Here is a 144,179-nt window from a genome sequence, read left to right as displayed (position 1 = left end):
GGATATATACATATATATCCATGCAAATATATATATATATATATATATATATATATATATATCCATCCAAATATATATATATATAACTCAGCCATCAAAAATAATGAAATCTTACTATTGCAATGACATGGATGGAACTAGAGCATATTATGCTGAGTGAAATAAGTCAGTCAGAGAAAGACAAATATATGATTTCACTCATGTAGAATTTAAGAAACAAAACAGATGAATATAGGGGAAGGAGGGAAAAAAGAGAGGGAGGCAAACCATAAGAGACTCTTAACCATAGAGAACAAACTTAGGGCTGCTGGAGGGGAAGTGGGGGGTGGGGGGTGGGGGGGTATGGGCTAAATGAGTGATGGATATTAAGGAAGGCACATATTGTGATGAGCACTGAGTGTCATACGGAATACGGAAGTGATGAATCACTAAATTCTGCTCCTGAAACTAACATACTGTAGGCTAACTAGAATTTCAATAAAAATTTGAGACAAAAAAAAAAAAAAATAAAAATAAATAAAATTTAAAAATAAGTAACACTAGGGACGCCCGGTGGCTCAGTGGTTTAGCAGCTGTCTTCGGCCCAGGGTGTGATCCTGGAGTCCTGGGATGGAGTCCCACATCGGGCTCCCTTCATGGAGCCTACTTCTCCCTCCGCCTGTGTCTCTGCCTGTGTGTGTGTGTGTGTGTGTGTGTGTGTGTGTGTCTCATGAATATACAAATAAAATCTTAAAAAAAGATAAATAAAGCTAAATGAAACAAAAATAAAATTAGAAAAACATAAAACTTAATAAAAATTAAAAAATAATCGTTTACCCAGTGAACCACTTATTGTTCTGTTAAAATGCAGAGCTGTGATGATTGGATGAGAAAAATATTTTTTCCTGTCATGGGCACCATTTGATTCAGTCCATATCATTAAGCTGTTTTGCAGAGTAATTATTTATTATTTATATAATTATTTTGCAATTATTTTTTTTGTTGTTGTTGTTTTTCTCTCTCTTCCCCAGAGGCTCCCAAAGAGGTAGGACTTACAATTTAGGAAATTTTTCCTAAAGCATCCTTAGGTTTCCTACATATCTGGTAATGGTCAAGTTCACAAGGCTGAAACTCTAACCATTGATTTTATGGCATTATTTCTTAATAGACCCTCTTAGAAAGTAAGTGACTAAAACGTACAGAAGGTTCCTCCATTTGAGCTTTAAAATAGGAAAGATGAAAGAAAAGGTCTTCTATTCCTTGGCTCCAGAGAACAGTAGCTTAGTAAATGATAACAGATCAGCTCCTAGTACAGAAGACCCTTATGATTAAAAGGAAAAGTACCATTAATAATCATACCAGTTTATTTGGATGAATATCTTATTAAGCAGAAAATGTTCTGAATGCTTCTTGGAAAATGTATTTTGGTTGTACATGAGGGAAACTTTTTTTTTTATTGCTGTAGTTCATAAGTTAATAAAAATTGTTTCTTATGGGATCATGTTAGAGTGATCAGAAAGCTAAGGAAATATTTGGAGTTTAGAAATAAGCAATAAAAACTTCAATTTCTGTCAGTTTTTTTTTATAAAGATTTTATTTATTTATTCATGAGACACACACACACACACAGATGCAGAGACCCAGGCAGAGGGAGAAGCAGACTCCATGCAGAGAGCCTGACGTGAGACTTGATCCCGAGTCTCTAGGATCATGCCCTGGGCTGAAGGTGGTGCTAAACCGTTGAGCCACCCGGGCTGCCCTGTCAGGTTGGTAAAATAAGCTAAGGCTAGTTGTGGGCAAAAACCATTACTATTTGGTGGATTCGTGGTAACATATATGAAATTTATTATTTATATCAGCTCAGTACCTTTACTAGCTAATGACATAATTGTTATTATCATGTGTGCAACAGTCTTCTCATAAAGTACTAAAAATAGACTTAAGAAAAAAAACACTAAAAATGCCAGCACTTAACCAATATTTAAATATTATTTAACAATATTCAACCATTATGTATAATGAAATTAATATATTCCTGACACTAGTACAGAGAGCAGAAGATTCATGAAGATATTTGTTCTTGACCTCTAGAGGCTTAAAGTCTAGTAAAGGAGTTAGGCTAAAAATTGAGACTGATAATATGTGTAAGATCAATAACAGACATACGCATAGTGCTCTGAATACAAGAAAAATATGGCTACCATCAGTGGAGTAAGGAAAGTCTTCAGCACAGAGGTGACATCTGAAATGGTTTTGGAATTATGTTGAAGTACATCAGAGCTGGTAGGGAAAGGTATTCTAGCAGAAAGAAGAGTATATGCAAAGATGTGAAGTTGTGAAGGAATATATTGTGTTCAGGGAAAACTAGCATCTAGCAAAATGCTGAGCACATAGTAGGTGTTCAATAACCCATTCTCTAGAATGAGTTAGTAAAAGGTAAAAGTAAGAAGTTATATTTGGCTGGAATATAAACAATATATATGAATAATAAGAAGCAATTTTGGAGAAATAGATAAATGTAGGTGAGTACTGGTAGTCAATTTCCAAGGAGTATTGTTCTTGCAGTATATAGTACTGTAAGAATTATTTTACTGAAATGAATCAGAGTTTACATATGGAGGTTCTTTGATCTAGCTGTCTATTTCTCCATTAAAAATTGTCAAACTTAATGGCTTAAGATATCAAAAGTGTTTATTTAGCTTTACAAATGTGCAATTTTGGTTAGAGTTTGGAAAGAGAAGGCTACTCTCTGTTCCACTCAGCATCTGCAGATGTTAATATGCATCTGAAAGCTTGCTTACTCACACATCTCCCAGTTGATACTGGCTATCAGCTTGAACTTTTAGTGGAGCTGTCGACCTAAACATGTACACCAGACCCTCTACTTAATGGAGCTTCTCACAACATGGTGGTTGGGTCCCAAGACAGAGGCAGGCAGAAGCTATATCATTTTTAGATCTAGCCTTGGGAGTTACATGGTATCTTATCTGCTGTACTCTTTTGGTCAAAGCAGATACAACTCCTTCCAAGATGAAAGAGAGAGAAAATGGATCCCTAGTTGTTTTTTCTTTTTTTTTTTTTTTTTTAAGAGAGAGAGATTGGGAGAGGTCATATGCAAATCTGGGAAGGGGGAGGGTGGGTGGGAGTGAGGTACAAAGGGAGAGAGATTCCCAAGCAGGCTCCATGCCCAAGCTGACACTGGGCTCAATCTCAAGACTTTGAGATCATGACCTGGGCCAGAATCGAGACTCAGGTACCCACCCAACTGAGCCACTCCAGCAACCCAATCCCTAGGCTTGATGGTGATAAAACAAGAATGATAAGAGCATGCAAGACCAGAAATATTGCTTTGAATATTTTTGGAAAGTGAAATCTACGACAAGTATTTTTTCCTTATCCATGTAATAAATAGTAAAAATGACATCCATAAAGCAAGAGTCTTAACATTTTTTTAATGGACTCGACAGTAAAGAGCACAAAATTCATCTTGTTTGGTTAGCTGAGGACTGATCAATTATCTTACTATATTATAATTTCCAATTTACCAATCTGATATTTTAAGCTTCATTAGAGCAGGAAATGATTAAAATGTTTAATTATTAATTATTTAATTAAAATGTTTAATTTTTGTATCTCTAACACCTGGTAGGATCCTAGCATTTTTATGGATATTTAGTTGATATTTTCTAAATAAATGAATGCACAAGTATATATAAGCTTAATATTTTCAATCACAACCTTTTCTATAATTTCCATAGTAAGGTTTTTTGAGGTTTTTGTTTTGTTTTGTTTTAAAGATTTTATTTATTTATTCATGAGAGACACATAGAGAGAGAGGCAGAGACACAGGCAGAGGGAGAGGGAGAAGCAGGCTCCCCACAGGGAGCCCAATGCAGAACTGGATCCCGGATTCTGAGATCACGCCCTGAGCCAAAGGCAGACACCCAACCACTGAGCCACCCAGGCATCCCATAGTAAGGTTTTTTTACATTGAATATATTTTAGAAGTTTGATATCAATTTTGACATCAATATAATTTCTAGAGGTGATTCACTCAAAAATGATGATGATTAAAAGTTTTAAAGGGTTATAGTCTTGCCAAAATGAGGGAACAGGTGTTGTCAATAGCCAACTGTCAGCATTTTTCTTGTTCCTTAGTAAAAGGAATCGGCCATCTGAAATCAGAGCAAGTTTTTAAAAATAAGATGGATCATAAAAAGTTTGAATTGATTTCTTAAAAAATTTACTCTCCTTCTTCCCATAACTAAAATATACCCTGGAATTAATTCAGTTACTGTGAATACAATATTTAAATACCTTTGACCAATTACATGTTATTTGTAATGTACTTTAAATGTACTTAAAACAGAAGACTCAAAAAGCTCGCTCTATTAATATGTGTACTCCTGCCTTACTGTTGCCTGATTTATGTTGAATAGTCCCCTCTCCCTCCTGCTTCCCTCAGCTCAGTAAAAACATGGAAATTGTTGATCTGCAACAGTAGAAAAAAATTCTTTTTAGTTTTGTGCTTTGTGAGATGCACCAGGCTTTTATCTCCTCACATGTTAAAGCATAGAATGTATGAATTGGAAGATTTACATTTATTAGTTCTAAGACTTTTTGAATGATTTACTTTGAAATTCTGCATGAAGTTTGGTTTGCTAATCAATAAATATTTAATCTAATTTCGTAAACTATCACTGAGGAGGTTTGTCAGTTTCAATTCCCTTCAATAATATTTATAGCTAACGAGGATAAAATTACATTGTAAGCAAATATGGATGAGCACATGATAAGGTCTGAATGGTTTTCATTTTGAATATGAAAAGACAAGTTTGACTGTCAGTAGCAAATTTCCTATAGCCCCTTACCTCCTCAAAACTAGTGTGTCCTGAGTGGCACAGATGTTGACCATGCAACATATGTGTTAATCCTAAAATGATGGCAGTAAAGTGATTTTTTTAATCTACTAGTTTGTTAAATTTCTAGTAAATTCTTTTGAATTCCACATTGGCACAAGTGTACTAGGGAGAATGGGAAAAAAGAGAACCTGCCCTGGCTTCGTCATTTGGGAAGTTTTGTACTAGGCAAGTAACTTGACTTTTCTGGGCCTCAATTTCATTATTTATGGAAGCTGAAGTCAGTAAGATTATCCCTCCTCTAGCTTTTGACATTGTATGCCTCTATTGCACAAAATAGAAACTCAATAAATATATATTCAGTGATGGAGACTAAATGAATAAGTGAACATACTTAATCAAACATTATTTCATATTTCCCCAAATTGTTTAAACTGGTACGTACATGCCATGTAAATATAAATTCAGAACTACCAGGTGAGCATTTCCAGAACTTTTTGATAATTAGAATTCTCCAGTGGCATAGATGGTATCCAATATTCATAAACACCCAGAAAAAAAATGGGGACTTTTGTGCGAAAAGAACAATTGAGCCAAATAACATTTTAATGCAAGAAAGAAGATTGTAACTCAACCATACTATTGCCTGTAAGTTATACTGCATGTTTTATCTTTATTGTGGTATAGTTTACATTCCATAGAATTTATCCATTGAAAGTATACAATTGTTAGTAAGTGTATTGAGCTATGGAACCATCACATTCCAGTATTAGAACATTTCCATTAACTGCCCCCCTCCCCCAATTTCCCTCAATCCTGTTTCTAGTTAGTCCTCTTATCCACCTTCAGCCCCAGTTAACCACTGATCTGATTTATGTGTCTACAGATTTGTTCTAGACATTTCACATAAATGGAATCACTATGTATTCTTCAGCATCTGGCTTCTTTTACTTAGCATAATACTTCTGAGCTTCATCCATGTTGTAGCAATTACCAGTACTTCATTGCTTTTAATTGTTAAATAGTATTCCATCGTATGAGTGTACCATAATTTTTAAATCCATTCAGCAATTGGATAGTGGATTGTTTCAAGTTTTTTACTATTTTGAATAATGTTGCTCTACCATGTGTATACAAGTCTTTGTATGAACATATTTTTTTCATTTCTCTTGGGTATATTCTTAGGAGTAGAATCTTGAAATCCTATGATAAGTTTCTGTTTAGCTTTTCAATGTTATGCCAAATTGTTTTCCAAAGTGTCTGTAGCATTTTACATTCTTACCAGCAGTATGAGGGTCCCAGTTTCTCCACATTCTTTTTTTAATTTTTAAAAAAGATTTTATTTATTTATTCATGAGAGACAGAAAGAGAGGCAGAGACACAGGCAGAGGGAGAAGCAGGCTCCCTGCAGGGAGCCGGATGTGGAACTCCATCTCGGGTCTCCAGGATCCCGTGCAGGGCTGAAGGCAGCACTAAACTGCTACACCACCCAGGCTGCCCAGTTTCTCCACATTCTTGTCAACACTTGTTATCTCTGATGATAGCCATTCTAGTGAGTGAATAATAGTATTTTGTTCAGGTTTCAGTTTTATTTCACAAATGACTAGTGTTGTTGAGCATCTTTTCATATACTTGTGGCCATTCGTATATGAATAGAATAATAAAGCAGAGTAATTGGGGGCAAAAAAGGAGTGAAGTGAGGCAGTATTACTTTTTTAAAAGGAATCAGTAATGATCTCTCCAATAAGAAGGAAGTACATGTGAAGAAATCTGAAAGAAGTAGGGATAAGCATTCCGGGTGGAGGGAACAAGTGCAAATGCCTTCTCTTGAGACTAAATTTCATACATTCCAAGTAAACAAGGAAGACACTGTAGATGGAGCAAAGTGAAGGAGGGGTAAAGTGACAAAAGATGAAATCAGAGAGGAAACAGAGATGGGTTGGCAGGGCTGCAGATCATAGGGTTTTAAAATTTATTATAAGGATCGAGCTTCAGTAGACAGATTTACACAATTCAACCCAAAGAAACTTATGTTAAAAAAGAATTCCAGGGCAACCTCGGTGGCTCAATTGGTTAAGCATCTGCCTTCAGCTCAGGTCACGATCCCAGGGTCCTGGGATGGAGCCTCAGTAGGGCTCCCTGCTCAGCAGGGAGTCTGCTTCTCTCTCTCTCTCTCTCTCTCTCTCTCTCTCTTTGCCCCTCACCCTGCTCATGCACTCTCTCACTCATGCTGCTTCAAATAAATAAATAATCTTTTAAAAATTCCAAATGATAATTTTTTTATTTATACTGAGTTAACTGGCAAGATTATTTCTGTCCACAAGATTAATATTTCACTCTCATAGGAACTATAAAGCCTGTAGATAGGTAATGAACAATAAAGGCACTTGAACTCAGCTACCTAATCATTCCTAGATACTCAGTGTTGTGTGGCAAGTTGCTAGAAATATCCAGGAAATAGAACTTTCCAAGTGCAGTCTCCACACCTTTGATGGTAAAATAGTTCCTCTGGCCTGGCTGATGGGTAGAGAAAAATTCTGGGAGCTCATCTGAAGAAGGACCCTGCTGTGGTCTAGTCTCTAGGTGATCTGTTTGCCAATATGACTTGTGAAAGATATTTCAGGATTGTTTTTCATATGCATTTTCCTATTAGTGAGTCTGAGAATCTTTTTATCTGGTTATTGGTCATTTGAATTTGGGCTTCCATGGTTTGTGTGTTTAACCAATCCCCTATGTATTTTTATTGTTGATTGTCAAATGTAAGATCTGAATATATAGTGTAAATTTTAATGCTTTGTTTTTTTATGTACACTGAGGTTTTCTTCTAATCAAGCATGTACTTGACTTCACTCATAGTATCTTTATGGAAATTCTTTCCAATTTTTCTGTAATCAAATTTAAAAATGTACTTTTCCTCCTCATACTGCTCTTAAGATTATTCCTAATTATTTTGTAGTTTTTGTTGCTATTTCAAATAGGCTAACTCCATTTCCATTTATAGCTACTTATATCAAATATAATGAAAATGTATCGTGATTGTACATTTAAAAGGTACATGGCCACTTAGAAAATTTCCCTCAAAGTGACTAGAAGACTTTCTCTGGTTTCAATTTTTAGCAAAAACATGGATAATCTCATTCTTCTTTTCCAGTATTAGTATTAATGTTTTTTTCTTATTACATTTGCTAATATGTATTTTTAAAATTTAAATAGTAATAAAATGGGCTTTTCATTGTTCTTAAGTAAAAACTAGCCTATTGAAGCAATTTTGTTCTTATTTTAGTCAGGGTTTATTAAGAATATTTTTCATCATAACTTTTAGGATCTAGGGCTATATATTTTGGTTTTCTCCATTGTTCTCTTAGTATCATGATATGTATTTTTCCTATTTTGTACTCACCCTCATATTCCTACAATCCTATCTGTGAATATCTCACTTCTAAAGTCCAATTGATAATAGTTTGCTTGCATCCTATAAAGTATCATTAAAGTATACTTTCTTTGTATGATTTTTTATCATTTTTTGATATTAATATTATTTTGTTTTATAAAATAAATTTAGGAGCTAATTTTCTTAATGTAATTTAAATAAATTAAAACTATCTTCTAAAAATTAGATAAACTCATTTTTGAAACTCTTTGCTCATGGCTCCTCATTTAGAGATACATTTTAAATCTTCTTTCCAGGGATCCCTGGGTGGCGCAGTGGTTTGGCGCCTGTCTTTGGCCCAGGGCGCGATCCTGGAGACCCAGGATCGAATCCCACATCGGGCTCCCTGTGCATGGAGCCTGCTTCTCCCTCTGCCTGTGTCTCTGCCTCTCTCTCTCTCTGTGACTATCATAAATAAATAAAAATTTTTTAAAAATAAAATAAAATAAAAAATAAATCTTCTTTCCAGTCTATTTTACAATGATTGATTTCTCAACTTTTATGCTTATTCATGAGTCTACGTTGGTAATTTATCTTTTGCTAGGAAAACATCTACATAATCTAGGTTTTAAAATAGGTTATTCTTATAATTTTTTAAATCTCATTTGTACCTGGATTATATCTCCATTTTCATCCTGATATATATGTTTTGCTTCCCTTTCTTCTTAATTGACCTCACAATTTATATTATTGATCTTTTTCAAGAATCAGTTTTCAGATTTATTAATACTTTTTTCAATCTTATTTTCTCAGATTATAGTTTTATGTATTATTTCCACTACTTTGTTTTAGCATATTTTGTTTTGTCTGATTTTTCAAGATAATACTAAGTTCTGTATTTTTTGTCTTTCTTCTTTAATAACAAAGCCATTAAAGATGTAAAATTTTCTATGAGAATAGCATTAGCTGTGTCCTATGGGTTTTAGTGTAAAGAGTATTCCTTTCATGAATTTCTAGATAGTTTGTAATTTCACTTTTGAATTTATGTTGCGTATAAGGGTTAAAAGACTGTTTCTTAAATTCCAAGTAACTAATTTTTCAGAACTTCTAGATTATTAGATTAACTGTCCTAGAATGTAATCTGTAAAATCTCTACTTTAAAATGTTTTCATTTATTCTTTGTCAGCAAGCAGAAGACAGATTTTAAAAATAATAAATATAGCTATTTTGCCCATTTATGAAATGCAAAGTTCTCTGTATTCTTTCTCTCCCCCCACTCTTTTGTCCCTTCCCCTACACACATACACACTGAAGCGTGATTATGTTATTAAATTTCTTTTGTTTACTTGACGTAATCTATGTAACCAAAATATCTTAATTTGTATTTTTTAATCTCCTTAAATTCTCATGTTTCTAATACATTTCCTTTGTATAATCAGCTGCTATGTTGTTTGACAATACAAGTTTATACTGTTACTTCTTTATCAGGAATTGCATTTTATTATCATTTATTGTTTATTATTATACAATGTTCTTTTTATCCCATTTAACCCCAAATTCTTAAATTGTCTGATACCAGCTTTACTTTGCTTTCATTTTAGTTAGTATGGTGCACCTCCACTTGTTCCCCTTTTGTCTTTAAAAACACTTCTGTTTAGAAGTGTTTTTAGAAGTCTCTTATAGAGCTTGTATTAATTTTCCTTAATTCTGAATAAATTTCCAAAACCTGGATATAGCAAAATTCATTCACTAATGCCTCTATTCATTATATGTTGTTGTTTTCTCTTCTATATTTTTCATAATTTTTTTACTTTATTTGATCCAATTATTATTATCTCTTTCTCTTGTCAGTTTAGAAGTTCTACTGAGAGGCACCTGGGTAGCTCAGTCGGTTAAGCGTTTGCCTTTGGCTCAGGTTGCCATTCCAGTGTCCTGGGATCAAGCTCTACATCCGGCTCCCTGCTCAGTAGGGGTCTGCTTCTCCCTCTCCCTCTGTGCTTCCTCTCTCTCAAGTAAATTAATACAATCTTAAAAAAAAAAAAAGTTCTACTGAAATTTTACTTTTTACTAGTGGTTACCCATCACTTTCCAAGAGCACTCTTTGCATTCCTTTCCCATTGCTTCCAGCCTCAAGTGATGCCATTCTCACAGTTGGTGGGGAATATGCCATCTCTGGCCCTATGAGCAGGAGATGTACCAGCTTCAAACTTTCTATTCACCGATGGAATCCTTGGGAGAAAACTCCTCTATTCCCATTAAAGCATAATGTCTTTTTAGTTAAAGAGATAAAGAGAACTCTCCCAAACTTTTCAGCTTTTGGGGAACTACTTAGGGACCTGAGGGATGAGTAGATTCCTGAAGGACCACAAATGTGGATGGACAGATGCTAGCTCTCTTCTTAGTGCTCCACTCAGTGGACCAAACCTCTTTTCAGGAAGCATAAAGCTCTAATTTGTCCAAGATATCTTCTCTCTAGGATGCAAGATCAATGCAGGTCCAGATAATAATAGTAAAGTCCTATAGATGTGCCTTATGCCAGGACCTCAGCAAAGCCAAAGCCTGATTCTCTCCCTTGCAGGCTCACTTGTCTTTGGAAGGTGCTCCATTCAGGATGAGTAATTGTAAGGGAAGGCGGAGGGCAGCAGAAACATGCAGTTAGCATGCCACTGTCTATGAACTCCTTCCCATTTCTACTTCTTGAATATTAACTATTATTCATGACTTACCTCAAATGATATCACTTCCATGAATCTTTTCTTGCTGGAGGAAGAGACGGCCTCTAGATATGATGTGTATCACCTATGAATCAGAGGACATGTCCCTCTCTAAAGTCACTTTTCAGATTCTGGTTAGTAAGAATAGCAATCATTTATTTAGTGTTTACTGTGTCCCAAGTACTGTGCTAAGCACTTTATATGTACACCTTGGTGCTGAATACTCATGTGCTTGATTAGGGACCAAGCCACTGAATCTCCCTAGGCCCCTTACACCAGGGTCTGTATGTTGCTGCTGGAGCCTTTTTGTGACTAGGCTGATTATCTAGTTACATAATTAGAAATGGTCACTTAGAAAACACATTGGGCATCTCCTCAATTTTATTTAATAGTAAAATAAATCAGAGTCAGCATTTTAATTTACGAATAATCTGGCACCTTCATTGGCTAGATATCTGTACTAGTTTCATTATGATAGGCAGTTAATTGATTTCAAATCTTCAGCTGTCTAAAATTTTCTTATTTCCATCTGAAAATCAGTAATTACTTAAAGCCCCTCATTTACTTTTGTAGCAGTTTTCATCATCTCCTTTTACAGATAAAGTAAAATAAAATTCCTTCTTATTTGACCAAATCAGATGGAATTTGCCTATGAACAAAGTAGATGTACTGGATCAGAATTTTTACTAACCGTATGATTCATATATAATTGGTATTTATTTGAGATTTATTCTTGATATACAACATAAAGTAAAATTGATACACTCTCAATACAGATAATCTTGCATATGCTATCCTGGTGCTTTGTATGATGAACTACTCAATCACGACCCAAAGTATTGTTTCATATCATATAGATAGGCTATGTTTTAAAATACTATTGCAAGGCAGAATGTGATGATTCCCAACTCTTGGAGTTGCAGAAATGGGTCATGACTCACTGTACTTGTCACATATATGAACCCTTGCTTACTCTCCTAAAAGGATATATTACTTTAATTTTTAAAATTGTGTTTTTTTATACTATCTGAATCCTGTAACACTTTTTGGGCCATTTGAAACACCAAATGAGGACTGAGGCTCACTGAGTGTAGAATCTCAAGATATCAGTTATGAATAGGAAGAGACAAATAATTCCAAGACAGCTCATGTACATTCTTGATGCTCATGCACAAACAGAGCTGTGCTCCCTGTCACTGTGTGGCATTCTTTCATTCACTTATTGGTAATTCATTATTTGATAGACAGCTATTGAACATCCAGTGTGGACCAGATACCGGGCTAGGCACCATAGTGAACAATACACAATTCTAAACCTGTTGTTGATTAAAAGAAATTATATTTATTTTTTCAGTCTATTCCACCCATCCCAGAATGCAAGCTCTATAAGGATGCAAACTTTTCTTTTTTTGCGAATGCATCCCAGAATTCAGAAAAGTGTTGGCAATAAAAGAATAGTAAGTAAAAAGCTAATGGTAATTCAGTTTAACAAGTGCTATGCTATAGTACTAGAGTAGGAAGCAGACTTTTTTTTTTTTCTGTGAAGAATCAGATAGTAAATATTTTAGGGTTTGGAGAACCATTAGCATTCTGCCTTAGCTTTAAAGAGCCATAAACAGTACATAAACAAATGGATGTGATTGTATTCCAATAACTTTTATTACAGAAAACAAGCTGCAGGCTGGTTTTTGTCTGAGGGCTATAGTGTGCTGACCATGTGTTAGAAATATACATAGGAAGCCTATCTATATAGATTCATCTGTGGAGGGTTTAGGAAGGCTTTCCAGAAAAACTTTAAATTAGTATTTCTCACTGTTAGCATGCATGTGCAACAGAGTCAACTGGACGACTTGTTGAAACCCAGATTTCTGAGCACCACCCCAGAGTATCTGAATCCATGTCTGAGGTGGGACCTGAAAATGTGTATTTCTAACAAGACAGGTGATACTGATGCTTCTGGCATACTTTTTAAATAATACAGCTGTCATAATTGAAAAGCTATATTTGAATATTTTTAAATTAAGTAAACTATAGTGATATATTAGGGGAGTGAGAATGTATGTATGTATTGTACACTTGTTATCAAATGATTGGTGAGTTTATCATACAAACTTAGGACGTACTAAGTGCTGTAAAAGCCCTGTGCTTATTCTCTTCAGATACTCATCAAAATGTGTAATGTTCTAGTTTATGTATGCACTAGTTTTTTTTTTCTTTTTCTATCTCCACAATCAGACTAGAAGTTTCACGAGGGCAAAGACATGTCCCTTGCTTACCAGCACATTTTTAGTATCTAGTTCAATCCTGGCACATGACAGGTGTTTAGGAAAAAATGTGAAATAGAAGGATGAATGAGTGAATTAAATGATTTCAAGATGTCACTAAGTTGATTAAAAATTTGGAAAATATTCAGTTAAAGGATGTAACAATTGTTATAACAATAAAATATTAGAAAAAATTTAAGAGTATTATGTAAGTATATAATGATTCAAAGACAAAGTAAATAGTGGCCATGAATAAGAGAAAATTTTGACCCAAATGGAGGATTTTTAATTTTAATTTTTATATTTTTAGAAGAGAAATTCTGATAGTTGTAAAGCAGCTAACTCATATTTGGATTTTTCCTCATAACCCATAACTGATTTTATGAACATTTATTCTGTGTCCTTCTCAAAGAAAACAAAAAGTGTGCAAAGGACAGAATAAATAAGGTCAGTATGATATATGAAGAAACAAAATAAACAGCATAAGGAAATATCAATATTCCTTTAACAACCATCACTAATAATATGTCAAAAAGTGTGAGATCATCTTTTACTGGCAGCTCAACGGAAACAGATCATTTAAGTAAAGAAGGCAATCTTACTAAATTCAACACACCTATCAACAATTGCTTAACTATGTCACAAAATTGAAAGACAGCTGCATAAAATAAATACATAATAAAAAACCAAAACATGCAAATTAAAATCCTAGTCTTTCAAAATGGCTTTGGACTGAATCTTCAATCAGATTTAACAAACCAAATTTTTAATAAGCTATCATATTTTATTATTCAAAGTAAAGGATTTGTCTTTAAATGAAAGAAATATTTTTAGCTTAGTCTCTTTAGAAGTAGGCTCTATTTGAGAGAAGTTATTTTCATGCTAAGCACTACAAAATACATATTAACAAAAATTGTTTTAGGTAGGAACTATGGTATGAATTTAATCTCTTTTTGCCATAGATGTACATATACTATTAGCTCTTGTATGTTAAAGATATTAACTACAATCCTTTCAACCACTGAAATAAATAAGTTATATTACACAAACAGAATCTATTCTTTGTATCATAATATAATAATAGGTCTCCAAGGATAGAGAAGGAAAGTGTGAAAAGAGTCGTTCCACATTATGAAATGTCCAGTGGGAAAACCTTCTCCAAAATCCCCAGTGATCTTGCACATGTTGCACATGAAAGAGCCACCATTTAGATGCTGGCTATACCCATCTCACTGAAAGCCAAGAGGATTACAAGAGTATTAATTAAGTAAAATGACCTCTGCCCATTTCCCTATCCCTGATCCTAGGAAAAAGGCAGGAGAGGAATAAAAAAGCTGATTATGTTCTTCTTCACGCTGAAACACTCAGACTGACGGTTAGCCATTATTATGCAACAGGAAGAATATAAGCTTAAAGTGTTCAACTGATTTAAATTGTACTCTACTGGACTAGACTTTCTTTTTAAAACCAAAAGTGATCAGAAAGTTATGAGATTGCTGAGACAGTGAAAGGAGATTCCACACAGCATGTTTGAAAGTAGAAGTTAGAATTTCTTTAAATGTTGTAAATATCATTATCTAAATACAAATATTTAATAAATCACTTACATATAAAGATTTCTAATACTAGCCAGAATAATTCATTTTACCTAGTCGATTATACCTCTTTGATGGTTAGCCTCTAAAGATGTTTTGGTATAGAAGCAGAGTCATTTCCCTTAATACAAATTCAAAAGTTTATTAATATTTTCCTACCTTGATCTTGACTTCACCCTTCCTTAAACTAAAATCTTTTTAACCTAATTCATGTTTAAGCCTTTAACATCTCTTAGAATGTACTTATGTACTCTCATTTGTCTCAAGTTCATTGAGTTTGAGTTATTCAAGTAATAAGCCAATGTTAATATTATACATTGTATTCATGATTTTTTTACTCTTAGGTGATTACTACTCCCAGATTTTATCCATTCTAACTGAAAATCTTATATTTTAAGCTGTTGTCACACAAGGCTCTAGGCTTTACATTATATTTGAATTAAATTTTTCAAAAGCAACACTAATTTTTGGCAGCTTCCAAAGAGAGCTAGTCAAAATGTTCTTAAACCAGAGAACCCACACATGGTGTTGAATTGATTACATGATTAGGAGTTCATTTATAGAAGAACAGTAAGTTAATTTTCCTAAGGCTAATAAATTAATTTACTGCTTAAGCAACTAAATTCAATTTTCTATGAAAAAGAATATTGGGTAATTAAGCAAATACAATAACGTATATCAAACATATTTTATAAGTTTACTGGTTATCACAAACTTCATATATAAATATTATGTTTCTGGGAGATTAACCAACCAAAAAGTTCATAGTTAAATAGTTGAATATCTTGGGCTGTTCTCTCCTTCTAAGCAAACATAAAGAGAAAAGCTCATATAATCATGATAAGAAATGGAATCTGTATAGATTTTTACTTAAGTAACCCACTCCTATTGGGATGCATTCCAACACAACTCTTAATTGTAGAACTATTATAATCATGGAAATATACATGTTTTCTTGTTGTCTTTCCTTTATGTTGCATTGAAGGGCAATTTCACATGTCATGAGAGGAAAATAAAGTCAAAATTATTTTCTTCGCTAGGTCTGTTATCCAATTTTAACATATCTTTATAACTAAGGTCGGTCAAATTAACACCTATAATTTCTGATCGTCAGTAATAAAAGCTGCCTGTACTTTATCTAAATTGTCCTCAGCCACATTATTGTATTTCTGAGGCTGAGAATCAGAAATTTCAAATGTGGCTATTTCAGCAGTTTAGGGAATGTAGGATAAGGGCTTTTTTTGTTTTGTTTCCAATATCTTTCTTTGTGAGAGCAAAGATCCTGTTTGGACACAGCATCACACTGAGAAAATATCATTAGTAGATAGCCTTTTAGGAACTTAGACTCTTTTCCTGTATTGGAAAAAAAAAAAAACACCTAAAGTCACAAATTCAATGTTTTTGAAAATATTTAGTTTACTCTATGCAAAAAAGCATGCTGAGGATTCAAAGAGGAACAGGGTAAGTCCCTGTATTCTGAACTGAATGTGCATGGTGTTTTACAAATGTAGTAGATAATTATAAATAAGGAATGTGTTATAAAGCCACTATATAAGTACTAATAAAGCAACTCCCTTTAAAAATATATTAATGATTCTCTAATTAAATTTGGTATACTTTAAAAGAATGATGGAACGTCAAACAGATGCCTGAAGAATCCTAATTCTATGTTTTCAATGTTTTGAAGAATTGCTAAGGGATCAGTAATTATTGGAGACATTTAATAAATTTTAATTATTTGTTACAAGTTTTAAAACATTAGGATCCAGTGAAAAATATGAGCTATTTGGCAAGCCTCAGTTAACACAAACTTTCCATTAACCAAAATACTTTATCCTAAATCACCACAGGGTAAATGGAGATTTATCACACTGTCAGGAAACTTACATTCTAAAAATAAACATATGTTTGATTTTGAGGAAACATATGCTATGTACAGTAATCTTAGAATCAAATATATTAAAAATACATTTCTCAAAATTTGTTTCTTGTTGAAATTAATTTTTCTAGAAAACCACAGATTGAGTTTTTTTCTTCACATTTGGTAAAGTATTGCTTTCCTATTTCTTCATTGCATTTTCTAGTCTAAAATAAATACCTGCTTTTTAATTCCTCTTTTTAAATTTATTTCTTGAACATCTATTCCCAGTGTTCAATTCAACTCCCAATATTTAAACCACAACTAAATTCAAAAGTCTCAAAAAAAAAAGCCTGTCTCCTCATCTGAGTTACAAAATTATTTACCATTTGTCACTCACCTCTCCCTTAGCTTCTTTTTTTAAAGATATTTATTTATTTTCATGAGAGACACAGAGAGAGAGGCAGAGACTTCACTTCATTGTCTCATATATTCACTCACGGAGAACAAAGAGAACATTTGTAAATCAGGGAAAGACTGTATAGTTAGTACAGGAGTATAAAATGAAAGGGTAGATGGGCAGGCAATAAGTAATCAGGTGAAATATGGCAATTGGGAGGATGGGAAAAGAAGCAAAAAAAAAAATACAGAAGATAAAATGAAGGAAAGAGAAGCACTGAGAGAATTGGTCACAAAGTTACCACAGAATACTAGCTAATGATGTCTAGTCTCTCCATTAACCATTTGAGGGTGAGCCTTTATTAGGTTAGCTTTAAGCCTCAAAGAGCTTATAATACATTTAACAGGTACTTAATAATAGGCTTAATTTCTATTAAGAAAAAAAAACCTTGCATTTCTTTACAAATCCAAATATAATTGTTGCTATAACTATGAAATGAACGAAGTGCATACTATTATACCACTACATGTACAATTGATTTTTAAGGAATGCTGTTACATTTACTATTGCATAATTGCAGACTTTGTTCTGGTCATATCATGGCATGTGAACACAACTTAAGCAAATTGCAGTGGTTATATGTTTTCCCAGAGTTAATCTATATTTGGTTAAATGTGTTGAAGTATAAGGGTTTTTTTTTACATTTAAACATGTTCTCAATCTGTTTTTAATTTTCTGCCATTTAGTTTTACAAGGCGCTGTATTGTAGAAAGTGGTGCCACTCATTTCTGAAATGCCATAAAACCTCTTGTACAATAATTAAGTCAGGCCCCATATAAAATTCGTTTTTTTGTTCATTCCTTTTATAGTAGAAGTTTATGTCCACAGTTTAACCTAAAAGAAATCAAATATATATGTGCCCAAATCACAAGAGGACAAAAAAAACAAGACATTTGAGTTTAAACGAAACTCTGATTTATTTAATTATTGATATGAGAACAAATTAATGCACCTTTTAAGTCAAATATCTCTTTGGGGTCTGCATTTTTCTAGCTTTCTTTTCAAAATGAAGGATCAAACATGGTATGTTTTCCATCCACAAGAACAAAGCAAAGATCAACACAGTCATAATAAGGTACTAATCTCCTTTATTTGTAGGAGTGTTTGTAATAGAAATAGACTTTCCTGAGGACAAAGTGGGATAAAAAGAAGCATTGTGGAAAGAACTCTAAACTTAAAGTCAGGTGGACAAATTCCTTGATCTACTTTACCATCAATACTCTAGGCAAATGTGGACAACGTGGTCAGGTGCTCTGAATTAAAGTTTCACCCCTAAGCTAAATCCATGGCTTTTATTGTGTTCCAGAGTGGATATAGGGACTCCATAAGTCTTTTATTCTAGTTGTGTATATGTATATAGTTGTGGTAAAATACACATGACATAAAATTTACCACTTTAACCACTTTAAGTGCATAGTGCAGTAGTATTAGGTACATACACATTGTTCTGTAATCAATCTTCAGGACTTTTTATGCCCAAATTTTATACCCATTAACTTCTGCCTCCACCCCCCAGCCCCTGGTAACCACCAGTCTACTTTCAGCTTCTTCTAGGAGTGTCACTACTCAAGTTACCATTTACAACAACTTACCTGTGTGATTGAGGATTTTCTCTGACCAATAATATTGTAGTGATGACAAAGTGTACTTGGTAAGTTCAGTTCCAAAGATATATGTTAACACCCACTCAGTGCCAGGTTCTATGCTAGATTCTGGTAATATAGAGAAGTTTATTAAAAGAAAAAATCTTCAAATATTGTCATGTTGACTACTTATTTCTGCCTTCACTTCCATAAATCCATTCTCTTTACCTTCCATTCCTGCCTTCTTATATTTTTCATCTTAGAGTTCTTTTTATCTATTACACCTTAAATGTTGTTTCCCAATATTGTATCCTTTCTTCCCTCACTAAATGATCTCATCCATATATATATGGCTATCAGTTATATACTAATAGATCCCAAAGCTACAATTCTAATCCAGAGCTTTCCCTTGATGCCTATTTGTCTCTTCTTGGAAACCCAACACACACCCCAATCTAAATCTAAAACTGATCTTGTTACCTATCCATCTAGATTTATTTCATCTTCCATTTCTTGCCTAAACTATTGCAAAGTCTCCCAAATTATCTCCTTGTTGCCAAATTCCCACCTGTGAGACTACCCACTAAGCCTTTGTCAGGGTGAACCTGCTTACCAGCATGTACCCACTACCTTTGTCCCACACTTCCCTTATATAAACCTGGAAGTATTTTCACTGCTTCAGAAACAGTCTTGAGGCACTAGTCTGCTGTCTGCCTGGTGTTGGTCTCACTGAAACAAATTTCTTTCTTGTTGCACCACAAAAAAAAAAAAAGGGATAAATAGGATTTGTCATTTCCCTGCATAAGACTCATTTCTGACTCTAAGCATCCATATAATAAAGTCCCAATTCCTTTATGTGACATTAAAAGCTTTCCTGACCATATCCCTACCTACAATTACAGCCCTATGTTTTGTACTGTCTCACACAAATTTCCAATTTTCAAATAAACAACCCTATGCCCTTTTCCACACTGGTCCAACTGTGCAGAATATTTTACATCACAATTTGTCAATCTGATGAACTACACATCTTTCAAAAACAGTTCAAGAGTTACTCTCTAATGAAGTTTTCTATCACTCCACGTTACATCCCAACAGACAGAAAGGCTCTAGTGATTTCACTGTAGTCAATACATACTTAAGTCATGGCACCTACAATTATTAACTCTAGTTTTTATGTGTTTGTTTTACCTTAACATACTGTAAGCTTCTTAAAGACAGCAGTTACATCTTATTTGTCATCTTATCCCCAAACTGTCACAAAGTAAGTATGCAATTAGTGATTGACGAAAGCATGATCACATGAATAAATTAATGTAAATGTTTCTTCCCCTCAACCATTTCAAAGTCTAATGGGGAAACACAGACAAACATCAAAAATTATAATAGCATATATATCTGCAATGGTTGACCTGCTTGCATTCTGATATTTCCAGATAGGTCAAGGGAAAACACATACATTCGTTGTGAACAGGAAGTGTTTTTCTGTGTCTTTTTCAATTTGTTAATATCATTCCTACCATTTCCTAGTTCTACTATAGCTATATAATTGGTTTTATATATCCGCTAAATAAATCAGCTAAATACAAACTTAGATATGAGTACAATTTTATAATATAAAATCAAACTATCCATATAGTAGTTTATTTTCAGAGGCACGGATTTTATGCAAAATAGGTGAGAATATAGCCATTTTCATGAAAAATGTATTTTTACCATGACCTATATTCTCCAGTTAACAGTGGTTATGAATTAGAGCTCATTTAAGGTTGTTGTGGTTTTATCTGTTGACAAATTGTAGAATATACTAAATAGGAAGATACAAAAAAAATCAAGTGGATAATGGGACCCACTATTTGAATTTCTGAATAGTTCCCCAGGTGTTAGTCCTTTTTTTCCCATCGCAGTAGGGTCAGGGTAAGAGGGCTGAAGAAGATGGAAGAATGATGAATGTAATGAGGGGAAGAGGTTGAGGAAATTATTCTAGAACCCACGATTTAGGTTTCAAATAAAGATACTTTCTTAAAGGAAATGAAATTGGTGATCTCAGTTTGCTCCCTAGCAACTACTGCAGCAGAGATGCAATTTGAATGCATCAATGTGTTTCACATATTGGGAATCTCTGTGGAAAAGTATAATGAGCTCCTGTTGGGGCAGTTTTCCATATTATGCTTCGGTGCTAGGGCATGCATTTGTCCGAATGTCTATAGCATCCTAAGCTGCTAAACAAATTTTAAACATTTTGGAGATAAAAATAGTTTGAGGCTTTCCCTAAGCACTCTCCGAAGTATCAACCTGATAACAAAGTACAGCCCAAAAACCTTAAAGATTAAAGCCTGCTTCACTTGAGTACTCAGCATGACAAGAAATTGGCTGACATTTACATGGAAAACCACATATCCCACATGGCTATTGATGAGCTTATTTTTAGAAAGAAATACAGTTGTCATTTAATCAAAATGTAACACATTGGTATGAAATTTGATGAGCTAGCACAAAGTCAATTGTGTGATGTCTTATTTCCAATTAACTTAAGACATATTTTAATTTTCCCTGCTTCTTAACAGTTCACTTTTTAAAATCCATTCATAAAAATTAAACACAATGTGCTGAATTTAAATATCTATCTTTATCTGCTTCTATTTCCATCCTTTTCTTTTTCAATCCCTTGCTTCCTTTTCTCATTAAATTAAGATGAGACGTGAAGAGGGACTGCCATCTACTGGTACAAAGGAAACATTTCTGAAACAGTTGAACAGCACCCGGTATTGAAATATTATTTATTTTATCTATCTATCTATCTATCTATCTATCTATCTATTTATTTATTTCCAAGGACATCGCCAGAGACAAAGAAAAGGTTGTGATGCTTTAAGCTCTTTAAATGAAAATCTGGTTGATATATTCATTTATTCATTCATTCATTCACTGATTTCAACAAAATTGAATGTAGAACTTCCAGTATTGCCAAGCACTGAGCTGAATCCACGAAACACAGAGATTTCTAAATCATGGTACTGGATAGAAAAACCATTTCATTTTCTTTCCCTTCTCTGTTCATGTGCTGTTGATAGTATACAAATCTGTTTTTGTAGCATGCACTTGAGCTAATGGATTGAGCCTCTGAGGATGATTTCTGGAAAATATTAAATATTAACAGGCTATGCTGCCAGCAAAAAATCCCAGTAGGACTCCAGAAGCATACAAATCTTGTAAATACCTTTTCTTCACTCATTCAAAATTAAGCCTACTCATTTTAATATATTTAATAATCCCTTTAAATATTACCATTCACAAAGGAATGGAGACAACATAGAAAACTAGTTGTATTGAGTGTGTTCCTTAATCGGAGACACAGAATAGGAATTTTGGAAGTGTTACAGAATAAACACAGATATTGATTTCACAATATTAATACTGATCGATACATCAAGAATGTTCACCTGGGAAGCTTAGGCAAGCTTTCTCTAGTACCTAGGCTCCTGATTCTGATCAAACCAAAACTCACTCAAGCAATTATTATGCCACATTGCATATGATCATTAAAAAGCAGTTAAAAAAAAGGATTCTTGTACAAACATTAGAAATTAGAAGCAATCAGTTGTACAGTTTTGTAATTTTTCTCTGAAACTTTGGTTTTCCCACTACACATCAACTTTGAAGACAATTAGACTTTTTTTTTGACAATTAGACTTTGAAGATGATTCAGTGACATGTATGGCTGAGGCCCCAACTCAATTAAATTGTTGCAAATTCAAACTTTCTCAGTCTCGATCTATCCATAGTTATAACACTCATAATTCTCTTTGGCAACCAAAAGAACACATATCTTTCATTTGCTTCTATAAACCTAGTCAGAGCACAATGTTTGCCTGTTATATTTCCCCAATACATTTATATGAAACGACTGAGTGAATATCATTGAGGTTTTCTTGCGTGGGGGTAATTAGAAAGGCTCCAACCAGTGATGTGTCAGTGCTCTGGTTTGTTGTTTCCAGAGTCTTAAATTTGCTCTTTAAAAAAAAAAAATTATGGTGAGATAACTTTTGACTTACAGAAGAGTTGAAAAGACGACAGAGTTATCTTCTAGCCTTCATTCAGCTTCTCCTTAATATTAATATCTCATGTAACCAAGGTATAATTATTAAAAGAATTTAACATCACTACAATTCTATTAATAACTCAATTACAAATGTACTTTGGATTTGCCCAGCTTTTCCACTAATGTCCTTTTTTTTTTTTATTCCAGGATACTGCATTGGACTTAGCTGATACACCTCTAGGGCCCTCCAATCTGTGACAGTTCCCTGGTCTTTCCATTTTTCATGGCCTTGACACTTCTGAAAAATACTGGTCATAAACTTTGTAGTTTATGTAGGGCATTCATGTGTGTTCGTCTGATGTTTTCTCATAATTACAATGGCATTATGGATTTTTGGAAATAATGCCACAAAGGAGATGTGTGCTTTTCATCACATTATATCAGGGGGTACAGGAGTGCCTGGGTAGCTCGGTCGGGTGAGCGTCCAGCTCTTGGTTTTGGCTCAGGTTATGAGCTCATGGTCATGAGATTGGACCCCAAGTTGGGCTCTGTGCTCAGCGGGGAGTCTGCTGGAGATTCTCTCCCTTTGCCCCTCCCCCCACTCATGCACTCATTCTCTCTCCCCACCTCTAAAATAAGTAAGTAAATATTTATATAAGGAGGTAATGATATCAATATGTCTTATTATGACAATGTTAACTTTAATCACTTGGTGAAGACTCTATCTGCCAGCTTTATCCACTATAAGCTCTACCTCCTGGGAGAAGGAGAGAGTATCAAAGAATTTGTTAACTCTTTCTCCAGGTTCAAGTAGATTTCCTCACATCAAGTGCCAATCAGTACTCAGTTGAAGACTTGAGGGGAATCCTTTTCAACTCCTATAGCTTTGTCCTATCCTTGCTAACATGTTGCCCTCTAAATCTCCTTTGCATTCTCAACCCTGTTTTCTCAACTTAGGGAAGCTGTGAGGTTCTGTTTGAGTTCCTCTCCCTGTACTGAGTCCTAGAATTTCTCTTAAGGCAACAAGTTGGATAAATAGTAGGATTTACTTCATTTGTTTTCCTTCTCTCAGATGCTAGCTTTTTCAATGTCTGAAAACCATTTTTAAAAATATGTTGCTTATTTTTTGTTTGTTTAAGGTGAATGGGTAGATCTAGGCCTTTACTCCATGTGGCCAGAAGCAGATGCCTGATCCAGTGTTTTAAATACCATCCATGTGCTAATGCCACCAAAAATAAAAATTTTAGTTCAGAACTCTCCCTTGAACTACAAACATATCCTATTTCTTATTTTGTATTTTTCCCTCAATTCTTATTGACATTCCAAACCCAGCTTATCCAAAACAGAAATCGTGATTCACTCCCCTCCTATTTCTCTTCTCTCTTCCCAGTCTCAGAACGTCACCACTACCCCCAGATGTTCAATTCAAAAAGTAGTAATTATTCTTGACTCCTTTCTTCCTCTAACTGCCATATTCAATACATGAGCAATACATCATCCTATTGATATATTTCAAAATACATGTCAAATTCAACCTCTTATCTCTGTCTACACTACAACCACTCTCAGACTTTCTCATCTAAGCCATTGCAGAAAGCTTTTTCAAAAAGATGTATTTATTTGTTTGTTTGTTTATTTATTTGAGAGAGAGAGAGAAAGTGTGTGTGGAGGAGAGGGGCAGAGGGAGAAAGATACTCAATCAGACTAGCTGCTGAACTTCAAGCCCAATGCAGGGCTGGGTCTCATGACCCTATGATCATAGCCTGAGCTGAAACCAAGAGTCAGAGGCTTAACCAAGTGAGCCACCCAAGTGCCCTGAGACTTCTAATTTCCTTACTTCCAGTCGTGCTTCTCCTTTTTCATTCATTACATAGCAGCCAGAATAATTCATATAAAATATACATAAGGTTATGTACCTCCCTGATAATATATTTTTAACAGCTTCCCACTACAGTTAGAAAACATTCCACACACATGACCATAACCTTCAAGGATTTTCTTGATCTGGGTACTGTCTTCATCTCCAACCTCATTTTGTACCTCTTTTTTCCTCCATTCTAGGCACATAGGCTTCCTTTCTCTTCTCAAACATATCAAGCATCTTCCCACCTCAACACCTTTATACTTTTTATTTCCCTTTCCTAGAATGCTCTTTCCCCACACTTACAATATGGTTGTTGTTGTTGTTTGTTGTTGTTTTCCTGTCATTCAGATTTTAGCTTAAATGTCATCCTCTTCAGAAAGCATTCCTTGGCCACCTATTTAAAGTTGAGCTCCTATCTCCAATTACTTTCTTTTGTGTCATGGTATTTAGTTCCTTTATAACACCTAAAATAAGTTTTCATTATTTTGTCTCCTTGCTTCTTTATTTATCCATTGTTTCTTAGACAAACTCTTAGAGGAAGGAAATTCATCTTTTTCACTACTGTATCTACATTGTATGGCATAATGTCTGGTATGTGTTACATGTTCTATAGAATGTCCTGAACAAATGAATGGAGACATAAAGGCTTTTTTCATAGACAGGAATGAGGCTAATGTCATGGTCCAGGCAAGATCTGACTTGGTAAGTAAGACTCTAAATAAGGAGTCAGCAAACAACAGTCAGTGGGTTTGTCTCCTAGTTTTGTAAATAAAGTCATGTTGAAACACAGCTACTCCTATTTTTTATGTATAGTCTGTGGCTACAGTGGCAGTAGTTATAGAGTGTATACTCTGGAAAGCCTAAAATATTTACCATCTGTCCCTTTAAAGAAAGTGTTTGCCAATCTCCTAATCTAGACATATGTAGAGATGTTGAAGATATAGCAGGAAAAGTAGAATATCTAAAGCATTACTCTCAGACCACAAATCTGTGTTCCATGATAATCCACATGCAGTTCATCTCTCTCCTACTTCATGGTCTGTTCCCTACATTCTGCCCTACATTACCCAACCTCTGGGTTAGGATAACCTCCTTTTAATAGTGTGTATCTCATGTTTCTGAGACCTTGACTAAAAATCTTGAAACTTCCTCCTTTACTACTGTAAACATAAAGCCAGGATTTGACTTATACATTCTGTAGTTTCTCATAATATTCCAGAACTTTCCAGTTACATGTGCTGATTGAAACACCACCATCACTCTTGCTATTTATTTTGTATGTTGAAAATGTTGCCATTTCATGAAACTTGTTAAAATGCATATTGTTTTTGTCAGAATTCTATTAAAATGTAATTTCAACCAGAAACAGTGATCCATCTTTCTAGGACCATTAAGTTCTTTTTCAGAAAAGCATTCAATGCATTCAACTTTCCAGACTGTTGTAATATCAAGTAGGCCACTAGAAATGCAATGTACCATTCCAGTGCTTTCCCAACTTCTTAAAATCAACCCAAAGAAAAGACTTTACTCAACTAGCAATGAGTACTGGTGACAAAAATTGAACTCACACTTTTTCTGTCTTCCAGCAGTCTTACACTTGGAGGCAGAAAGACTTAATTCATCCGCCAGGGAAGCCTCAGATTTACCTAAGGTTGCCTCACTTTGTCACCATTCCACCTTGTAGGACATGACTTGTCAACCACATATGACCACATATATCAGACACACAATACCACCTAAACATAAATGATGTTATAATATCACCATTTCCTGTTCCAAAATGAAAAGTGATAGAGGGGTCACCAGATCACAAAGAAAAAAATCTGAGTTTTGGGAGGGAGGGGCCTATTATGAGCCCATGTACTCTATTTCCCTGCTTTGCTTTCAGTCTGACCAGAGCATGAATAATTAGGCTAGTGGTATCAAATATAAGTTTGTCATCACAGGTAACATTGGTCACTACAGGAGAGATGGAGACATATTAAGTTGATGTGAATGCTTCTATAGGTAACTATCTTTGATACTTTATGTCTATAGAAAAGCAACCAGGATGATAATTTGAATGCCCTAACCCCCAAGCTTATACTTTAAACAAAACTGAAACAAAATGAAAATAACCTGTTTGTCTACTTTCCATAGCCCATTCTTTCATTACTTAGTACATCCTGCAGCAAAGGTGTAGGAGTGCTTTTAGGTAAGCAGAATCAAAATCAAAATGAATCAAAACAAACTTAAAAAACAAAAAACAAACGAGGAAGCAATCTTAAAAGTTTACTTAAAAGTTATTTATGTAGTGCATAGTTTAATATTCAAGCCTCTCAGATTAAACATGGTAACATCTAAATAATATGTATATATGTAAATAAAATTATATTAAGGACCAAGGAACAGGGTATATCACATTTTCAAATGTTCCTCTATCAGAATAAGATATTAATTTATCATTAAGAAACCAATTTATATTATTAAGATATGCTAAACTTAAAAAAAAGATATGCTAAACTTCTGTTAACTAGAAAATAATCTTTCATAATTATTAAATTTATAGACTCTCTTTTCATTCCCAATTTTAAGAATACAGAGATATTTTATAGTAAGTATTGAATACCATTGATTTTAACTTTTTTACTCCTTTCCAGCTTAATATTGATCAATACCAATATCTCACTGAAGAAGAAAAAACCCAAATTATAAAAGTAACTGTATGTATAAAGCAAAAATTTATAGTGCAGTAATATCAAAAAATAGTTATCTGTCCAGCAAATGACCCGTAATTCGATATGTGATGGGAAAGTATGGGAATGGGATCAGGTTTCCTTCAGTTTGGATAATTTTTCTTACTTATTTTTCCAAATACTTACAAATACTTCAATTCTGTTCTTCTCTTGACTAAAATTCTCCTAATTTCTCAAAAAGATAGGTTAGTATAGGAAGAAAAATTACTTTTATTCAGATTTTCAAGATATTTTTTTCACATAAATGCAGCTTCATTTTTTCCCTGCAAGATAATGGTCTCCATATGGAGTGAGAAATCTCACCTTCTTATCAAACTAGTCCTTCTTTCGTACATATTTCCAGCCCTGAGCATTTGATCATGCCATTCTTTCTACTGAAATGCCCTTCCCTCATGCTCTCTTGCATCAGGGAACCATTCAGCTAAAGCTGATACCAACAAACCGTTAGCAATCTCAAGTCTGGTGAATTCAGTTAGCCTCTATACTAGCAATACTCTGTATGTTTGGCATTTCACAAGACATTCTGTTAACCCTGCCTACCTCTCCTTCTCTAAGTAATACCCATCAGCAGCAGCAATAAATCTTCATTAAGCTGTATTATGTACTAAATTCTATTCTAAATGCTGGCACTACAGTGAGTTATAAGAGACAGCAAATATATTACTAGGTACTATCCTGAATGCTGCGAATACAGTAAAGCTTTCAATGATTCACAATTTAGGTGGGGTTTAAGTTCCTATACATTAAAATAAAAATAAAATAGACTATGTTAATAGTATCAAGTGATTATACAGAATGTAGATGAGAAGAAACTTCAGAGAAAGAGGATATTGTTGTCAACAGGAGTAGTCCAGAAATACATTTTGGAGTCCAAAGCAAGTAGGAAAGAAAGATACTCTAATTTTTTTTTTTTAAGAAGGAATGAACAAAATTGTGCAGGTGAGACCATCTGGAGAATATATGGAATCTTCACATAAGAAACAGAAAATTTGGGATTAAGGCCATGAATGCCAAGTAAAGGGCCTCAATTTATTTTATAATTTGTTTTATAGAACGACAAAGAGCAAATAGAGACTTTTGAACTGTGGGTAACATGAACAGAGAATGTTTTACAATGATTAATCTGGCATCAGAGTGCTATACAGATTGAGAGTAGGAAGATGTTTTAGGAGATTTTTGAAGAAGACTAGGATAAGATAATTGTGCTCTGCAATATGGTAGTGCCAGTGGGATTTTTTAAGTATAGTGATATAACAAAGAAAAATCAATAGAAATTTGTGAGTGACATATGAGTCACTCTCCATAATTTGGAGAGAGGCTAAGATTAGAAAAAAATGTTGGTTTATGAAATTTTGTACACAGAGCAAAGTCAAGATCAGTGCCTAGAAGGTATATAAAACAGAGAAAAATTGCCATGTTATGGACCTCATTTTTTAAGTCAAATGGACAACATTTTTGCTGTGGCTTAATTTTCCCTTCTTAGATAGCCACATCTTATCTTTCTCTGTTTTGACCTAAGCTTTGGCAAATAGAGTCATTCTGTAAATCTTTTCTCTTCTGTAATTCTTTTATTATTAATTCATTTAATATATACTTATTGAATGCATACTAAATGTAGTCACTATTTTAGGTACCAGGGATACAACGATGAACAGAAGAGACACAGTGCCTACATCATGATAGTTAGAGAATGATGGAGAAAACATATATTTAACAAATAATTTCACAAAAACAAATTTAATGTGATTATTATACGTGCTATTAGGTAAAAGTATAGTGAGCTATTAGAATTTGTAGCAGGAGTGGCTGCACCAGTTCACATTCCCACCAACAGTGTAAGAGGGTTCCCTTTTCTCCGCATCCTCTCCAACATTTGTTATTTCCTGCCTTGTTAATTTTCTCCATTCTCACTGGTGTGAGGTGGTATCTCATTATGGTTTTGATTTGTATTTCCCTGATGGCAAGTGATGCAGAGGATTTTCTCATGTGCACGTTGGCCATGTCTATGTCTTCCTCTGTGAGATTTCTGTTCATGTCTTTTGCCCATTTCATGATTGGATTGTTTGTTTCTTTGCTGTTGAGTTTAATAAGTTCTTTATAGATTTTGGAAACTAGCCCTTTATCTGATATGTTATTTGCAAATATCTTATCCCATTCTGTAGGTTGTCTTTGAGTTTTGTTGACTGTATCCTTTGCTGTGCAAAAGCTTCTTATCTTGACGAAGTCCCAATCTGGAAAACTGTGTGGAGGTTCCTCAAAGAGTTAAAAATAGACCTGCCCTACGACCCAGCAATTGCACTGTTGGGGATTTACCCCAGAGATTCAGATGCAATGAAATGCCAGGACACCTGCACCCCGATGTTTCTAGCAGCCATGTCCACAATAGCCAAACTGTGGAAGGAGCCTCGGTGTCCATCGAAAGATGAATGGATAAAGAAGATGTGGTTTATGTACACAATGGAATATTACTCAGCCATTAGAAATGACAAATGCCCACCATTTGCTTCAACGTGGATGGAACTGGAGGGTATTATGCTGAGTGAAGTAAGTCAATCAGAGAAGGACAAACAGTGTATGTTCTCATTCATTTGGGGAATATGAATAATAGTGAAAGGGAATATAAGGGAAGGGAGAAGAAATGTGTGGGAAATATCAGAAAGGGAGACTCTGGGAAACGAACTAGGGGTGGTGGAAGGGGAGGAGGGCGGGGGGTGGGGGTGAGTGGGTGACGGGCACTGAGGGGGACACTTGACGGGATGAGCACTGGGTGTTATTCTGTATGTTGGTAAATTGAACACCAATAACAAGTTAATTTATTAAAAAAAAAGAATTTGTAGCAGGAGGAATTAACCTAATCTGGCAAGAGGGTCTGAGAAAGATTCTCTGACAAATTAAAACAACATTTAATCTGAGACTTGAAGGATGAGTGTGAGTTAGGTAGGCTAGGAAGAAATTGTATATGTGTGAGTGTGAGAGAAAGAGAGGGAGAGACACAGAGACAGCAAAAGGAAAGGAGGGAAGGAGAAGAAGAGAGGGGGAGGTGAAAGGAATATCTCACATGCAGGAAACAGGATGTACAAGAGCTATGAAGGGAAAAGAACTTTGTGTATTTTAGAACAGAGAGGTTGGTGTATATGGAGCAAAGTAGGGAAGGGGGAAATGAGTCAAAGATGAGGATGGAATCATATTGTCTGAATCTCACAGAATTTATAAAGCTATGAAAGGCCTTTAGTTGGGGAGGGATATTTTATTTCTTTTTTAAAAGATTTTATTTATTTATTCATGAGAGGCACAGAGAGAGGCAGAGACATAGGCAGAGGGAGAAGCAGGCTCCTTGCGGGGTGCCTAATGTGGAACTCAATACCAGGACCCCAGGATCATGACCTGAGTCAAAGGCAGATAGATGCCCAACCCCTGAGCAACACAGGTGCCCCTAGTGGGGGAGAGGGGTTATACTCTGGTGAAAGTATGAGTACTAGAATGAAGAAAGAGAAGATCAGAAACAAAACCACTTAGAAGGCTATTTTTCTAAGTCCAGGCAATTAATAGTGGTGGCTTATAGTGGTTGTGAGAAATGAACATATTCAAGACATATTTTCCACATAAGGGAAGTAGAGTTGACAAGATTTGATAATGAATTGGATATAAGTGAATGAGGTAGAAGGACTATCAAGGATGGCTCCCAGGTTTCTGAAAAGAACTCTGTGGATGAAAAGCTACTTACCAAGACAGCTAACATTAGACAGAAGAGGCGCTACTTTGATGGGGACAGATCATGGATTCAGTTTTTGATAGTGAGGCAGCAACATGGAATATTGAAGTAGGCCACTGTGTGTATAAGTTTGGGATCAATTTGGATTTAATATTAAAGCTTGAATGAAGCACTTTTGGAGGGAGATTTATGATAAATAAAGTTATGTAAAAATAATTTTCATTAACTATAGCTTCTATATTAGGTAAAACAAAATCTTTATCCAACATGAATCTGGAAGCCTAAAAACTACATTTATTTTATTCACTTAATTAAAATTCTGATAAGAAGAAATTATCTTTTCAAAAGAAAGTCAACTAATTTGTCTAATAATAGTGTTAAGTGATTATTATTCATTTAAATGCAAGCAAGAAATGTCCAAGATCAAGTTTCTTCCTGTACAGAAAGGCATGATATTTGGCAAGCTAACATTCTGTCTCTTCTAATCTCTTTGTACTTTCCCTTGTTTTTTCTGCAAAGTAGAATTTTTTCAATTACCTGTGGATTACAAAACATATGTAGTTGAGAAGAAGCCATTTAAAAGATACCTCCTTTTCTCAGAAGATCAAATCTTTAAGAAATATATAAACTATTATATATCTGTCTTAGGGATAATTATATCCATCTTTCCTCTAATGAATAAATCCTCTCCATATTTGAATATGTTGTGACTTTGCTTAAAATCTTCTAATGAAAGGAAACCTATATTTCAAGGTATGATTCTAGACAATCATTCAATCATGCACTTATTTCTTCATTTTTTTACTTATCCACTTGTTCTACATAACAGTAAATTAACAAAGCACTATGCTTAATGCTAGGCAAGAGGAAGTTGGATAAAAATAGGAATCAGATACAGGCACTTTCCCCTCAAGAAGCTTAAAGCCTGGTAGATATGAAACAAAGTTGCAATAATACAAGGAAAAAATAAGTAAAAGACAATACATAAAATGCTGTAGTAATTCAGATGAAGAGTCTACTTTTAACTGGTAAATGACTTGAGGCTTATGGTGGACATCGTTATCTATCTACTCAGAATATAATTTTTATCTCTATTATGAAGCAGCCATGAAATTAATGACCTGCCAGCTCGAGGGGTGAACCTTGACTAGCTTAACCCAAAAATAGGCCTTGTAGGACCTAATTTGATCATCACTGCTCTGGCCACATGAGTGAGCAGATGACCTAAATTAATTCAGTGTGAAGCCAAGGACTTTTATTGAATTGGGGTAGGGGATAGGAGAGTTCTCTCTGTCTTCCTCTACATGATATGGGAAGCAAAGGTAAGATTTAGAACTGCTGCAACTCTGTGACTATTAAGAAAACCAACCTGAGGAGAGAGATCACATACAGGAATTGAGAGCCAAAGGAATCAAGGATAAATGGCTTTATCCATTGAAATATCCTTATATATCCTTGAAACATTCCCTTTATCTTCATTTTTCATTGGCATGAGCCTTCATTTCCTTTATAAATCATACCAATGTATGTGGTTCTCTGTTACTTATAATCAAACTGTTCTAACTGCTGAAATATTCACAAAGAAATTAGCATCTGAGCTGGAATGAAAACTGGTTAAGATTAGAGCCTAGGGATGAAAGGAAACATTCTAGGTGGAAGGAAAGTAGGGATTTTCTGTGGTAAAATGCATCTCAGTTTCACTATAATAAAGACTGAATAATGATACAGTGTAAAGCGTTGTTTACGGTAATGGGGTGGGCAAACCCGGTGGCTCAGCGGTTTAGCACCACCTTTGGCCCAGGGCGTGATCCTGGGGACCCGGGATCGAGTCCCATGTTGGGCTCCCTGTGAGGAGCCTGCTTCTCCCTCTGACTGTGTTTCTGCCTCTCTCTGTGTCTCTCGTGAATGAATGAATGAATGAATGAATGAATGAATAAATAAATAAATAAATAAATAAATAAATAAAAATCTTAAAAGAAAAAAAAACTTTCCCTGTTAAAAAAATAAAATAAATAAGGTAACGAGGTTCTAGTGGAAGTGAATGCTTGGCTAAGTAGCCTGGATATCATTCTATAGACTAGTGGTTTCTAATTATTAATAATCATGTACTTTTATTAGAAAAATATCTCACCCCATACTTTGATATTTATTCACTTATTTATAAAGTATATATTCTTTATTACTATAATGATACAAAGAAAGTTTTAATATGGTTCTTCTCATATTGTAATGCCTCATCTTGAGTTTTTACTTAAATATGCTCACCCCTCTTTGCAATCTACTGTGAGACAATGACAAACCACTGCAAATTTTTAAACAAGAGTGTAATATAATGGGAACTATAGCTTAAAAAGATACATATGAGAGCAACATCTATAATGTATTGAAGAAACCTCCCCCCTTGTAAGTAGGGCCAGCCCTAACCCAGAGGCAGCCCATCCAGGCGTCTTCCTGAAATTTTAGCAACTAAAAGCATTCTGTTTACAATAAGAAAACCATTTCCCCCCCACACACACCCTGATTGGAATGTCCCTGAATAGGTTCATGTTGACCCTCCCCAAAATCAACCTGGATGCCATGCGACTCCCGCGGTTCTTTTGTCTTTAGGCAGTTTCTTTCCTTTTGCCTTTGAAAAGATCCCTGTAATTGCTAATCGGGGCTCTTTTCCTCCTCGGAGGCGGAGAGCCCGTTTGCGCAAACGTTCAATAAACCCTCTTGCTAATTGCATCTGCCTGTCTGGGGTCTGGGTCTCTGGGGCGTCCACCGGGCCACGTTGGCACCCGTGAGCCAGGGTCCAACAGTATTTTTATAGATATACTGGAAATAGGGCAATTTGTTAAGTAAGGGTTTTTTTTCAATAAGCCAGTAATCCAAGAATAACTGGAATTTTTAATTTGCATAGAAGCAGTGGGAAAAAAAAAGAGGTGAATCACATAGGTATCATGCAGGTAGAATTGGCTAAAAATATATATCAAGTATACGTATTTATGATAGGAACTCAATACATTAGAGTTTGCTTTTGATTTCTTTAGAATTGACCATACTTAGGAAAGGGAGATAAATTGGACGCAACATTAATCGGCCCAAGTTCATGGCTATATTTGTAAATGCTAGGAAGATAAGGAATAGAAAATTTAAAAGTACACATTTATGATCTACCTTAGGTTGGATATTGGAAAGTTAAATAAGATGTATAGAAAAAAGAATAGAGAAATCAAGGATTTTTCAAAAGAACCTCATCGAAAGTTGACCATGTGGTAACTGAGTAGGAAGGCATTGGAGGACATGATTTTTTTTCTAAATAAAAGATGCTGTCAGGTGACTAGAGACATTAGTACCTAGGTCACACAGAAATGCAGTTTTGATCAGTGGGAGCAGGAACATTTAAGGACTCATTTTGTCTGCCACTGACAAAGTTATAGTTTGTTGATACACAGTGTTCCCTGCTTTTGTCAATAAATGCTATACCCAGAAAAATCAGATTGATAAAAAATGAGAATTTTTAAACGCATAACTTAATGTAACCTGAAATTGAAGCACCATGTAAAAGTACTAGGTGGGAAATAAACCAACCTAATAATAAATCCAATGACATACTGGAAGCACTTATTTCCCACTAAAAGAAGATGTTCTACCAGGCACTTAAAGAAATGCCAATGATCTAGCCTCAGCAAATATTCTAGGAGATTGTAGATTGTTTCATTGTAGATTATGAAAATCTCGTCTACAGAGCATTCAATACTTTGCTTTTTCTTTCACTGGTCCTCTTTATATTTATGTGTCATTGTGCTTTAAGAAATCAAAAATCATATTCTGGGTAATAAGCACTGAAGTGAAACAGTCATTTTTCATGATTTGTTAGAGTTTATGGTTCACTTCCTTTCCTCGTGCATTTATCTATTTCTGCATATCTAAACAAACACTAGTTTTTTGTAAATACATGCTACACGTTATTTTAAATATATAAATGCCTTTAATTTCATACTTTTATCAGATATCACAAAAAATGTTCAGTATTGAAGAAATTGTGTGGCTCAGTAAATAGGTATATTTTTAAAAATACTATCAAATGGTTGAACCAATTAGAAAATACAAAAAGATTATCTTATTAGAATAACTCAGAGCTGTATCTTTTAATGTGTAGCTTCCAGACAGGAAAGGAGGGAAATTTTTAGCATGCTGAAAAGATAGGCAGAAGGCCCAATCCACTAGCCCCATTCCTGTAGAAATCTCCCAATTGCCAGCTTCCAAGTCTTGCAAAGACCGATTCATCAGAAAGCTCCTATTAGTGACCACTCTTCAAATGTCACCAGTACTTGTAAAAGATTTTTTGAAAATGTAATGGTTATTTAAATCTTAATGTTTACTGTTATGTTGTTGGACCCTGGCTCACGGGTGCCAACGTGGCCCGGTGGACGCCCCAGAGACCCAGACCCCAGACAGGCAGATGCAATTAGCAAGAGGGTTTATTGAACGTTTGCGCAAACGGGTTCTCCGCCTCCGAGGAGGAAAAGAGCCCCGATTAGCAGTTACAGGGATCTTTTAAAAGGCAAAAGGAAAGAAACTGCCTAAAGACAAAAGAACCGCGGGAGTCGCATGGCATCCAGGTTGATTTTGGGGAGGGTCAACATGAACCTATTCAGGGACATTCCAATCAGGGTGTGGGGCGGGAAACGGTTTTCTTATTGTAAACAGAATGCTTTTAGTTGCTAAAATTTCAGGAAGACGCCTGGATGGGCTGCCTCTGGGTTAGGGCTGGCCCTACTTACAAGGGGGGAGGTTTCTTCATTATCCCACAGGATCAAGTGAAGTATTTTAAAATGGGTTTAGTTCTTTAATTTATAGGAGACAAACTTTAAAAACCAACCAAAACTAAACCCACTTTAAAATACTTCACTTAATCCTATTTTCTTTACCAAGTCTTGTGCTTTGCTTTCCTTCCAAATCTAAATTCTTCAGCAAAATTCCACAGTCATGGGGATCCCTGGGTGGCCCAGCCGTTTGGCGCCTGCCTTTGGCCCAGGGCGCGATCCTGGAGACACGGGATTGAATCCCACGTCAGGCTCCCGGTGCATGGAGCCTGCTTCTCCCTCTGCCTGTGTCTCTGCCTCTCTCTCTCTCTCTCTCTCTCTCTGTATGACTATCGTAAATAAAAAAAAAAATAAAAAAAAATTCCACAGTCATCTTTATATCATTCACAAATTATTTAATCTTAATCTCTGTGATCTGAGTCCTACCTAAATCCAACTAAAAACTATTATGGAATTTTGCATTCATTATTTAGTTAGTTCACCAAAGTGTGAAAAAGCTATATATGCCTAAGAGTTCGTGAAGAAGGCAAAGAAGAGAGAAGAAAATGGCTTGTTGAGATCACATTTGTAAATAAATTTATGTCCTCTAATCCATGTCATTTGCTCTTTCTTCAACTCTCTTAGCCATCCTTTGCTAACATCATATTTTTCTGCATACTGTATGTAACTTCTTACTCATCTTTTTCCAAGTCCTGTTTTTATGCTTTAATTCTCAATGATAGCCAATGTCATATATCTCCTCAAATCTGTCAAGTGACAATGTTTATCCACTTTTCATGCATTCATCCATCACTCACTTATGCATGCTTTCTCCTAACCTTGTAATTCATTCAAAGAAAGCCATTTAAAGTAAAAGTGCCTCATTCATAAATTAACTGCTCTTTCTCTTTCTCCAAAATTAAAATTCAGAATTCCAATACTAAATGTCAATTCTTCAAGCCTTCAGTTTGAATTTTAATTTTTGTGATCCTCTAAGGCAGTGATCTTGAAGAAACCTCCCCCCTTGTAAGTAGGGCCAGCCCTAACCCAGAGGCAGCCCATCCAGGCGTCTTCCTGAAATTTTAGCAACTAAAAGCATTCTGTTTACAATAAGAAAACCGTTTCCCGCCCCACACCCTGATTGGAATGTCCCTGAATAGGTTCATGTTGACCCTCCCCAAAATCAACCTGGATGCCATGCGACTCCCGCGGTTCTTTTGTCTTTAGGCAGTTTCTTTCCTTTTGCCTTTTAAAAGATCCCTGTAACTGCTAATCGGGGCTCTTTTCCTCCTCGGAGGCGGAGAACCCGTTTGCGCAAACGTTCAATAAACCCTCTTGCTAATTGCATCTGCCTGTCTGGGGTCTGGGTCTCTGGGGCGTCCACCGGGCCACGTTGGCACCTGTGAGCCAGGGTCCAACAATCTGGAAAGATCAATCTATAAAGATGGAGAAAAAAGCACTTGTAATTGTTTCAGAGTTTAGATGTAAGGGCTTATCTTGGGGAGATACATTGAGTCTGTTTTGTTTTACTACTCTCTGAATATATCTTAATTTTTTTTCATTCTCACTTTCAAAAAAAATATCCTAACCCCTCTTTCTACCTGTTTAAACCTTATACATTGCATAATATCTAGTTCCACTTTTAATGTTTCCATGTAAAGACCATACTTTTAATCATTACACTAAAGCTTGTAGATCCAGAGATGCTTGGAATACATTTTATTTATGGAGGTCGTATCTGAATTCTATTGGTTCTTTGGGACGATGATCAAGGAAACATTAAAATAATGAGAAATAATAGGAGAAATTCTACAGGAGGAGAGGAAATATATAAGAGCTCTCTGAACTTATTGCTCAGTTTTTCTATAGTCCTAAAACTGCTCTAAAAATTATAGTCTGTTGATTTTTAAAACTGTATTATTTTCCTTTGAAGACCCCTTAAAATCATAGTGGATGGCCCTGTAGTACTATCATTGATAAGATCTGAAACATCCTAAGCATAGATCAATGAAAGGATGTATGGATCCTTCTAATGATTCTGGTATGATGACCACAAATAGGCGATCTGCCTCCTAACAATTATAACACCATTTTAAAAGGAATAGAAAAGTGCTTAAAATACAAAACATCAGGCAAACTGCAATATAAAAGACATTTTCAGTATCAGTGAAGGGGAGCACCCTCCTTCCACCCCACCCCCCATAATACCTGTCTGTTCCCTTGATTCCTGTACCCAACTTCATGCCTGTAACAATTCTTGGTACCTTATTGAGAATATGGGTCATTGATCCTTCCATTAAGTCATGTCACTGTACTTTATTCTCTGTTGCAAAGCCCCTGGCAACAATTTGATTTCCAGCTGAAGAATGTAAATCAGACAAATGTTAATGATAATGTTAAATTTTACATTACAATAGCCTTCACATTAAATTTTAAGTCAAAAAAACTATAAATTAATACATAATTCACTTCTAGAAAAGCAATTGAATCTCTGATTTATCATTAAACATTTTTAATGCCAGGTAATTTATTTAATCCTCATTCCAAAACATTTGATAATTCGATCTTTACTATCAATTATATTACCACATAACAAAAATTATATGCTCTATGTGCCAAAAGTATGTGATAAAGTCTTATGACTGAAAAAGGGAATGGGAATAGCCTTATATGATTATGATCTTGCTGTTTAGTCTAGTAAAAATATCTCTAACTTCTTCTTCCTGACATATTTGTAGATAAATATTGTCCATACATTGAATACTGCTAGTTTATGTGCTTCCTAGTTGATTTTATTCCAAAGTACAAATGGAAACATTTGTATTCTTTTCCTTCCACCTTTGGTATTTTAAAAACTATGCTATCACTTTATCTTACATTTTCATGAGTTTTGGCCTAGACTCTAAATATAACCTATTCAGACCTTGCAAGATATTGAAAATGTAAAAAAAAAAAAAAAAAAAAAAAACCACACACACACAGAAAAATAAAGCTTACATGACATAGTAACTGGAGGATATATTGATTTTAAAATGGATAAAATTAGATCTATTTCCTTGCAGGGAGAGAAAGTGATGTAATATTGCAGGAAGGTAGAGATAAGAATAATATATACTTATAAATAAAGATATTTTTTAAAAATAGGAAAATATTTAAGTAATTGACTAAAGAACTTTGTTAATGCTGATATAGAATAAGCATCATAGAGCATTAGTGGTGGGAACAATTAGATATTATAGTAGCCAATGCATCACTTCATGTATCCAAAGATGCATAAGTAAATATTAAACATCAACAATGGTAGAAATAGCCCTTAGGGATTCAGTGATTCAGAACATATTGACCTAGAGGGATTGTGCGAAGTATTGAGTTTGTGATGAAAAAAGCTCCTCTGGAATTTTAGTCCATTTGGGAAGGTAGGCAATAATACCTAATGTTTAGAGCTTGCAAGAAGCATATACAAAAGAAGATCCACAGAAGAAAATTGAAAACATAGGAGTAGGAAAGGGAAAGCCTCTCTGGGGAAGTAACCTTGGAGCTGAGACATGAAGGTTAGTAAGTAACAGGATAGCAAGAATGGCCAAAATATAGCTTCAGATAGAGGGTACAATTGCCCTAATGTGGGAAAAGGATTTTGCTATAAAAGTAACTTTCATGGAAGAGTGTGGGGATAAAGGAGAAAGTGTCATGAGCTAAGACTAAACAGTGAGTTGGTTCCAGATATTGCCTGGACTTGCAGCCCTTATGAGGTATCAGAAATATATTCTGAATGCAAGAATAACCATGAACAGAGTTTTAAGAGGTAGTGAAATAATATAACCTGGGTTTTTAAAGTAAGCATGTGATCTGATACATGGATAATGTATTCAGGAAGGCAACAGTGGGAGTGGTAGACATACCTTGTTCACCTTCCCAACATCCATTTCCTCATCTCTTGGAAATAGTCCTTGATGTTCCTTTAGGGAATATCTTTCCCACTTCTCTGTCCCTGTGTATCAGGTAGGGCTGACCCTACTTGAGCCAGAATTTCATATAGCTGCTTTTGAAAAACTAGAGCTGTGTTTCCCTCTGGTCCACCACCTGGAGCTGGGATGCCTATATGATCTTTCTTCCGGGTCATGTATGCATGAATGCTGTAAGGCCAAATTATCCTTCCTTTCTGAAAAAAACTATTGGTACTAAATTCACTATATCCTCATATCCATGTCTTCTTCTATCCCAGCTTGTGTGAAGATTTCATGTGAACTGTGTGCCATTGTGGCAGTGGCAGTGTGAGGATATAAGTTCTTTAAACTATCTCTATTTCTGTTCTCGTGTCTACAGTTCTCAGTATGTCTGCTACCTCACCTACCATCATATTCATACTATCTTTTCTTCCAAAATAATTCCAGTGGCTTTCTGGAACTCTCCCTATAAAACTAGTAAATCCTTACAACCCCATCAGATTCCCCAAACATTATTTTAACTGAAAAATAGGTGACTACCAAGAAACTTTTGACAGCTCTCCCAAATAGAGGTTGTTCACTTAACATTTGAGAAAAGAATAACCAATAATAACAGCAAGGATTTATTGTGTATTTTCTTACACAAGCACTAAGATACACTGTACATGAGTTTATTTCATGAATAAATTTTATAAATTCATCTCATTTAATTATTATAGCATTCCAATGAGGTAGATACTTTTATCCATATTTTAGAGATATAAAACTGAGGCGGAGAGAGATAAGTAACTTTCTCAAGGTCACAGAAGTATAGAGAGATGAAGACAACAAGGGAATCAGGCAGTGTGTATCCAGAGCTGATGTTCTTGAGCAATACTCTCTTCTTTGATAGCTCGTGGGTTAGAAGTGGAGCCGGAGTTCTCATTGTTGCCTTGCCCCACAAAAGCTCTTCCATAACCTTTCAAAAACTCCCAATCCTGTTGTTTTTATCCACCATGTTCCGGGCCAGCTCTTCTCATCCACTAAAGATTTTGGTTCCTAGCCCAGGGTATCCCTTCCTCCTCGATTCCAGCCATCTCAGAAAATTCAGTGTCCACGTGGTCAATATATCCAACATCATATTCTAATGGTCCCCTGACTTCCTTATCATTAACAGTATGTCTCACATCATCTCCCACCAATCTCTAATAACATAGCACTGAAAAAATTTCCACTTCCAAAATCACAGACATTTTGTTCTCTGGTGATAATTACATGTGTCTGCTCAGGAGCCCCGATTCTTCCTATTGTTCAATGTCTTTGAGCCTTCAGCTCCACTGACCTCTTCCCTTTTCTGCCAAAATACCAAACTCATACTTTTGATCTATTCTATAGCCTGTCATTTCACCCATTTTGGTACCAATACACTAACCTCCTTTGTCCATATGTCTTTCAAAGCTTCCAACTATACCAACTCCAATGCTGAACCCAACAATCTTTGTTACCTTTGTCTGTGTCTATACTCAGATACCTGAAGACTTCTAAGGGGTTGGTATTGCTATGAATTCAATAAACAACCTCACCTATCCACACTCTTAATATAATTGTCTAATCATCTTGATCTAATTTCAATAACATAATTCACATTTCATTTATTACTTACAAACCATGAACCACTTCTATATTCTTCACTCTCAGCAGATGATTGCATTGTACTTAACTAAAGTGACTGGACACAGCAGAAAGGAATTCCTTCCAACATTCTGCTCCCAAAGATGTTAATAACCTGCCTTTGGAGCAACCTTCTCCTTCTGCTTTTCTGATACAAAAAAAAGTACATGTTTCCCCTACTCTTGATGGCCAGTATGTCCATGTGTCTGTGTCCTGTCCCTCTCACATTCTCCAGAACGTATGCTAACATTTAATACTTCAGCTTTCAGAGTCTCTGTGACCCACAAGTTTGCTGTGACCCACAATAAATATATATTACAATACAACCCAATATATACATATTATACATACTATATGTATCATATATAATATATATACTAGATGTAAGAATCAGGTATAAATATATAAAATGTATCTTACTATGGATTGCAATGGACAAACTATACAAATAACCAGAACAAAATTTCTTAAGATTACCTTATGATGCATGATACACTGATATTTTTTCTTCCTCTTTTTCTTTTTTCTTTAATGCTGGTCCCCACTGACTAAATTAACATTACAACACACTAATAAGTCATAACTTGCAGTTTGAACCACAGTGAATTATTCTATCCCCCTACAACTTTAAATTCTTTAATCCAAATTTTTTTTTAAAATTTATACCCCCAAGTGCGCCTTCAGCTCATATCTTCTACACACTTAGACTTACAAGAGAAACTATTTAATTTTAGTCTCCACTTTTTTTTGTCCCATTAACTTGTCAGGCCAATCTAACCTGTCTTCTGCCCCCACTGCTCCATGAAAACCATTTTCCTTAAGTTTCCATTAACAACCTGCAACTAAATTCAGTGGCCATGTTTCAGCCTCACCCTACTCAATATTTTAGCAGCATGTAATGGTTGGATACTCGCTCCTTCCTGAAAGACAAATTTTTCCTGGCTTCCTTGATACCACATTGTATTGTTTTCCTCCCTTCTCTCTCTCTGCTTACCTTCTTTTGGTGTCTCCTTTGTCAGACTCTGAAATATTGAAGGCCTTCTATTCACTTCTCTCCCCTCATCATCTCTTTCTCACAACTCTTTTAGCTCTTGCTCCAGTTCTTGCTTCCATTGTTGGAATTACTATCTGTGTTTAGGAGACAAGCGAGACATCCTATTTATATGCTAGAAGCCTCTGGATATTAGATTATGTAATAAGACTTCCCCTAGAGAATATACAAATGTTCTTAATAATAGAGAATCTAAATTTCTTCTGAATCATTTCCAGGCATATGCAGTTATATAACAGAGAAATATTGCTTTTTATATTCTATGCTCATGATCCTGACTGCTTTAGCACATTTAGGATTGACTGTATAACTTTCGGCATATCAAAGAATATCAAGATTTCATCTGCATTTCCTATTTAGTTAAATTCAAGCTTTCCTTTTCTCCCTGTAAGACTTCTGTGTCTCTGAAAGTTAACAGCTTCTCTTGGAAGTCAGCTGGAAGCCCTTGAAAGTTACATGCTCAGTATCTGAGGCATAGATTTTCATGATGTATGAATCATCACACCAACCTTTCCTAGCTTTGAAAATTCTGTGATCTGTTCCAAGAGATCTGGCAATTTCTCCTATCTTTAATTGCATTGTCTGGAGTGTGACCAGAAATCCTCTTTCAAATGTCTCAATGAGAAAATTGAACTCATCTTTATATTCTTGTGTATTTCTCTCTAATTAGGTACTATGTTACTTGGTTGATGCTTTAAAAATGTGCAGATCATGCACCAGCAACAAATATTTGCTCAATTTATAAATTTTCCTCTTGCAGAACTGTTATGCTCTTCTGAATACAATGCTTTTCACTTCAGTGTTGCATCCCAATGTAATAATTTTTATGAATTTTGGGCTACAATTATGGTTCTAACTTAAAATTCAATATTCTGTTTGGTTACCAATTTGCAAGTAAACCTAGGTGAATTGATAATTAGATAGATATTCACCTACACATAGCTAAGCAAAGAGGACCACATGGCAACTTACTGCTTTACCAAAATTTTGGGATTCAACATGATTATTAAAAACTGGCCAGAGGAGCTGAATAAGAAAGTATCCAGATGTTCAACACACACCTGGAAGGATGCTCAGTATCACTCATCAGGAAAATGCAAATCAAAGCCACCTCACGCCTGTTAGAATGGCTAAAATCAAGAAGACAAATAAGCAACAAGTATTGGTGAGGATGTGGAGAAAAAGGAAACTTTGTGCACTGTTAGTGGGAATGTAAATTAGTATAGTCGCTAAGTAAAACAACATGGAGGTTCCACAAAAAAAATTAAAATAGAAATCCTTTAGGATCCAAAAATTCCACTACTGGGTATTTACTCGTGGAAAACAAAACACGAACTTGAAAAGATACATGCAACCTTATATTTATTGCAGCATTATTTACAGTAGCCAATATATGGAAGCAACCTAAGTGTCCATCAATAGATATATGATATGATATATATATTTTTATATATTTATATATATATTTTATATATACATATAAAATATGATATATATACACCATGGAATATTACACCACCATAAAAAAGGATGAGGTTGTGCCATTTGAGACAACATGGAAGGACATAGAGGGTATTATGCTAAGTGAAATAAGTCAGACTGAGAAAGTCAAATATTATATGTTTCTATTAATAAGTGGAATCTTAAAAAAATAAGTGGAATCTTAAAAGAATGAATAAACAAAAAGCAGAATCAGAACTATAAATACAGAGAACAAACTGATGGTTGCCAGAGGGTAGGGGTTGGGTGCTGGGCAGCATGGGTGAAGGGGAGAGGGAGCTATAGTTCTCCAGTTATGGAAAGAGTAAATCATGAGAACAAAAAGCAGAGTATAAGGAATACAGTAAATTGTATTGTAATAGTGAGGTAATGGGACAGGTGGTAGCTATACTTGTGGTAATCATAGCATGTATAAATTTGTCAAATCACTAAACTGTAAGCCTGAGACTAATTAACATTGTGTGTCAATTATACTAAAAAAAAAAATACCTCAGACAGTATAATGAAAATGGCAACACCAACAAACCAATAATAAATGATGTTACCTTAAAAAAATTTCAACATGGATCATACAATGTACCTCAATTTCAACATGTCAAAATGTGCAGGCAGTGCATCTCTGAATCAAATAAAAACATCCCTCCCTAAAATTTGCTGATTAAATTAATAAAATGGCAAAGAATTAGCATACATTTTAGTTTTCATGGTTTAGTTGTTATGAGGACAAACAATTATAAAATTATAGTGACATGCTGTTAATTAAATGGCTTAAACTTAGTGGAAGAAAGAGCCAAATTATTGAGTCATCTCTGAAAAAGGGTTAACTGAATTTTATATTTGGCATGTTTTACTCAATAGTAAAAGTGCACTTATTGAAAAACATTTCATCAAGTCCTGTTAATAATTATTACTTAAGTTACTAGCAAAAAAACTACTTTTATCCTTGATTAGACTGATTCATGTATGTTAAAAGAATAAACAATCAAAATTTGACTTGAGTACAGAAACACCCTTTAAAATATAGCAACATAAGCCAAATAATTTTCAACTCTGGTAGGCTTATTTGATCATAATACATTGTTCTCCTTATTCTTTTTATGTTTAAACTTAGCAAGTCAGAAAATAAAACTTCCACATTAAATGCAGTGCTTTTACCAGTCCAACAAGGGCAATACAAAAAAGGAACAGACGTTCTGAAAGAGACTCCCAAAATCAAGTTGGGGATGTTACATAGTAGGAGTTTTCCTAAATATGTAATCAAATTTGGCCACTTACTATAATGACCCAATAATTTCTCCAATTATAAAATTTCCAAAAGTGCTAATGTTAATCTACTGATTGGATTGCCAAAGGGGTATGAGATGGTAAAATATAACCTGTTAAAATCAATTGACACAAACGTTGGTCCTGGTCAGCCACTTGAGAATATTATTTCCCTTCTAAAGAAATAATATTGAGGAAAGATTAAAGATTAAAGATTAACTAGAATTCAGATTCTAAATGACAAGGACTCTATACGAATCCTTCAGAATAAAATAATTATAACAAAGCAATGCTGTAGATAAATTACATATCTCATTTTTTTCAAAAGTCTACAGATATGTTTAGGCAGATAATTATTTTCATAAGACTGTGCCTCTGGCTTTTAAATATAAAAATTCAAGATCAGCATTACCTAAATGATGTTTTGTGGATACATTTATGGGGTTATTGTCGGTAAGATTTTTTACTAATTATTATTTAATTTATAAGACAAGATATTTAATGTAAGTATATTCTAGATTATCTGAAGATCATCTTAACCTAAATCTAAGAACTGCTGTATAAACTCAATACCGAGTTTGTGTTTATTATTATTATATTAATATCTACTTTTTATTATACTTCATGTTGTTCCTATATATTGAGAAAAACTCACATATTATATAAACAATTTCATAAAATTATATAATTACCTTTGGGAAACAAAAAGAGAAATAAAACACAATCCATAAAAGAAAAATGGATAAATTGGAATTCATCAAAATTAAAAACTTTTGTCCTACAGAAGACTGTTAAGAGATTTATAAGACGAACTACAGTCTGGGAGAAAATACTTACAAACCACACAAAGGACTAGTATCTAGACTATAGAAAGGACAAAGAATAAGTATCTGGATTATATAAGGAACTTGCAAAACTCAACCGTAAAGAATAATCCAAATACAAAATAGACAAACGACTAATAAGCATGTCACCAAGAGATAAAATAAAATGTGCCATCTTCATACCAGCAGAGGATAAACTGATGGCATGTGAAAAACTGTTCAGCATGATTTGCCATTAGAGAAATGAAAATTAAAACGTGAGCTCTTACTATATACCTGTAAGATTGCTAAAATTAAAAACAGTAACAATTCCAAATGCTGGCAAGCATGCAGAGAAACTGGATCACTCCTATATCACTGGTGGGAGTGTGAAATAGTACAGCCACCATGGAATAGTTTGGCAGTTTTCTTATAAGCTAAAAACATACCTACTCTATGACCTAGCAGTTGCGCTCACAGACATTTATCCCAGAGAAATGAATATTTACGTTCATGCAAAAACCTACAGACAGATGCTCCTAGCAGCTTCACCTGCAGTAGCTAAAAACTGAAAACAACTCAGATGTGCTTCAGTGGGTGAAAATTTAAACAAACTGTGGCACATATGTACCTTTGAATACTACCCATCAATAAAAAGCAATGAAGTATCGATATATGCAATGGCTTGGTAAGTCTCCAGGGAATTATGATGAGTAAAAAAAAAAGACAATCCTAAAAGATTTTGCATTATAAAATTCCACTCATGACATTCTAGAAATGGCAAAATCATAGAGACCAAATTAGTAGTTGTTAAGGATTAGGGAAGGTATACGAACTAGAGAGCATTTCAAAGGGTGCAATAGGGGGATGCCACCCAGTTCAGTTGATTAAGCAACAGACTCTCAATTTTGGTTCAGGTCATGATCTCAGAGTTGTGAGATCTTAAGCTTTCTCTCTCCCAACCCCATCCCTCTCTAAAATTAAAAAAAAAAAAAAAAAAAAAAAAGGTACTATAGGTGCTCTGGTATTGATGGTACTGCTTTGTATCTTGATTGTGACAGTAGTTACATGAACTGATACAGGTGAGTTTTATCAATCTTAATTTCCTCATCATGGTATCTGTATTATAGTTTACAAAGTATCACTATATGAGAAGAAACCATGTAAAGAGTAAGGAGATCCCTCAGTATTATCTTTTTCCAGCTGCGTGTGAGTATTCAATCATCACAAAATTAGGATTTATTTAAATTTTTTTAAAGATTCACTTATTTATTTTGGAAAGACGGAGAGAGAAAGAGAATGCAAGCATGGGGAGGGGCAAAGGAAGAGGGAGAGAGAATCTCATCCCTGAGTGCAGAGCTGCAAGCAATGGGACTCAATCTCAAGACCCTAAAATCAAAATCAAGGCTCTGTTGCTTAACTGACAGACCCACCCAAGGACTTCATTTAAAAGTTTTTTAAAAACCTAATCTATAGAATAAAAGTAGCTTTCAAGTATTGCCTTCCACCTTTTTTTCTGAGTGACTTTCTCTGTGAAACTTTGATATCTAACTTATTTCACAAATATGCACCAAGCATTCACAGAATTATGTAATGACATCTTATTAGGCACTTAGAGGAGTGAAAGTATGATTTAACTTCAGCTACAAGAGAACACTTACTGAGGAGGTAATAGCAATTAATTACACAACTACTACAACATATATTAGTACTCTGTTGTGTTAATTTTGTAACACCCAAATACTATAAAGTAAACTTATTTTAAATGCTTTATAAAGAGCCCCAGAACAAGAGCTCTGGATTTAGAATGGCTGGATTTAAATTATGTCTTTGCAGCCTACCAGCTGTGATAATTTAAGTGTGTTAATTAACTCCTTTATGCCTCATTTTCCTAATCTGAAAACTTGGAATAATAAAGTACTCATCTCAGTTATTGTGATGATTATTTTATAGAAAGAGCCTGGAACAGGGGAGCACTAAATGAAGTGTTCTTGTTGTTGTATTTAGTAATGAATAAAAGAGAACAGAATGATCCCGTGTTCTCGGGTATTATTAAAAACTGTGAAATCATATTTGGATAGACAAGTTTAAAAATGCAAATATTTAGACATTATTTTGTTGACCTACACTGTTTTTAAATAACTGTGGACTGTCAGTTTTTAATAAGTGTGGAATACTCTATTCTGGAAATATATGTGGATCAAACTGCTCTTAACTTCTTGTAGTTTGTGTAGTTATTTTCAGACATATTTCTTTATTTCCAATGATGAGAAATGAACTTAAATACTATGAAACAGATGCTCAAAAGTTTAATTTATGAAATATTCTTTACATTAGATCTTGAAAATGGCAATGCTAACAGTAAAAGATTAGTATTCATAAAAACAGTAACTACTTCTTCAACACATTTGAAACTGAAAAAATCTGTGTTTCTTTTTTATTTTATTATGAATAAAAATATATTCTTATATATCCCTGAACTGGTCCCATTAAAATATGATGTCCTTTAGAGTTGCTAGCAGATGTTTTCTGCTTCCCTTCTTATTTATTTTTTCCTTTTTCCTTATGTTGCTTTTCCACTTTTCAGTTTATAGAATTATTTTTCCAGAGAAGTAATATGGGTGAATAAAAATATGTTATAGAGCCTGACAACACTTCATAAGATTTTTTATTTCCAAAATTCTTTGAAAATCATTACTCTTATTATTTGATAGGTTAGTAAAATGTGACTGTATTTTATTAAAAGAATCATGTTACCTGTGCTGATCACATTATTTTTAATTTGTATTTTCCAATGGCAAATACTGTGTAGAACTTGCCATTTTATTTAAGCTGTACCAAGTAGATATGGTACAGGCCTATCAGGCTCCTAGTCAACTCAATCACTGTATAAAATTACTCCCAAGGGTATATTTTTTAATGCTGTTTCCAGGCTGGTTTTGAATAACTGAAGTGTTCACACTTCCCATGGGAGGATATTTCATAGCATGATTTTAGTATTAGAACATTTTTCCTGAAACTATATTTATTTAAAATTTCTGTTCTTGGATTACAATATTATTTATCTTCAGTTCTCAAACATATTCTGCTTTGATTTTTATGAATTCCTCATTTGATTATCTCATGGCCAACTCATGAGTATTTTATCACTAATATTTCTCACAAAACAATTTGTATTGCCTTAGTTATTCAAAGAAATGGAAAAAAAGCCTAAGCATATATTTTTTAGAACCACAAAAAATTGACCAAATATATGATTTATAAATATCAATGTAAATGATATCTGTTAAACTGACTCATTTTGCAGACTCTAAGAAAATAAAAGCACATTATATAGTTTAAACATCAAGTAGAAACATTGCTAAGACACAAAATGATAGAAAAAATAAGAAAGAATTGGGTTATCCATACACCAAACCAGCCCTAGACATTAGCTTAATCTTAACTATCTGAAAGCAATTGTTCTGTATATATATTTTTTCTAAGATTAGCCAACAAATGAATATAAACTTTTAGTCTTTAAGATTTTGATGACTACGACTGGTGCAAATATGCAAGACAAACACATTTATAAATAGATAAAACTCTACATGTAACATTGTGATTTGTAAAGTTTTGATGCAAACACATTAGCAGAAATAATGGTCACCAAAGAAAATTCCAGTAGCATAAGTTGTAAATGATAATATGTTATATAGGCAAAAAACAGTCAATGGATCCAATGTTAGTTAAAAACTTAATAAGAAAAATCATATTAATTAAAACAACATCAGTATATTTAAAATGAAAATGGCAAAATTGTGAAAAGTTAACTGTGGAGAAAAAATTGAGCAACAGATTAAACTGACACAATGGCATCTAGTCCCTCGAATATGTTTTTATTTTCTCCTAAATGTTTTCACTCAGAAAAATAATCAGGTTTGTAATAATTCTGATTAAAATATTTAATATGCATGAACAAAAGGCAAAATGATTTTAGGATCAAGATGTTAAGTTAAATACTCATTAGCTAAAAGCAGATCAAAATATTCCGTATTTATAAGACATGTAATTAAGACTCTCTGATTTTTAAAACCAAAAATAAATTAAAATATTTTATTTATTTATTAAAGAGAGAGAGCATGAACAGTGGTGGGGGAGGGGGCGCTGTGAACAGAGGGAGAGGAAGAAAGAGTCCCAAGAAGACTCCGTGGTGCTGAGACTGAGATTATGAACCTGGCTGAGATCAACAGTTGGCAGCTTATCCAACTGCACACCCAGGCACCCCTGCTGAGGAACTCTTGTCAACTTGTGCTTAGTGATGAGAAGCAAAAGTGTCTTGGTACCTGGGTGGCTCAATTGGTTAAGCATCTGTCTTCAGCTCAGATTTTGACCCCAGGGTCCTGAGCTGGGCTCCCTGCTCAGTGGGGAGTCTGCTTCTCCCTCTGCCCCCTACCCTCCACTTGTGCTCTCTATCCAATAAATAAATAAATTCTTTAAGAATGTAAAGAATAAATCTTTAAATAAATCTTTAAGAATAAAAAGAAGGAAGCAAAAGTGTCAATATGGACATCAAGATCTGTGAAACTTATATAGGATTGTATGCTGTAGGGATCCCTGGGTGGCACGGCAGTTTAGCGCCTGCCTTTGGCCCAGGGCGCGATCCTGGAGACCCGGGATTGAATCCCACGTCGGGCTCCCTGCATGGGGCCTGCTTCTCCCTCTGCCTGTGTTTCTGCCTCTGTGTGTGTGTGTGTGTGTGTGTGTGTGTGTGTGACTATCATGAATAAATAAATAAAATCTTAAAAAAAAGGATTGTATGCTGTAATGATAAGAAATATTCTCTTATTCTGATATCTTTTTACATGAATACTTCTAAAAAAATTGACTAATATTTTTACAAGCCTTTGTGGTTCACAACACATTTTTACAAAAGTGTTTTCAATTGATACTCCCAACAACCTATTTTTAGGTACGAAAGCATGTGGGCCAGAGAGGTGACATACATTTGTACTCAGTGTCATGTAATCTTTTTTTAAAAAAAGATTTTATTTATTTATTCATGAGAGACACAAAGAGAGAGGCAAAGACACAGGCAGAGGGAGAAGCAGGCTCCATGCAGGGAGCCCAATGTGGGACTCGATCCCAGGACCCTGGGATCACAACCTGAGCTGAAGGCAGATGCTCAACTGCTGAGCCACCCAGGCGTCCCAGTGTCAGGTAGTCTTACTCCAAATCCTGGCTCTTCTCATTGTTTGTTTTTGATTACTATATTAATAATCCAGTACTTTTTGTATTTAATTTTATTCTTTGTATATATTGATAAGAACTCCTATATTGTATTAAAATTTTTGAACACTTTTTGGAAACTTAAACAGAAAAAACAAAACTTAAACATTTCTTTATTGGCAAATGAAATTTACTTTACATTTTATGTTTAATAATAGGAGTGGTTTGTGTTTTTTAAAAAAGCAATGGATTGAATTAAATTGTAAAACAACTGAATATATATTCTAAAACTACTGAACCAGATTAAAACAAAGAACCCTTTCCACTACCTATAAGATTCTCTTATGTTGTCAGACCATGAAAGATCATGTACAGAAAGGTTCTTCTCCAACCACCACCCCATTTATATTTGTCTTGCTCTCCCCCAATGTTCTATATATGCTGGTGGTGTTTTTGGAGATAACATTATCTAACTTGCTAGTTCCAGACAGTGAGAAGTCCCTCTTGAACTAGAACTTGTGGTGAGGATAGCTCCAGCAGGAAGTGTAATTTGTTTTGGACCTTAAAGAATGTATAAGCTTTAAACAAGAAGAGATTGGAGAAGAGAGAATGAAGTAAACAAAGCAATTAGGAAATTGTGGGATGATATATCAGGGCAAGAGGAAATAATTCAGTTTGATTCACGTATAAACCACATGAAGTATATTAATACAGGATTGAGACCACAGGGTAAAGATCCTCAAGTGTGAACTCTCACTTCTATACCTAAAAACCTAATTTTACTCAAAAGGAAAACAAAAACAAAAACAGGGGCACCTGAGTGGCTCAGTTGGTCAAGTGTCCAACTCCTGATTTTGGCTCAGGTTGTGATCTCAGGGTGTGAGGTTGAGCCCCCTGTGGGGCTCTCCACTCAGGGGAGTCTGCTTGAAATTCTTTCTCTTTCTCTCTCTCAAATAAATTTTAAAAATAAAATCTTAAAAAAAATGTCTTTATGAATAAACACTTTACCTAGTTTTTTAAAATCACATCTGTTTCCAGAATCTTATTCTATTTGTTATTCCCTATTTGTCTTATATTTTAGACCTCTCTTTGTCCACCAAGTTGTTTCTTCACAAATTATACTGATGCTTTAATCTCTTCCATTTCAAGTGAATCTTCTCACAGGAAAAGTTCACGACAACTGCCACCCCATCCTTGCTTCTCATCCCTCATTGTCACATAGCAGTCAGACTAAAGCTATTCAGGCAGAGGTCACCATCAAGGATACTAATTGCCAAATCCAATCGATTCTTCTTAGTTCTCTTCTCAGTTAATCATTCTGTAGAACTTGACACTAAATTATTCCAATTGTAAAAGTCATTCAGTTCTTGTCATACGTGGCACTATTCCCTGGATTCTTAGCTTGCCTTTCCTTCTATACAGCCAGTCTTCTTCAGTCTTATTTTCTGCCCACTCCAGCTTCCCCATCTCAACTTATTGGTAAGTGAATTGCACTTACAAAAACAGAATGTGTATTCTGACCCTATTTGTGATCTGTTATATCTACATAGACAAATATTCAGAGTCTGCACATATAAGTTGTTTTTATGTATAGAATGAATTTCACATTAATCATTACTATAGCTTTAAAATATTCTTTGCAAATATCATGTATAAATTATTTAAATGAAAAAAATCACCAGTTGTATTTACATGCCCTTCAAGTATACTTGTCTGTTGATTCTCAAACTGCTCTCTCAAGCCTAGACATTTACCTGAATTCCAGACCTCAATGCCCCAGTCAAACTCATCTCTCACCTTTGTCCCTTTTTCCCCAATAATAATGAAGCATTATTCATGTTTCAATACCTAGCACCTGTTATAGCAATTTGTAAGAGAATATAGCTACTGAATAGGTTGAGTGAGTAAGCTAAAAAAGAGTATTCTTTATTCCATAGGGCTTAGGAAATTATTGAAGTTTCTGTTTGGTCGTTTGTTAAGTGATGCATTCAGATTTGTAACTTAAGATTAATCTGGAAGTATGCAAAGAAAAGGAAATTGAGGGGCACCTGGGTGGTTCAGTGGGGTAAGTGTCCACCTTCGGCTCAGGTCATGCTCCCCGGGTCCTGGGATGGAGTCCCACATAGAGCTCCCTGCAGGGAGCCTGCTTCTCCCTCTCCCTCTGCCTGCTGCTCCTGCTGTTTGTGCTCTTGCTGTTAAATAAATAAATAAATAAAATACTTGTTTAAAAAAAGAAAGAAAATGAAATTGAAGTGGAAAGTATAAAAGAGATTTGTGTTGAGTCACAGAAACTCTATCGAGGTACCAATGATACAACCTTTCTAATGAAGTGTTACCTCCAAGGAATAATAAAAAGTATCCCCCACTTTCCTCACACATTTTAGCTTTCAAACATGTACATCATTTGGTGTAACTACTGTGTCCAGTGGTTCTAAAATAAATCTTTGCTGCCATCTTGTGGGAAAATATGTATATTTTATAACAATGCTTGAGTTGTGCAACACTTAGTGAGTCAGTAAGTATCCATAAAGCTGTTTTTTAGAAAGAAATAGATTCCAACTAAAGGTATTCCTTTGCTGCTTTCATGAAAACGTGAAAGTCTACATGGACTTTATATCTTTTTAAATATTATTTTGTTAATAGTAACATAAATACTTCTAAATTAGTTTCCATATTTACATTTTTGTTCAATTTTGCTCCAAATTCAACAGGCTAAAGAAAAAAATTGGTTGTAATTGACCATCTTTTGAATTTGTGTTTATTGTCTTTTCTTTCTTTTCCTATTGAGCACATAAAAACTCATACATTTAATTTATTCAACAAACATTTATTGAGTGCCTATCATATTGGTCATTGTTCTAAGCATTCAGGACATAATAGTGTATAAAGAGACAAAAATCACTGTCTTCAAGGATCTTACATTTTAGGGGTAAGCCACTTAGGTAAACCGCTGAGCCGTCCAGGGATCCCCTTTTTTTTTGAGGCTGACAAATGTTTGGCTTTTATTGTTATGTATTTGGCTGGGTGCAGAACTGCCCTGTCACCACTGGCCCTAGAGGAGCAGGCAGCAAGATGGTTCTGGAGATACTACCAATTTGGGTGTCAGGACTTACGGGTTCATGAGCACCGTGGTTCCTCCTTCTAATGAAGTGCAAAGTAATTCACAGCCAGACTTCAGCAGAAGGGAGCAACTGTCATAGCTGAAGGAACTTTAATCAGGATGCACACCCAAAGCCAGAGTTTGTTTTCCTGGATGGCTCAGGTCACAATCCCAAGGTCCTGAGATCAAGCCCATGTTGGTTCCTGCTCAGCAGGAAGTCTGCTTCTCCCTCTCTCTGCCTCTGTCCCCTACTTGTGCTCTTTCTCTCTCTCAAATAAAAAAATAAAATCTTTTTTTAAAAAAGAATTTTACAGGATGCCTGTGGTGGCTCAGCAGTTGAGCACCTGCCTTCAGCTCAGGGTGTGATCTTGGGATCTGGGATCAAGTCCCACAGGGGGCTCCTTCCAGGAAGCCTGCTTCCCCCTCTGCCAGTGTCTCTGCCTTTCTCTCTCTCTCTCTCTCTCTCTCTCTCTATCTCTCTCTGTCTCATGAATAAATAAATAAAACATTTTTTGAAAATAAAGAATCTTACATTTTAATTGGATATGTAAAGTGGATTTATAGGTCTTAATGTTCTTTAAAAAAGAAATCTTTGTTATCCACTTTGACAAATTACCTAAGTTTATAGTTTGGAAGAAAAGAAGATATACAAGAAACTAACACAAAAATGGGCTTTCTCTTTAGAAAAGAAAAATGTGGAATACTCCAAAATCAGTACTGTGTATATAAAATTTTATAGAAATGGAAATTCTAGCATTTCTGTACTTACAGAATTACAGAAAAGTGGGCTACAAATAAATGAGTCAGCAAAAAAATTTTAAATTTTGGTTATTCAAATCTGAACAAGTCTTTTGGAACTCATATGCACCAACTTTAGAGCCAAAGTTTAACACAAATTGAAATTGTTTGGAAAAGCCAGCATTTGTGGATAATAAAGGAAATGTAATGTTACAGAAATGCCAGCAATTATTACACAAGGAAATCAATTCTTCCTAATCAACAATAACCTCAAAGTTTCAGCCTTTAAAGTTGTCTTTTTTGTTGTTGTTAAGAGAATTTAGTAAATAAAATTCTGAGATATGATGAATTTCATTTTTTGAAGATTTAATTTTAAAAAAGATATTCAGTAAGAATGCATGTCTTTCAATTTGGTTCAGCCTAGGTCCTCTCCAAAAGTGGAGCTGGAGATAAAAGCTTGTAAACAGCTTATTTTAGGAAATTATTACAAAGAAGAGGAGAGTGGAAAACTGGCAAGACAAGAAAGGGAAGAAATATTGACTACTAGGATAAAATACTGAGCAACATTATTATTGCAATAAATAGCTGGAGGTCAATTCCCCTAAAAAGCCTTGTAGAATACACTTCAGAATTGCCTACCCAAGACACAGAATCAGGAGCATTTATCTACCAGTGCCTATCCAAGAATTAGTCAAGGGTTGCACCATTGCATGTTTACTCCTCCCACTTCCAAGTTTGGTAAGTATCAGAATGGCTCATAGGCATTTTATTCATTGGCACTGGAGAAGCCTGAGACTAGACAGAGAAAGATATGTGATGCAGATGAAATGAGATGTCAGGTTAAATCCACAATGACTAGAGCAAAATGGTAGGTCAGGAGAATGTGAGGTGGGACACAGAATGTGTATGATTCTTAGCTCCTGTTTTGTTAGGCTACTAAAACTAATAAGGACACTATCTTAGATGGGAAATAAAAGTTAAAAATCTATAAGTAAATGAGAATTTATCAGAAGAAAATGTACTTCACAATTTACTAAATTACTTTCACCGGGATTGCTGCCTATAGCAGAAATTCAAACATGGGGTAATATTTAAAAAGTCGTACTCTTCAAATAACTGTGCATGCACACTAGAGTATAAATATCAATATATTTTTAATATACATAATTATTATCTGTAATCTCTCTTATTATTTTTTCCTCCCTTGCTTTATAGGGATAAATTTCAATAGAATTCTTGTTTGTAATTTTTTTTAATCTTTGTTTTTTTTTTTAATTGCAATTGTCTAAGGACTTCAAAAGCAAGGGGTTTTTGGCAATCCAAAATTATTAGCCTTCCCCCAAATGAGGGGGAAGGAGAAAGGATCTAAAACAAACTCTGTACAGAGCACAAACCCCCATATGGGACAGCATTGAGATCATAACCTGAACTGAAATAAAGAGTCAGAGGCTCAACCGACTGAGCTGCCCAGGCGCCCAAGTTCAGGACATTTCTAAAGGTTTGATTGCTGCAGGGAAGCAAAAAGAAAAACATGTAGTGCCAAGATGAGGTTTTTCCCTTTCATTCTGTTTTATATTCAATTCAACATAGGCTTGGTCACAATAAAAGAAATTCAGTTCAGTTCTATATTAAAAAAAATTTGTAAATTCTGAACTTAGAATGAACTAAGGATTTTATATCCACTAAAGCCCCCCTTCAAGTTTCAGGTCTTTAGAAGAAGCTATTTTAAAGATGGAAGAGATCAGGGAAGACTGTTTTCATAAATGATTCCTGCCAACTCTACTAGAAAATAAGCTTCATCTGACAAGAATGACAGGAAACTTAAGCTGAAAGACTAGTGGAAAAAAAAAAAAAAAGACTAGTAGTAACCAGTGACAATATTTCTTAATATATTTATTATAAGTAAAAACATTTAAATGGATTTGATATACATTTATATATGAACATATATATCAATAATAAATATATTTAAATAACAAGCTAGGCATCAGGATGGAGGACTCATGTGCAAATGCTACATTTTCCAATAAAGTTGAAAAAAACATAAATAAAATCAGAGGAGAAAGAAGAAAAGAGTAGTAATCTCATTAATTGCCCTATAGGAAACAATTGAAAGTCAAAATCAGTTAGATTTGGTAGAGTAGGAAAGCCTAAGTAAGAAAAAAAGAGGCAATTAGGTATTAGTATATAGGGAACAATTTGAACAAAACCACAAATATTCCTAAATGCCAAAAAAAAAAAAAAGGGAAAATTAAAACAAAATTTATTGATATAATTTGTCTGGTGCAATACCCTATTCAAATTTGTCCTGGGACACCTGGGTGGCTCAGCGGTTGAGTGTCTGCCTTTGGCTCAGGGCATGATCCCCCATGAGGGGACGGAGTCCCATATCTGGCTTCCTATGGGAAGCCTGCTTCTCCCTCTGCCTATGTCTCTGCCTCTCTCTGTGTGTCTTTCAAGAATAAATAAAATCTTTCAAAAAAAATTGTCCTTACGGGTTTATATTTTTAATTTATTCCACAATTTTAGCAGGGCCTGAAAAGTAAGATAAATGTGTATGTTCAATATTACATGAGTAATCAAAATAATTAAGATCACTTTTTAAGCCCTGAGATTGGACTTCCCTGCTGTAGATAGACAGCTCTACATTGCAGAGCTAGGTTCTGAATCCTGGTCTAAGTCCGCAGCTTCACTCTTCACTAGTCCATACCACTGCTTTCATAACATGGGAAAAATCTTAAGATTCTGTGTAACAGTATGTGGGTGATGGGGGATGGGATGGGACCTGGATGTAAAGATCAGATGAATTATGCAATGTTACCACCACACAGTTTCTTAATTTGTGGTAGTCAGCACTGGAGTGTGGGGACAGAGTGGAAGTGTGGCGGGGAATGGAGTGGAATGTGCTCTCTGTTCTCTTAATAAGAATGATTTGATTTTGTAGTTTTTGAAATACTCAAAAGGGGGAACATAAACCTCCATATGCATTATGACTCCAATTCTTAGGAGGGTTTTGTTGATGTTTTGTTTTGCTTGACATTCATGCCAATAAATGAATGTCCAATGGGGGAAAAACTGGAAATAAATTTATCAGAGTTTAGCGTTTCAGTCCTCATTACTGGGTGATAGAATTATTGCTCTTGTTCTTAATATATTTCTGCATTTTTGAATTTTCTCCTATAAGTATTTATTATTTTCTGATTATAAAATGCTGTAGCCGGAAAGAATGACAATAAACATTAAAAGCATTCGAAAGAGCTGACTAATAATCCTGGTAATGTTGCAAAGATAGGACACTCAGGCCATGAATTTAACCACAGCCTAAACTTTCTCAATGTCTTCATCTCTTCATTTCTAATTGTGTAAGATTAATTTCTATGGTCTGTTCCTCCAGCCCATGGCTGGTGAAACTGAAAATCGGTACCGCGTATTGGAAACACTTGGCTAGATTTATCTTTAAAATCTTAAATTTGTTTTAAAAGGCTTACGCCCTTTACCCCAGTACGGCCACTTCTCAAAAGTCATCCTGGAGGTAAATCTAAAATAAGAAAAAACAAGCTACAGTTAAGTTGACTATTGACGTTTCTGTATAATAATAGTGATGAGATTAAAGGAAGAATGGTCATAGTGCTAATTCATTCAACAGAGTATCACTTCATTTATAATGATCATGAAACAGAAAAATACTCTAGTTACGTTAAATGGAGAATATATTGTATATGTGTATATCGAGATTACTACATTAGAGTATCATACCTCTAGGCATAAAAAGAGGAAGGGACCATGAAAAAAATGGCCTATTTTATTGGGCTCCGAAGATTTTGGGGCCACCTCTCATTAACAGGCTCGGGATCACTAGAAACATTGTATGGCTTTTTTACTTCTATTTAACCATTACTGGTGTTACTATTTCAAGAAGCATACTTGCTATCAAGAAGTGTCTGCTTTTATTTCAAATGTCCCAAGTTCGGGAAATATACAAGTCGTAGACGACACCCTTAGCGTGTGCCCATTTCCACGCTTTTTATAACGCACTTGATGAAGCTGTACCAGTCGTTCCAGGACTGAAGGAGTATCGGCGAACTGATCAAACGGAGCCTGACTTGAAACAGCATCCATTTACCCCGGCGCCTGGGAACAACAGTGGCCATTGCCAGCAGTGTATCGATCAACGGGGTAAGCTCTCCTGCAAGCGAGTCGGCCTCAAGGGCTCCGGGACCACACTCGCTCCGGACGCCCCCAGTAGTCCCGCGCCGCGGAGCGCGGGCGGCGGAGGCAGCGGAGGCAGCGGGCGGCGGAGGCAGCGGGCGGCGGAGGCAGCAGCCCCGGGGAGCGAGAGGGCGGCCCCGCCTCTCCCGGTTACCAGGCAACCCCGTTCCCGGCAGGGGACGCGCGAACGCCGCCCGGTTCCGCACCTTCCGCCCAGCCGCGAGGGGGCGAACTGAACCGCCAGGCCGGCCGGGGCTGGCTGTACTCGCCGCAAAAGCCGAGAGGCGGCTGTGGCGGTGGCGCGCGGCCCGCAGTCCCTCGGACGCCGGCGCCGTTCCGCCTTTAGGGCGCTGGGCTTCAGGCTCCCGCCTCCGAGGCCCGACCCGGCGCATCCCCGCGGCCGCCGGGCCTCCCTCCGCCGCCGCCGCCGCCGCCGCCGCCCCCCCCGCCCCTTCCCATCTTCTCTGCGCCTGCGCGACCGGAAAATTCGCGAAGGTTCCTGAAGCGGAACCGGCCGTTTCCGGAAGCCGCAGCCGCCTCAGCCGTCAGCCCGCCGGTGGCGACCGTGGGCCCCCGGACCCGCTTGCTCTTCCCGGCGTCTGGAGCAGACCCGTGAACGGCGGGGAGAAGAGATGGCCCTGCTGTGCTACAACCGGGGCTGCGGCCAGCGCTTCGATCCCGAGACCAACTCCGACGGTGAGAGCGCGCCGCCAGCCCCGCTCCCCGCCCCGGCCCGGCCCGCCCCGCCCCGCCCCGGCCGGGGGACGCCCTTGGGCCCAAGGGCAGGTCGGGGTCCCCGCGGGCCGGCGCCGCGCTGCCCCCGCCGGGCTTGCCCCGGGCCGTCGGTCCGCCCGCCCGCCCTCCCTCCCTCCCCCGCGGCCACGCCGCCCCGCCCCGCCCCGCGCCGCCCGCGACCCGCACTGCCGGCTCCCACGTGTTCCGCCCGGGACCCGCCTGGAATCCGAACCTCGGGATTCACTCCCGCCCCGGCTCCTCGGGGACAAGTTGGCCCGGGCGCGGGGCGCGGGGCGCGGGGCGCGGGTGCGTGCGGCCGAGGCGGGGGGCGCCGAGCGGCGAGCACGCGAGCGTGTGGGGTCGGCCCCTGGCCCAGTGTTTTTCTGAAAGTTTTGCTTCCCGCTCGTCCAGCCGCGCAGCTCTTATAAAGTGTGGTGGGTCGCGAGAACCGTCCTGCGTCTTCAGGCTGTGTCGCCCTCCGGTGGGGCGGGCGGGACCCTCCGTGGTAGCCCTGTGCCCTCCTCAGGCGAGAGCGGCGGTGCCTGCGTCCGCGGCGGGGCTGTCGGTGAAAGGGCCGGACGACGGGGACAGTCCCTGCGTCCGGAATTTGAGCGGTGAGTGGGATAAAGGGAGTTGATTCTTGGCCGTGGTGGGAAATGATGCCCCTTTGAGAACTTCAGCTGGCGCGTGTGTGCTCTCTCTGCGCCGGACTCAGCACCTCACTTGAGGCTTCACCGCACCCCTGCAGAGCGTGTGTGATCCGAGGTGTCCCGAGGTGTCCCAGAGCAGCCGGGTCCCACCGGTAGCAGCGTGGTTCCCGCCTTGTGAAGGGAATTAAAGCCTGATAGAATCTCGTCCACCTTTCGCGTGTCTGATGTACCTGGCCTGGCGCACAGGTGGATCGGTGACAGAGTTAAAACGGCAAGGGCATTGGCAGGACCCCGTATAGAAGGTCCAGTCCAGTCTCTCAGTCTTTGTACAGTGCTCACGTTTCTGTACAGCATTGACGTTTCTATCCCATTAAGACGGACTTCTTCGAAAAGAAAATTGTGTGATTTCAGCGGATGACAGGATTGAGGAATAAAAGGTCTTAAAGCCTTTGCTGTTGGTAGCCAATGTAAAAGGTAAAAATTGCCTTAGTATCTGCTATGTTTACTTTGATATTAAGTGGAAAGACTGAGGCTTTGTTCCCTAAGACAATAATGTGCTACAGTAAATGTCTGTGTAGGGTGTTCTCTACCGGCCGGAAATTAGGAAGTAGATAGAACCATTTTTTTGGAAGTAAGTACCGTGTGTGTGTGTGTGTGTGTGTGTGTGTGTGTGTGTGTGTGTGAGAGAGAGAGAGAGAGAGAGAGAGAGAGAGAGAGAGAGAGGGAGAGAGGGAGAGGGAGAGGGAGAGGGAGATGGTATAATGCCTGGGAAAGAGATGAGAGTGAGGGGAGTGAGAAAGAGGAGTAGACGTTCCGGGATTCTGTGATCAGCAGTACTGAGTTCATCAGGGGGCTCCCAAAAGGTTGTGGAACCTGTAGTTGCTTTAACAGAATGGGGGTTAGAGACAATTCCAGTAAGGTGTTTGGTAAGTTAAGAAAATGGAAATGGGAAGTAGAAGATAACAGCTAATAGCAAACTGTGGACTTGGTTAGGAGAAAGTTTTTTAGAATGGGAGAAGTCTGACCTTTGGGCAAAAATAAAAAGCCTGCCTTCTAAGCTGATAACCAGGTTTTAGTTTGAAACACAGACTAAATGTTTCAAGGAGATGCAGTTGGTATTTTTCACATATTTAACAGTTCACTCTGCAAAAAGCACTACTTCACAGTTTTTTTTTTTTTTTTTTTTTTATTTAATTCAAATTTGTAAGGAAGTTGAATCAGCTCCTGAGAGGCAGAGCCAGAAATTGAGCCAGGGTCAGACCCAATGTGTAAAGCCCTTGGCTCCTAACTGCTGCAGTGTAGTTCCTTACCGCTAAAATAGAGCTGAGCAAAACCTGTAAACCTAGTAAAGGCCAGAGGAAAATAACCATCTGCTTGTTTTATACACATGAAAGCAGTGATTTTCAGATTTCATTCATACTAGTTGTAGGGTCAAGACCTGACTGACTCCTGCCATTCTGCCCAGACTGACCACTGTGATGATTATGCCTCTTAGTATGTTGATGCAGTGTGCATTTTATGCCTCTGTGTAAGTTTGATATTTGAAAAGACTGTATTTGTTCCCTCTTTGATTCTGTTCTCAGCTTTCTCTTCCTCACCTTCTGTATATCCATTTCTACTTTGAATCTCCTTTTTCAGCCCTTCATTCCATTAATTACTACCTATAGTTTCTTATTCCGTGGATTTACTTACTGTACCATGAAAATACCTGACACTTTTTTGCTTCATTAGCCTAGCAGAGTATCTATATAACACCTGTTTACTAAGGAACCATTGTATTAATATAGGGATAGGAAGTACCAGGAATTAATCATTTTAAGGCAACAGCAGTCAGTCATCAGAGGTTGTAGCCAATTAAAAGCTAAGCAGACAAGAAAGTTGGGGCAAAGTAGCCTTATAAAAAAATTGTATAGATGTGGAACTCACCTGTTTTTTCTAAGCTCCTGATTGTGTCTAGTCAGGAAGTAATTGTTTATCATCATCTGATTTTTAAAAAATGTAATACTTCGGGATTGCCTGGGTGGCTCAGTAGTTGAGTACCTGCCTTCAGCTCGCGGTGTGATCCGGGGGTACGGGGTGGAGTCCCACATCAGGCTTCTTGCAGGGAGCCTGCTTCTCCCTCTGCCTATGCCTCTGTCTCTTTCTCTGTGGGTCTCTCATGAATAAATAAGATTTTTTAAAAAATGTATTTTATATTGTAAACTGTATTAAGCTTATTTTCATAAGTGTTAGTGAAAATTGATGGTGTAATGGGTGAGGGGGAGGGAAATACAGTGTCACAGTCAGTGACAACCCTGAAAATAGACTGTGAAACTTAAACTTTTTAATGAGGTTTGTATCTAGGTATTGACACCTGTCTAGGAAAATTAAAATAGCAATTAGATAGTACATCTCTTTTTACAGTGTTGAACCTATCCTTCTAAAATATCTTTTTAGAGAATCTCTTGGACAATCTGTGGATCGATGTACATAAGAACACTTTGGTTTGATAATATTTTTGTAAATAGAATTGGAAGGGGATGGTCAAAATCATGGAGCTTGAAGTTTTGGTTCTAAACAAGTTTAACTGTAAAGATTAGAGGAATACAATGCAATTTATTATACTTGCACTGTTCTGTATTATTTTTGTTTACAGTTGTCATACTCTTGAATTAGAATTTTAACTATTACTATTTTAATGTAATACTATATTAAGCACTACGTGCCATGTTAAATTCACACATTTGCGAATTCTTAAGGAAAAGCAGAGTATTACCTGCATTTGGACAAAGGATTAAATGTTAATGCCTGAAAAAAATCATGATTTTTTTATTCCTTATTATAAAGTGTATTTTTTCCCCTTTCTTTGTTTTTTACCAGATGCTTGCACGTATCACCCAGGTGTTCCAGTCTTTCATGATGCCTTAAAGGTAAGAGCTTGGTACATTTCAGTCTTTTCATATCTGTATATTAAATTTAGAGGTGTAATACTGAATCTTTATTTGCTCATCTTTTTTTGTCAACTTGTGACTTCTTGCTTTCTTAATGACCATTTTGGGATGCTGATCTTAAAGTCTTTCCCAGTTTTATTTTTTTATTTTTTTATTTTATTTTATTTTTTTTTTGCTCTTTGTTTGCCAGTTTTAAAATTCTTTCCTTCCTAACTCTCATTTTCTGTACTCTTCATTCCTTCACTTTTTAATCTTGAGAGGAAGTGAAAGCAGTTGTACTGAATCTTAGTTTCTTAATCTGTCAGGCGGCTACTGTGTAATAAGAGCTGCTTTGAATTTTAGCAAAGATTGTCACAAACAGTAAAGGGTGCCAATCTGTTTGAGGTACCACCTGTTCTCCACCTGTACTTGATGTTCTGGATAATTAGAGAAATAATAGAATGCTGCTTGACTAAGTTTTTCTTGGTGTATTTATTGATCTTTTAAAAATTTACGATAATACAATAATATCTCAAAAGATAATATATATCTCAAAAGGAAATGTTGCAGTGTGGCCGCCATGGTTTTAGATTTTGGTAACCAGTCTTACATGTTTAAATATTGTTGATGCCTTTTGAATTTCTAATTATACCTTCTAAGGAGTAGTTGGATCCTTTTGGTAATTATCTGTTTGATAGCCAAGTGTTAATAAAGATATATAATTAGATAACAAGTTTATCTGGTTAATTCTAAGTAAAGAAAACAAAACAGCCATTCAGTAGGGCAGGTTGAGAGAGCTGATTCTTCCTTAGGTCTTTTTAGCTGTTTTACAAACTATTTTGGGGATGGAATCTGGTTCTGGGGAATATTTACTTTTACAGAAGAGTGAGGGGACTTACTTATCTTTCCTAGACTGCCATTTATTCTATGTTTGTTTTTCATACTGTATGTTTTTCTTTCTTCCCTTGTAATATGTTTCTATCCCTTAACCAGAGACATGCTTCACCTTTGTCTTTAGCTTCCTATTCCTCTCATTTCATTTGTTTCTATCCTTAAACATCCTCTCTGTACCAGTGGCTTCTGCAGAATGTTTCCATTTCATTTGTGATTGAAAACCAGTTTTTAAAGTGAGCTCTTACCCAAAAATAGCCTGCATCTGAACTTTGCTGCTGCTACTAATATCACAAACTTTCTAGTTATTCAGTCCGTTGCTCTTTTTTTACTACCCAACTGTTAGTCACCCTGTTAAATTAATCTTAATGATTTCACTCTGAAGTCTTCTTGTTTCTTTTTCCCAGTCCTGCTGTTTATTATTGTCTCTATAAACATTTCTTGAAGACCTGTACTTTCTGACACTGTTGAATTTCACAGCGCAAATACATAGACAAAAATAGATAAATCAATATAATATCCACTGTTGCCAGTTTATTGCCAAAGAAGTTAAATATTGCATATACAAAAGAATATTTTAATATTCAAATTAGAAGTGACATAGAGAAGAGAGACCGTCCTTCTTAAGAAATGACAATCTTATACTCACATACTTCAATTTATCCTTCATTTTTTTGTTTTATTGAGGACTGCTATAGATCCCAGATTAGCATTTGGGAACAACTGGTATGTATCATGTACGTATTCCAGTATCCCCAGAATATCTGCTGTAATTCTTTATATGTGATTAAGACAATAAAGCTTTTTTCCATACAGAATAACTTTTCTGATGACTTTATATCAATGCAACTAAATACTATATTTTAAAATTAAAGTAGAATTTCATTTATATCTCAATTCAGAGTAAAAGAATTCAATTTCAGAATAAAGGAAAATTTGAATTATAGTAAATTTAACATCTTTTTTTTTTTTTTAAGATTTTAGTTATTTTTTCATGGAAGAGAGAGAGAGAGGGAGGCAGAGACACAGAGGGAGAAACAGGCTCCATGCAGGGAGCCCAGTGCGGGACCCCATCCCAGGACTTTGAGATCAGGCCCTGAGCGAAAGGCAGATGCTCAACCACTGAGCCACCCAGGTGTCCCTTAACATTTTCTTTAAAATAATTTGGAAATGCATAGTGTGAAAAAAACCACTACCAAATTCTTCATGCAGTATATTGAGAAAAGCAGTGAGGTCCAGATAGATATGTGCAAATCCTAGCCTTTGGTCTAATTTTAAAACATCCTAAGTCTTGAAACTGCTGCTTTTGTATTTTCTTATTCTCTATACTACACTGGAATTAGAGATGACAGTTTAAAGCTTTTGGTAAGTTACTTGATACTTGGTTTAAAAATCACACATGGCATTGCAATATCTGTAACTTTATGCTTGTCGCTGAAAAGATCATTTAACTTTCAAAGATCTAACAATTAAAAAAAAAAGATCTAACAATTCTTAGGCTACTATGCTCATCAATCTGTGTTGCATAGAATGCTTATTGTTGGGGAACACCTTCAGTGAGTGAGTTCTTTAGAAACTGAATTATAATTAATATTTCTAATTTACTGGATTTTTAAAGTAAAGCACTTCACTTACTCCCTAGATCCTTTAAAGTTTATGGCGTTTTTAGAAATTATAAAATGTTTCTCTTCGGAATCATGTACTAGTCTTGAAAACAGAAGCAATTTTTATTTCCCTATCTTAAGGTACTTCCTTTTGTGATCAGTCACAACACAAATCACCTTTAACATTGGTTAATTTTTTTAAAGTCAAAAACTAAAAATCATTTCACTTGATTAGATGAATCATTTATAACACTTTCCAACTGTGGAATCTATATATGTGCCAGTCACTGCCAAATTCCAGAAATAAGCGCAAATAGACTCTTAGTGGGTTGTAGTTCTATGCAAATTGAATTTGTAGTTTTTTCTGTTTCATAGGGTTGGTCTTGCTGTAAGAGAAGAACAACTGATTTTTCTGATTTTTTAAGCATTGCGGTAAGCATTAATTTTTTTCCTAGATTATCTCCTGAAAAAGTAAAAAATAATGGGAAGCTCCAAATTTTAGGAATCTAATTTTGGACGTCTATTGAATAGTCTTGTTAACGTGCAGATAGAACCTTTCTTTTAAAGTGGAGCTCACCTCCCTTGACAGTCTTTAAAATAAGGAATTTATCTGTTTTAGAGCTAAAAGTTTCACAGTATTAATTACCCACCCATCAATTTTGTTTGTCCTTGATATAAGTAGTCTTTAAAGTACATCAAGAAGGAGGTGGTAGACAACAATTTAAAGCATTTTTATAGTAAGTGAGGAATAATAGCATTTATCAAACCTACGATACTCTCAAGATATACCATTTATTTTGTGTATCCTTAAAGTAAATAAAAGCTGTTAATGAAATGATATGCCTTTGAATTTACAATTTCAGGTATGTTACAGTGCACGTATGACTCAGTAGAATGCGGAAAAGGTAGCTAGCATTTATCGACCATTTACTACCTGCCAGATTTGACAAATACTCTATTTTACTTAATCTTCTCAAAAAATTTAAGTGCCATTGCCTCCATTTTACTGGTGAGGAAGTTGAAGTTTAAAAAGATTAACTTGCTCAAGGTTATATAGCTAGTAAGTAGAAGAACTGAGGGCTCAAATCAAGGTCCTTCCAATAATTTGTAGGATTCCATGTGAGATTTCCAGAACTTGTTTACCGTAAAAAAAGTTTATGCCGTGTATAAGTAGATATTTATAAAGTATAATTTAAAGGCTTCTTTTAAAATACATTAAGATGTGAGAACTTTTTTACAAATATTGCACATTTGGAGTTCTGTTTTTAGTTTCTTAAAATAAGTGTGTGGAGAATGCATATAATAGAATGTATTAATAAAGAATTGAAAATAATTTTTCTACCATTGCATGTGTGAAACAATGATAACTTTTATATTTCCTAACAAACAGGGCTGTACAAAAGGTAGGCATAATAGTGAGAAGCCACCTGAGCCAGTCAAACCTGAAGTCAAGACTACTGAGAAGAAAGAACTTTCTGAATTGAAACCCAAGTTTCAGGAGCACATCATTCAAGCCCCTAAGCCAGTAGAAGCAATAAAAAGGCCAAGGTACACCTTATACACTTGTATATTTTTGTCACGAGTGAATAATAGCATCTGTTCTTAGTATTTTGTGATTTCACATACCATTTATAGTTGTTATGTAGGTCACCAACTTTTTATCTGATTTTCCCTTAGTATACCTTCCATTTGTATTTTGTCTTCAGCTTGAGGACATGTACATAATAAACTTTCATTGCATATTTGTTCAGTGTATTATCATAATATTATGTCAAAAGCATAAGAGTCACACATCTTTCTTGGGACTTGACATGTCTTTTTCACTATGGCATCATGAAATTCTAGACACAAATTGTCAGAGAATCAGATTGAGGTGAAAAAGAACTTTAGAGGCCTTCCTCTTTCTTCTGTCTTCTTGACTATCTTCTAGGACATTCTTGACAGAAGGATGTTTAGTTTCCTTTCGAATAATTCTAGTGAAGAAGAATTTACTTTTAAAGTAGTCCCTTTTATTGTTACTAAGTATATATTTTTCTTCATATTGAGCCAAGTTCTGTCTTTCATTTGTCCATATTTTGTAACTTAGAACAAGCCTAGTCACTTCTCTTTTACTTTCACTTGCCTGAAAACTGATAATTTCATTATAATCATTAAATTTTTTGTTTATTTGGTTTAGATGGCTGATCTATTAAAGTATGTTTAAAATACCTTTTGCTCATTTTGCAGTAGAATTACACAGATTCTTCATACTTATCTACTGATCAACTAAACTCTATTTTACATTCCCATATATGCATGTTGACTGCCACTGTTAAACCAGGCCTCTTTCATGTTGCACTTGAGTATTGTTTTAGAACCAAAACAGGGCAGCCCAGGTGGCTCAGTGGTTTAACGCCGCCTTCATCCCAGGGCCTGATCCTGGAGACCCGGGATCGAGTCCCACGTTGGGCTCCCTGCATGCAGCCTGCTTCTCCCTCTGCCTATGTCTCTGCCTCTCTCTCTCTCTCTCTCTCTCTCTCTCTCTCTCTGTCTCATGAATAAATAAATAAAATCTTAAAAAAAAAAAGAACCAAAATATAAGACTTAGAAAACAGATGTGTTGGTCTCAAATATGTCCCCAGTTGATATTTTTATTCCCACGATGGACTTCATGGTTTTCATGACTTTTTTTCCTTTATTGATATTAAATAAGTTTAGAGCATACTGAATAATACTGGACCTGAGAGACTTTGATGTTTGTTCATTCAAACAGACTACTTAAACTGATTTTTATTCCGTCTCCACCTCATTCATAATCATGAGAGACTTTATCAAATGACTTCCTGGCTGATACACCAGTTATAAAAAATTATAAGGAAAAGACAATTTTGGCATGGCGGATTCTTAAGTATTACAGTGGTGCCTACTGTAATTATCAGTATGAGTTAATATTTACTTTAAATTATGAACTACTAATTAAGAAGTGAGAGAAACTAAGTATTTTTCCCTAAATTCATTTGGTAGTACTGTAGAGATTATGGAAATATAGGTTTTTATGTACTTTGTTAATACTTCCTACATCTTCCTACAATAATTATTTTCATTAGGGATGTGGAATATGAATAACCTAGGATTTTTATTTTATTGTTGCATTAATATTCTTAATACTTATTGAATGGCTTTAAATAAATTGTACACATAACACTTAACCATTATGAAATGTTAGGGAGGTCTTATTATTCATTTTTAACCCTACTGAAATTACCTTGTGATATAATTTTGATTTTATGGATGCATGTAAACAGTGTCCACATCAAGTGAATTATCTCCAGTGATAGGAATATGGATTCACGTAGTACGTATTTGTTGCCTGTTAATTGTATGCTCAGCATTTTGCTTAGGTGTGGAATGTAAAAGTACTTCATGGTCCCTTCTTGGCAACTTGGATTCCTAGTATTTACTCTTTTCTCATTAAACTTACTGATTAATGACTTACCATGTTGGTAATAGCATGATTATTGGAGACTTAATTTTTTTAAATTTATTTACTAATGAGGTGGGAGGGAGAGAGAGAAAATCCCCAACAGGCTCCACTGACTCAAGACTCAATCTTATGACCCTGAGATAGTGACCTGATCTAAAATCAAGAGTCAGTCACTTAACCGACTAAGCAACTCAAGTGTCTGGAATTTAATGTTTTTATATCAGAATTTTTCTGTTAAAACGTAAAAGTGTAGATAACGTAATAGCATGTATTTGTAAAATACTATTTAATACGAAAAAATTCACAAGGCATTGGTTTTTTTTATAGATTCTTAGTGTATTTATTTTTGGTAAAAAAAAAAAACATGCATATGTATATATTTTTGGAACATCAATAATGGTAATAAAGTTTAAAAATTCTCCAGCCCAGATGAACCAATGACAAACTTGGAATTAAAAATATCTGCCTCCCTAAAACAAGCACTTGACAAACTTAAACTATCCTCGGGGAATGAAGAAAGTAAGAAAGGTAAGATTTTTATCTTGTAACTTTTTTTTTGTACAATTAACCAATTATCTAAAAGAGAAGCAGTATAGTTCACTATACATAAATATTGAAAAGGTAGCACAGTATAGTAAAGAATTTTTTTTTGTTTTCTAAATACCAGTAATACCACAAAATGAATTGTTAGTTTATTCTGTAACGTCTTTATTAAAATGAGAAACTGTTAAGCATTTTTTCTTCTATCATTCATTACTTTTTAACTGTTAAATTTATTTGATAATTGTAAATGTGCATGATATAAAACATATTCAATATATTTTGACCTACACTCAATACCATGGAGGGAAGTAGTACCCCTTTCATGACTTCTCTTTTACACGGTTAAGATGTTGGATATTGTATTGCATTATAGAATAGAAATGTGTCGTATGTCATTTGGGGACATGGGCAAAACCTAATCACAGTAGTTGATTTCTTACTAGCTTTTTATATATATTACCTGAGAGGTCATGTAGAAAATTTAATAACTTAAAATTATTTTAAAATATTGGTGTTTTTTAAGGTTACTATTTTTTTCAAATACTTGCTTCATGAAGAAGGTTACTTAAGAATGACACTAAAGTTATTTTAATGTTTCTAATTTGATTTTCTTTCCTTTTTTTTTTAGAAGAGGACAGTGATGAAATTAAGATTGGGACCTCATGTAAAAATGGAGGGTGTACAAAGGTATATATTGTAAAATTTGTGTTGTGTCATGGAAGTAAAATTTAATTTTGAAGAAGAGTGCAATTTACTGATTCAATTCAACAAACATTTGGGTGCCTATTATGTCTTGGTGTGCTGTGCTGTGGACTAGTGCTGTGAACATGGATAAGAGATAATGTCTGATGAATATTGTATCTGAATCATGGGAATAAGTAATTCTAATTCAGTCGGCATTTCCTGAGCACTTACTGTGTGCCAGACATTGCTTGGGGGCTGGAAATACAGTATTAACTAAAAATTTCTGCTGTGTGGCACTTATTCTAATTTAGAGGGAAGGATAACACATTGGTATTAAATATAAATTCAAATTGATAATGAAGAGAATTCAGTAGAGAGTATAGCTATTAAATAAGGCTGTCAGGAAAGTTCTTTTGGAAGTGACACTAAGCCAGAAATGTAAATAACGTGGCAGGTGAGTTATGTAAATCTCCAAGTTGATATGAGAGCAGAATGTGTGGAGCCCTTAGAGATTGGTTTTTCAAGAAATTAAGAGAAAGGTCAGTGGGGCTTGGTCAGTGGTGTAAAATGTGAAAGGGGTAAATGAGATAGGCAAGATTATGGCGATCCTTTCAGGGCCCAGGGAAGGGTTTGGGTTTTGGGGAGGGGGTGGATTTTTTTTGTATTTTAAGGTATAATGGGAAGACATTTTCTGTTTTAAGGAGGGGTTTTAAAAAATAGCTCTTTGGCTGATAACATGACAAATACAATGGGGCAGTAGGGGAATTGGAGGAAGGAAAACCAGCCAGGATGCAATTGTGGAAGACCAGGTAGTGGGATTAGAGAGTATTCTTTAGAAATGGTTCAATGTGGGTTATATTCAGACATCTCAGTAAGGATTTTTTTCTACCTATGTAAAAAATTGAGTGCCCTCCAGCATCTCTAAATTGTCCTTTTTTCTCCAGGGCACTGATCACCATATAACATGCTGCTGCTTTTGCATGTGTATTTTGCCTATGATCTATCCCAGCTGACTTTCCCTCCCCTTCTTCCTCTCGTGTAAGGTTTACAAGGACAGAATTTTTGTTTTTGTCGTTTGCTGTGTCTTGAATGCTTTAGAACGCTGCCTGCCTGGTTTAATGTCAAATCATGCAGAATGAATACTATTTGGAAATACTAACAGGACTTACTAATGAACTTCAAGTGAAGGGGAGTTGGGGCTCCAGCAGCTAGGTGACTGCTGACACCATTAACCAAGAAGGAGAAAAAGAGGATTAGGGGAAGTTTGTAATTTTCCCTCATGTTAAGTTTGAGATCACCTTTCTTATTTAGCGATGGAAATGAAAATGTATTTATATATATGTAAGGTAGAAATACAGAGTAAGTACTAAAGTACTGGATTGCGGGAGACCGTGCAAGTGGTGAAGTGTTTGCAGGGAGATGAGAGAAAAACTGTCTCAGATGAATTTTGAAACATGAAGTCCATCCTGCAAATGGACAAAAAGGGAAAGGATATCTCAAGCAGAGGTGATAGCAGTATACAGAAAGCAATTAACAGTAAATAATAATGGCACAAAATTTGTTGGTGTGGAGTTAAGATTAGAAAAGTAGGGACCAGATCTATCTCAAAACGCTTTTACAGTGCTCAAAAGTTAGATTTCACTCTAGGTTATAGAGGTCATTATTATCTTTTTTATTGAAATAATAACATTAAAAAGTATACAGATTTCAGTAAATTTATAGCTCAAGGGATTTTCACAAAGTAGAGCCCTCCTTATACCTTCTCCCACTTACTATTTTCTCCCAAAAGTAATGTTTTTCTATCAGTAAAGAGTCATTCTGCCTATGTTTTGGGCTTAATGTGAATAGAATCATAGATCAGGTACTCTAGTACCTGTCGTCTTGGCTTAATAAAATGTGTATTGAGAGTTATCTTTGTTGCATGTAGCCATAGTTCATTTTCATTGTTTCAAAATATGTCCTTGTGTGAATGTTGCCAGTTTACCCTTTCTGTTGTCCTTTAAATTTTCTGGTTTGATGCTACTGTGAACAATTTGTGCCCAACTTTTGGGACACATGGATACATTTCTTTTTAGGTAAATGACTAGAAAAGGAATTATCAGACCATAGTTTGTGCACAACTTTAACAGATACTTCCTCATAGATTTCTTGGATGGTTGTATTTATACATCTGCCAGCAGTATATGAGGTTGATTTTGTTTGTTCTACACCTTGGTGTAACACTCTGTAACATCAGTCTTTAATGAAATCCAATTTGTCTGTTTGATTTGACTAGTGCTTTTCGTTTTCCTTTTAAGAAATCTGCCTAATTTAAGGTCATCAATATTTTTTCATATGTAGAGAGGCACATTTAAATGTACAAACCACCTGGAACTGATAACTATGTAAGGTGTGAGGTAGAGAAACTAATTAAAATCTGTTAGCATAGTCTCATTTTCTAAAATCTGCTAGTGATCATGAGGAAGTTTAGCAAATTAAAGTGATAGATATTTTCAAGGTGAATTGACAGGATTTCATGCTAGAAAATATGAATGGAGGGAGAGGCAAAACCGCAGAGGACTTTTTTTTTTTTTTTTTTTTTTTTTGCTTTGGAAGACTAAATGGATATGGTGCCATCAAATAAGGTAGGAAGAAGAGTAGGAGTGGAGGGGGCAATAGTGGTAAGTTCAGAATCTAACACTGAGTTTTGTGTGCTTATGGAATCTCCTTAGGAGATGCTTACAGGCAGTACATTGGATTTACCAAAAGTAAATATACAGAATTTTATTTTCTGTACTTGTAGGTGGTTGCTATAAATACCAAAGTAAAAATAAACTACTGGCTGCATCTGTGTTTTATTAACATAACTTTTTGTGAATTCATCTATAGAGCCTTCACCTACAGCAGCAATGGGGCCCGGATCTTCCAGACAAACCCTGGATATATTTATAGGTCTGCAGCTCATTTTACCCTTCCTAGGGATAAGAAATCAACAACACCGTAGAATTTCCAGAACTGCTTCTTAATTTGTAATGCCCACACAGAGTTTCCTCTGCACATAAATCATGCTATATATAACTCTGTTTCTATTGAGAATACTAATCCTTTGGTTTCAGTATTATTCTATAAATTTAGATACATGAATATGCTTGAGTTGTGACCTCATACCTGAAAGTGTGAAAGCATCTTAATATATCCCATTGTCTACTTTACTATTTGCCTTTTTCACAGGAAAGTAAAACTTCAGCATATCCAAAAAGGAATCATTTTTCAAATTCCTTATTGGAATGGCCTGGGGTGAATTTATGAAAAATGTTGTAGGTAATTGTTACTTCTTGAGCATTTTCATAGTTCTTAGAGGTCACCAGTCCTACAAATATTTATGAAATATAGCATTGACATGTGAAGCTTATTTTTTCCTCTTTTTTTTTTCCCTTTTAGACATATCAAGGTCTACAGAGTCTTGAAGAAGTCTGTGTATATCATTCTGGAGTACCTATTTTTCATGAAGGGTAACTTATACATGACTAATAAAAACTTCATGGTAGAGGTTAGAAAAGTTAATGTGCCTATAAATATTATTTGCCATGCAGCATTATTGGGTATTTTATTTACATTGTTACATAGTCTTCAAAATACCCTAGACTGTGGATTTTGTCTTTTTACATGTCAGAAAACTGAAACAATGATTAATAATTAATAATAATAATTATTAATAATAATAATTAATAATTTGCCATTGTGATTCAAACTTGATGTTTTTCCTTATTCCCTAAATTTTCAATGGGATACTCTATTTGGGTTGGATCGTTTTTAGTTTGAAGGACTTTTCTGTGCATTGACAGACTTTGAGAATTTTTAGTCCTAGAGCACTAAAACACCAGTATTGTGTCATCCAAAAAAAGCCACACTTTCCACAGTCCTCATTGGAGATCTGGCCCCTCTTTTGTTTTATGCTATAGTTGATAGAAATACAGTACCATGTTAAAATCTTCCACTCTGTTGAAACCTTTGGTCATACCACTTTTGGGGAATTTTATGAGGAATCTGGATGTGAGTTATTAGTGAAAAGCGGATTTGGAATTTCGTGGTTTTAAGCATCTTTACTCAGGAGCTTCAAAACTGCTACAATAAATGGCATTCTGGTTTTAAAATGATTAGTCTTCTGATAGTTTTAACTCTTTAGAGACATAGCCACTTTGTAGAATACTACAGTTCACACACTTACTTAGCTTTTAAAATTACATTGTCACTGTACTGCTTCTGGACTTAAGTGGTTGTAAGATTTTTATTTCTGAAGTTTTTCCATGATAATTTAAAGGATGAAATACTGGAGCTGTTGTAGAAGAAAAACTTCTGATTTCAATACATTCTTAGCCCAAGAGGGCTGTACAACAGGAAAACACATGTGGACTAAGAAGGATGCTGTAAGTAGCCTTTTAAAAATAACATATCGGGATATGTTTATCTGAGTCGTTTTTTAAACATTTAAGATGATTTTGTCTTCAGATTAAAAACAAACAAACAAACAACTTTCTCTCTCTCTCATAGTAAAAGTTTGATGTGCCTAAAAGTTAAAATTGAGTCAAGCTCCCAGAGCACTACCCTTTGCTCAAAGCAGCCATTGTGTATGACAATGCAAATATGCAGGTTTTTGTGAAATAGTAAAGCCTCTGCCAAAATTGAAGCATGTGTTTCTGTAATTCTTTAGTTTCTTCCCACTTTTTGTTTATTAAAAATCACTTTTCTACTCCTTCAGTGTTTAATCACTTAGACTTTTGATTCTCTTTTGGTCCTTTAAAACTTGACAACCATTTGTAGTGCAAAAACACTCCATCTATTGGCCAAAGAGAAGGACCGCAAACTTGTTCCAATTGTCTTGAATGCCTCTGCTTGCTACGGGGTAGTTTATCAAAATAACAAAAACTTTAGTTCCTACTTCCTGGATAACTTTAAAAAGATGCAGGCTATCCACGTAAGTAAGTGTCCAAAAATCCCATTAAATTGTAAGAAGGCAAGCAATTTATTGCTCAATAAGTATGTGTTAGCTATTGTAACGTATTTTATAATATATTAAATTAGTTTTATGTCCTATATTGGTACTAAACCCCTACTAGCAATGAAGCTTTTCACTATATATGACTTTTAACTTAAAACATAATTGTAAATTTTCAAATTGCTTTAGAGATTCATTCATTCTACATTTGAATATTCTTTGGTTTCTGATTTTTAATAACATGCTTTGGTGTTCCTTCAAGTTATTTTAATTCATCTGCTACAGCACTTGGAGGAATGTTTTATTAACCAAAAGATTCAGTAAAATCTCGATGTATTTTCTCCAAGGACCATAATTTTGAAAATGTTGTTTTCTGTTATATGCAGAAGTTTTCAGGGTATAACCCTTTTTTTTTTTTTTTTTTAATTTATTTATGATAGTCACAGAGAGAGAGAGAGAGAGAGAGAGAGGCAGGGACACAGGCAGAGGGAGAAGCAGGCTCCATGCACCGGGAGCCCGATGTGGGATTCGATCCTGGGTCTCCAGGATCGCGCCCTGGGCCAAAGGCAGGCACCAAACCGCTGCGCCACCCAGGGATCCCAGGGTATAACCCTTGATTAATGTTTTTGTTATTTTTTTAATGCTTACAGTTAGCAAGTATTAAGTATCTGAGCTAGTAGTTAAGGGCAAAAAATGTAAGCGATATAAGTAAATACGGTTCGCATAATTTTACCAAAATGTAGATACTGCTTTTTGAACAGTAGTGTCTCACAGTTTTTGTTCCATTGTAACTAAATTGCTTTCATTTACAAAACATCACGATTTGTCTCTTTTTTTAAATAGTCCTTGATAAAATAATGTTCTTCTGGTAGGTAATAGTTATTTCTGTAACAATAACCAAATTATCACTTTTTTCTGCATGTTATTATAAGAAGAAAATTATTTTATAACAAAGAACAGATAGTATAAGTACTCAATTGGTTCCAATTTATAGAAATTAGAAATTTCAATTTGTAGTCAGATTCCACCTTACAGAAAATAAGTGGAGGGTTTCTGTGCGTGAAGTTAAAGTGTTTGGGTTTATTTTACCAAGCAAATGTCTTATTTTAGTCTTCATAGAATGTTTTTATGACTGTGCTTAGCAGATTGCAGAGATGTTAAGATACGATCAAATTCAGTAGTTCTTAAGTTGTCTTTTTCAATGTGTATTAAAGCTATGGACATGAAAGAAAAAAATCAAATGGAAGAATAAACATGTTCTTCAGCCATAGGACTATAAAGATTTATATTGTAATATATATGTTTTTTTAAACCTTTGGGAACTTTAGAAGATGTCTTCCTTAAAAATTTTAAGGAGGGGATCCCTGGGTGGCTCAGCAGTTTAGCGCCTGCCTTCAGCCCGGGGCGTGATACTGGAGTCCCATTATCAAGTCCCACGTCGGGCTCCCTGCATGGGGCCTGCTTCTCCCTCTGCCTGTGTCTCTGTCTCTCTCTCTGTGTGTCTCTCATTAATAAATAAATGAAATCTTATTAAAAAAAAAAAACTTTAAGGACCTCAATTGCACGTGGTAATTTTTTCTCAGTTATTTGGCTCAGATTCCTCTTTTTTTAGTGGCTATATGGCATTTTGTAAACTCATTTTTCTTATCTTACAGGGGAAAAAAGTTGTTCCATGTAGACATGACTGGCATCAAACAGGGGGTGAAGTAACCATTTCAATCTATGCTAAAAATTCACTTCCAGAACTTAGCCAAGTAGTAGCAAATAGTACATTGGTAAGTACACTAAATATCTTTGAGAAAAAATTGTCTTTGTACATTATTCTCTATGTTAATGTATTATAAAATACTGTGTTTGGGCTGATTTTAAGATTTTTTTTTATTTTCCATTCGAAAAAAAGTTTGAAATTGCTGTCAGAAACTATTGAAATGAAAATTTCTGCATAGTAGAATTCTTTCTGAAGCATTCTGGAGATACTGTATTAGCTTAGAAGATTTATCATATTATATAGTACCTAGTTCTCAGTATGAAACTTCAGTTAATTTTGTTTTTCTGTTAATGGTTTCCTTAAAAAAAATAATCATTGTTGGGGCGGCCTGGGTGGCTCAGTGGTTTATGCCGCCTTTGGCCCAGGACCTGATCCTGGAGACCCGGGATCGAGTCCCATGTCGGGCTCCCTGCATAGAGCCTGCTTCTCCCTCTGCCTGTCTCTCTCCTCGTGCGCTCTCTATCTCTCTGTCTCTCTCTCTCTCTCTCTCTCTCTCTCTCTCTCTGTCTCTCATGAATAAATAAAATCTTTAAAAAAATAATAATCGTTGTTTTAAATCCTGTTATATCGATTTGTATTTGATCAGATAACCCTGTATATTTTTCAGTTAAATGTGCACATTGTATTTGAAGGAGAGAAGGAATTTCATCAAAATGTGAAATTATGGGGTGTAAGTATCTGTGAATCCAGAATTTTTTCTTATACCTTAAAATGCCCATTTGTACAGTAAAAATAAACTATTTTATAAAACAGTGATGCAAAGTAGGTATGTAACTTATGATTAATTCTTACTAAAATGTTTAAATCTGGGTATAAAAATGGCCTTATTAGCAGCTTGGAGTTTTGATTATTAGCATAGGCAAGACCAGTATTTTCGTTTAAGATCGTGGCTTACAGTCATTTTCTGATTTGTTGCAGGTGATTGATGTAACACGAAGTTATGTAACTATGACTGCAACAAAGATTGAGATCACCATGAGAAAAGCTGAACCTATGCAGTGGGCAAGCCTTGAACTGCCTGCTACCAAAAAGCAGGAGAAACAAGAAGATACAACAGAATGAGTTGACAGGGGAAAAAATGTATTGCCTATTTTCAGAATTCTTACTGTATGGTAAAATGGTGGCTTGCTGCTGTCCTCTTTTGTTGTTGCTGTCATTATTGTTGTTGCTGTTGCTGTTGTTGAATCTGGCAGTTCAGGGTCAACGGTAGGTTCTTAAAAGCCAAAGTCAGTTTATCTTTTCGTGCCTCCCATCTTTTTTTTTAGTTACCTAAGGTTGACTATTCATTTCTCCTCAGTTGACAGAATATAGTTGTGTCCTATACTTGAAAAGCTAGAAAGTAGCTCATAAACAGTTACAGTATTTCTTGGTATACCTTTACGTTTAACAGAGAAGTGTAAAAGAATGTTTGTTTTGTTCACATCTCTTTCTTTATCCCATAATTAGTAAAGCAAGATGGGATGTTGGATTTTTAAGTAGTTTTTTCATGAGTTTGTGTTCCTATAATACTTGAAAAACTTAAAGGAGGAGAAGAAGCTCTGCATTGTTTTATCCTTGGGAAGGTTACTTTTTCTAGAAGGAATAATTCTGAGGTAGCATAGTAGCTAGTTAAAGGGGAATATATGCATTGAATAATAAATTGGAATTTGTTTACAACTAATTAAATTAAAACATATCAGTACCTATATTACTTTAAGCGCTATGATTTAAATGTATATAAAACATAAGAGTGGAGAGGTACAGTTTGGTTAAAATTTGCCGTTTTATTAAGACTAAGCAATAATGTTAAACATCTCTTTCCTGATTATTATATAAGGTCTTTGTATGGTGTTATGACTAAATTGCACCTAATTTATAGCCTCCACCCTCTTAAAATCTTTAATTAGTTACATGTAAAAGAAATTATATATATACACACACATGTGTGTGTATATAAGTGTGTGTGTATATGTATATCTGGCCTCCCTGATGGAAAACTGTATAAAACCGTAGACTTAAAGGCTTATGAAATACATTTTAGGGTATCAAAAAATTAAATATTTAAGCTCCGCTTTATGAGAAATATCTATTACCTGTTAAATAAAATAGCTTAATTCTTTTGGAGTTATTTTTTAGGCTTTCATGAAAAGTTTGACAATTCTAGGTGATACAGTGTTGTTTATATATTGTACTTCATTAAATACAGGTATCACAGATTTAGATTGTTTATGCTAATTGAACCCATTAAAGGATAGTTTACTTTTAAAGGCAATGCAGAGCTAGCTCACCAAGAAAACTAAAATTAAGAAATGTTTTGAAGGCCAAAACTCTGGCAGAACTTAAGAAATTTGGGTATGAATTATGCTAATGTAGATTAAAATTATTTCCCAAGCCCCTTGAGTGTTTTTCTTTTGTTCTTATAAAGAAAATTTGCATAAGTACAATTTTAGAAGTAAAGGTTAATTAATAAGTAGTATGTCTCACTCAACTACTGTTAGATTACTAAAGGTAGTTATATAATAAATGATTTAGCTGTTATAGAGACATAAAAAAAAATCTGGTAACTGGGCATTCATGATATATGGTATTTTAATGAACTACCATGCAAAACTTTCAGTATAATTAGACTAAAATACAGCATAAAAGTTTCTAGTACTCAGGGTTGTGTTTAAATTTTTAAAAATTATCTTTCATAATTTAAGGACCTGGGTTCGTTTGAAGACATAAAATCTTGTTTATTGTCTAGAGGAGAGAGATAACTTGAAGTAATGACTAATATTCCTTTTTTAATGTTTTCTTCTTGAGACTTTTTTCCACCTAAACAATATCTTAATGTGTTAATTGCAGTTGAACTAGTATTTAAACCAAGGGGATTATTCACCTGAGAGTTACAAAGCACTGACTGTGAGTGTGTATGTGTGTGCCTGAGTGTGTGAGTGAGAGAGAGAACGAGAGATTCAGCTTACATATTTAGTCTGGTTACATTAGTGATCATTCTATTTCTTTCTTATTCCTATGAACCTCTTGATTTTGTTGCCCAAATAAAAATCTAAATATTTTTATCTTAGATTCATACATAAAGGGAGAGAGTTAGAATTTATGTAGAATATTGTTACTTTATCTGTCAAAAAATTAAGAATGTTAAGTTTTACTGTTTCTTTAGAAATACGGTTTGTCTTTCTCAGCATTCAAAGTAATTACTATAGCAAAGCAGTCAAAACTAAGTTTATTATACACTTGGTAGCTAATCTGAGAGTTCAACTCAACATGAGAAAATAGAAAATACGGTTTTTTATTGTTCCGTACATTTGGTAGTAAAAAGGTAATAAGGTCCTGATAGTTGAGCTTTTATTTTTTTAACATCTTATCTTGAGATAATTTTAGATTTATAGAAGAGTTACCAAGAAAAATACTTAGAGACGTCTTTATTTCCTATGTTAATCCTCGCCTTGTATTAAAATCTTATTTGACCAAAGAACATGAACAAAACTAGGAATTAGCCTTGGTACAATACTGTTACCTAAAACAGAACATTGATTTTGACCATTCTTCTTTTAGTGGAACACTTGAAGGGAAGTTCTTAAAACTTACCCTAAGTTTCTTATAATTATTTTAGCTAATAATTTCTAAACCATTGAAAATACAAATTGAAATCAACCTACCAGAGAAAGATCTGTTTATATGGTCAGTGATGTAAATTCTTGTAACCATATAATAGCAAAGGACTAGTGATCAATTTTCTTATAATTTTATGCTAGAGATTCTAATTCTTATTAAGTATAACTTGTTTGGTTTTCTTCAGACAATCTTTAACCATTTAAAGGTGAAGAAAATCTTCAGAGTTCTTACAGATATTTTAAGGTGACTTTGGGTTATTGCTCTGCCACTCCTTGCTTTAAAAAAAAAAAAAAAAGTCAGCCATTCCTCAGCCTGAGACTGCATGACACCCACAATAAATAACATTTTAAAAGCTCATTTATGAGTTCTGGTATCCGTTTTTAGGGCAGATGATTATGTACTCTTTCTTTTTAACAAACCAGCTATTTTTAAGTTGTCAGAACATTATTAGGGGTTTCCTTCCTTGCAAATTAATTTGATTTGGCATTCATATTTGCTATTATTTTTATCTTTTGCCTATAATATAATTTTGTGGCCTCAGTTCTGAAATACAAGCTAAGTGTAGCTTGTTTTTTGGTTTTGTTAATAGGTATTTCATTTATTTTAATTGTTGAATTGATAGGAAGTTGATTTTTTTTTTTTTTTTTACCTGATTGCTTCTTTACTGCCTAAGTATCTTACAACTTAAACTCTTCTGGAGTTGCATGACTTGCCTTTTTTATTTAGGTGTAGATGCCTGGGGCTTTATACATGTAGCATTATCTCTGAAGTACTGAGCTTGCAGTGTTTTTCTTCTGCATAGTTACTGTTTGATTTTAAGTTTTTATATAGTTCTTAGTTTTGAAGAAATCCTTCAAGAACAGTTTCTCTAAAGAGCATGTTTTAATTAAATGCTAATTAATTACCTTTCTTAGTTTTCCAATTTAGTAGGCCACTTTCAATGTCTATTAAAGTGAAATAAAACTTCTGACCTTAAACATTTTTATGTTGATTAAAAATTGTGTCAAAATAATTTGGTTTCCATTTCTTTTTGACCAAGCAGGTATACTGTCCAAATGATTCGATTGTTAAATTATCTTTAAGACTTTGCTAATTGAAGTTATGGGCTAGTCAGTGTTTTAAGGATTTTAATGAATATGAATGTATCCTAATGGTAACTCTATGAGATAGGCTATCACTATATTACAGGTGAGGAAAGTGATTTATTTCATAGGTTAAATAACTCATCTAAGTCAAAGCTAGTGAGTTTATAGAGAGTAGAGATTCCTAGCTCCAGCAGCGTGGCTTTGTGTTTTGTGCTCTTAACTGCTACTCTGTGCTGCTTGTGTCTGTCAATTAAATTAATAGGTTCCATAAAACATTGGCAATAGCATAGAAAAACTTGGTAACACTATGTTTGGTCACCAGGAATAAATTTTGAGTTTCATATGTTTTCTTAGGAAATAAGTTCATAAAATAAAATATGCAGTCCTTTTGGTTATTTTAGTTATAAGAATAGCTGGATTATAAACTCGTCATTTGTGATTTGACAACTCTTAGATGTCTAGTTTCTCTCAACAGCCTCCAAGGAAGTTTCAGGATCCTCAGTTTCAAAAACAAGTTTCCATTGTCATTTTTGGTATGTATCTTGTATGTAGCTTATAGATAGGAATTCCTCTCTGCAGTTAGAAAAATGTGTAATGAAACAGCATTAGATTGTGGTCTTTGTTTCCCCATTAGTATGAGACCTGCTTTCAGCAGTACATAAAGTGTCTACAACAAAAGATACCTGCATAGGAAAGACAGATGAGATTGTAGACATAGGATAGGTAGCAAGGGATCGTGTGTTTTGATTTCCATCTTCTAGGCGAGGCCAGTGACTATCAAAATACCATTTTTAGACCAGCAGGATCAATCTCAGAATTTATTTGAAATGCCAACTCGGTCCCCAGCCTCAGACCTACTAAATCAGAAACTCTGGGAATGGGACCCAAGAATTTGCAGAAAATTTATGACATACCATGAAGTTTGTACTAGCAGCGTGAAAGTGTGATTAGGCTGGCATTTTTTTTTTTCCTCTTACCAACTTAATTTCTTTTAAATTAACTTTTTGTTTTAGAACAGTTTTGGATTTAAAGAAAAATTGAAGATAGTACAGAGTTCTCATATATTACATTCAGTTTCCCCTATAATTAACATCTTACATTAGTTTGATACATTTGTTAGAATTAATGAACCAATATTGATGCATTATTATTAACTAAAGTCCATACTTAATTTTTACCTAATGTCTTTTTCTGTTCCAGGATCCCATCTAGGATACTACATTACATTTAGTCATCATGTCTTCTTGGGCTTCTCTTGGTTTTTACAGTTTCTCAGATTTCCTTCAAAACCCTGGCAGTTTTGAGGAGTACTGACTGGTCAGGTATTTTGTAGGATGACCCTCACTTGGGATTTGTCTGCTGATTTTCTTAGGGTTGAACCTCTGTGTATTGAGAAAGAAAACCACAGACGTAAAATGTCATTCTCATTGGTGGTATCATGGGTATATACTGTCAACATGTCTTAACATTTGGATTATTTGACTAGTATTTTTCAGGTTTTTTTAACTGTAAAGTTACTACTATTCTTTTTGTTTAGAAGGAAGTCACTATGTGCAGTCTAAGCTTAAATAGGAGTGGGGAATTATATTTCAAGGGTGGAAAATTTACATTATTTAGAATTTCTGCGCATAGGAGATTTGTCTCTTCATATTTTATTTCATTATGGACTCTATTTCCTATTTCAAGTTATAATCTAGTATTACATTGTTTTGTTTCTCAGATTGTTCCAGCTTTGGTTTTTAAAGCCATTCCATTGCTCCTGTGTTTTTCTGTTAGACTGCTATCCTCTCATTATGGGGTTTTTTAGTTTTTTGTTTAGTACTTTTTTCCTGCTACTTCAAGATGCTCCCTCCAGTTAGCCACTTCTCCAAAGATCCCTGGTTTATTGAAGAATGGTATTAGAAACTAATATCTGGATATTAGGTGTACATTCATAGCCACAGACTTGTCTTTGCTTCTAGGCTCACTTAGCTGATAGCAAGGAAATGTATATATCAACCTGTGTTTATACTTATATCTATAAATATTTCTATAAGTAACCATTTGTATCTACATTAAGCTAAACATGAATTCATACTTATATCTCCAACACTAACTGTTACCATGTACATCACTCTGGCCTCCTCATTTCTCTGTAACTTACTCCTGCAGTGAAAATGTGGATTCTTCCGTCTGCCATCCATTTACTTAATTGTTCAGCTCCAGTACACATGTATAGCAGTATCAGAATTACTAACTTCCCACGGGGAACAAATTTTATCAACTCGAGTACAGTGGGCATTTTGTTTGTTAGAGTTTTTTGCCTTTAGTCTTATTCAAGACTTGTACAGACTCAGTCACCTTTTGCCTTCACTTAGGTTGTTCCCTATGTTTGCAATAAGGCTTGCATTTTAATTTAGAAAAATCAGTTTGATACGAAGGTGTAATTGGAAGTAGTTAAAAGGCCAGATAGGATGAAGGCATGAAATGCAACAAAAGCAGTAGGAAGAGAAGGGGATAAATGAAGGGACTTAGGATCTTGAACTGAAACGTTTTAAGGACTAGAGAATGAAGGTTTTGGATAACTCCTAGGTTTGTGAACAAGACAGGGAATGTAGAAAAAGGTTTTGGATATGGAAAAGTGGTTGTCATAAAGGACTGCTGACTCCCAGGAATGTTTATAACATCCAGGTGAAGTAGTCCAGTCTATTGGTTAAGTTCTGAAGCTCATGGTGAGGCCTTGTCTGGCTCTCAGGATTTGGAAATCATAGGTTAATAATAATGTAAATAATTCTATTTAGCTAACTTTGAGGATGCAGAATTGATAGCATTCTGAACATTTGAGGGCACCTCAATGAAAATTCGAAAAACAATGACAGACCCTGCCCTGAAGTATGATAAAGTAGAAGTACACAGGTGCTGAGATAAGTCAAATAAAGGATTGTTCAGGCTTACACCCTGAATGTGCACTGTGTGTCCCCGAAACCACCTGTAATGAGTCCCTTTTATGAAAGAAGAGTTCTTTGCCAGGACAGAGAAGGAAGGCTGCTGGGTTGACAAAACAACGTAAATTCATAAATTCACCAGACTGTCTCTTGCTTGATTCTGTCAGCATCAGTGATCACACAGTTTAGTTAGGCATGATATATTCTTAAGGTGGAGGAAAATGTAAAGATTGTGTCAACAAATAAAATCTACAAGTTATAAATGTTCAATACATGGGCTTTATTAGAATTAATGGGTTTCTTATAATTACAATTGTGTGTAAAGCTTTAAAAGGCTCCCTACTAATGAAAGCAAGATTTTAATAACATACTGATCTGACTGATGACCTAATAGTAGAGGCCGACTTGGACTGGTTTTGATAACTCAAGGATTCCTTCAAGTACCTTCCCCAACCTCCATAAAACGCCCTAAGTTATCAGCAGGAAGAACCGGGGTTGGAGGCAAAAGGAAGGAACAAATTTAAGGGAGCAGAAAGCCAGTATCAAGATAATGAAAATTAGAACTGAAAGGTACTCAATTAGATGGAATTCTAGTTTAATTTTCCAGGCACGTAATTTAAAGCTATCAGGAAAAGTAATAACACTATTCACTTGATTAGGTTAGAAGACTTTACAAATTTTGCAATTGAGGCTTGGGAATTTAGTTATCAGTTACAAGTAATTCAAAAACGGTAGACCCAACTACAGCTAATTTTTTGTTCAAGAGCTTTTAGCAACTCGAGTGTAAATGCTCTTACTTAGTTTTTGGTCACCTCCATGTGATTATATACTATTATCTGTGTTTTACTGCTAGAGAAGCAGAAGCAAAGGAAAAATACCTACATTGCCTCAGGTCACATAGGTAGCAAATGGTGAGATTAGAGTTTTTTGAGATTAGATTTTAAATTGAGGGACTTTGATTCCTAAATCCTTAAACTCTTTACCATGACACTAAAGGCATCTAAGTCACCTAAACCTAAAATAGTAACTGCCAAAGTCACCTAAACCTAAAATAGTAACTGCCATTTTTTAATTAGTCTTTTTTTTTTTTTTGTTAGTATCATATGACCAAATTATCATGAAAGGATAGTGGGTATTCAGTTTTTGTGCCAATCAGTGGAGCCATTGACATACTTCATGAGGACCTCTAAAGGCTGGTGGGCAATTGACAAAAATTAAGGATTGAGTTACAAGACTGAATGAAAGTGACAGGCTCATAGCAATGAATTTGTCATGTAAAGACTTGTGCATGTAAGTTGGCCTTATTATCATCTGGACTTTGGGACAATTTTCCTGCATCTCTGTATACTTGACTGTGTACATAGGCAAAGAGTGTCACTGTAATGGGGTGAAAGAAAAGCAGCACATTAAAATTATTGGTGTGTTAAGCAAACAAACTCATTCTTCAATTATGTGAAAACTGGATGAGTTCTCATTGTGAAAAGCTAGGGAAGATGTTCCATGAAATTATGAGGGAAAGACTTTTTTTAAAACCACCTTAAAAGAGTGTTTAATGAATCAAGAACCAAATGTAAAATTATAGTTATAAATTATAGGGCCCTTCTTCCAAAGGGAGATCTCTAGCTTATATGGATGATTTACTTTGCATATGTTGTGCTTTGCCAGATAATCTTGAGACCAGCTGAATTTTAGCTTTCTTAATAGTTTTTCTCCAAAAAGTTCTGAGTTTGGTAGGTATGCAGTTTACAAGTTTTGTTAACATTTTTAATAAGATGTAAGTTTGTGAGCATTTTTAGCATTGTAGCCATCCCTTTGCTTAATTCATTTAACAAAAACACTTTTTAGTGACTTCCTTTGTGCTCTTGATAATTGACCAACCACAGAGGCCTCTGCTTCCAAGGAAAGTTAAGGTATACAACATGTTAATTTGATACATTTATATATTGTAATATGATTGCCATTGAAGCAATAATTGGCATCTCTATTGCATTATGTAATTATTACATAATCATAATTATTTTTGGTGGTTGGAGTAATTAAGTTCTAATCTCTTAGCAAGTTTGATGATGATAATACAAGTTTATGTTTTTATTCATTGTACTGGGTATTATATTTCTAAGGTGTATTAACTACATCTTATAAATGTGTACCTTTAAACTACATCTGCTCTGAACCCCACAACCTTTGTCCTGTGGTTATCACCATTTTATTTTCTGATTCTACAATTTTGGTCATTCAAAATTCCACATACAATTGACAGCATATAGCACTTGTCTTTATCTGACTTATATCACTTAGCACAATGTGCCCCTAAGTCCATCCATGTTGTCACAAACAGGATATCCTGTATATCCTACTAGGATGTATTCATGAGTGAATACACACTGCTCAGTGTATATACACTGCATTTCTTTAATCCATTTATCTGTCGGGATGCCTGGGTATCTCAGCAGTTGAGTGTCTGCCTTTGGCTCAGGGCATGATTCCGGATCCCAGGATTGAGTCCCAAATTGGGCTTTCTGCATGGAGCCTGCTTCTACCTCTGCCTCTCTGTGTCTCTCTCATGAATAAATAAAATATTTAAAAGAAAAAAATCCTTTATCTGCCAGTGGACACAGGTTCTTTCATATCTTGGCTGTTGTAAATAGTGCTGCAGTGAAGATGGGGTGCATATATCATTTTGATTTAGTGTTTTCATTTTCTTTGGATAAATGTCACAAGTAGAATTACTACATCATGTGATAGTTCTTTTTTTAGGGAACCTCCATACTGTTATCCATAGTGGCTGTAGCAGTTTATATTCCTACCAACAGCACAGAAGAGCTCCCTTTATATTCCTACCAACAGTGCACAAGGGCTTCCTTGTCTCCACAGCCTTGCCGCACCTTGGTTTTTCTGTTGATAGCCATTTGACTAGGCATAAGGTGATGTCTCACTGTGGTTTTAATTTGCATTTTCCTGATTAATTTTCATGCACCTGTTGACCACATGGATGGATATCTTTAGAGAATGTTAAGTTATTCTGCCCATTTTTTGGATTCTTTGATTTTTTTTTTTTTTTTGTATCCAGTTTAGGAGTTCTTTGTATATCTTGGATATTAACACTTTATCAGATATATGATTAGCAGAAGTTTTCTTCTCTACCTTGCTTTTTTATTTTGTTCTTTTGCTGTGTGAAAACTTTTAACTTTGATGTAGTCCCATTTTGTTGACTTTTTTGCTTTTGTTTGCACTTTTGGAGTCCTATTTCAAATATTACTATGACCATTGTTGAAGAGCTTTCCCTATGTTTTCTTCTAGTTTTATAGTATCAGGTCTTATGTTTAATGTCTGATCCATTTCAGGTTAATTTTTGTGAGCTATAGAAGAGTATAATTTCATTGCTCTGTGTTTATCCAGTTTTCCCAACACCTGTCTGTTGAAGAAACTGTCCTTTCCCCATTGGGTGTTCTTTGCTACCTTGTCAAATATTAGTTGGCCTATATATGCAGGGGTTTAGTTTTGGAATCTGTTCTCTTGGTCTATATGCCTGTTTTAGCGTTGGCACTGTGCTGTTTTGGTAGTATAGTTTGAAATCAAATGGGATACTTCCAGCTTAGTTCTTTTCCCTCAAGATAACTTTGGCTATTTGGGGTTCCATACAAATTTTAGGATCGTTTTTCTATTCCCGTAAAGAATGCCATTGGTATTTTGAGGGGGGTTGCATTAAATCTATAGATGGCTTCGTGTAATATGGACATTTTAATATTGTTTTTGATCCATGAACGTAAGATGTCTTTTCCATTTGTGTCTTGATTTTCTTTCAGCAAAGTCTTAGAGTTTTCATTGTACAGATCTTTCACTTCCTTGATTAAATTTATTGCTAAGTAGATTGTTTCTGATGCTGTGAATGGGATAATTTTATTTCGTTTTCAGATATTTTATCCTTAGTATATAAGAATGTGATTTATTTATATTTCTGTACTTTGTCCTGCAACTTTACTGAAATCACTGATTAGTTCCAGCAGGTTTTTTTGGTTGTGTGTCTTTGGGATTCTACATACGTAAAGTATATTAACTGCAAATGGAACAGTTTGACCTCTTCCTTCCTGATTTGGATGCAAGGGAAAACTTTGAGTTCTTCTCAACTGAGTAAGTTAGTTATGGGTTTGTCATAGATGGCCTTTGTTATGCTGAAGTGTGTTATGCTTCTATACTCAGTCTCCCAAAGTTTTCATCATGAAAGGATGTTGCATTTTGTCAGATGCATGATTTTTATCTTCCATTTCATTAATCTGAAGTAGGACATGTATTGATTTGTATATGCTGAACCATCCTTGCTTGTATCCTAAGGGAAAAATCCTATTTAGTCTCGGTTTTTAATCTCTGTGTTCTTGAATTCGGTTTGCCAATATTTTGTTCAGATGTTTTACATCTATGTTTATCAGAGATACTGGTCTATGGTTCTTTTTTGTTTTTTGGTTTTGAGACAGCATGCACGTGTGAGAAGGGGCTGGGGGTTGCAGAGGGAGAGGGAGAGGATCTTAAGCAGGCTCAACATCCAATGCAGAGCTTGATGCAGAGCTGAATCTCTCAGCCCTGCGATCATGACCGGAGCCAAAATCAGGAGTTGGGTTCTCAACTGACTGAGCCACCAAGACATCCCTTTTTTATTGTGGTCTTATTTGACTTTGGTACCAAAATAATGCTGGCCTTTTAAGATGAGTTTGGAAATGATTCCTACACCTCAAATATTTTAAGAGTTTGAAAAAGATTAGTATTTAAGAGTTTGTTAGAATTTGCCAATGAAGCCATCTTGTCCTGGGTTATATTTTCTACAAGAGGTTTATGGATTCAGTCTCTTGCTCGTTACTGGTATATTCACATTTTCTCTTTGTGTTTCATTCAATCTTGGGTAGGTTGTTTGTAGAAATTTGTCCATTTCTTCAAGTTTATCTAATTTTTGGCACAGAGTTCCTAATGGTATCTTACAATCTTATGTATTTTTGTAGTATCAGTTGTAAGATCTTTCATTTCTAATTTTCTTTCTCTGAATCTAGTTAATAAAATTTGTCAATTTTATCTTTTCGATGAACTAGCTTTTAGTTTTATTGATAGTTTTTTCCTGAAATAGAGTTCTGCTTTGATTTTATTTTCTGCTACCTTTAGGTTTGTTCTTTTTTTTCTTACTAGAAGTATACAATTAAGTTGCTTGAGATTTTTGTGATTTCTTTCCTCCCATTTACTTTCCTGTATCCCATAAGATCTGATGTGTTATACTCCCATTTTCATTTGTTATGAGATAGTTCATTCCCATTTTTTTGACTCCTTGTTTAGAAGTGTTTAGTTCCTACATATTGGTAGCTTCCTCTTACTGATTTCTAATTAATACCATTGTGGTCAGAAAAGATGGTATGATTTCAATCTTAAATTTGCTGAGATTCATTTTGTGCCCTCTTATAGGATCTGCCATAGAAAACGTTCATATGCACTTGAGAAGAATGTGTATTCTGCTCTTGGATGGAATGTTCTATAAAAAACTGCTAAATCATTTTGCTTTCTAAGTTGTTTTGGTTCAATTTCAGTGTTTCCTTCTTTTCTGTCTACATGTTTATTCTAATAGTATTAAAGTCCCCTGTTAAGGAAGTATCTCTCCATTTAAATGTGAGAATTTTTTTAATCCTGGTGCTTTGATGTTGGAGGTGTATGTATTCTCTCTTCTTGATGTATTTTATCATTATATGATTTCTCTGTTGCTTGTTAATGTTTTTTGGCTTGAAGTGTATTTTCTCTGGCTATGTATTGCTAAGTATTGCTACACACCCACTTTTGTGTTTTATTTATTTTTTGGTATCCACCTCCATGGAATATCGTCTTCTGTTCCTACACTTTGAGCCTGTGTATGTCTTAAGAGCCAAAATGAATTTCCTTTACACAGTGTAGTTTTTTTTTTTTTTCTTCCAGCCACTCTGTGCTTTGCTTGGTGAATTCAGTCCATTCATAATTACTGCCATCTTGCTGTGTGCATTCTGTTTGTTTTATTTGTAAAGTGAATTTCCATGATGATTTGTTCAGTCTTCCCTTTTTATATATATATATTTCATCACTAGATTTTTGCTTTGTGGTTACCAAGTTGCTTACATAAAACATCTCATAGGTAAAGTACTCCTAAGGGAAAACGTTTTTAGGAAATAGTTCAAGGACATTTTGTATGTAATAACATCTGATTAGTTACATCACACTGCCACGTTCATTCATTCATTTGTTCATAACGATCACCTATTGATTAAAGAGGATGAAAACAAAATAACTTAGGAAGCAATAACTTGCAAGTTACTGTAGTTGACCCTTGCACAATGTGAGGGTTAGAGGTGCCAATCCATCATACAACTTCACTCCCTAAAACTTTAACAGCTCATAGTCTACTGTTGAGCAGAAGCCTACCAATAGCAAAGTTTGATTAACTCACACTTTGTACATGTATGCTATATTCTTACAATAAAACTAGAGAAAAAATGTTAAAATCATCAAGAGTAAATGCATATATAGTGTACTGCAGGAGAAAAAAATCCATGTATAAGTGGACATGAGCAGTTCAGACCCATGTTGTTCAAGGGTCAACTGTATTTTTAACTTTGTAAGAAACAACTTTTTTCCAAGTTCCTTGCTGTATTTCATTTTAGGGAATTTTCAGGTTCTTTATGTCTTTCTGCCCTGTGACAAGTTGTTTTGTTTTCGCTGAGGAGGTTATGAATTTTTTTTAAAGAGACAAAAAAACTTCACAGTTGGACAGGATGGAAGTCTAAAATCAAAACCTGACATGAAAAGCAAGATTTATCAAAAAAACAATTTTATCCTAAGACTTTCAGTAACAATTTCAGTGGCTAGCCACTTGGCTGAGGCCTTACTACTATAATGCTTCTGTCAGAGTTCCTGCTGCTGCTTGAATTGTAAAGGCTGCAATCGAAATGTGTTTCTTTACTTCTGTCCAGGCTGAACGAGGGTCATCTTTATTTTCAATATCAAACATAGCATCATAGATACCAGGAAATGATTCTCCAGCATATTTGTTGTGACTGCTTGGAGCAAAGATGATGTGCCTAATAGAAAAAAAAAAAAAAAAAAAAGGTTGAGCTAAAGACTATATACATCATAAGTTACATTTTATATGCTTCTCTGTTTATTCCCTTTTGTTAGACTACATCTTAAGAATTCTATGTCTCCTTCTGGCATTCACTCTTTTACTCCAAAATGACCTATAATTGATTTAAGATACTTATGTATCTATTACTTATGTAATAGTGTAATTTTAAGCAGTGAAAGCCGACTATGCATTAAGATTAGTCTCAAATTGTGTTGCCAACCCATACAAATAGAAGAAAATGAGTTCATATAAGTTGTGTACATCAGTTGTCTGACTGCCAGCATTTACCCACATCGTGATAATAAGTATGTTTTATGGGTATATATAATGGGAGAGGAAACTAAAATATATCTGTGTTGCCTTTTTAAGAAATTCAACAAAAATAACACTTGTTTGCAGTATTTTAGAACATTAAAAATCAGTGCGCTTGTAATCCCAAAATATAAATGGTAAGGATAATGAAGTCCATTCCACAGAGTTAAAGGAATTATATATGAATTGCCTGCAGACACATTTAATTTCTGATCTAAAAGGACAGTTTTGCCATTGATTTCCCATTTCATCTCATAAGTACCTGAAGAAATCAATTCCAGAACTCTGGAATTCTGCCTTTCAGAAAGGGACATATTTTATTGAACACTTATCAGGAATTAGGTCCAACAGTCAAATCCTACAGCTTCGAGATGTAAATCTACGGAGAATACTGAAACTATGTAAGTCAATATTAATCTTATAACGCAAATCATTTCAGTTATCCAAAGTACATCAAGATTCATTGCTCTTGGCTTTTAAATAATATAACCTCAAAGGAATTTTCTTTACTAAAGCCAGTATATGTGCTGAACTGTTCATAAACATTGATATTTTGACTTACATATGAGTTACTACAAATAAAAGTTATAGCTGTTCATTAATATACATTCCCTCTACCACAGAATTGTAAAAGCAAGAGTAAAAAAACTAGAGATAAAATATAAAGACTGTACAAACCTGGTTTGAATCCTTGAATTGGCATCTAATACCCCCTGTGACCTTTCACCTTGGTTAAATTCTTATTCTTTGTGATGCAACTTTAAACGGAATTATTTTCATAATTCCTATTTCTGATAGGCCATTATTAGCGAATAGAAATAATAGATTTCTGTATATTAATTTTGTATCTTTACATTGAATTTGTTCATTTTAACAGGTTTTTGGTGGATTCCTTAGGTTTATTTACATATAAAGTCATCAGCAAATAATGGTTTTACTTCAGTATGAATGCCTTTTTCTTGCCTAATTGCTCTGGCTAGGACTACCAATACTGTGTTGAAAAGAAGTGGCAAGAAAAAGCTTCCTTGTCTTGTTCCTGATTTTAGAGGAAAAGCTTTTAGCTTTTTACCATTAAATTGGATATTAGCTATAGATCTGTCATATGTGCCCTTTATTGAGTTACATTTCTTCTCCTTGACTGTTTAATAAAAATGGATGTTGAATTTTGTCAAATGCTTTTTTTGCATCTATTAAAGACTTCATTTTGCTAATGTAATATATATAACATTGATTTGTGGATATTGAACCATCTACGTATCCCTGGAATAAATCCCATTTGTGGTTCATGATATTAATATATTGTTGAATTCAGTTGGCTAAATTTTGTGGAGGATTTTTGCTTCTATGTTCATCATATTGGCTGGTAATTTTCTTTTGACATCCTTGTTTGATTCTCCTATCACGGTAATGCTGGCCTTTTAAAAGGAGTTTGGAAGTGTTCCCTCTCTGACTTTTTGGAAGAATCTGGAAAGGATTGATACTGATTATTTTTTCAGTGTTTGATTTCATCAGTAAAGCCATCTGGTCCTGGACTTTTGTTCATTGGGAGGTTTATGATTACTAAATCAATCTCACTGATAATTGGTCTATTCACATTTTCTATTTCCATATTCATTTCTTTGTGATTCAGTTCTGAAAGTTTGCCTATATCTTAGGCTGTCCAATTTGTAGGCATATGATTGTTGGTAATAGTCTCTTATTTATTTCCATGGTATTAGTTGTAATGTCTTCATTTATTTGACCCTTTCTCTTCTTTTCTTGGTGAATCCAGTGAATGGTTTATAAATTTCATCTTTTCGGTCAGTTCTTCACCTCTTTGAACTTTTCTACTTCTTGATTTCCTTAGTTATTTCCTTCCAACTTTTGTGTTCAATTAGCAATAATCGTGCCTCAGATAAAACTAATTGGCTACAATACTGCCACTGTGCAAAGCTAACTTTTGCATTTGTCATTCTACTTCCTTGAGGTGTGATGTTAGGTTGCATGAGAGTTTTACTTTTTTCCTGAGGTGTAGGGTATTCATTGCTCGTGAACTTCAATCTTAGAACTGCTTTTGCTGTATCCCATAAATTTTGCCATGTTGTATTTCCATTTTCATTTTTCTCAAGGCATTTTTTTGTCTTTTGATACCATTGGTTGTTTAGTAGAATAATTTCCACCTATTTGTGAGTATTCCACTTTTCTTCTTGTAATTGATTTCTAGTTTCATACCACTGTGGTCAGAAAAGATGCTGGGTATTTCATTATTTCATTCTTAAATTCATTAAGACTTGTTTTCTGGCATAACATAGGACCTATCCTGGAGAGTATTTCACGTGCACTTCAAGAATGTGTATTCTGTTTTTGGATGGAATGTTCTGTATACATATTTTTGTTTTGTATGGTCTAATGTGTCATTTAAGGTTAATGTCTCCATGGTGGTTTGTTGGTTTTTTTTGGTTTTTTTTTTTTTATTATTTTTTATTTTTTGGTCTAGAAGCTAGCCATTTAAGTCTCCTCTTATTGTATTGCTATTTCTCTTTCAGTCTGCTAATAATTGATATGTTTAGGTGCTTTTATGTTGGGTGCATAAATACTTACAAATGTCAAAAGTATTTGACCCTTTTGTTTGACCCTTTTATTGCATAATTTCTTGGCCATGTGTATGTTGTCTTTGGAAAAAATAGAGGTTCTCTGCCCATTTTTTAATCGATTATTAAGGTGTTTTGAGTGGCATCGATTAGTATTTTAGATATGAACCCCTTATTTGAATATATCATTTGCAAATATCTTCTCCCATTCTGTAGGTTGTCTTGTTATTTGGTTAATGGTTTCCACTACTGCACAAAAGCTTTTTTAGTGTAATACTCAGTTTATTTTTGCCCAAGGAGGCCTATCCAGAAAATTGATTTGATACTGAGACACTTGTACCCCTGAAATAAATCTAACCTGATCACAGTGAATGATCCTTATATTATTGGATTCAGTTTACTATTTTGTGGAAGATTTTTGCATCTCTGCTCATGATTACTGGCTTTAATTTTCATGATCATATTTTAATTGCTATAGTCAAGATAACTGTAACAGAAGAGTTGCTGCTCTTGGGTGAGCAAAAGAAAATCATTACTTTTGATGAATCTACACCTGGTGAAGATGCTGTAAAGAATGAACAGTGGATTCAACAGTGGCAACAAAAGGTTTAGATTATTACATAAACTTAGGTAAAAAAGCAACAGCATACTTTGAGAGAATTGACTCCAGTATTGAAATAACTTGTACTGTGGATAAAAGTTTATCAAATGGCATTGCATACTACAAAGAAATCTTGTAAATAGAAGAGTCATTCGATATGACAAAATTCATGGTTGTATTCCTTTAAGAAACTGCCACAGCCACTCCAGCCTTTGGCACCACCACTCTCTGATCAGTCAGCAGTCATTAATGTCAAAGCAAGACCTTCCACCAGCAAAATGATTGCAACTACCTGTAAGCTTAAAAGATGGTTAGCATTTTTAGCAATGAAGTAATTAAAATATGTACTTTGTTTTTAGAAATGCTTTGCACACTCAATAGACTACCATATACAGTATAAACATAATATGTACTAGGAAACCAAAAAGTTCATTTGACTTGCTTTATTGCAGATATCTGACCTAATCTGCAGTATACCAGAAGTATGCCTATGCAGCTTTTTGGCATGTGGTTACTGGAGCCTTACCTTATGACAATGTATCAATTTAAAGTAGACTTTAACGAATGTTACAGTTTAACTTCGAAGGCATTCTAAAGCTCTCCATTTTTAAAACTCTTATCTACCCCACCACCGTGTCATTTTGAGGTTACATTTTACTTCCTCTTAATTTTGTGCATCCCTTATTATTGTAGTTATACTTTTACAACTTTTGTCTTAACCTTCATATTATTTAATCCATTACCGTTACTATAATGTTTACTAGTAAAATTTTCACTCTGTTTTCTTGCTACTAATTAGCACCTTTTCTTTGCAGCTTAAAGAACTTCCTTTACCATTTCTTATAAGGCCAGTTTAGTGGTAATGAATTCCTTTAGCTTTAGTTTGTCTGGAATGCTCTTTCTCCTTCAGTTCTGAGTGTTGTTTCAGGATAGAGTATTCTTGGTTTGGATGTCTTACATAATCAAAGTGATAAAATCTTGCCAGTCCTTTCTGACCTGCAAAGTTCCTGCTGAAAAATCTGATTGGGTTATGGAGGCTCTTTTGTATATAATAAGCAGTTCTTCACTTGCTTTTAAGATTCCTTGTTTTTGGCATTTTAATTATAATGTGTGTGGCTCTCTTTTGGTTCATTTTATTTGGAATTATCTATGGGCTTCCTGGATCTAGATGATTGTTTTCTTCTCTAGGTTAGGGAAGTTTTCAGTCCCTTTCTCTTCCTGTACTGGAAATGATGTTTTCCTATAAGTCCCTTAAGCTTTTGGGGTGGTTTCCCCCCCACCCCCCTGCTCTGTTTGGGTGAATTCTAGCCCCTGTCTTCAAGTTTAGTGATCCTTTCTTCTTCATCTAGGATGCTGTAAACACCTCTAGTATACTTTTCAGTTCAGTTGTGTCCTTCAGCTCTGTAACTTCTAATTATTTTTTAAGCTTCTACGTTCATCCATTCTTCCAAGTTTGGTTAACATCTTTATGGCCATACTTTGAACTCTTATCAGGTAGATTACTTACCTGTTACATTAAGATTATTTTTCTGTGGATTTACCTTTCATTGGAACATATTCCTATGTTTATTTTTTGTACTATGTGTTGGTTTCTGTGCATTAAATGAAACAGTACTTCTCCTGGTATTGAAGGAGTGGCCTGGTGTAGATGAACCTTTTCATCCAACCTTGCTTTATCTCATTTGTATCTCAAACTTTTGTGACTGTCCAAGCAGGCTATTTTTAATAGGTCCTGGTAGTTGAGGGTTTTCCAAGACCTGTCACTGTACCAAAGGGGAATATCTCAGTCAGGAATTAAATTCAGGGTGATTAAAGTCTGCTGCTTGAGGGTCTGGCTTCCAAAGGATGCAAATGTTTGATCTTGTGGGACTGCAAGCATAAGTAAGCTGTGGTGGTCACCAGAGCCAAGTGATAAGGAGGTGTCCCTTAGACACAGTAGTAAAAACTGGGCTCCAGATGAGTTATATAAGCTGCATTATGGATATACCAGCAAGCTGTTGTAAGGAAGAGCCCCAACCTGCATTTCCATAGGTCTCCAAATATAAGCGCCAGATCTGAAGCTTGCCCTTCAGGTTGAAGCTCCAAGGATAAGTAAAATAGCCTTCTTTTACAAAAAGAAGAGGGATACATGTTTTAGTCTGCTCTGTGCAGTGGCATGGGGGTTACAGCCTACCAAGCACTGTCTCTCTGGTGGTTTTAGCCTTATGAGGCCCAGCAACATAAGCCCCTCTAGCCCCCGGAGCCAGATGACCACAGGGTATTCTTTGGGTGGCAGCCATAGAAACCAGGGAGTAAGAGCTCCCCTCCAAAAGATGTTGGTGCTCTGGAACAGACAGAGTAGAGCACAAAAGATAGTACCTGCCCTCCAGGTCTCTGGTAAGGTTTACAGTTAATCCTTAGAAGTGTATTTAATTAGACACCTGCCCCTAAGGCTGTCCATGTTAGTAAACTTAAAGACATCTTTTCACTGGAAGACTGGGCTGCTTGGGTCTTGTTGCCTTTTGCTGTGCCTTAGGGGTTGCTGTTTATGACCTTTTTCTTCATTGGTTTCAGGCCTGTAGAACCTGTAAGCATTGCCCTACTGGCCACCAGAGCCAGACAATGTGCCGGTATCCTCTGGCAGAAGCTGTAAAAATCAGGGTATCTGACAAAAGTATAAAATCCTTTTTGGGATATACGCTCAAACTGGGGCATGCCCTATTTGAGGTATGAACCCTTCACTCCTCAAGGGAGAACCTCGGGTTTATGGCAGTTCTCAGACTCTCTCCTACTCTTTGGTATGGCCTTTTTCTTACTTGACAGAAAGGGGTTCAGCTAGTTTTCAGGTCTTTTCAGAGGAAATGGTTCCATATGTAGTTGCAGCTTAAGTGTGTCTATGGGAGTTGGTGAGTTTAGGATCTTCACATACTGCCTATCTTGCACTGCCTTGACTTTAGAAAATAGTCTTAATATTCAGGTAATAATTCCAAATATATTTTTAAAATACAGTGTTTTGGAGGGATAATGTAATACTTACATTTAAAAATGTGTTTACTCTTTGATCCTGAAATCCATATACTAAGACAAATGTTCAAATAGGACACAGGGACATACTAAGGGATGGCAGTACTTTTTCATAATAGTAAATAATTGGGGGAAAAAATTAAAAACTCAACAACGACTTTAAAAATTTATATATATATATATATATATATATATATATATAAAATATGCCATACAGAGGAACATTATATGTCAGATAAGAGCTAAAACTATATATTGACATGGGAAGATCTCTAAGATAAATTGTTATGAAAAAGCAAGATGCAAAATAATATATGGTCCTATTGAAATAGAAATGAATAAATATATAGATATATATACACATGTATTTTCTTTAACAAGAATAGCAAATTGCTGGGAGTGCATTACAGAAGTGCATTACAGAAAGAGCACAGTCCTTTTTTATCTTATAAGCTTCTATAGAGTGCATTCATTTTGAGAAAAAGATGTTTTGCTTTTGAATAATAGACTAATACAAGGAAGAATGGGTTAATCTGTAAATTTGCTTTCAGCTTTTTGCCATGTAAATACTTAATTGATGGTTATTTGTATTAATAAGTAATGCAAAGTAGTATTATTTATCACTTTATAAAAATAGCCATTTACTGAGTAAATGCCTCTGAGTTAAATCTTCCACATGCCTGCAATGTATATACCTTTGCGGTGAAAACAATTAGAGTCTCCTTTTATAGCTAAGGAGCCTGAGGTTTAGGTAAGTATTTTGCCCAGGTTACTTAGCATGAGCCAGAGCCTGGCTCTAAAACCCTGTGCTTACAATTAAAGGTTAAGGGGCACCTGGGTGGTCTGCAGTTGAGCGTCTGCCTTCAACTCAGGGCATGATCCCACAGTCTGGGATCAAGTCCCACATCGGGCTCCCTGTATGGAGCCTGCTTCTCCCTCTGTCTATGTCTCTGCCTCTCTTCTGTATCTCTCATGAAGAAATAAATATAAAAAAAAAAAAGACGTTTCTTCAGTGTGGCAGCCACCTTCATAAACCTAAATTATTCTATGGAAATAGATCTGGATTTATCGTATTTGATTTTGAGGGCTGAACAGGGACAAAGAACATTACAAGGAAAACAATCTCTATGAAGAAAACTTTGTTAATACAGACCTTACTAAAGATGGGGTGGACTTCCTCGTGAGGTAGTAAACTTCCTATCACTGGAAGATTCAGAGGCTGGATAGCTACTTATCTCAGATGATACAGAAAAGATTAACAGAAGTTTGACCTACCTAAGTCATAAGATTCCCTTTAAGATTCTATAGCTTTTAGATTTTCTTACACTGAATTATTTTTCAACTACCATTTTTCATTTACATTTGCAGCAAAACAAACATGAATTTTTCTGATACAACTTTTAGTATTATAAATAATCTAGCTCATATTCCTCTCAGCATACATCTTCACCTTCGATTTATCTAATGACAAAGAGTTTAAACCACACAGGTTTTGGTCAAGTATTTAATGTCCTTTAGAGAAATAGGTGTTGCTTCCTTACCTATAGAACCGCCTCCCTGGTAAACCAAGGGGATCGATGAATGCTCTCTCCAGGAGCATCAATTGGTCATTCATGATTCGCACTGCAATAGGACTTTGAAAATAAGAAACAGATAAGTATAACCCTTCCCAGGGAACTATATTTTAAAATAATACAGGATAAAGCATGGAAAAATAAACTTCTAAAATCAATAGATTGAGAAAATGCATATTAACAGTAATGCTTTAATGCATATAATACATATAATGGCATCTTTCTATTATAATAAGACAGACCTATTGGAAATGATTTGTTTTTCAAGACCACAGAAAGATTATTTCTTCCTAAGAAGAGAGCCTGGCCTGCAAAAAGGCAGATTGGGTGTACCATCAAGTTCTTGATAAGCCATTTCGTTACACTGAATAAAGGCTGAACAACAACAAATGAAGGAAAGTTGCAGTGGTTTGCAAGAAGAGTAGGAGATAGTTTCACATCAGGGGCAGGGAATCCCCTTTCACACTTGAAATTTGCCAACTCTTTTTGGGCATAAGTTCTCTGGGCTTTCCTACAACCCAAGGGGGGAGAGAAGCCTCTCAAAATGAAGGATACATCTTTCTGCCAATATGGGTGGTGGAAAGCTTATTCTAATTTGAAACTTACTTATTAAGATCAACTTGTCTAAGTCTTCTATGAAAATCTGAAGCAGCATCTGAGAAGTTCTTCACAGCAGAAAATAAAGAATCTTTTTTAAAAATAGAAAAGTGGAAGGTAAATTACTAATTGCTTATTTCCTGCCCTCCCCATTCCAGGTTTATATGATTAAGTAGACACTGAAACAATTTTGAGCCTTCCTGTAGATCATGGAAATTCCCAGAAAATACTGTAACAAAACATACAAAATAGAAAATGTCTACATTGGTGTTTCAGGAAAGAACTTTTAAGAGTCTAGGACATAAATCTTTTAACTCATGATTTACCAGAAATGCATCGTTCATGTACTCATTTAATATATATTTATTGGTACAACTTATATATATGCTAGATACTAGGTACAGCTATCTATGAGCTATATTCCTGCAGTTAATACAGGCTAAAGTTAATCCCTCTTTGTAAAGAGTGCATGTAAGGTCATGTTTAAAGGCAACCTGTGACGAGCCAGCATATGTGGACTCAAATAGGATCTGGTTTCGTCTGGGAAAGCTTTTTCCTTAGTGTACAAAAATTCTAAGGAAAGGGAGAAGGTTCTCTGTGTATTTTTTTTATTAAAACCACCTATTTATCATTTTCCATCTTTTCTAAATGGAACATTAACAAATTACTAATTTCCTTCTTTTCATTAATCCTGGGATGCAAGGGATACAATATTCATTTTACAGATAAAGCACTGTACTTCTAGATATAGGACTTCTGATAGATCACACAGCTAGTAAATAGTGTATTCGGTATAAAAGAGAAGTCCTGTTTTTGTCCTAGACAATCATTAAGCTCTCATTTTTATTGCTGTTTTTAAAACTAACAAATAATATAGTAATAGATATTATGGAGGCTAAAGTGCTGAGGAAGGAATTTTAAATTTCCAGTGAACCACAATGAGTCCAGATGGATAAATGAAATGTATTCCTGGTATTCACACAGATGAATGATAACTTCAGCATAAGCATTTTCAGTAGAGTAGTAGGAAGACCGTGCACTGGAATGGTAGAAGGAAGAAAAGAACTAGAGACAGGAAGTGTCTGGATGGATTATTATATCCATCCCATCCACCAACCCTTTATTAAAACATTTTCTCCAGTACTGTTTTTGCCTGGCACTAAACGAAGAATTTTGACTGGGAATGAAGTAGGACACATTAGGTAGAAGAAATGTTTATAAGATAGAAAATTATAAGAGTGGTTAATGCAGATGGAGCATCACCAATGAGATGGAGAGTTTGACAACATGGGAGAGGAGGAGTTAGGTAACAAGAGAGACTAGGTTAATTACCCTGTGTAAACAGAGTCCCTCCACTTTGTGTGCTTTCTCTCAGTTGGATGCTGACTTCAATTGATAAAAATTAACCAAAAGAAAATCAGGGCATCTAGGAAAGGAATTCGATGCTGGATAGCCATAGAACTATGAATGTCCCTAGTGCTGTGGGCTCTCCTTATTTCTCCCATTTAATTTCTCTTCACTTGCCCTAGCATTACAAAGATTCTCCAATTGAAATAAACACAATTTCCTTAATTTTCTTTGCATCATTTTATCTAGACCTTAGTACCTGTTGCTCATCATAACTTTGAAGATGACTAGTATGGATGTGGTAATATTCAAAAGCCATTACTGACTACTCTGTACTTCCTCTTTGTGTTCCTATAGTATTCTCTGTATACGACTAGAACTTGTCCTGGCATTTGGTCATCTCCCTCACATGAGATTCTGTACTCTTTGAGGACAATAACTTATTCTACACATCCTTATATCCTCCCAAGAAATAACACATCATAACTCGTAGATGGTAGACACTGAATACATATTTGATAATTTTGGTATATACTAAGAATGTGTATTTCCAGATTTAAAAAAAAATGGTTACAATAAAGCCCTACTAGTAGGTAACATTCATAAGCATAAGTGCCTGGCACCATTGTTTCTATATATTAGCCAACTGCATCACCCACAGCAGTCTTGGAAACAGGTTATATTTTCACTGGTAAGAAAACTGATAAGAAAGGGATCAGGTACCTTTCCCAACATCACACAGTGATTAAATACTAGTTAGAGCCAAGATTTGAACTGGGTAACTATTTCCAGACTCAGTACTACAGCACTACATTTCATCCCTGCTTTGTAGGAGGCACATTGTATAGAACAGTAACTACAAAATGCTTATATAAATTATAAAATGAAAGAATGCTTGAGACCATGTAGGAAAATATATACAATAATAATGATAATTACATAGTGCAATTGGTTTTCTGTTTTCCCATCTTTGTGTAGTATTGTATTTTTAGCATATTAACAGTAAAAATATTTTTAAAGGCAGCAATAAAGGGAAAATCTTTGCCAACCCAATGTTTGTAGCACTAACTTAGCAAAACACCGGGATATATTCTAGAATGAGTGTATACAGTGATGACAAGAGGAGACCGTATCTTAAAGCTCTAACTTGAAGATTATAAAATACCCAGCCATTCTTACCAAATGATACTCCATGGTCTCTTAATTGCTGGTCATGTTTCTTAGATAAATTGTAGATACTTGTTGCATAGTTTTTCAAAGCTTTTGCATAGTCTTCAATATTGAAAGGAATGATTTTAGAGTCTGCGAGCTCATAAACCAGTGCTGCTCGTAACTGAGCCACAGAGAGCTGTTTTTTAAATGTAGGGTCATAAAAATTCTCTACTAATTCAAACGTCTCATAAATCGTATGGTATACCGGGTAGCTGCTGTACTTTTCTGTTTTCTGAGAGGGGAGAAAAAGGGCAGGTATTAAATATAGACAAACATCAAATACTCAAAGGACTGATGTAATCATAAGTGCAGAAAAAAATAATACTAAGTGGCACCCTGAGTTTTATCACGATGAAGCAAAAAAAGAAAAAAAAAAGTTGAAATCTAACTATAACACTATCACCAGCTTAAAATTTAACTGCTTTATAATTCATGTAATCATTCAAAATACTTCCTGAAAGTTGTCTTTATTTCTGATAACTGAAATTAAGGAGTACATCCTCAAATTGCATATTAACACATAAAATTATCAATTGGATACGAAAGGTTCTGGGTGGCTAAGATCTGTACAGTTGAGGAATTCAGTATCTAAGCACCTTCTCTGCCTTTCCGAACAGTATAACCAAATGCCATTTACCCTTTATTACATAATTATGGGCTACCATTATAAATCATTACAAAGGGGTATTTTATATAAATATTTTTTGACTTCTTAGGGCTGCCTTTCCTAAATTTAGTTTTTGTCTGTTACTTTGCTCTAAGAGTAAGATTTTCTTTTGCTTTTAGTATCACTAAAAGGAATCCCGTTTCAGTCTCTTAATACTCTTTTAATCCACAAGGTCTTAGAAACTAGATAACTTTGTTCAGATTGATGACAGAATGTAAAAGTTTAATGAGTATTATACAGATTTATGCACTTGTTTTGGGTTACTTTGGAGCTGCTTTGGCTTTCATCTCTGTCCTTCGTCATATTCTGGATAGTCAAATTTGCAAGGGGTATGTATTATAGTCAAGCAAGGCATTGGGGATTTGTGATTATGATTTGAAAATTACTAAAATCTGACAAATCTGAGTTTACTGATGTATCTTCAGTTTGGTTTATCACATAATTTATAACATAGCAGCCATGGTATATGTTGGCATATCCTACGACCTGTATATCATCAATGTGTCTGAATAACAATGGTACAAAGTAGTCAGTGCAGAACAGAAACGAGAATCAACTTAAAAATTAGGGGGAACTTGTTTTATTCCCTGCTCCTCAAGAGCCGTGGACTCAGATGACAGGCAGGATGGGGATGTGAAGAGGGGCCATGGACAGTAAAGACTCTTGGCCTGGCATCCCCTGTAACGAAAACAGGTTCTTCACCTGCACGTTTTCCTCAGGAAAAGGTGAGAAGAATGAGATTTTCCAACAAAAGCCTGTACAGAAAAAGGCTACAAACTACTTGGTTCTGATAACCAGCCAAGTCCCTGGCATTACTCTGTCAGCTACCACCACTTCACTGAATAATCCTACAGGGAAAATTCATAGAATAACCCAAATTAATTCCTAGTCCATCTACAAAGGGACATGAAGTCAGCCTTTATCCCTCGAATTCTTCTGGGCCATGTGACCTGGTGCCCAAAACTAAACTGTTTAAAATTCCTAACAAAAAGTTGGATAAAGTGCTTTGTATCCAAAAGAATAAAACGGCTTACCCTATTCTTAGTGTAACGAGCTCTGCCTGAAGCAATTCCAAGTCTCTGAAAATAAGCTTCAAAATCACTTCCAGATCCAAGTTTGTTGATTCTAGATGTAGGATATAAATATACACACAGATGGGAGAAATAAATACATAAAAAAATTAGGAACTTAAATAAATGCAACAATGAATCCAAGCAAAGAACTGCATAGCACATTTACAAGAATTAGGAGAAGGTACAGCACTCCAGGATACTTTACTATATCATGTCCTAGAAACTGGTGTGATAAACCTGTAATTCTGCATTGAGTGCAGCCAGAGTTGAACACTGCCAAAGACAGCAGCCTAGTGACTATAGTCGGATATTTCCAGCATTTTATGGCATTTATTTAGAGGGGAAAATAAGATTTGGTCACTACCCTCCAAGAACAATATTAAGAAAACTGCCATGATAAAATATATTTAAAAGAAAATAAATATATTTAACATCATGAGGAATCTAAATGTGCCCTATTTAGAAATTCAATTACAATATAGGGAATAGAAGGGAAGGGAGAAGAAATGGGTAGGAAATATCAGAAAGGGAGACAGAACATTGAAGACTCCTAACTCTGGGAAACGAAGTAGGGGTGGTGGAAGGGGAGAAGGGCGGGGGATGGGGGTGACTGGGTGATGGGCACGGAGGGGGACACTTGACGGGATGAGCACTGGGTGTTATTCTGTATTTTGGCAAATTGAACACCAATAAAAAGTAAATTTATTATTTAAAAAAGCAATATAGTTCTTTGCATTTACTAAAGAAATGACTACACATTTTTGTATACATATGTAATGAAAATTCTTAATAGTAAAAGCAGAATATAAAACTACATATGCATTAGGAACAGAACTATATACTTCTAAACTATTATGTGTCTGAGATTTAGACCTTGGATTTTTTTTTTTTTTAAGGCTTTATTTACTTATTTGAAAGACAGAGGGGAACACAACTGTCAGGGAGGGGCAGAGGGAGAGGAAGAAGCAGACCCCCTGTTGAGCAGAGAGCTAAAAGTGGCTTGATCCCAGGACCATGACCTGAGCCAAAGGCACATGCTTAACCAGCTGAGCAGCTCAGGTGCCCCTGACCTTGGATGTTTTTTAAAAGCTTTTCTTCTACTCCAGTATTTTTTTTTTAAATAAGCATGTGAAATTTTTATAGTGGAAACACAAACCTTCACAAGACTTATTTGGAATATGGAATAAAGTTATAAAGTCCTACCATCATCTGCTAGTTTTCAGAGATAGTATTGCAGGAGAAAAAAAAAATCAAGAAAGCTGCTGTTGTATGAATAAGAAGTAAAAAACTAATAGTATTCTAAATTGATTACAGGTAGGAGTGCCTGGGTGGCTCAGTCGGTTAAGGATCTGCCTTCGGCTCAGGTCATGATCCCAGGTCAGATCTCCCCTCAGCAAGAAGTCTGCTTCTCCCTCTCTCTCTCCAACCCGCGCTTAAATATTTTTTAAAATAAATTGATTACAGGTAAAGGCACAATTTGGTTTTTATAATGCCCCTTAGGTTTATAAGAAGATAATCCACTTTTTGACATCATCATCATTTGGAGTTAATACATCTAATATCTGAAATTTAATGCAAAAATGCAAAATAATACCTGTTAATGTGACATAATTTTGACAAAATCTGCAAAACTGGAATCTATTATAGATTCTAAGACTTGGCTATTCTGTCTGATTAGCAAATCAAAGGCTACAAAGAGGGATTCTGTGGGATTATCTTTCCTCTACTCTGTTGACACATCTGAGAATTGCATGTCTGGAGAAACAAGGGGCAAAGAGGAGTTCATGATTTGTCCTATGGTAGAAAGCATACAAGTAATTTACCTAGGTAAATTTATATTTTCAGATGAAGGATCCTTTTCCAACCAGCTTTCATAAAGAGATTTACTCTCAAAACCATCATCTGGGCTAGAGATCTGGAAAGAAAAACATTGTGAATTAGAGGCAGAAGCAACTAAACTTATGCCAAACATGAAGCCATATGCGATCAATTTCTAATTATATGGATGTGTGTCATGTTCTTAATAGAAAAACAAAAGCAAATGGCAAGGAAAAAATCCAACCAAATTCTCGTTCAATTTTGTTGCCTGCCTAATGTAATTTTGCCATGTACCTGGGGTAAAATTTCCTGCTGCTTTTGGTAAACTTTACGAGAGTTTCAGATTTTTAACAAATGTCATCACTTTGATTTCTGGCAGCTTAGATTTCTTTTAGTAACAAGTCAAACTTTGGGTAGATGATTTACTTTAGTAAATTGCTTTTGTTCAAGAAGACCTGTAAGAAGAGGCCTCAGGGCAACATATGGGTGAAGAAGCTGAGCTTGAAATTGGCAACGTAAGTCCTGGTTTGGTAAGGCAGGTGGGTGAAGGAAGAACTGCTATTTTAGAAAGTCAAATTATATTTAAACAGAGTTGGAATTTGATGCATTTTAAAAGCTTGCATAACGTCATATTCCTATTTAGAAATTTTAAGAGCTTCTATGAATACATGAACCTCTGTACCCTCATTAAAAGTATGCCCATAAACATACTTTTCTTTTTCCACTCTAAGAAAAGCAGAGCCATGTGGTGGAAAAACTGTAGACTACGAAAGCTAACATCTATTTTAGATTCATATTATCACACATACAGCCTGAAATTTGGTTATAGATCTGCTTTGTTCAAAAAAAAAGGAAAAAAACAAAAAACAAACAAAAGGCATACTTTACTTATGCAGCCCTGAAAGCATTATAACCTCTGGTGTACTGCTTCCCTTCTTTAAACCCTTGTTTTCTGAGGCACTGGGTAGCTCAGTGGTTGAGCATCTGCCTTGGCTCAGGTCGTGATCCCAGGGTCCTGCAGGGAGCCTGCTTCTCCCGTGGCCTACATCTCTGCCTCTCTCTCTCTCATGAATAAATAAAGTCTTTTAAAAAGCAAAACAAAACAGAAAACCCTAGTTTTCTCACACTGCAGAAGTGGGGATAGTAGTCCCCATCTGAACATAAACATCAATTCCTCTGATATTTTCTTTGGCCTTCTACAAAGTTGGTTGTTGCCTCATCACTGCATAGGAGGCCCTCAGCTTGGAAACAGTCCTGACACTCTAGTCATCCCCTTGCCGACCAACATGTTGCAGCTTTGGAGATGTTTTGTTCGTCTCCAGCCAAATCACTGGGTTCTATCCTACTCTGTTCCTGACAACTTGCAATAGCTGAGAACCTGCTCCAACTCACACATCCTGCTTATTAGATTGAATCCTTGAAAAATCCTTTCATTTTCTGGAATCACCATCTCAGTCTAGCACTAACCAGAATGGTGTCCCTTCAGCCTAGTCACACTGTAATGTGATACTTACTTCAAAGAAATATTTTGAATATTTTATTTGAATTAAGATCTATAATGAACAATTTAAATGAAGTTCACAGATGTTGAAGGATTATGTAATTTTTAGAGTACAAAGTTCAGAGTATTTTTTTATCAGTAATATTTACAAAATTCCTGAATGATTAAGTAGAATTATCTCCATTTTGCTGTTAGAGTCGCTACAGCTTAATCTATTCAGTACGCTGGTACAGAGTGATCTTTCTAATGAACAAATATGAAATGTATAATCTTGTTAAAGATTTTTTAAGTTCTCCATCACCAGATTTCTGAATTTGTTCTACTTGTCAGGCTCCATTTCTTACCATCTTTCCACCAAAACCTTATGCTTACAGTCTCTTTCATATCTCCACATCTGTTTTAGGTACTGTGTTCCATGCTGAGAATGCCTTCTCTCTTACTTTCACATACTTCCATTTTACAGCCCAAGCACTAATTATTCTGTAAACCTCTTCTGATGCTTCCCCAGCTACCCCAGGATTTCAGATTCTCTATCCCAAAACTATTTTCCATTGTTTGTAGTATCCAATATTCTACTGAAGTGTAATTCCTCACTTATAAGTGTATATCCTCTCTAGATTACTAAGTATTTGGATTCCGTGACTTTGTCTTTTTATCATTGTTACTATTAGAATTCACATTAGAGGGCCCTGAACCCAAGGCTTTTTCCACTTCAGCTCACTGAAAATACCTCTACCACATGAAACTGTATACCCTATGCATGACAAAAGTGCACACAATTATTAACAGCTGCTATTAGAAGACTCTAGTAATACTATTTTTATAGTTAGGACATTTAAATAGTGTATTAAAGATTTTGTTCTGACTTGGTATTTATACAGATCAGCTTTGAATTTTTAAGGTACAGTTTACACATCATACCACTAGTTAAGAAAACAGGTGTTATTCACTTATCCATTCATCAGAAAACATTAAGACATCTATTTACCTCTTTTGTCAGTTTATATACCAATTGGTAAAGAAGGGGTGTACAGTCAACTCTGAGAGTATAATTGCCTGAAAAAATAAAATACAGTGATTTTAATACTTCCAAATGAAATTCCAATGTCTAATTCTATTGTTAATTGTAAACAAGATATAATAGATTTGAAATTGGAGGCATCATTTCCAAGGAATTAGAATAGAGTAGAAATAGTTCTTTAGGAGCAAGAGATGCTGTAGGGTATATTTAAGACACAGGTATAGGAAGACTTTGCTAAGGCAGCAGGTCCCATAGTAATCATAACATCATTCTTAAGGTAGTATCTCTTACAGGGACTTTGGCAAAGGATGTGGTAAACTATATCATTCATTCCTTACTTAATTCAACAGTATCAAGACATGAGAGTAGAGCATTTCAGTAACTTTATAAGTATGCTCTGAATTTTACCTAGACCTCATCATACAATGAAAGCCTAGAGACACAAATGTCCCATATCAGGTTCCTAGGGAAGTCTATAGTTGTGCTTATCTCAAATTGTTCCAATACATAAAGGAAATATTTCTACATGGAATATTTTGTAAAATATTCTGAAATATTTTAGCCTAATTCCTTTAATATCACCACAGGAAGAATATGGTTAATACTAGTAGAGTTTTAAGTAGTAATTCAAGATAGGCAAATGGCAAATATACTAAAGAAATTAAGATCAATAGTTTAGTTATGAATCATATACTGATTCATTTGAATCATAATTTTCTCTGGCAAAATGGAACATGAAGGTATCACTGAGGAATTTCATAGAAAAATAAGTTTACAAGTTATAATTTGCGGACTTAAAAGATGATATGCTTTTTAATAATCTGAAAGAAAATTTACCTTCTATAGATGAATCTGAGTTGATATAAGCAATGCTTCTCTCCTGGAGTGTTTTTACATTCTCCTACAGTTGAAGCAAAGTTGTTACTGAATTCACAATATTTACAATTGTGGAAATGTTAAAAAAAAAAAAGAAAAGAAAATTAATGCCTAGGTCTTTGACTATAATTTCTAAGGAAATGCAGATATCTGGCTGATTGACAACATTAACGCAATTAAAATAAGGAAAATACCAGGTAGCTACTGTTTGTAGGAATTGTCAGAAATATTTTCAAAGTGTGGTTCCTTGATTACTTGGCATTAGGATATAAAGTGCTGAGGCTCCCCAATTCTGGGCCCCTCTGCAGACCTACTGAGGAAGAATTTCTGAAAGGTCAGGGAATCTATTTTCTACAAAGTATCTCTGGAAATCCTTACACACACTGAAGTTTAAGAGATCTATTGAGACTGGATAATGAAGTAAAATTTTAAAAGTGAGAATCCCACTTACCTATTTTTAAAAGAAGAGATATGAAGAAAAAATTTTAAAAAGGATAGGAAAACCACAGAGAAGAAAAGACATTTCAATAATCTCTCTCCTCTCCTCCCCTCCCCTCCCTCTCACTTTAACACACACATACACAAACAGACACACAAAATAATACCACCACATTGATGAAAATATGCTGAAGGAGCCTTTTTACTTCTAACTTGCTACCTCATAAGAACATGCTATCATAGGAGGCAGTCCAAGATAGAAGCATAGAAATAGCCTGAACTCAGTTCCCGGACACACCAAATCTATACCTACATATGGAGCACTTCCTATATGAAGAGGAACTAAGGGCTGAACGAAAAGCTTCTGCACAACAAAGAATAGAAGGACCACATAAAGGAACAGGAGAGACACGGTAACCTTGGTAACAACCACCCCTCAGGGAGGATATCACTGAGGGGCCCATGTGCAGACTTAACCACCCTGGGGCACTGAAAAACAAAACAAAAATTGTAGTTTAAAGGGAAACTAGACTATTAAGTGAAGGAAATTCATTTATTAATAACTCTAGAATGTCTGCCAAGTGGTAGAACTGCTGAACTTTCCAGGATCAGAGGTATTCAGGCCCCTAACCTAATGCCAGCTCCAATTGCCCATCAAGGTGACCCAGGCACAAAGCACCCTCATCTTACCTAAGCCTGGTCTCATGCCATCTCCAGCCATCCCACCAAAGCAGCCCAAAAACCCCTGGCCTGAGCCTATTCCATTTCAGCTGTCCCTCCAGAGTGAACATGGTGCCAATCACTCCAGGAACGCCTGGATTACACTTGCTTCAGTTGTAACTGACCTGACAGAGTGCTTCTATGCAGAGTGCCCCAGCTAGCCAAAACCACCAAGTACACAGCTTACACAGGGGACATTTTTACATATCGCCACTTCAAGACTAGGAGAGAGGTGGCCATTCCACCTAATTCATAGAAACAAAGAGAAAAATCAGGAGAGAGAGAAGAAGTTCCAAACAAAAGAACAAGACCCAGAAAAAGAACTAAATGAAACAGATAATCCGTTTATAATCCATCTTTGAACTCCTTATAAAGAGTTCAAAGTAATGGTCATTATGATGCTCACCAGACTTGGAAGAAGAGTGGATTAATTTAGTAAGAACTTCAACAAAGAGAAAATCTAAAAAGGAACCCACCAGAACTCAAAAATACAACTAAATGACAGCACTAGAGGGAATCCACAGCACAGTAAAGGAAGCAGAACAGATCAGTGAGCTGCAAGACAGGGAAACCAAGCAACCAAGGTGAACAAAAGGAAAAAAAAATAACATTAAATTTATTACTATTTTAAAGATTGTATTCATGAGAGAGAGAGAGAGAGAGGCAGAAACATTGGCAGAGGGGAGCCCTCTTGCACTGTTGGTGAGAATGTAAATTGGTGCAGCCACTATGGAAAAGTGTTGAGGTTCCTCAAAAAATTAAAAATAGAATTAACATATGATCCAGTAATTCTACCACTGAGTATTTACCCAAAGAAACTGAAACACTAATTCAAAAAGATCTATGCACCCCTGTATATATTACAACATTATTTGCAATAGCCAAGATACAGAAGTAATTCAAGTATCCATCAATGGATGAATAAAGATGAGGTATGTGTGTGAGTGTACACTGGATTACTACTCAGGCATAGGAAGGAATGAAATTTGCTGTTTGTGACAACATACATGGACCTAGAGGACATTATGCTAATTGAAGTCAGAGAAAAATACTGTAGGATTTTACTTATGTAGAATCTAAGAAATAAAACAAATGAACAAACAAAAGCTCATAAATATAGAGAAGTGGTGGTTGTCAGAAGGGAGGGGAGTAGGAGGATGGCAAAACAGGTGAAGGATTAATAAGTACAAACTTCCAGTTGTAAATAATTCATGAGGATGTAAAGTACAGCATAGTCAATAATATTATAATCTTGTATGGTGATAGATGGTAACTATGTTTACTGTGGTGAGCACTGCATAATGTATAAAATTGTCAATCCACAACTTGTACATCTGAAATTAATATAATATTGTCTGTCAACAATACCTAAATTTTAAGATTATAATAAAAAAATTAAAGCTGTGAGTGGTTATGGCACAAAGTGAGGACCATTGGCTATATTCACTTGACCACAATGGCCAGATGGCAGTTGCCCCTGCTATAAATGCATATAGAATCAGAGTGTCCACTATAACACATTTTTAGTAGAAAGAAAGATTCCTTAACTATATTTAAAGAAAGTATGCTACTGAATATGATCAAGAATTGAAAACTGTTACAATTGTCCCTAGCCCAGATTTATTTAGATTAATGCAAAGTACATTTATTTCTTTATAGCTTAGATTTTTTTTATCCTTGAGCTGCTTAAAATTAGAGACACATATTTATATTTACATGTATTCACAAGAATTTACATTTCCAGAGGAAATTTATCAAAATTAATAGTCTGCTTCCAAAAAAATGCATATTCATAATTACCGATGTGATGACAAAACTTTGCAACATCCACTGAATATAAGGGTAAGTGATAGGAGACAAATAACTGTATGATTTTATCCCCATATTTGTTTCATTCACATTACTATTTTAAAGTGCAGTGAGAAAGGGACATCTGAGTGGCTCAGAGGTTGAGCGTCTGCCTTTGGCTCAGGGCGTGATCCCGCGGTCCCAGGATTGAGTTCTGCCTCGGGCTTTCCACATGGAGCCTGCTTCTCCCTCTGCCTATGTCTCTGCCTCTCTCTCTTTCTCTGTGTCTCTCATGAATAAATAAATAAAATCTTTTCAAAAAATAAAGTGCAGTAAGAGGAAATGAGTCAGGAGGAAAGTATTTAAAAATTAAACAAGAAATGTATGACATGCTTTAAAATAATTCTATAGGGATCCCTGGGTGGCGCAGGGGTTTAACGCCTGCCTTTGGCCCAGGGCGCGATCCTGGAGACCTGGGAAAAATCCCACGTCGGGCTCCCGTGCATGGAGCCTGCTTCTCCCTCTGCCTGTGTCTCTGCCTCTCTCTCTCTCTCTCTCTCTCTCTCTCTCTCTCTCTCTCTGTGTGTGTGTGTGTGTGACTATCATAAATAAATAAAAATTTTAAAAAAATCTTTAAAATAATTCTATAAAATCTCAACTCATAAAAAAAAATCTCAACTCATAAAAGATAAATGCATGATTCAGGGAGAGTAAGTGCTTTTATATATTGCACCTGTCTTTACAAAAATGTGTGTCCTTAACATTGTACATTAAAGAACTTTGTTACTCGGTGGGAGGCCTAGGGAAGATGATGAAAGAAGGGGACCTAGGAGAAACACCTACAGATCAAGCATTAGGAGCCAGTGTGAAATGAAAAATCAATCATATCTGAAATTCAATCATACCATAAATATCTGAAATTATAAAGGCAATTTACTAAAGTAATTCCATTTCCAAGATTATCTTCTACTCAATAATCAACCACTTACCTTTTTTAAAATGGTAATATATACCTATGGTTGCAATGTATATGGAGTCTACAAAATGAAATTATAATCCAGTCACCTTACTAGATCACAGGTTTTCTTAGAACTCCAAAGCAACTTCAAAACTTGAAAATCAACTCCAAGGATCTGTATCCATTTTTATATAGGCCCATCTACTTTCAGAAAAGCTTGCTAGGTCTGATTATTCTTTGAGCTTACAAATTTCACTTATTAGCAAAACAAATACAAACAGGAACCAAAATGTTTTGACAAGAATAAATTTGGATTTAGTCCAGTAATTAAGAGATTACTCTGCTTTGCCAAACTGATGTGAAAATAAAAACAAACTATTTCTTAAATTCTTGCATCTTTCTCCAAATTAAACCTATTTTAGGTCATGGAATCTATCTCTGTATCTCTGCTCATCTTGAGATACAGGTACTTGTTTCCCTGTTATTAAGAAAATAACAAGAGCCTCTGGTCATACTTACCTCAGCCCATTCTGTGGAGCCCAGCAGCCCAAACTCTTCTGCGTCCCAGCTGGCAAAAATGATGGTTCTCCTAGGTCTCCAGCCTGCAATCATTGTTAACATACATTAACGTGCCTAAAAATAGAGGACAATTAAGTGAGTCCCTTTTTGTCATCAGCTACCGAGGAAGCATTATTTACCTCTGCTCATCAGTTTTCCAAAACTTTGGACGATTTCTTGCAAAACAGCAGCCCCACTGGTTGGGTCAATTGCTCCAAACATCCAGGAGTCTCGATGACCTCCTAGAATAACGTACCTATCTGCAAAATAATGCATTCAAAAGAACCACAACTTTGAATACATTACAAAGAGTTGCATTTTAGGTTTTTAAATTAAACTTCCTTTTGGTTGAGATTCTTCCAGAGGGGGAAAAATAAAAATCAACACTATAGAGATTCCTTTTAGAGTCGTACTATTTTTTTTTTTTCAAACATAGCTGTTTCACATCCGTCAAGGAAAAAGCATCAATTCCTGACTGAAGTTTGTTTTCTCTTACTCTTAAACTTAGTAAAAAGGAAGTGTTTAAAAAAATTCAGACTTACCAGGTTCCACAGATCCTCTGATCGTTCCAATGACATTGTAAATCCTTGTAATTTTATTAGTGTTATGAACGTGCATTCTTACCTTCCTAGAATTTCAAAGGGAATAAGTTACTTCACATGCATTACATCAAACAGTTTTGTTCCACCATCGTATTATGAAAAAATCTCAAAATTACAGAAAACTTTATAACAGGACAATGAATTCCCATATATCCAGCCTAAATTCAATAATCATTAATATTGTTGATGTGTGCAATTTGTAAACGGTTAATGCATTTTACTCCTAAGTACTTTAGCAAGCTTAAAGCCAGATTTTTAAAAACTGAATCTCAATATTTTTATTATTCCTCCCTCATAGCTACATTGTTGATATTTAAAGTCCAATATGTTCGCAAAATGAATTTAAATAAAGTAAAAAAAAAAGTCCAAAATATTCTTATTCAAAATGTCTTAGGTATTCATTCTAAAATTTTTAAATACACTATTAATTACAAAAATAAGGAAGGCAGCCAATTATGTGTTAGAGGACAAACAAGCTTTTTAAAAATGTGTCTTTGTGGGCAGCCCCGGTGGCACAGCAGTTTGGCGCCGCCTGCAGCCTGGGGTGTGATCCTGGAGACCTGGGATCGAGTCCCACGTCAGGCTCCCTGTGTGGAGCCTGCTTCTCCCTCTGCCTGTGTCTCTGCCTCTCTCTGTGTCTATGAATAAATAAATAAAATCTTAAAAAATAAATAAATAAATAAATAAATAAATAAATAAATAAATAAATAAATAAATAAATAAATGTCTTTGTATTTACATTAATTCCTGCTGGTCAGTGAGTCAGTGACTTTCTTCAAGACTCTTGAAGCAGAATATCAGTACATTGTTAAATAGCTGGCTGAGTGCTGCCAAAGAGAAACATGGGAAATTTGGGAAGGAAATGGGAATTTGGGAAGCATCGACTAAAATGTACAACTATGTAACGAAACTTTTCTAGCCCAGAAAATCACTGTTGATTCTGATTTGAAATCAGCCTTTTAAATATCCATTCATGAAATGTAATTAACCAAATTATAATTCAAGGGAAAATAAAAATCAGTCACAAATAGTCAGGGGGAAAAAAACCCATTCACATTCTATGAATCCAAAATGACATAGGAAAATGCGGAGTTTCTTTTTCACAAGGAAACAAAACGAATCTTTATCTATGGAGCAGGGTGAGAGAGTAGATAGAGAGGAATCCCAGCAGTTTCTAGTTTGTGGTTATTCATATAGATGGAAGAACCAAGAGGTTGTCAAAACTTGGATACTAAGTGCAGATTTTCGTTTTTCCCCTCTATAAGGATACTGTGCTTCTGATTTCATATACAAATCATGTGCAATATTCAAAGTGCCTTTGGGAAGAATCTAATGGGTATTTTTTTTCCATTTTAAGACATTTAATTCGTTACTGAGAGATAAAAATAGCAAGAAAGCAGAAACATTTTTAGCATGTGTTTCTAAAAATATGAGCCTAAGATCTTTTAGTAAGAAACCCCAAATCATTGATATTATGGCATTAAATGAAGAAAAGAATAATGTTACAAATGAGGAAAAAAATCTATTTTAATCAAAACCTGAAAGCAAACATAGACTATCTGTTCAGACTCTCAGACGAGCTAATCCACATATTTATTTCGTATGTCTTTTCTAGTTTTTAGAATCATTGACTCCAGGAGTTTCTAAAAGAATATCTATGTCTTTGTCCTATTATCACTTCAAATTCATCATCCAAATAAAATGAACTCTACAATGTAAGCTCCAGGGAGGGGGTGTAGGAATTTTGCCTGTTTTGTTCACTGCTGAATCCCCAGTGCCCAGAATGGTAACTGGGTTATAGTAAATGCTCAATAAATATTTGTGAAATGAATGAATATACCCCTGTAAGGGAAAAGTGAGAAAGGCCTTAGCTTATCCGTCACCTCTGCCTACCATTGTCTTTGATGAGACTATTTCAACTCTGTAGAGATCAAATTTAACTTGTAGAAATACCACATCCACTGAAATATACAATGTCTAGTGAATGTTCAATTGATTCCTTCAACGTACAAGAAACAAGTTTTTTTTTGCTATTAAATACTTTCAGTATTCCTGATGAGCTGATTTTTTGGTATCATCACTGAATTCTCCTTTGAACCAATTTCAATTCCTTCATGGTTCTCTTATTAATTAATGAATTAAATGAAAATTTTGGCACATGTTCATTTTATATTTATAGGAGAAACATGGTTTTACTTCTAAAAAAAACATCCTCCAAAATTTTTTGGAAGTCCCATTGAAATGTGCAGTAGATTCACTTCATTGAACCAGTTGCAGGTAACCTAAAACCTAGGTATGTCTTCTTTTGGCTCAGAGGTAAATCACCAGCAGTGACATTTTTACTCTGCTAACTCTATCTCTAACTTTTTTTAAACTATTAAGTTTATAATATTAACTCCAGTATAGTTAACATACAATGTTATATTAGTTTTGGATGTACAATGTAGTGATTCAACAATTCTATACATTACTCAGTGTTCATTGTGGTAAGTAGACTCTTAAACCCCTTCACCCATTTCACCCATCCCCCCACCCACCTCCTTTGGGCAACCATCATTTGTCCTCTGTAGTTAAGAGTGTTTCTTCATTTGTCTTTTTGTGGACTTCTAACTTTATAATGTCTTTCCTACTGATTTTGTGTCTTATATTTCTAGTAGTTTCCTTATGGCAGGTAAATTATTCCCTATTGGTGGGAGCAATGATTAAGAATTTGATTTTAGGTCTTGTCATTTGGTAATCTCTATAAATAATTATCAAGAGGTCTTCTGAGAGAAAAATGACAGAATCCCTGTAGATGGATTAATCAATTATCAAAAGTTCTTCCTGGTGAGAAAGAACAGTTTTGTGTGTGTGTGTGTGTGTGTGTGTGTGTGTGTGTGTGTGTGCGCGCCCATTTTGAGCTCAAATCAATTAAGAATTTTGTGCCCATAGTGAAGAAGAACTTTTTAATATCTAGACTAGAGAATTTGTATATTTACTCTTGAACTGAGATTGTAGAACTAAAGCTATGTGTTTTCTCTGTTCTCTGTGTCACTATGTTTGTTTCTAAATCCGAAAGGCCTTTATCTTTAATTGTGTATGTTAGATTTTCCTGCTGCTATTGATAATAAACTCTCATATACTAAAGTAACTCTGAGTTACAGAGACAAGTAATTACATGAAGTATTTCTAAAATTCCTTTAAAATATTGAACTTCTAATACTTTAAAAGGTCTGAAGTGAGGAACATTTTTACAAAAACTAAGAAAACACTGAGAATCCAAGTTTGCATTGTTAAAGTGTTAGCAAACGAGACTGATTTACTAATTTTGGTTTAATCAAAAGAGCTATATATTCTGATTTATCAGCATTAAATTTCTCTTTCTCTCTCAAGCAAATCAGACTACTTAAAATTCTAAATCATGCCATGGCTGTTTCACAACTCTACACAAGCTGATCTCTCGAACTGCCATTTCCTGCCTGCCTTGATCCAGTGGAAACTTAATCTTTCTATAATACTAAAATCAATGAATATTCTGTGATCACTCCTCTACAACAGTGCTAATTCAGTGAGCCTTACAATAGTTATTTGCTTTTCCATTTTAACTCATTTAACCCACCTACACAGTAAGTAATAAATGTGAGCTCCTTTCTCTCTTCTCTTGTACTCCCTCCCTTAAAGTAAGTTTCAGAATGCTTACATTTGAAATATGGGGTTATCTGAAACACTGTTTTATTTTTTTTTAAATTTTTTATTTATGATAGTCACAGAGAGAGACAGAGAGAGAGGCAGAGGCATAGGCAGAGGGAGAACCAGGCTCCATGCACCGGGAGCCCGACATGGGATTCGTCCCGGGTCTCCAGGATCGCACCCTGGGCCAAAGGCAGGCGCCAAACCGCTGCGCCACCCAGGGATCCCTGAAACACTGTTTTAAAAGTTTAGGTTTAACATTTTAACTACCTACTTCACCTAAACTCAAATGTAGTCATGGTTAAGACTTTGTAAAAATAAAGGTTGTGATCTCACTATTGGAAGAATTCAATATATCATTCCCTCAGTAATTCTTAAGTGATATAAAATGATCAAGTGTTTACTATGAAAAAATGAGAAAAAGATAAGCAAAATATAACATGGCAGAGCAGTTATCTTCACATTTTTCCATTAAGCATATAAAACTTTTCCAGTCTATTAAAGTAATATAAAATTACCTGAAGGACTCATGCCCTGCAAAGCCAGGCCCAATGTTGTAATGCACATTAAGACTTCCCTTCCAGCTGTCATCTGGTGGACCAGTTCCTCCCATGTGACTGTCAAGAGAAAAGGAAAATGACATAAAAAGGCTGAGCATCACAATTTCTTAGAAGAAATCATGAAGTTTGATGAGATATTTCATTTATACATTTAACAAATATTTATTGAGCCAAGTACTGTCAATATTCCCTTTGTGGAACTTACATTTTAGCAAGAGAGCCAAAATTGATTAAGTACTTAATATGTCTGTGATAAGAGGGCTTGGGGGAAAAAAATAGGGAGAGGAAATGAGAAACATCAACCTCCTTCCTTCTGACTTTATGTAGGGAAGCATTAGATATAGGAAATATTGAAAATAGGCAATCCAGGACTGTGTTAATGTGGGGAACCAGCTGCAGAGCCTATCTGAGAACTGAATCTCCTAGCCCTCAGCACACTGGGGATATGGGAGGTCCAGAGTCAGCACACTGATCTTGACCACATTGTTCTCCAGATAAAGCTCCTCTGCTCCCCCCTGCTTGAGTCAATAGCCTATTCTTTTACCTTTTGAAGTAAACATGTTTTTCGCTGCTTCCCAAAGTTAATCATTCCTATAGCCAACCTGCTGACTCTCTTAATAAAAACTGGAGGAGACAAAGCCTTGGGGTCTGAGGTCCCAGTCGGTTTGAGTCAGAGTCTCCGTCCCCCTGGCCCCTAGATTAAAATTCATTGAGACTCCAGGTCTTTCTTCACATCGTCACCTCCAACTATCCTGCATCTGTGGCATGTTAAGGAGAAGAAATTAATTTCTAGAGAAGCTGCTGATTACCTAGTAGGCACTCATAAAGCAATTATTAAATTGTATTGGTACAGACATCTAAAAAAAATAAAAGTTTGGAGATCTGTGAAACAACATCAGTAATATAAATGCAAAAATAGCAAACATTAATTAAATGCTTACTATATTCTAGATACTTTACACGCTTGCATTGAATGTCATCTCCTCCTCCTAATAAACCTATCAAGGAGAAACAATTACTATTCCTCATTTCACAGATAAGAAAACTGAATCAGAGAAATATTAAGTAGCTAGTCCAAGTTCACACATCTAATAAGTGGCAGACACTGTAATATTTTTAAAATACAGGTCAAGTACAAACATCAAATAAATATCAAGAAAATCCAAATATTTGAAAAATCTCCAATCAGTATTTATCTTTGGACACAGTTTTGTAATTAAGACATTCATTTGTACCAGACTAATGGTTTCTTGCTATTTCCTATTGTGCTCTGTTATTCTTACTTGAGGAGCTATTTTGATACAAGACTCTATTAAAAATTCATCTTCCTATTTTGTTCCTTTAAGTTAAAAAAATTTTATTGAGGTATAAGTGACATATAACATTGGTTTCAAGTATACAACTAGACTACTTTTAACATTATTAGATTACGTTGGTTGTAGATGAGAAAATGGACATATTAGTGTAAAATCTTAAATCTCATATCCAATTAGAAAATCATACCGTAGTAATATTTCTGCATCATTATACCCAATAGGATGTACAGGGATCTTGGGGATTCCCACTCCTTCTTTGACATCAAGTCTAAAGGTGTACTCTGCAGAAATTAATTGCACAAAATGAAATCAACTGAAGAATCTGAGCATGGGTATAAAGAAATTTCTTTTATTCCTATCTTAGATTTACTACATGTTTGAAATTATATCAAAATTTAAAGTTCCCTCAAAGCCAATGATTGTTTTACCTAATATGACCTATTTAATTCAACAGTAAGAAATGAAATCATTTAAATTTTAGTGTGAAATCAACTGTAGGTATTATAAATTTCTAATTTTTTTGACATTTCAACAAATTCTCTTGAATTTTATAAGAGTATTCTATTTCCTCATCAATATCTTGAATCCTTTCTAGAGAAGCTTCATTTAACCAGCTGCCTGGAAAACGTGTCCCAAATTCTGAAACTAGGTATAACTGAAAAAAAATTAAAGGGAATTTATGAGATCTTGGAAATAATAAAAATATTTTTCAAATAGTAATATAATATTCTCTTTAAAAAGACTGAAAAGGGGATCCCTGGGTGGCGCAGCGGTTTAGCGCCTGCCTTTGGCCCAGGGCGCGATCCTGGAGACCCGGGATCGAATCCCACGTCGGGCTCCCGGTGCATGGAGCCTGCTTCTCCCTCTGCCTGTGTCTCTGCCTCTCTCTCTCATTCTATGTGACTATCATAAATAAATAAAAATTAAAAAAAAATAATTAATGATATTTAAAAAAAATAAAAATAAAAATAAAAAAATAAAAAGACTGAAAAGTATTGTCAGACTTACAACCTCATTGAGACTTTGGCTTTTAGCCAAAATAGTTCTATAACCTATCTTAGAAACAAAGTAAGATTTCAGTCAAATCACATCATATTCCACCTTAAAACTAGACAAGAGCAAATGGGAAAAGCAGCAGAGAAAAGAACGTAATAAAGATGAGGAGAAATAGGAAACAGCAACATGGTTCTTTGAAAATTGATAAAACTGATTAATCTCTAGCAAATAAGTTCAGGAAAAAAATCCCATGATCAAGAATAAAGAACAGAATATCACTGTAGAACCTGCACATGCATAAGCACACATGAGCATGCACACAAATACACACAGAATGAAAATATTATGAACTCTATTAAATTTAACTTAGATGAATGGACAAAATCCGTGGAAAACAAGTTACCAAAGCTCACCTAACAATACATGAACAACCTAAAGAGCCACATATCTATTTTAAAAGTTGAATTTGTACTCATTTTTACTATCAAATGTGGTATGTAATCATAGATAAAATCTGCATAATCAAAAGCTCTTTGGGAACTTCAGTATCTTTGGGTAAATGGTAAACCTGACAAAAAAAAAAACCTAAAATAAAACCTGCAGCTATATTATACTTAACAGAGAAAGACTGGATTTCTTCTGCTTGAGGAAGGAACAAGGCAAGAACATCTGCTCTAACACCGTTTTTTTTCCAGCAATGTCTGAGACGTACTAGTCAGTATACAATGACAGAGACGTTTAAAAAAGTAAAAGACATCTAGACTAGAAAAAGAGAAATAAAACTGAATTCACAGGAAACATGATCATCTATGTAAAAACTCTGATGGTATCCACAGAAACCTCCTAGAATTACTTAGTAAGTTAAACAAGTTTGCAGGATACAAGATCAATTTATTTCTTCCACAAATACAAAGAATTTACTAGCAATGAACGTATGGAAATTAAAATTTAAAGTGTGTTTTTGAAAAGCATAAAACCAGGAAATGCATATGGATAAATGTGAAAGATGTGCACGATCTGTACAGTGAAACTACAAACATGCTGATATAAATTAAGGAATACCTAAGTAAATGGAGAATTGTGCCATGCAGATCAAAATCTTCAATATTTTATAAGATATCAATTCTCCCCAAATTGACATATAGATTTAATTCAATCTCGAACAAATTCCCAGCATGCTTTTCAGTGCAAATTAATAGGCTGGTTTTAAAATTCACATGGAAAGGACCTAGAATAGCCCCCCCAAAACTTTGAAATAAAATGTAACTTGAAGGAATTACATATCTATTACAATGCAAAATTAAAAAGACTGACCAAACTAAATGTAGTAAGAATATATAGCAAGTGGAACACTCACACACTGCTGCGAGGATGTAAAATGCATAACCACTTCGGAAAACAATTTGAAAATCTCTTCAAAGGGGCACCTGGGTGGCTCAGTGGTTGAGCATCTGCCTTTGGCTCAGGTCGTGATCCTGAGGTCCTGGGATCAAGTCTGACATCAGGCTCCTTGTGCGGAGCCTGTTTCTTCCTCTGCCTAAGTCTCTGCCTCTCTCTCTCTGTGTCTCTCATGAATAAATAAAATCTTTAAAAAAAAAAAAAAAAAGAAAATCTCTTCAAAAGTTAAATATGCATCTATCATATTATCCAGTCATTCCATTTCTATATATTTGCCTATGAGAAATAAAAACATATGTACAAAGATTTGTATACAAGAGTTCATAGCAGCTTTATGTACAAGAGTCTCCAAACTGAAAATAATCCAAATGTCCTACAATAAATGAATAAACAAATAGTATATCCATGCAATGAAATACTGCTCAGCATAAAAAGGAATGAACTACTGACACAGACATCAACACAGATGGATTTCAAAACAATTCTGCTGACAGAAAGCAGATTAGTGGTTGCCTAGGGATTGGCAGGGAGTGGGTAGGAAGGGTTGGGAGGAAAGCATTACAAAGAGAGGAGTGAAAACTTTTTGGGTAATGGATATATTCATTATCTTAATTGTGGAGACAGTTACACAGATGTCAAAACTTTTCACATTTTACATTTTAAACACCAAAAAACTCAGTGGTATTAAAAAAAATACAAATGTACGATCTAGAGAAGCATAAAATCACTAAGCAATTCAGAAAACCAAAGCTCTAGTTTGGTAAAAGCAATATTAGTTTGGGTATGGGGATCTGCATTTCTGCACCTTTACTCAAAGAAGAGGGAAAGTCAACTGACCCTTCCCTCTCCATGTCCACACCTCGTGAAAATTTGAAACAAAAGTATTATGTGGAAAATGTTTTTTTAATTCCTGGTAATAGTTATCCACAATACCGTAGTTGCATACAGTTTTGAGATTATTCTGTAGACGTTTGCTTTCATGACTTCTATAAAAGGCAAGTACTATTTTTTCAAAAATGGGTGAACAGTGACAGGCCCATCCATTACCTTTAGCTGGATAGCCTGGAGTGAGCGGGTCACCAGCACCATTCAAATTTAACACATTCCCTCTCTGCGCTGCAGTTCCAGGAAGGTTCCATCCTTTAGGATATGGCTGTACGGCAGGGGCAAAGTAATCAGCTGGATCTGAGTACAAGATGATTCCTATGGCTCCTGCTAACATGGCATTTTTAACCTGCAGAGGCAATGTGCAATCCATAATGTAGAACTGACAAATGATTAATTCATTTAAGAGAAAAATCGACTTAATAATGTAAGGAACTTAAGACACTACTTTTTATCATGCTGTTACACATTTAGTTCTTTATGCCTCGAGTACAATTTATCTCCTGGGGGAGCTAACAACTCTCATTTATTCTATACAACTCCAAACAAATTATTGTCTCTTCTGTGAAACATTCCTATTGTCACTAAAACTGCAAAATTAATGTCTCCCTTTTTTCTACCTCTTCTATTTTGTACATATTTCTGTTATATTAAAATACTATGACCCATTGTATGTCTTTAAAACATCTTTCTCCCTTGCCAGACTGAGAGTGTTTTTAGAAAACGGACCATGTCTCATTCCCTTTTAACTACCCACCCTCCAAAGTCTAGCACATCATATAAATATTTATAAAACTAAACTAATTTAAGATCTATACAGCGTGTGTGAAAAATTGCCCACTGTGTTTTGTAAACATTTTCTAACAATCCAAATTGACCACAAATAGGAAAATCTTTCCTGCAAGATTCTGAATTCTTTACTACCAGAAATACTGTAGCAAAAGACAGATTACCACCAGTCTTGATTAATGAAAACATATTCATTATTTAGAAAGCTTTCTTACAACATGAATGGGAGTACAATCTGCCACAACTTTTTTGAAGGGCAATTTGATAACGCCTTCCAAAAATTTCAAAGAACATACATGTTGATTCAGCCATCCAATTTCTAGGATTCCATACTACAAAAACCTTTGCATAAATGTTCAAGTGCATACAGACAATGTATGTTCACAATGGATTATTTTTAATAGTAATAAATTCCAGCCAAGCATCGATCAACACAGGAATGGCTAAACTGCTTATCAATTCTAGAAAGTATTATGTACCCATCCAAAATAACAAGGTATTTACCTACTAAGTAGCTATAGAGAATCAATTAAGTACCAATCACTATCATAAGTGCTTTCAAACAAAGTCATTTAGTCTTAAGGATTCTAGGAGATTAGTGGTATTATTAGCATTCCCACTTTATGTATGAGGAAACATGGGCAGAGAAAGATTAAATAACTTGCTCACAGTAAAAGATCTAGAGAACAAGGAACCTAGATGAGACCAGAATCAATGCTGTATGGATCTAGAATCCTATACTCTTAACCACACATTATACAACTCTCAATGTTTCAGCGTGGAGTGATACCCATATATTATTGCTGAGTGGAAAAAAAGTTATATATAGTATTTGATGCCATCTTTGTTAAAGTATAACATGTAGGGATCCCTGGGTGGCGCAGTGGTTTGGCGCCTGCCTTTGGCCCAGGGCGTGATCCTGGAGACCCGGGATCAAATCCCACGTCGGGCTTCCGGTGCATGGAGCCTGCTTCTCCCTCTGCCTATGTTTCTGCCTCTCTCTCTCTCTCTCTGTGACTATCATAAATTAAAAAAAAAAAAAAAAAAAAAAAAAAAAAGTATAACATGTAAAACTAGTATATGGAAAAATTTATATTTATATGTCACAGAATTAGGTCTAAGAAAAACTGTTAAGATTGATCATGTCTGGGCTAATAAAATGGGTAATGTAGGGTAGCTTTCATTTTTCAGTTTACATAAAATCTCGAAAAACAAATTTTGTTTCTGTAGTAAAAGTAACTTCCTTTTCTAGGTATGTGAAGTAACATAAAAACAGATTTCCTGTGCAACCATGACAAATAGGAAGATTTGTTAAATACATATATTGAGGTAATCCTGGAAAACATGATGCAAGCTGATCATTCACATTTAGAGGATATACACTATCCTCTTCTCTCTAGAAAAAGAGGAGATGATACAATACTTTATTTCCTCTGAAGATTTTTCCATATCTTGCAATAACAATCTTGCCACTGCAGTTGATGTTCATCTCTCTTTCCAGTTTGAAAAAGTCTTCAGTACGAGCATAGTTCACATATATGAGATCTCCCTGTAAGAAAAGAAAAAAATTAAAAATATACAGAATACTGCTAATTAAAGAGAAAACAATAGAATAAGTTTGCTCCACAATACCATATCATCAAAAGTTATCTATCCTGGATTGGGCTTGAAAAACAGATCCATGCTAATTCTGTAGAAGTTTTTAGAAGATGTTTCAATACTTTGAAAAGTTAAAAAAAAATGCCAATATATAACACTTTAAGCAGTGTTCTATTTTGAAGAGATTATCAGACTATATGGAGCTGAAGGAAATAAAGATAATTTTAAAAATTCCAACTATATATTTTTTTAATTTTTTAAAAAGATTTTATCTATTTATTCATGAGAGACAGAGAGAGAGAGGCAGAGACATAGGCAGAGGGAGAAGCAGGCTCCCTGCAGGGAGCCCAGTATGGGACTCGATCCCAGGACTCTGGGATCACACCCTGAGCTGAAGGCAGATGCTCAACCACTGAGCCACCCAGGTGCCCCCAACTATGTTTTAAACAATTCCACTTATAACTTCACCACATAATAAAATACCTAGGAATAAACTTAACCAAGGATTTGAAAGACCTATACTCTGAAAATTATAAAATACTGATAAAAGAAATTGAAGACCCAAATAAATGGAAAGATACTTCATGCCCACAGACTGGAATATCATTTCCATACTTAATTAAAATTTAAAATTAAAATTTAAAATTTAAATTAAAATTTCCATACTTTCCAAAGCAATCTACAGATTCTACACAATCCCTATCAAAATACCAACAGCCTTTGTCACAGGACTACAAAAAGTAATACTAAAATTTGTATAAGAACTATAGAAGACCTCCAATAGCCAATGTGAGCAAGGGAAAGAACAAAGCTGAAGGTATCACAATCCCAGATTTCACGATAGACTACAAAGGCATAGTAATCAAAACAGCATAGTAGTGGCATGACAACAGACACAAAGTCCAGAAGTAAACCCACACTTATCCAATCAATCTATGACAAAGGAGGCAAGAATATACAGTGAAGAAAAACAGTCTCTCCAGAATGGTGCTATGAAAATTGGACAGCTATATGCCAAAGAATGAAACCAAGACACTTTTCTCAAACCATCCACAAAAATAAACTAAACATGAGACCTGACACCATAAAACCCCTAGAAGAAAACGTAGGGGAGTAATTTCTTCGACATGAGCCTTAACAACCTTTTTCTAGATATGTCTCCTTGGGGAAGGGAAACAAAAGCAAAAATAAACTATTGGGATTACATCAAAATAAAAAGCTTTTGCATCACTAGAAGAACCATAAACAAAACTAAAAAGGAGAAAGATAGCTGCAAATGATATATCTGGTAAGGGGTTAATATCCAAACTATATAAAGACTTTATATAACCCAATACCAAAAACTAAATAACATACATACATAATCTAATTCAAATGGCTAAATACCTCAATAGACCATTTTCTAAAGAACATAAACAGATTGGCAACAGACACATGAAAACATTCTCAACATTACTAACCATCAGGGAAATGCAAATCAAAACCACAATGAGATATTACCTCACATGGGTCAGAATGGCTAGTATCAAAAAGGTAGTAACAGGTGTTGGCAAAGATGTAGAGAAAAAAGAAATCCTTGCATACTGTTGGTAGGAATGTAAGTTGGTGCGACCACTGTGGAAAACAGTACGGAAGCTCCTCAAAAAGTTAAAAATAGAAATACCATATGATCCAATAATTCTACTACTGGGTACTTCCCGAAAAAAAGCAAAAACACTAATTTAAAAAAATGCACCCTTATATTTACTGCATCATTATTTACCCAAGTGCTCATTGATAGATGAATGGATAAGGAAGAAGTGGTGTATGTGTGTTACTCAGCCATAAAAAAAGCGTGAGATCTTGCCATTTGCAACATGGATAGACCTAGAGGGTATTATGCTAAGAGAAATAAGTCTGAGAAAGACAAATGCCATATGATTTCAATTACATGCAGAATCTAAGCAAAAAAACAGACTCTAAAATACAAAACAAGCTGAGGGTTGCCAGAGAAGAGACAGATTGAAGGGGGAGAGGCGAGTGAAACAAAGGGGATTTTTGTTTTTTTTTTACAAAGAGGATTTTTAAAAGGAAAAAGAAATCCTAAACATGTTTAATTTTCAAACATAGTATTAATTTAAGAACTTCTATGGTATGATCTATAAAACCAGTTCTATAAATCTATGAAAAAAAAATCAAACTATAAACAAAAGAAAAGAGCTTATAAAAACATCTACTGACATAACTAAATTAAAGATGAGTTCAGCAGCTTCTTTGTTATTTCAGAGCGGCATCTGCTTCATCAGGCTATGATTTTTATGTATTTCTTTTTTTTTTTCCCTCAAATTATTTTTAGAAAGGGTGTTCATAGGACTGAATCTCAAAATGTGGATCAGCATGAATGATTCACCTAATCTTCTTGGTTTTAGTCCTCTACATAGGCTTTAAATAACAAAGGAAGGCTTAAAGAATTGAGTAAACAAGTCTTGGTTTACCTCTGGTATGCCTTGGGCTGAGAAAGCGTTATATGGTGGAACAATATTTGTAACATTCTCATATCCATCTGGTGGTGGCTCAAGATAGGAGGTATTGAAAATCTAGCAAGAATTGGAACACATGCAGTTGGAGAGAAACATTCCAGATTGTTATTAAAGAATAATGCCCTCAAGTATACACTTACGACAGAATATTCTAAAACTAGGCTCAATAATTAATCAGGTAAATTCCACTGGCAACAGTGAAGAAGAGCTTTATTATTATTACTGCCTTCAAAATAGTAGCAACTTCTAGAAATACATGCAGTCTCAGGTGACTAGAAGTTCCCACATAAAAACAGGGCTGTGAAGGTGACACCCCCATGATTTTCCTCCTCCTGTTCCAATGATTCCTTTCCAATTTTTTTGGACCTCTTTTAATTCAAATGTATTTAAATAATGTTTCCTGTGTTTTATCCCCAGTCCACTGTCTGCCTCATTTTATACTCCCTTCCTATGAGATTTCATTGACTCCCAAAATTTTGTCCATAGCCCAAATGCTTAGAAAGCTTTCCTTTTCAGATACGTGTATTTAAGGGCCTGACGGTTATTTCAGCTGGGATGTCCAAACTCAACATGTCAAATTTTGAATTTATCATCCCTCACCACAGGCCTACTTCTTGCTTGGCATTCCTTGCTATTTTGAATTGCATCATTACTCAGATACCCATTCCAGCCACATAGGAGTCATCCTGAACTCTGTCTTCATATCCTTCCTCCAATTAATTACTAATCAATTCCCACTAATGTTGCTTCCTAATTACTTCTTAGATCATCCTTCCTCATTCCTACTAACATCGTCATTTAGGGCTTCATCATCTTTCACCTAGACTATTCTCTTAAGACTTGAACTTTTTACCTAGTCAAGGTCTAACCTGCAGATGATCCAAACTATCTAAAGAATGCCTCTCTAGCCATATTCTTCCATTGCTTAGGACTTGTCAATGGTTTCCATTGACTGAAGTTGGATTCTAAGCCCCTTAGGACAATGTATAAGCCCTCCTATGATCTGTCCCCAAAACATAAATACTGGTTTATCTCTTATTGTGGCCTACTTTATACTTCACATTTTTGAAATACAGAAAATGTTTAAATTCCTCAATAATACTAAGGTAGTTATAGGTCTCCAAACGTTAGCTGGTATTTTTTTCTGCCTTGAATTCTTTTCCTTTGTTTTTTCATGTTGTTAAATCCTTAGGATCTTTCATGACTCACATATCAGGAAAGTTTTCTTTCAAGAAGCCTAATCTAAGTCCATGCTAGTTGAAGTGAAACTTTTCTGTGTAAAGAACCCAAACCATACTCTTCATAATACTTAACCATATCGATTTAAAATTATGTGTTCCAACATCTGCCCTGCCTTAGTTAAAGCAAAGGAATCATGTTCCTAGGCTTCCTTCTGGCTTCAAGATTTAGCACTGTGCCTAACACAGTAAACACTGAATAATTAGTTTACAACTTATCAACTCTTCTAAAAAGTAGGAGTTCCACTGCACTATTACCAAATTTCTGTTTTTACTTGACCCTGTATCCCAATTCACATAAACTGGGGTTACAAAATACAAAGAGTACCAATAATTCCACATCACCTCAATCCCATGTTCATCCATGACTGATATATAGTTCGCATTTGTCTCATTGGGGTAGGATAGGAGGACATCATAATGAACCAACTTGGCGGAATCCAGTCCAAATTTCTTCCACTGGGTTTGGATTTTCTTAGCAAGAAGTAAATTTTGTTCTGTTCCTGCCAGATGAGGAAGCTTTGTAAAAGAACTACATGAAAATAAAATACAAGTGGGAGTTAAAGACCATATTCAGACAATATGCCTAAGGATTATTCTAGAAGCATCCCTCGTCTTTTAGGTATTATCATTTCTACATCAAAGATTAAAAAATAGCTAGCAATAGCAAATTATAGGTATGCCAATTTAAAAATTATTTGTAACTACGATTTTCACATTATGCTTCCCCAGAAAAGAACATATTCCATGGTAAACACATGTAATCAGCAGGTATGAGAAGACACCTTGGAAGAAAGTCAGGCCTCTATACCACTGGTGCTTCTCCTTGCTCATCATCAGTTAGGACATTTTGGGCAGCAGGGGGCCGTTCATCATGTTTGCCATAGACCAGCTGGGCAATCTAATGTATACCTCAACTGTTGTCTTGTTATGTCTATTCAATTGTGTAATAATTTCACTGAGGTTAAAAGTCCATACATTTTCATTTTATATTACCTTCCTCCCTGTTACCTGGAAATTATACAACATATTTATTTAACTGAATTTAGGCAATGTTCTCTTGGTTCTGAGTATAAACGTGTTGTAGCATTTAAGTGGCCTCACAAAAGTAGTTTTTATATAGATTCATTTTACATGAGAGTAAATAATATTTTTAAAATATTTTCTCACCCCTCCCACTCTCCACCCTACCCTCCCTTTCAGTAAAATAATAATACTTCTCTAAATTGGGTTTTTAATCAACCATGGGACAACCAACAAAAGACAGGCAGTAAAGGATAATTGACATTCACTGAAAACTGCATGCCAGACATGTGACCAGGCACTTTCACCTGGGTCAACTCAATGAATCTTCCCAACCCTTCTCCCATTGTCCTCATTTTGCAAATAAGGAAATTGAGAGAATAGTTAAATAACTTGTTCATAACTTCATAGTCATTAAATTCTGGGACTAAAATACAAAAGTCATAGTTGTCTGACCTTGAGAAACAGCGATAATTTGAAATCATTCAACTGATATTATTTAATTGCCTGAACTCCTTGTATTGCTCCCTACACTGTGCATTTTTATAAAGTTCACACTCAAACATGGTGTATTGGTGTATACACCAATGGTGTATCTTTTTCATCTGACCCACACTTCTACCTTTCCATTTTCATTTCCCACCACTCTGTGTATAAAATTCTCCACCCTAAAGCATTTGGTAGACTCCTTTTTCTCCTGCAGCAACTACCTACTACCTTTGCACAAGGTCTTCTCTGAGACATAAATACTGTCCCACCTACTTGAGTCTCTATCACCACTTCTTTCATTCCATTTTCCCACTGCAAGCTATTCATTATCCATTAGGACTCCTCCAGTATCTTCTCTGTGCAGTTTTCCCTTTCTAGATCATTAAATGAAATCTACAGGTTATGGATATTGAATACCTTACAAAAGTTGTTTTAAAAAATATTATTTTATTTATAGACAGAAGTTATTTCTTATGCATTTAAAAAGTAGGGCTTGAGATATTTCTACTTTATATAATTTATTGTTTTATTTTCTACAGTAAGCAGATAACATTCTTATAATTAATAATGAAGGATTAACCATGAACTTTTGCCGTCCATCTTTTAAAGAACCCACTAATGGGAGCCTGGGTGGATCAGTCAGTGAAGCATCAGACTCTTGATTTCAGCTTAGGTCATGATCTCAGGGTTGTGAGATTGAGCCTCCTGTCAGGCTCTGTGCTGGTCATGGAACCTGCTTAAGATTCTTTCTCTTTCTCTCCCTCAGCCCCTTGGCCTCTCCTCCTCATCCCACATATTTACTCGCATGCGTGTGCCCTCTTTCTCTCACTCTTAAAAAAGAAAGAACCCACTGAAATGGAATAAAGAAGTGGAAAAAAAAAAAGAGCCACAGATATAACATCCTTTAGTTCATTTCTAAATTTCTCGTTATGGTCCCAAGGTGGGTACAGTTCCAGATATCATATACTCACACTGCAATGCTCAGGAGAAACATGTACAAACAAGAACATCTATTTCCTCTTCTGTGTTCCTTTTAACAGAGGAAAACTTACAGTAGAAGATCACAGAAACTTCCCTCTCATTTCATTGATCATAGTAGAATATATACCTCTTCTCAAATGAAAGAAACATCACCAGAAGGAAGAGTTATAATGACTGGATTATGGATCAGTCAAGATACTCCTGGGCTGGAAAGGAGATAAACCTTACTGAATACATGAAGGAGAATGAATACTCAACAGTTGAGGCTGGGGAGATATCAAATTCTTCCCACTACAATAGAATCAAGAACCCAATCTTGAACACCTCTCCTTCCTGGGCTCTTTCACTGATCATAAACCTTCTACAAGTATGATCAACAATTCTTAAAAAAAAAAAATTCTTTTACCCTCAGCCACCATTCTGAATGATTGCTTGACTTCCTTGCCTTAACTGGTTTCCTCGGAGGACCCTGCTCACTTGCAAGCTGTTTTATTTCCCATGCCCCCACATATCTCAGGGCTAGAAGATGTGCTAGGAGTTCTTTCAAAAATAATGATTCTTTCAGGGGGCACCTGGGTGGCTCAGTGGTTGAGTATTTGCCTTTGGCTCGGGTTGTGATCCTGGCCCTACTTCTCCCTTATGTGTCTGTCTCTCTCTCTCTCATAAATAAAATATTTAAAAAGAAAAAAAGAAAATCATTTAAAAAAATAATGACTCTTTTAAATCTCACACCAAAAGTTACCACCTATACCTTCTGGAAGCTGTTAAACCTGTGGGTCAGAGGGATCCCTGGGTGGCTCAGTGGTTTAACACCTGCCTTTGGCCCAGGATGTGATCCTGGAGTCCCGGGATTGAGTCCCGGGTCGGGCTCCTGGCATGGAGCCTGCTTCTCCCTCTGCCTGTGTCTCTGCCCCACTCCCTATCATGAATAAATAAATAAAATCTTTAAAAAAAAAGAAAAAAAAAACTGTGGGTCACTCTTCCTCATTCATTAAAATCTTGAGTTCCTAATTCAATTCAATGTATCTCACTCTACATCTATTCTTGTCATTCTTGGTGTACAATTTCTGTATTCAGTTGGAGGTAAAGAAAAAAGCCAACTCTAAAAATACAATCAATTGTGAAAATGTCAATGTTACCCAGGGCAATTTACACGTTTAATGCAATCCCTATCAAAATACCATGGACTTTCTTCAGAGACTTAGAACAAATTATTTTAAGATTTGTGTAGAATCAGAAAAGACCCCGAATAGCCAGGGGAATTTTAAAAAAGAAAACCATATCTGGGGGCATCACAATGCCAGATTTCAGGTTGTACTACAAAGCTGTGGTCATCAAGACAGTGTGGTACTGGCACAAAAACAGACACATAGATCAATGGAACAGAATAGAGAACCCAGAAGTGGACCCTCAACTTTATGGTCAACTAATATTCGATAAAGGAGGAAAGACGATCCACTGGAAGAAAGACAGTCTCTTCAATAAATGGTGCTGGGAAAATTGGACATCCACATGCAGAAGAATGAAACTGGACCACTCTCTTGCACCATACACAAAGATAAACTCAAAATGGATGAAAGATCTAAATGTGAGACAAGATTCCATCAAAATCCCAGAGGAGAACACAGGCAACACCCTTTTTGAACTTGGCCACCGTAACTTCTTGCAAGATACATCCACGAAAGCAAAAGAAACAAAAGCAAAAATGAACTATTGGGACTTCATCAAGATAAGAAGCTTTTGCACAGCAAAGGATACAGTCAAAAACTCAAAGACAACCTACGGAATGGGATAAGATATTTGCAAATAACATATCAGATAAAGGGCTAGTTTCCAAAATCTATAAAGAACTTATTAAACTCAACAGCAAAGAAACAAACAATCCAATCATGAAATGGGCAAAAGACATGAAAGAAATCTCACAGAGGAAGACATAGACATGGCCAACATGCACATGAGAAAATGCTCTGCATCTCTTGCCATCAGGGAAATACAAATCAAAACCACAATGAGATCCCACCTCACACCAGTGAGAAGGGGGAAAATTAAAAAGGCAGGAAACAACAAATGTTGGAGAGGATGTGGAGAAAAGGGAACCCTCTTACACTGTTGGTGGGAATGTGAACTGGTGCAGCCACTCTGGAAAACTGTGTGGAGGTTCCTCAAAGAATTAAAAATAGATCTGCCCTACGACCCAGCAATTGCACTGTTAGGGATTTACCCCAAAGATTCAGATGCAATGAAACGCCGGGACACCTGCACCCCGATGTTTCTAGCAGCCATGTCCACAATAGCCAAACTGTGGAAGGAGCCTCGGTGTCCATCAAAAGATGAATGGATAAAGAAGATGTGGTCTATGTATACAATGGAATATTACTCAGCCATTAGAAACGACAAATACCCACCATTTGCTTCAACGTGGATGGAACTGGAGGGTATTATGCTGAGTGAAGTAAGTCAATCAGAGAAGGACAAACAGTGTATGTTCTCATTCATTTGGGGAATATGAATAATAGTGAAAGGGAATATAAGGGAAGGGAGAAGAAATGTGGGGGAAATATCAGAAAGGGAGACAGAACATAAAGGCTTCTAACTCTGGGAAATGAACTAGGGGTGGTGGAGGGGGAGGAGGGCGGGGGGTGGGGGTGAATGGGTGACGGGCACTGAGGGGGACACTTGACGGGATGAGCACTGGGTGTTATTCTGTATGTTGGTAAATCGAACACCAATAAAAATTAATTTATTAAAAAAAACCCAAAAAAACAAAAATACAATCATATAAACTATTACTTATCACCTTATGCTGTATTACATATTAAAGGGTAATAGAGATAAAATAAACATTTTATTATTTTGAACATTAGAACATTACTTAGTTTACTAAGAACTAAGAACATTACTTAGAACATTACTAAGTTTTGCTTCTGACATGTAATTTTCTAGGTGACTTCTTTCAGACACATCATGATACACTGCAGACAGAGTTCAACAGTGTTAACATTATACCTGATATTTTAAATTGTGTAAAAGACAAGCATTCTGTTTTAACTGATAAAATATTCTGCCATTTTACTGCATTGGAGGAAAAATAAAGACTGAGTCACTCTTTAAATGACATGCATCCTAACTGCCTACTGATTATTTTATCTCTAAATGAGCACTTCAAAACTTGCTTCCTAATATCTAATGCACCTCCATCATAAATCAGCTCAATTTCATAAAATAGTATAGTCGTCTTCATACCTTATTACTATAGTTTGCTCTAGTTCATCCATGGAATTTAAGATGGAACTTCATGACCTCATTAAATCAGGAGGAAACACACCATACTGTATTCACTCTATTTGATTCTAGGGTTTAAATGGAGTCTTGGAAGGGGAAAAGAGAATAGTGCAGAAAATTTTAAGAAATAATGAGTAAAACCTTCCTACCTTAGTGAAAGATATAAGTTTACAAAGTCAAGAATCTCAGAGGGCCATAAACAGAATAAATTTGACTAAAACTATACCTAGGCACATAGTAAAACTACTCAAAATTAAAGACAAAATGATGTATGTTATATAACTTGAATAACTATAAACTTCTCATAAGATGCCAATATTAGACAGAAGACAATGAAAAAGCATTGAAATTTCTGAAAGGAGAAGAAAACAAAATCATCTTAAAAGTCCATATCCAGGAAAATTATGCTTCAAAAACTGATTTAGTAAGGATTTTATAGACAGAAAAACTAAGTATTTGTCACCACTGGACCCCACATTATAGAAAATGCTTAAGAAAGTTATTCAGACTAAATAGAAATACCGTGGGATAACCCAAATTTTCAAAAACAAATGAAGATCACTGGAAATAAGATATAAAATGCTAATTTTTAATTGGCTTTCAATACATATGTGGTCAATGAAAAATTACTTTTCAAGGTTTATATTGCATTGTAGATAAGATACTTTTGACAGCTCTAATATAAAGGATAATAGAGGAGAGGATAAATGGCAATATAGAAATGTGAGTTCTCTATTGTATGTTAAGTTGTGCAAAAATAAGAATTGAGTGAAGAGTTATAAGTTATAGATGTATGACATAAGGACCAGAGCATCTACTAAAAAAACAAAAACAAACAAAAAAAAAAAACAATGTAAGAATGTATAAGCAAAAGATTATCTGAAATAAATTTTTACTAAAAAGGTGGCAGAAGATGAGAAGGAACAAAAATAGAGTAAACAGAAAACAATAAATTAGTAGAGCTAAGTTTAACCATATCAATGGTTATATTATTTGTTAAGGGACTAAATACTCAAATTAAAAGGCATAGATTACCAGAAGGAATATAATAGCAAATTGCTACTATCTGCTGTCTACAGAGGATGATACACTTTAAGATGACCAAAATATATTAAATACCACGTGGCAATTAAATGCTCTCTACTGAAGGTACATTTTAATTCTAAACAAACTGGTAGATTAAAAGTAGATGGAAGATCACCATGTAAATGTAAATGTAAGGAGGCTGAAGTGGCAATATTTATACCAAATAACATAGACTTAAAGATAGCAGTTACCAAAGAAAAGGACATTTCATGAAGATAAAAGGGTAATTCTGTCCTATAAATAATCTTCATAATATAAAAAGCAAAAGTTTACATGATTAATGGGAAAAATATACACTTTTGCACTCTTGGAGATTGTGACTCCCTTCTTGATATAATTTGATCCCTAGGCCTCCAAAAATCAGTAAAGGAATCGCTAGATTCCTAACCAGGTAAAGAAAAAAAACATGATCAGAGAAATTGATGCAGAAAAATAACTTTTTGACAGTCAATATCCATTCATGATAAAAATCTTTTAGCAATTTTGAATACAGGGGAATTTCCTTCACTAAATAAAGAGCATTTACAACAAATCTATAGACAGTATCACAATTATGAAACTCTAAATGCTTTCCCTCTAAGATTAGAAACCAACAAAAAAGAAATACTATTGGATTTCAGTCAGCGCAATAAGAACAAAACAAACCCAAGTTTAAAATGCATACAATTTGGAAGGGTAGTAATAAAATTGTCCCTATTTGAAAATAGCATGATTGTCTACATAGAAAATCCCAATGAATCAACAAGAAACTCCTAAAGACATGAGTTCAGAGAGACTACAGGATGCAAAAAACTACAGTTTTTTTTTAATACAAAAAAAATCAACAGTACCTCTATATATTAACAAACATGTGGAAACTGAAATTAAACACAATGACTTACAATTCCTCCAAAGAAAATTAAATACTTGGATGTAAATCGAATAGTACACATCCAGGGTCTGCATCCTGAAAATTACGTTATAAAAGCAAACAAAGAAGACCTAAATAACTGGAGAGATTTACTATGTTTATGGATTAGAAGACTGGACATAGGAAAAATGTCAAGTACCCCCAAATTGTTCTATAAGATTAGTGTAATCATGGTAAAAAAAAAAATTTCAGCAACGTTTTTTGTAGACGTATGTTTATTCTATGTTTTATATGTAAAGGAAAAGGATATGGAATAGCTAAAACAATTGTTTAGAAAAATAAGATGGGAGGAATCATTCTACACATTGCTGAGGCTTACTATATAGCTTCAATAATCAAGACCATGTGGTGCTGGCAGAGAACAGACATACAGATTAATAGAGCAGAATAGAGAATCTAGAAATAAACTCACACAAATATGCCCAACTGATTTTTAACAAAGGTGCAAAGCAATTAAGTGGAAGAATAGTCTTTCAACAAACAGTGCCAAAGCGATTGGACATCCATAGGCAAAAGAATGCACCTCAACCAAACATTATATTTTATGACAAAATTAACTCAAATCACAAAATTAATGTAAAATGTAAAGTATAAAATTTGTGGGCAGAGGGAAGAGAAGGGAAAAGAGATCTAGTTCAAGAGATCTTAGATCTGAACCCAAGTATCTGATCCATAAAAGGAAAAAGCAATAAATTGGACCTCATTAAAATTTAAAACATCTAATCTACAAATAACCTTGTTAAGACATGAAGAGACGGGATTCCTGGGTGGCGCAGTGCTTTAGCGCTTGCCTTTGGCCCAGGGAGCGATCCTGGAGACCTGGGATCCAATCCCGTGTCAGGCTCCCTATATGGAGCCTGCTTCTCCCTCTGCCTCTCTCTGTGTGTGACTATCATGAATAAATAAATAAAATTTTAAAAAAAGACATGAAGAGACAAACAGAAAACTATTTAAATGTCACAAAGACAACAAAAGCCTTATCCAGAAAATATAAAGCACTCTCAAAGTTCAATAGCAAAAATACAAAAAACAGAATTACCCAAATAGAAAATAGGTCAAAGACATGAACAGACATTTCACTGAAGATGGTATATAAATGATGAGCAAGCACCCATTAGGGGCCTGCAAGCTAAAACCACAATGAGGTATCACTATGCACTTATTAGAATTGGTAAAATTAAGAATGATAATGTGAATGGAAAACAGTGATACAGCCATACTAGAAAGCAGTTAAACAAATTCTTGAAATGCTAATGCATTTGCCATACAACTTAGCAATTTTTACCCTTGGGCATTTATGCTGGAGAAATGAAAAACTATGATCACGTAAAACCTGTACACCAATGTTAATAGACAGCATTAATCATAATATCCAAAAACTGAACATAAATGTCCCTCCATTGGTGAAAAGTTAAACTATAGTACCTCCCTCTGACAAATGAATAACGAGACTGAAAGGCTCCATATTTTAAAGATGTCGCTTCTCTTCCAAATTCATCTATAGATTGATGCAACTTTAATAAAAATTCCAGCAGGATTTTTTTGTAGGAATTCAGAAGGTGATTCTAAAATTAACTTGCAAGTGCAAATGGCTTAAAGTAAAAGCAATTTTTAAAAAGAAAAATGTAGGGGATCCCTGGGTGGCGCAGCGGTTTGGCGCCTGCCTTTGGCCCAGGGCGCGATCCTGGAGACCCAGGATCGAATCCCACGTCAGGCTCCTGGTGCATGGGGCCTGCTTCTCCCTCTGCCTGTGTCTCTGCCTCTCTCTCTCTCTGTGTGTGACTATCATAAATAAATAAAAATTAAAAAAAATTTAAAAAAAAAAAAGAAAAATGTATAGGATTAACTACTATAGTTTAACTTTTCACCGATGGAGGGACATTTATGTTCAGTTTTTGGATATTATGATTAATGCTGTCTATTAACATTGGTGTACAGGTTTTACGTGATCATAGTTTTTCATTTCTCCAGCATAAATGCCCAAGGGTAAAAATTGCTAAGTTGTATGGCAAATGCATTCTTAGCATTTCAGGAATTTTGCACTGATCCTTTTCATCTTATTTTGTCTAATTTGTGTTACTTGTATTTGCAATGTGGGACAAAGGTTTAATTTGTGACAGACATTCTGAAACTTTAATCTCCCTTCCCTTAAATCTAATTTTACAACCATCTAAGTCTTCCTGACAGAATGGGACCTTTAAATAAAATTGCTGATTGAACCCAGGCATAAGGAAGAAATAACATTCACTTGCAGTCTAAAGTTACATGTAGTTGAAACATCTCTTAATAAAGCAACCCGGTACTTTTTCTGTAGATGAAGTTAGAGAAGAAACACTCACTCCTGCAAATTCATTTTACCCTGGATAGTTCAGAGGGACATTTTAAGCTACCATAAATCAATGTGAGATCATATAATTTCACACAGATTACCCACATGAATAAAATTAGTTGTAATACACTTCTCCTTTGCAATATTTTAAACATTTTAAGAGCAAACATCAAAACAAACTTACCGAAGAAATGATTTAATATTTTCAGCTTTCATCTCAGATACCAGTTTCCACCGTATACTTTGATGATAGGGGAGTGAAGTGGTGGTTTCTCTCAAAGGCTTAATAAACCAGCCTAGGGGAGAGAATGCACACACATAAACTTACCATATGTACGTAGATAATTGCTTTTGACTTTTATAAAAATTAGAAGCCAAAAAAAAAAAAAAGTCCTTAAATAGCTGAAGGGTAGCTTTACAAAAATGTTCATATTAAACGCAGAAATCCTTCAGATTCTACCATGCAGTGTAATTCTGAGTTGGTTAAAACCAGTGTTATGGGGCAGCCCGGTGGCTCAGCGGTTTAGCGTCGCCTTCAGGCCAGGGCGTGATCCTGGAGACCCGGGATCGAGTCCCGCATCGGGCTCCCTGCATGGAGCCTGCTTCTCCCTCTGCCTGTGTCTCTGCCTCTCTCTCTCTCTCTCTCATGAATAAATAACATCTTAAAAAACAAAACAGAACAGTGTTATCAAAGATATTCTTTTCACTTTCCTACATGAAATGCATCAAGGCAAGGGCCTCTAATTTTCTTGTTCTCCTTGGGGCGATCTAGTCCATAGCCCAATGCCTGACACACAAGAAACCTCACACAAATGTTTAATTAGCAAATGGCTACGGAAGGGCAGTTTCTGCAGTGCGGTCCATGCACTAACAGTGCTTGTAAACGAAACCGCGTTTTCACCCCTGCGGATAGGGACAGCCCTGACCGCAGGGCTCTTGACAAGTGTGCTGAACTCCCTGAACCTTTCATAAACTTGAAGGTCGGTCACACTTCATTAAGAAGGTCAAATGCATTCCGTTCGGTTTCCAGTTGGGCTGGACCCCGTGGAGGTGGCCAGGGGCCGGGGGCTCAGGGAGGCCAGCACGCAGCCCCCCGGGCTTTCTCTCCTTGCTCCCCAGCGTGGCAGGGAGCAGCGCCAGCCCCGCGCCGGGAGGGGGAGCGCACTTACCCGCCATAAAGCCCGCCAGGAAAGACGCCAGCGCTGCAGCCACGCACATCCAAAGGTAGAGACAGGCCCTGGACGTCGCCATGGCTCCCTGGGGACAGAGCTTGGGGTTCCGGAAGGAGCCGGCCTCTAGCCTGCAGACGCAGAGAGCACGATGGAGGCGGTGGTGCCCGCGGGCTTTCTGCGGAGCCCCGCCGCAGCGCCCCCGCCCTCCAGGCCAGGGGGAACAACTACCCGCCCTCTGGTCCCCAGGGGGCCCAAGGGGGGGGGAGAGGAAGTCCGGCAACGGGAGGAAACAGCCTTCCTGCTGGCCTGCAACTTCCCTAATGTTGATTCTGCAAGTAATCAGGACAGTCCGCTGTGGGGAAAGGGAGGAGGTGGCTAATGAACAAAAAATATCCCTAGTGTTTTCCTAAAGAGCTCAACTGTTAACCTTAAAAATGAAACTATGTTATTGTACCAACAAAAATGGGTCGAGAATAGCACAAAATTACAATTCCAAACATGCACACTACTGCAAAACCACAGGCAAGAGGGGAAAACAAAGCAGCTGGACAGTCTTTTATAGAGGAAAGGCATTTCGGAGGGCTCTTGTGAACAAGATGTCCATTGGAGTAACATAGGAGTTTAAAGTACAGCGGCTTTTCATTGGCTGCGTTGTGACAGTCTCTCATTGGCTAAGCTGTTGCTGGGGGAGGAGAAAAACCTTTCTTCCTCCTGCTGGAAAGTAAAGCGGTATCCCCTTGCAAAGGACATCTCTCCTCATTGGCATCTAAAATTGTGGATGAGTGGTAGAGTGTGAGAGCGTCCACCTCTGGCCTCCTCACTCCATTTTAGTGAAGTTTAAGTTTGGAAAGTAGTCAACCAAAATGTTTATTGGCACTTAGTCCTACCTAGAAGAGAAAGGTTCTCCTTTAAAAAACAAACCTGGAGTCATGTATGTTTTCTGGAAGTCTCCACTTAAAGCAACGTTGAGAGCAGATAAATGGATACAGCAAGAGCCACTGAAAGAATTAACAAAATGCATTTGGGAAGATACAGTGAAGGTATAAACATGAAGCAGTAGCAGATGAACTTGTTGCGAAACTTCAAAGATTTTTAAAAATGGTATTGTTTTCTCAAAAGGACTCTTCGGAAGCAAATGTGTTATCAATAATATAGATGTAAAGCTGTAAATTCAAAAGCCTTGAATTTGGGTAAGAACCAGGAGTTTGGTTGCAGTTCAGAATAAAGACTTTTGTGAATACTAACCTTGTCATCCTTCAGAGAAAGCTCACCGGATCACAAGGTTGTTTCCAAAAGACCATAGTAAAAAGATGACATTTACCTTTTCACAAGAGTTGGGAGAAAAAAAAGCATTTTCTTTCCATAAGAGAAAGCCGCAGCAAACAGTGAGAAAAAGGGATACAGTTATGGTCTGGACACCTTGGGATAGCTGTCTTATCAGATGTCATCTGCTTCAATTCCAGGAAATCTTCACTTTCAGGTCACCAGTTGGTGTGCAGCTCCAGTCAGGGTTTGGAGCTTTCTTTAGATATGTCACCTTGAACCCAAGAATCTATTCCCCGGTCCAAGGGTTGGTTAGCAGTTCCTGATAAGGGCCCTTCCAGTGAGGTTGAAGAGAGTCTCTCTGGAAAGGTCTATTCCAATAGATGAAATCTCCAGGTGGCAGAGCACTTGAGGTCTGTCTTACATGTACTTGAGTACATGATGTAAAGATTGCTCTACCAAAGCATGGTTATTTTCAAGAGAAGCAACAAGGCCTTTACAATATTAAAGAGGATCCCCTTTTATCAACTGAGTCAGAGGAGGCAGGGGCCAAGTGCATAGGACATCCTTTGATCATTTCAAATGTTGAGAGTCTAGGAGTCCCAAAGCGGGTGCATCTGCAATTTAGAAGACCAACAGGAATGCTTTCAGCCAAGATATTTGGAGGCCCTGTATAAATTCTGTCAATTAATGCTGTTAGTGCAACCAGTTAACCCTGAGGATTGAAGATGGTACACGCAATCAAAGTTGTTACACTGGCCAGACAGCACAGACATGCTGAAGCACCTGACAGGTAAAATGAGCTCCTCAATCACTATGAAGTTCAAGAGGGATTCCCCAGGGAGGGATAATCTTCTAACAGAATTTAAGCCATAGAATAAGCATTTGGCCTGTCTACAAGGAAAAGGCTTTATTCCTATGAGAAAACCATAATTAAAACCTTTATATTCGTGGAACAGGGAAGCTGTATGAAGTTCATCTGTGTGAATTGGTTTTTTTGTATTACACTTTGGACAGGTGAGATAATCAAGGTAGGTGCTTTTTGTAGCCTTATTAATATTTCCCCACTAACATTCCCAAACACTATTATTTTGCCAGTAGACCAATGGTTTAATGCATGTTCAACAGTAAGTGGTAGGAATTCTAGGACTTCTCGCAAGGCACGATTGTTGTGTCTAAACCAGAGTAATCTTTTTT

At 35.5% G+C, this 144,179-nt stretch overlaps 2 protein-coding genes and 1 pseudogene across 4 annotated transcripts; 1 reads left to right on the top strand and 2 right to left on the bottom strand.

Moving 5' to 3' along the window:
• Positions 1 to 59,801: 59,801 nt before the first annotated feature.
• Positions 59,802 to 79,884, top strand: CHORDC1 (cysteine and histidine rich domain containing 1). Its single transcript, XM_055320316.1, has 11 exons — positions 59,802 to 59,987; positions 63,536 to 63,585; positions 66,456 to 66,512; positions 67,471 to 67,628; positions 69,968 to 70,071; positions 70,715 to 70,773; positions 74,191 to 74,261; positions 75,071 to 75,176; positions 77,401 to 77,520; positions 78,121 to 78,183; positions 78,432 to 79,884. Exons 1-11 carry the CDS (start codon positions 59,924 to 59,926, stop codon positions 78,573 to 78,575), a joined length of 996 nt encoding a protein of 331 aa, XP_055176291.1. The 5' UTR covers positions 59,802 to 59,923; the 3' UTR covers positions 78,576 to 79,884.
• Positions 79,885 to 82,207: 2,323 nt separating this feature from the next.
• NAALAD2 (N-acetylated alpha-linked acidic dipeptidase 2) lies at positions 82,208 to 141,987 on the bottom strand. 3 transcript variants are annotated; one of them, XM_055320313.1, is made up of 19 exons: positions 141,717 to 141,984; positions 140,732 to 140,843; positions 130,793 to 130,979; positions 129,165 to 129,266; positions 126,515 to 126,640; positions 124,465 to 124,651; positions 121,211 to 121,304; positions 119,666 to 119,764; positions 115,419 to 115,504; positions 115,017 to 115,136; positions 114,838 to 114,920; positions 110,376 to 110,439; positions 109,506 to 109,573; positions 107,022 to 107,113; positions 105,160 to 105,250; positions 103,426 to 103,690; positions 100,909 to 100,990; positions 100,270 to 100,362; positions 82,208 to 92,198 (listed from the first exon to the last, which is right to left on the bottom strand). In XM_055320313.1, exons 1-19 carry the CDS (start codon positions 141,796 to 141,798, stop codon positions 92,009 to 92,011), a joined length of 2,223 nt encoding a protein of 740 aa, XP_055176288.1. In that variant the 5' UTR covers positions 141,799 to 141,984; the 3' UTR covers positions 82,208 to 92,008. The 3 variants fall into 3 exon arrangements, with proteins under 3 accessions (XP_055176288.1, XP_055176290.1, XP_055176289.1); XM_055320314.1 differs by lacking the exon at positions 82,208 to 92,198 and adding an exon at positions 92,238 to 96,024 and having other exon boundaries at positions 141,717 to 141,987; XM_055320315.1 differs by lacking the exons at positions 124,465 to 124,651; positions 126,515 to 126,640; positions 129,165 to 129,266; ... (1 more) ...; positions 140,732 to 140,843; positions 141,717 to 141,984 and adding an exon at positions 123,377 to 123,581.
• Positions 94,412 to 94,488, bottom strand: LOC129506831 (U4 spliceosomal RNA; annotated as a pseudogene).
• Positions 141,988 to 144,179: the final 2,192 nt, after the last annotated feature.

Source organism: Nyctereutes procyonoides, unplaced genomic scaffold (assembly GCF_905146905.1).
Source record: "Nyctereutes procyonoides isolate TBG_1078 unplaced genomic scaffold, NYPRO_anot_genome, whole genome shotgun sequence".
Taxonomy (NCBI): Eukaryota; Metazoa; Chordata; class Mammalia; order Carnivora; family Canidae; genus Nyctereutes; species Nyctereutes procyonoides.
Note: the sequence above shows the minus strand (reverse complement) of the source record. Positions and strands in the feature narration are given on the sequence as shown.

Bases quoted from the DNA above. Each gene is read 5' to 3' on its own strand.
- NAALAD2 (XM_055320313.1), bottom strand. From the start codon at position 141,798: ATGGCGACGTCCAGGGCCTGTCTCTACCTTTGGATGTGCGTGGCTGCA. The intron at 119,765-121,210 runs GTATGATTTTCT...TTCTCTTGACAG, and splicing joins GATGCAGAAATATTACTACG to TCACATGGGAGGAACTGGTC. The intron at 92,199-100,269 runs GTAAGGAAGCAA...TTTTTCTATTAG, and splicing joins CCAGGGAGGCGGTTCTATAG to GCACATCATCTTTGCTCCAA.
- CHORDC1 (XM_055320316.1), top strand. From the start codon at position 59,924: ATGGCCCTGCTGTGCTACAACCGGGGCTGCGGCCAGCGCTTCGATCCC. The intron at 59,988-63,535 runs GTGAGAGCGCGC...GTTTTTTACCAG, and splicing joins TCCCGAGACCAACTCCGACG to ATGCTTGCACGTATCACCCA. The intron at 66,513-67,470 runs GTAAGCATTAAT...CCTAACAAACAG, and splicing joins CTGATTTTTTAAGCATTGCG to GGCTGTACAAAAGGTAGGCA.